Genomic DNA, 110,228 nt, shown 5'->3' with positions numbered 1-110,228 from the left:
ACCAGGGTTATCTAAACAAAGGGTTCTTAGGAAGTAACCTCTTGACTTCTCCACCCCTCACATTTTTAAGGATTGACAGGTCCTAGCAATTGCACACACCAGGATAACAAGCCGTGTCCCAAAACAATCAGTCTCCTGACATGCTTCCCACTGGCACCTACCACCCTTCAGATCAGCAGAAAAAGAGCTTGGCTGCCTGCATAGGCATGTACCCAGTCCTCCCTGACTAAATGGATTACACCGTTGTTGGCTGAATAGGGTGCCAAGAAGTCTTCCAGCCAGCTCGTATTCTTGTGGGTTATGAAAGAGTGCTACTCCTCAGTCAGACCAAAGTCCAGTTAAAATACGACAAAGGTCCACAGACAAGGTGCCAGACTCCACTTCTGCCAGGATTTAGGTTTTGTTTCTGTTTTATTTTGGAAAAATGTAGTGTGAGTATAAGAAAATAAGCAAGAAAGTTCAAAAACCGTCAAGAAGAACAGAATTAAATGTGCTGTCCACAGCAGTTTGGGATGGAGGAGAATGGGGAGAGCTGGTGCTGAAGTAAGAAGAGAAAGGATCTTAGGAAGGGACCAGTTGGAGAGATGTGAAATTTGTGGAAAAGGAGGTTTGGGAGTAGTGATAATTTAGTCCCATTTGTCCCTTTTGAGATACATTCTGGGATCTGGGTACCTCATCTCTGGTTTGGAAGAATGCGAGCCATCAGCTTACATGTGCTAATATCTAAGTAGATCTAAAGGGACGCAAATTTAAACTCAGTAGACCAGGAAGCAAAGGAGTGACTAAATGCGAATATATTAATCTAAATATCAGGTTAGGTATTTCCAGGCAGGGACTAATTGGGTGGGGAGGGGAGACTGTGTGGACTGAGGAAAGGCTGCAGAGCCTGGCTGGCCCAAGGGCTAATCTAACAGAGGGGGTCTGGACTGGCATAGAACTGGGGGCTAGCACATTAGGAACCATGCATTAGATTGCTACTGTCATATATGAAATGGCATCAGATAGCAAAAACAGCACAGAAGATTTTTTTTTTTTGGCGTATTTTATTTTATGCACTAATTGCCATCTCAGACCTCAAGCAGTATCAAGCACATAATTTTGCTTCTTTTCTTCTCTGTTTCTTTACCTGTAAGATGAGAATAGTTTATTTCCGTTCAAAATTATTTGGAGATCTAGGATGAAGTGTTGGGGGATAAATATATCTACTACTAGAGCATCCCAGTTGCACACATTGGTGCTTGCTGGAATTTCTTGAAACAGCCAAAATTCACCCTTTTTTTCTCTTATCAAAGCAAACAAAACCAAAATAACAAAACAAACACAAACAAATTCTTCCCCCACCCCCCAAAAAAAAAACAAAAACAAAAAACACACCCCCCCCCCCCCCGAAAAAAACCAACCCAAACCAAAACAACAACAACAACAACAAATCAACAGATTATCCCCCCAGGCAATTCAGTGAGGAGAAGATTCAGTTTCTTGTTGCTCAGTCTTGTTCCCTTCTGATATGACAGTGAGATAGACACCTCTGAGAACCAGGAACTCCAGAGCTAAGGTAGAGGAGTACAACCTGAACTCTGTGTTGTTTGATCAGTGATTCAGTCTTCCTGTAACATACATATGCATGACACTGTGACTCATGAAGCAGAACATCTCAGAGCTGCAGCACTTTAAGTGCTCTTAAAGGAAAACCTGTGTCCAGGTGAGTGCTACTAAATGAGGAATCCTGCACATATGCTGCAGTCAAACTCTGAGACCCATCTCCTTGAACAGCCTCTGATGCAGTAATTCTTTGTGCTCTTTCACTGTCATCTTCAACACCTGAAGGGTCACATACAGACTTCACTGCTATTGAGATGACAGACCAAAGTCTTGGTCAAAGGAGTTGTGGACATCAACAGTGGTCATGGTCTTAATTGAAAAATGAGGCATCAGGACTTGTCTCCTCATTTGCATGCCTCTCTTCCTTTTGCCCACACACTGCCATCTCCACCAGTGCAAGAGGTTTGCTTGCAAATTAATGCCAAGCGCCACTGCAAGTTCCAGGTGTCTTAATTCCATACTGGGATGTACCTCAGGTGGGTATTTCCTAGTTTTAAGGGGTTTGAGCACCACTTGAACTTGCCCCAGAATTTGCTGCTGACTTGGAATGACACGAAGAACCCACGAGGCAAACTTTATATTAACCAGGCTCTTTGTCAGCAAATTTAGGTGCTAATTTATTCATGATTGGCATATTATGTGTCTAAAATCCTTCTGTAAGGCCTTCTCTGAGAGCAGCGGTAGCTGAACTTTATTGCAAAGGTTTGCCAGTAGTCACCAGCTCAAACTTTTGCCCAGGAAACGCGATGCACAGTTAAAAACTTTTGCAACCACAAGGAATATATATATATATATAAAATAATCAACCCAAAACAAATAGAACCCCATGCCTCTCTAGTATTTTTATTAGTGAGGGGAAAAAAGAACAGGAGTGGGGAAGAAGAGAAGGAAAAGGGAAAGGAGAAGAAAGGAAACATTTTATGATGAACACTCCTTTGTAGCAGAAAGTCTTTATCATATTTTCAAATGCAAATTGACTGCAAATCCCAGACTTCAGCCACTAGGTTTTCTTATGTATCTGTACACATTAAAGGTATGTATGTGCTTATGTGTGTATATGTATCTTAATTTGAATATTTAGTTGTGAGCCAAATTTGATTAAACACTCTGTAAAGAACAAAACAATGGTCCAGAAAGCATTGAGTGACTGGTTGAACCATCAAGGACAACACACGCAGGCAGATGGAATCCTGGGGGTGGCCAAGAAGACGATGAGTCAGGATTACTCAAGAGGATAAGCAGTTGCCTTGGTGCACCAGCAGTCTAACCCTGATCCACTTCTTGATAGGCTTCACAGGAAAAGAGAGTTCAGAGGAATCCGAAGGAGGATAGAGAGATGGCTGCGCAGATATTTATGGCAAGCTCTTCCCACACATGAGGGTAGAAATGCAAAGCAAGTTAATACATGGACAATGAAAGCTGACACTATCTGATCAGACCTGCTTCTTCAAGAAAATGAGCAAAAATAGATAATAATGCCTTAGATAATAAATAAAATAAGATGGGTGAATTCCATGTGCAGCAGTGTTCTAAAGCCTGAGGTCCTTATACCTGGAACAGTTTTAATTGGAAAGATGTCACCAATCAAACTACAGAATAACTTGTTGCAAGTATGTCTAGGTGGATGATGGGTGTCTTGTGTTTAATGTGCAAGTTTGAAAGGATTTATGTAGTACTTTATGTAAATACTACACTTTTACTTGATGGAAATGCCTTGCTGATTGCTACGGACTTTTATGAGACACATCACGTAGATAACAATGCAGGTGTCTTTTATCACGCGCAAAGGATCTTCTCAAGGAGTCCTCCATTTGTATCCTTCCATCCCTAGCTTGAAGCAGTTGGTGAAGTAGTGTTTGTAGTGTGTTTTTTCCTTGAGATGGAGCGTGAGAATGTGAGTTTATCATTCTTCATTTCTTTACTTCCCAGTGCCTGTAAGGGTACTTCAGCTGACTATGAGAACTCCAGCACAAAATCTGCTAGAACGTTTTGGCAGGTGTTATATTACTTGCTCCTTAACACGTCTCGTCTAATAAAACAAGTCTGTCATGAAAATTTTCTTCCATAATTAGGTGTGGTGGTTTGGAATGACCACTCATCTGCAAGAGCATCAGCATCTGTCCTGCACTTACAAGGTTCTCTGTCTGCCTCATCTGTGACCAGTGGCAGGGAATCTTACCATCAGCTTGAACTTTGGATTAGGCCCTGAAGGAGTACCTCTGGATTTACTGCGGCCAACAAGTTTAGAAGTACCTGGTTACTTATTCATTAAATGGGATTTTTCATTGTGTGTTGGCATGAAACCACTTTTTTGTTTTCATTAAATTATTTTCCCCCTACCATGTTCCTACCATGTGTCACTGTATGAGCCAAAGGTTTTGCCAGAGTTCCTACTCATGGAGGAAGAGACCTTTCCTGATGGCTCCTAGTGATGGTGCTGGAACCAACTGTGCCTGAGGAACAAAGTCTGATGTTCTACAGGTAACACCAAGCATAAAGCCTCCTGCAATTCCTGAACAATTATAATTTGTAATACACTGATCTTGTTATCTGTGCTATTTAAATACTGCATGGTCCTGCCTACAGAGGAAGAACAACCACTGAAGATCACAAGCACATGGGAACATCCAAAATTAATTTATATGGTCTTATGTTCAGTATGACTGCTTGCAATTGTCATTGCTTTATTCAATAAATTATACTTCCTCTCTTTAAACAAATACATAGAAAAAAAAATCCTGAACACTCTAGAGGCAGTACTTATTTGATGATAATGAACACTACTAATACACTTCTAAGAGCAGTAATTCTGGTCATTGTAAACCCAGTCATATAGATGTATCTCATTAAGTTCTCCTTATCATGATAACCCTAATAATGCTTAAGGTAGCTTTGATGCTCTCAGGCCACAGTAATCTATGGTTTGTGAGCATTAGTGCCTTTTCCTAAATGTTTGGAAAAAGGAGCCAGACACCTTGATCCATTCAGTAAAATAAAGTGCATCAAATTTTAGTTGTGAGAGATTCTTAGATTCACTTCTACTGAATTCAGTGGGAGCAAAACTGATTGTGGTGAACAATGCAGAGGAGACGCGAGGAAACATCCTGGAAATAACTTGCAGTAATAAAGATAATAAAATGGGATCTTGAAGTGCACCTAACTTTTCTGTTCTAAGTCTATTGCTATCACATCCAGCATCGCCAGAGATTCGCGATGTCAAATATTTCCCCTGAATCTCTTCTTAAATTACATTGGCAGAGGACAGCATGGTTCATATAACTTAGTCATGGTGAATTTACTTGATTTACTCAGATTTTGAGGTTATATATCTGAACAAAAGAAAATGTTAGACAATTAGTATCCAGTAGGCCCCAGCGGCTCATCCAAAGATTGAACAGGTGTGAAACAGGACAGAGCTTCATCTACAGGATTGTAAGAAAAGGGATGTATGGATTTTAAAAGAAGATTACACACTTTCATTCACCAGGGTAAAGAGAATGAACTACTATGGAGATTTAATCCTTGTACAGTTTACAAAATGAAACCAAAATTTTTTAAACAGCAGCTTACAGGACATACTCTCAAACACATGGTTAAAACCAGTGCTAATGAAATTGCATCTTTTTTTGCAAGCCAAAAGCAATTCATTTTGCTTTTCTGTGTACTAGCAACTTCATCAATTATTATGGAGATTTAAAACAAGACTGTGGAAGACTCAGGTAATTTCACCAGGTAGCACTGGTGCCAGTAATGGTCCTTTCCTCTATCCAGTGCCCTGGTTATCAACTGAATAGAGCATTTGTTTCATCCAACACTTTTAATATTCACTTTTAAATTTACAGTGGGGAAAAAATCTATCAAAACAGTTGAAATGAGAACCATCAGCAGTGATCAAAAGGTACAGCCAAAAAAAGCAGAAAACGGTGTGCACCTTTGTGTCTGTGTACAATTAAAGTGCCTGTTTTTAACGCAGAAGTTGGAAGGCACAAAGGTGTAGTGGGGCAATAACCTGTGTGCTTAAACCATGGGATCTCAGCTGCAGAAACCTGGCAATTCACATGAGAAGGATGCTTGGGGGCTACATGGTGGTGGTGGCACGGCTGCTTGTCACATTAGGGTTGGAAGGGACCTCTGGAGATCATCAGGTCCAAACCCTCCTGCCAAAGCAGGGTCACCCTGAGCAGGTGACACAGGAACACATCCAGGTGGGTTTTGAATGTCTTCAGGGAGGGACAGGTTGTGTCTGCCCCCACAACCTCCAGGAGCAGCCTGTTCCAGTGCTCTGCCACCCTCTTCTTCCTCGTGTAGAGGTGAAACTTCCCGTGTTTCAATTTACGGCCATTGCTCCTCATCCTGTCACCGGGAACCATCGAAAAGAGTTTGGAATGCCTCTTGGCACCTGCCTTTGAGATATTTGCCTCCGTTAATGAGATCCCCTCCCAGTCTTGCCTTTAGACTAAACATGCCCAGATCCCGCAGCCTCTCCCATGAGAGATACTCCAAACCCCTAATAATCTTTGTGGCCCTCCACTGGACCCTCTCCGGTAGCTCCTCGTCTTTCTTGTACTCGGGAGCCCAGAACTGGACACAGCACCGCAGATGTGGCCACACCAGTGCGAAGCAGAGGAGGAGGATCACCTCTCTGGACGCGCTGGCCACACTCTGCTCCTCTCCGGTAGCTCACAGACCCTCTCTCCCCAGGTAACCCCACGACGCAAGCGACAAGTATTTCTGCGGCCCCGCTACCGCGTCTGGAAGCGACCCTACGGTGACCACGGCGAGGAGCACCTTCGTGGCCCTTCCTCCAGGTGACCCCACAACACCCAGCCTTCACGGCAGGGGAAGCTCCGCGGCGTCGCCTCAGCCCGCCGGCGGGCGGCAGGAGGAGCCCGAGGCCAAGCCCCGATTCGGCGGAGGAGCGCGGGGGGCAGGTGAGCGGGCCGGGGCGTGTGGCCGAGCCCGGGCGCTCTCCAGCCCCAGGGCCAGCCCGGGCGGCTCCGGCCGTGAGTCAGAGCGCGGAGAGGGGAGGCGCGGCCGCCGGAGCGAGCGAGCAGCGAGCGAGAGAGAGCGGCTCCGCCGGGCGGAGGCGGGGGCAGCGTGTCCGGCCCAGACCCCTCCTCCCGCCTTCCTCCGCCCGCTCCCTCCTCCCTCCCTCCCTGCGCGGCTCTCCCGGGGACGCGGAGAGGCGCCGCCGGGCCCGGGGCCTGGACCGCACGGGTGCCCGCCCTCTCCCACCGCCGCTCCCACCGCCCGGCCGCGGGCTGGATGTAGCCGGGCGCCCCGCGGGGGCTGCAGCAGCAAGATGGCGGGTAGGCATCGCCCCCCTCCCCCTTCCCGCACACGCCGCCTCCCCGGCGAGGCGCCAGCCCTCCCTCCTCGATCCCCCCTCCTTCTCCTCTCCCCCGCCCCGGCTGCGGGAGCGCTGCCCGCCGCTGTCCGGGCTCGGAGCGCAGGGGCCGCGGGGCGGGTCGCGTCGGGGGGGGCGCAGCCCGCGGGCGGGGCAGGGTCACGCGTGGCACCGAGGGTCTGCGGGCGCATTGGCACATGGTGCGTGTGTGTGTGTGTCTCCCCCACCGCAGATCTGTCGCTGCTCCAGGAGGACCTGCAGGAGGAGATCGACGGATGTGAGTGGGGACGGGGGGGGAGCGGCGGGGCGGCTTTCGGGCGAGGAAGTGGCTTCCGCGGGGGAGCGCCCAGGGTGCATTGTGGGAGGCGGCGGGGAGGAGGAGGAGGAGGAAGCCACGGCCATGCTCCGCGCTTCCCGGTGTCCATGACCCGGTCCCGGTCGCGCGTGGGGCTGCGCCGGGCGGTCCCGCGGGGTGCGTTGGGCGGCGGGCGGGGCGAGGGCGCCGTTAGCGGCCGCCCCGGCGGGAGCGAGGGAGGGAGGGAAGGAGGGATGGAAGCAGGGGAGGCTCAGCTCGCGGGGCGGTGTCCCCTCATGGCCTGGGCACGGCGGGGCGCCGCCGGGGAGGAGCAGGAGGAGTTTAGGGCTGCTGTGTCTGCAGCGGCATGTGGGTTGCGCGTTCCTTTTATATCTCTGTATTTTCTGTATCTTGTTTGTGTCCCCCATCCTTCTCCCCTCCACCCCTCCCCCTCAGGCTCTCTCTTCCTTGTGAAGGGTCCGGAGCGCATGTCCTGTGAGGAGCGGCTGTGGGAGCTGGGGATGCTTAGCCTGGCGAAAAGAGGCTCAAGGAGGGACCTTACTGAAAGCTACCTGAGAGGAGGTTGTGGCCGGGTGGGGGCTGGTCTCTTCTCCCAGGCAACCAGCGTCAGGAGAGAGGACACGGCCTCAGGCTGCGCCAGGGGAGGTTCAGGTTGAGCACCAAGAGGGATTTGTTCTCAGAAAGGGTGATTAGATATTGGACTTGACTGCCCAGAAGGTTGTAGAGTCATCGTCCGCGGAGCTGTTGAAGGAAGGCGGACGTGGCACTCCAGGTGGCATGGTCCGGGTGACAAGGTGGTGTTTGGTCACAGGCTGGATGGACGATCTCAGCAGTCTTTTCACACCTAATTGATTCTGTGAGTCCTGACCCCAGAGATCAGGCTGCAGAGATCTGTGGAGAAGAGTTAATGTCAGGATGCAAAGTAGCAGAACTGTGGCTGAGGTGGTGCAAAAAATTACTAACTCAGCGCTGAGAAGCCTTAGCATGGCAGACTGAGATGTTACTCATGTGAGGTGTCTGTTGATGGTGTCGATACTGAGGGAGCTTCTTGGAAGCAGAGGAGGATGAATTTTGGGTGGCAAGTGAAAATGGAGATAGAGGCAGGCGCCTGCCGTGGGTGTGCAGACCCCCTGATTGCTGCCTGAAGGTGTTTTTTCTGCTGTGCAGTCTGCAGGGTATGCCCTCTCCAGGGCTGGAGTGCAGGAGAAAAAGCCTTGTGTTTTGTGGCTTACATTTTTAGAGGAGAGCTATTTAAACTTTTCAGGATTTAACTGATAGGTCTTCTTTTTCACTTTTGTCAGCTGACATTTAGAAGGCTCCTATTGTGCTTTGCGTCGCACAAAGAGGGAGCCTTTCCCTCAGGCTTTTTTTTTTTTTTTTTTTTTTTTTTAATTCAGTGTGATAGGTCACTGTTTGAAAACTCTCTGTGATTACAGAGGACTTTTTCAGAAGGTACACACTTAACAAAAAAAGAAAGTGCATTCTTAAGTTTCTAGTTAGATTATGGATTTAGTTGGCTGTAAGACAGAAATTGAAATTATCTGTAGTCATTGGAGGGGTGACTGAAGCTGTTGGTTCTTGGTGTTGGTCTTAATGTTATGGTCTTCTAAAATGAAAAAAAATATATGTTTGGAGTTATGACTCAGCCCAGATGAGAACATCCTGTAGGCAGAAGCCATAGAAATATAAAGATTTGAAACCTCATTAAAAATTACTGAGGTTTTGATGGAAGTAGTTAAAAGCAAATGTCTCAATACTTATGCCTGGTATTTTAAGAGAAAAAGAAACAGGACTCTTTATGAATCAATATGTGCTGTCTGGGTGTAGTTCAGTCACACAGTGGCTTTTATGGTTCTAAATTGTATATGATTTTGTTCTTGGGTGGTGTCTGTGAGCCAAAGAAAGATAATAGAGGTCAAGGAGACTGTACATATCTAGTAAAAAGTACTGTTTCTTGTGCAGTATTATTTGAAAGAGCTGTGTTTTGTGCCCATATACAACATGTTTTACACAATTACGAAAGTGTTTCTGATTGATTGGTTGCATGTATGAAACAGACAATGAAAAAAATAAGACAAAGTTGCCACTCCTGCCTGAACCCCACCCTACAGTATCCCTCTGTTGTAAATATTTCAAGTGTTTGCAGCTCTTTCAAGCAGCAGAGTTAGACACTGGTTTAGAAGTGTATTACTGAAGTAGTGGAGTGCAGTAGTGATGAAACTGGGAAGTGCTGGCAGCTTTTACGCCTGTGTGATTCTGTCAGCTGCATTCTTGCTATTAAGTGTGCTAAGCTATATTTAAGGACAAATAAGAGAGAAATGCTTGCAGGCATGCCTGTAGTCTTGGTCATATAATTTTGGAGGAAGAATTAGATAAATGATATGATCAATTGACTGGCTGATTTGAAAAGTGAACTATGTTTTCAGTACATTTTTGGGCTTTCAACTGATCTGATCTGAAGGAATAGCAAGACATTTGTGAGGATGTGCTGGAGAAATCAGTAGTGTTTAAGAATGGATGCATGTGTTAAGGTCTGGATTGGACATCTGAAGCTGAGTCTATGATTGTGCATATGGCTCAAGACATTTCACTAGATTAGGCATTCATCTGTAGCTCATCAGTGAGCCTAGGTTTGAGTCTGAATCATGAAAATCTTTTTTGTTGTTGTATTGTTTTGTGGTTTTTTCCCTTTGGTTATGAGAATTTCCAGCATGATTCAGTGTTTCCTCCTAAAGAAGGAATCATTAGGGTGACTTAGAGATACATTTTGTTGGTCATATTCTAAAGCAATGGGAGAAGGTCCTGGAGCTGAGATAACAGCCATGCACAGTTCCCACTGAAAGTAATGAACCAAGCATCAGTGCATCTTTTAGATAGCCACAGTGAAGAACAGCTGTTTTATTATCTTTGTCTTATAAGGGTTCTGGAGTCAAGTGTTTTATTGGAAAGTTGGAGTTTAATCAACAACTTGTACAACTGTCCAATTTGTTCTTCTCATTCGTTATGCCAACTTGTTGGGTGCTAATTAACCTGAAATACAGAACAGTAAAATATTATATCTTGGGAGTACTGTTTCGCTGCTTGTGAAACAAAGCTTACCTTTTCTTTGAAGAAAACTTGATAAATATTTAGATTCATGAAACATTCCTAGATTTCAACAAAGAGTAGTAAATCTGCTGTTGGAGTAGAGGAATATATGCTGTGGAAGACACCTCTTAAAAAAATCCACAACCTTCCTTTTGTTGATTTGTTTAGGAGGTCAGAGATTAAACAAGAGCTTTTATAAGAAAGGCTTTCAGAGAGTGGTAGATAAACCAGCTGGACTGACTTTTAAATAATTAATTTCAGCTTAGGTTTGCATTTCTATTTTGAAAGCTTCATATTATTTTTCTGCTCTTGGTTGCTTGGTAACCACTGGAAAGCTCTGATTTTTTTTTCTTGAGGTGAATGCATACTTTACACCTGGTACATTAAGCAGGTGAGTGCTTTAAGTAGTTACATAGCTTGTAAATGGCATTTCACTATTTTGATTTTAGCTGATATTTCACTTCTGAAGATAGAGCTCCTGATTTCAAAGGCTGTGATAATAATTGAAGAAATTCTGGTTCTTCCGGAATTCTTTAGCCAGTGGCTTTTCCTTGTTTGCTTGTTTAAAACAAAAGGAAAAATAACCCAAACCCAAGACAGTGAGCGTACCCTGGCTGAACGTACAGAAGGCTATAAAAGAAAAATTAATTCCTAGATGTGAGTTCTTATCATGAAAGACAACTTAATTGATTCTAACCTCCCCAAATAAGGAACAAAAAATTGCATTTAATTTATGTAAAGATAAACCTCAGAAGAACCCTTGTGTGATATTATCCATTAAAGGAAAAAAAAAAATAAATAAAGGCGCCTCACTATAAAGACAATAGGGTGAAAATTAAAAAATTCAAAGTGGAAGCTTGTGGAAGAATCTCCATCCCAGTACTTCGATTGTTGGCTTCCTTGCTCTTCTGTCTGAAATCTTGCACAGCATACGAAAAGTCAGGGAAAATCTGGCTTTTATTCAGATCTTTTGTGCAGACAAAATGAAAATAGACTAGTATAACTGTCTAAGATAAGTATAGAACAGAAAAGAAAATAGGCAGAAAAATGGTTGAAAAGCAAACGTGGGCTTGTCAAAAATAAAGTGTTCTTTATAACTCTTGCCAGACAGTTTGTGTTCCCCCCTCCCCTGGCTGTTTCTGAAGGCTGAACTGATCGGTGCAGATAGATGAAATGAAACGTACCATGATGCTGACATCTTTCAGTCTGACCATTGATGTGTGCAGGATGTGTGCTCTGGAAAACAGAGCCATCTGCAATTAGAATTCAGATTTGGAAAGCTTCGTTCAACTCATTATTTTAATTGTGATTTAAATCAGGAGAGAAAAGAGATTTGGATCTGACAACTGGTTTTATTGTTGTTTTATATTTGTTTTTAGAAAAAGTCTTTGTTAGTGATAGCTGACAGCTGTATTTGGACATCAGGACTTCTGGTAGTTGCAAGTATATATGAGCATGCTTTGGTGGTTAGGTAGCTTACTCAGATTTTGAAACTTTACCTTTTGCTCTGCTGACAGTGGTGAATTTCCTTTTTCTGTGCACTTAGTTTCTAGCTGTTTTAACTAAAAATGCAGAAAATGGAGTTTTAATATCTATGCATTATTGAGACAGTTCTAGTTTAGAACTGTTAAATGAGTCTTTACTCATTTATAATACTCATTTATAGTACTCATATATATAAATACAGACACCTATGTGTGTAAACTTGTTTTGTTTAACACAAGTGTGTTTAATGGTATGATAGATTTAAAATTCAACAATAAGGTAGTTTTTTACAATTGGCAAATCTAACGGTACTGTTTGGATTTTACTAGTGGATGAACTAGTTCTAAAAACTAAAAACAGAGTAGTGATGATCCAACGTGGCTCTATTTTTATTATTGAGTCCTTTTCCACTGATTAAAAAGGGAAGACAGGTCTTCCTAGCCTCTCTTCCCAGCAGGCTTCTCAGTGAGTGAAACACTTATTTAGCTGAGCTGAAGAAAATTCTCTTTGCGCATCTGCAGATGTCAAAAGCTGTTTTATCATTGATGCTATGTTCTTTTTCCAGGTGATGAGCAAATCATCTGGCATTAGCAGTGAGCTTGTGTTGGTTGAATGCTTTTAATTAAATTATTCTCTTGGACTTTGGGTAGGGCGCAAGTCTCTTTCCAAATAGTAGCTAATTTAAATTTAATTTTTTAAACATTTTTTAATGATAGTTTGTAAAAAAATGTTGGTTTTTTCTTTGTTGTTGTTTTGGTTTTATAAAATCAGTCTGTATTTCCCTGTGGCGTCAAATCACAGTCACAGCTTGATGCTGTGCTGTAGTTTTTATTCTCTGGCACTGAATTATGCTGGCATAACATGCATTCAGTATGTTAAAATTCACCTTCCCTTTCCCACAGCTGTACATAGTAATATCAGAAGCTTTTGCACTGTGGTTTCTTTGTTCCTTCGCCACAGAATAAGAATTAGAAGATTTTGTTATGCTGGTAGTTTTGTATAGGCTGCACACTGGGTCACTTCTTAGACTTAATTCCAGCTTTGAGTATAGTTGAATTTCCAACATGATGTTCAAATGCCCTGTTGCAGTACTGACCTTTTGGTCCCATCAGAGTCTGAGCTCTGGTCAAAGAGTGCTGCGATAGTTTGAGTTACTGGGTTGGCATTTCAACATTGCAAAAAAGCAACAACAGAAATGAATGGCAGACTTTCTATAGTGATTGGAATCAGTTTTCTAGTGTGATGGAGATTCTGCTCCTTTGGGAGTCCAGTAACCGTTCCTTAATGCTAATGAAGCACACGTGTTAGGTCTGTTGTTTTCCCTGGAGATCAGGGTTTAATTCTCCCAACACTTTAGTTCATTTCTTTGTCTTAATATGGTGATTGACCCTCATAGAAACTGGGAGAATCAGGTGGATGGCTGTGTCCCCATGGAATCCTGGTGCTAGTGGTCTCAGGTGGGTAATGGTTAGTCTCTCTTTCTCCAGCAACCACTCAGGATCCTTGAGGAAAGCAGATGATGTGAGGAAAAGATTGTGCTTGATTTGATGTAGGCTAATGAACCTTCCTTGTGCAGCTGCACATTTTTTCTCCATTACACTTAGTAGAGGATTGAAGAAGACGTAATTTTCTAGGCTTTCAGCTTTCCGAGGCCACTAGCATCACTTCTGATGTGGGAATGTGCTTTTCACCAGCCACCATTTATTATCCCATCTCAGGCAGGGATCCTCAATTAAGGTTGTCAGCTTTTTTTTTACCTTTCCTTATGATTTGTCTTCTAGGGCTTTGGGTATTCTCCACCTTCTCCCTTTCTCTCTCACTTGCAGCTAAAAAACAGAGGGAGTGAAAGAGTCACAAAAGGGCTGGAAATGTTCAAAATCCTAGACTTAAGATAGTGAAACCTTGGTGCTTGCAGTTATTTCTGACTGCTGACCTATTGTGGAGGTGGCAGACTGCAGTGTGTTGAAGATAAAATGCTTTTCTTTCCTGTGTGTGCCTTTTACTGTTAAGACTTTCCCTCTGTGTGGGCAGGAAGTTTTCATTGCAAGAGTTATAACGTGAGCAGAACTAGATGAAAGGATAGCTTCTGTGAGAGCTGGAGGAACAGTTCCCTCTTTGGAAGAGTGAGGCAGGGACGGCTGCCCCTAAAGGTTCCCTGAATACCAGGGCTCCTCTGTCTGCTTTAGAAGGTACAGTATAAGAGAAACTAATGTGTTTCTTGGTTTGAGCGGGAGGCTGCAGTCCTTTCTGGCTGTAGAGTGTTAAAACCCTGCTGGCTAGGTTGAAAAAAGTATCAGAATATGTTTATGAAGGGTGTTTGTTTGCAGCAGTGGAACAACTGTGCTAACAATTGAGACCACTGGTTCGGTGGGTTTTTCTTACTGTTTTTAAGGTAAAGAAAATAGAGAGGCAAATGGGACCATAAATATGTGTTAATCTCTGTACAGTTTCTGGAAAAGCTAAATAGTTTAATGTATAAAATAGACACGGTATATGAGTGATATTGCAGACTGTTGAAACATTTTTCTCTGATAAACAGATCTGCTTAGGGGATTTTTTTGTGTGTTGTTGCCATAGTGCCTGAATGGTTCCCAAATATTTGAATGGAGGAGAGACTACCTTTTCCTTCCTCTCTAGCCTACAGGAGGAACAGCTTGATTAGTTTGTAGGGATGCTTGGTTGTGCAAGTAATGTAAACATTAAATTGCATTGCAATGAACACCCACGACTGTTGCTACTTTTTCTAAGAGCGAATCCACTGCATTCTGTACTGCTCAGCCTTCTCCCACAGACCAGTTTTATACTTTATACTGAGCACAGACGGGAAGAGTGGAGAACTGCAGCAAGAATTTCTCTGTATGCCCAGAAAACACAGAGATTTATCTCACCAAGAGTTTTGAAAGCTGTCAAGCAGCATCTCAAGAACATTGTCTGGGATTTAAGCGGAGAGAGGAAGAGTGCAGTTAGGAAGTTGAAAGAGATTCATGTTGCAAAGCCATGTTTTATAGCTTATGGATGTACTAATTGTAAGAACTTGCCTTTTCTGCGGTGTTTAGCCTAAGTAAGTTTATTTTAGTTACTGTGATAATGCTGCTGAAGTCACTGCACAGTGCGGTAATGCTTGGTAGCTGATGTATCATAACTCCTGGTGTCACATCTAGCATTCAAAGCTGGCACAAGTCTTTGGAATGTTTGAGCTTCAGCTGCTTGCTTCTTGTCTCTCTTCCTTCTAGTTAGTCCAATGTTAAGGCACATTTAGTTTGAACTTGGTGTTTTTGTGAAAAACCAGATACCAGATACCCAGCTGTGTGGCAGAGTTTGAGCATGGCCCCAGGCACAGTGAATGCATGTGTCCTGTTGTGGTAGGACCACAGAGAACATGTTGGTTGAAGATAGAAGTAGGATTTTCCTCCCAGAGCTACGAAATTCTCAGTCAGTCATGAGGTCAGTTAAAAATCCTGTGCACAGCAGTGCTCTGCAGAGAGGAAAGGGATACCTTTCTTTGACAGTAATGACCTTATAGAGGAGAAAAAAGTACCTTAGAGGAACGTCTTCAAGAGCTATTTGGAGTAGCTGGCTTTTGCTTCACTCCAACTTCATTCCACAGTTCTTAAGTGCATGCAGTCGTTTGGAAGGGCCAGAGGACAGGGACTTAAATAGCAGGGAACTTGAGTGCCTTGGTGATGGGCGTGACATGCTCCCTACAGGAAATAGGCAGACAGAATATAAACTGTGGATTGTTTTAACTGGTAGCTGGGATGTCCTTCTCTTTGTTTCAGTTTCCTCTGGAGCAGTGTTTGTTGCAGGTCAAACTGTTACCCGGTAGAAGGTACATTTCAGCTGTTGTGCAAATAAATGACTAGTGAGCAATATGAGATAGAGCTATTCCCTTTTTTTTTTTTTTTTTTCGGGAACAAATCAGGATTTTCCATGCTGCTTGCATATGCCTGAAAGAAACAAACGTGTGTAGCTGCACCTCTTCTCCTTGCTTAAAGAATTTTGTATTGCCCCTTGTTTCCTCTGATGCTTGATGAGAAATGCAACTCCTGTGGCAGCTTGGTAGTTATCTTTTTATGAAGGCCTTTGCTAAATGAAAATATTCTCATAGCCTGCAACATTTGGACTACTGTGTCTTTGAAATTTACTGTGCCGTGCTTGCATCAGTTCTGTGTGTAAACAGTGGCTGATTTTTTTGATTCCTGTCTTTCATCTGCTTACTGCTCCCTGTCCCTAGTCCTCCAAACCTGTACTGAAGCTTTATTTTAAAGAGTTTGCTGTGTCTGTGCTTTGAGCTGTTAGCAAGCTCTGCTGTCAAAGTACTACATAGGGGCTGATGTGGTAATTGTGTCGGAGCTGCTTTGCATTTCCACCTTTCTTATCTTCTTCCTTGCTCCTGCCTCTCTACTCCTTCTGCCCCACCCCAAACCCAGTCCTGCCGAGCTTTGGGAGTTCAGACAACAAAGTCTGTGCATACAGGTGTGGTCACTTGACATTCTTAAGAAGCTCAGGTCCGATATAACTGCATGGTTTGAGGGGCTAATTAGGGGAGGAACGCAGGAGGAGAAGGGTGGTTCTTGCTTCTGCTAGTATGGTAGGTGGGCTGGAATCTAAGATTATCACTTGCAGTGATGGCATCTGCTGAATAGAGTCACACACCTTGTGGCAACTCAGTTGCATTTTTAGTCTTGGACTACAGCAGGAGGAAAACAGGAGAAGTAGATTTTAAGTGTTTAATGGAAAAAACAGCTCCTACTTCCTGATGGTGGGTTCTGTGATGACCACTGAGTGATGCCTGGATTGGGCAAGGCAGTGTGGTAGAATTCAGCATGACAAGCACATTTTGTAAAATTTGTGTAACTGCCGTTGCAATAGCTGTTGGTTAATGTCACTGAAGCAGTGCAATTATACGTGGTAGCAAATGAATCTGAAATAGTGTCACTGATGCTTTGGGCTGTGTTGTCACTGCAGAGCCAGGGCTGGGACATTGTGCAGTAGAAAAGAGTTAGGAGTAGTGAGTTCAGCTGTGAATAAATGCAGATGTTTAAGCTTTAGTGCTCATGATGAGGTGAATTTCTCTTTGCAGCACATCAGATGCAAAGTGATGTTTCTTACAGAAAGTTAAGTAGAAATGAATGTATTTACAATATTGGAGGGCTGAGAATACTACTTGTGTTCTGCAGAAGTCTGAATCTAAGGTGAATTTATTCTTTTGTAGAATGAAGGGCAGTAATTTGGAACAAAACTTGCTGCTGTTATTTTGTGGTCATGATATCAAATGTCTGGCTCATAAGATAACAGTTCTTGCTTTACAATTAAGTAGAAAAATTACTTGCCTGAACAGCAGAACAGAACTCAGTTCTTCCTGCGTGTAAGTGCTGCATTATCCTGAATATCCATATGATAACGATGCGAGTGTAGTAAGTAGCTTTTACTAAAATTGAATAAAATTTAGTCCATTGTAGTAGATGTATCTGCCATACAGGTTTTGCACTGGATCTTGAGAACTATTTGCGGATGCAGAGGATAAAAGGAGAGAACTGTTAGTATTAGCTGGAAATCTTGAATCAAAGCTGTTTGTTGTTCAGCTTTCAGAATTGAAAATTGCTTATTTTTTTAAAATACACTTCTTGTCACTGAGTTTCTATGCCAAAACAAAGAAGAATATGTTTCTGCCGTGGAGCTCATAGCAAATGCAGAAGGAAAAAAAAAAAAAGAGTACATATAGGCCTTGTTACTGAACAGTCTGTGGCAGAGAATTGTTCCTGCATTATTAAATAAGAAAAAATAGTAGTTATTTTTTTCAAATGTGATTTTGTGTATCTCTCTGTAAAATATTCTATATGAGAGACCTTTGTGAAAGAACCTATGAGGATGAGACACGTAGTAGAAATACCAACTCCCTTGAAAATTGGCCTTGAGGCTGTGGTTTTATAGGGGACTGAGCTTTAAATGGACCTCTGTGTTGTTGTATGCTCAGCCGAGCTTGGCAGTGGTTAATTAAGCACCTCCACACTTAGTCTGCCTCAGCAAGATTGCTGTATAGTTCATGTTAGTTAATAACTGTCAAGTTATTGTTGTATTGTTGTATCCTTGCCATAAAACAGAGGAGAGTTTAAAGGAAACAGGAGAGCTTAGGGGAGGGAATGTTAATATATATTTTCACACAGTGCAGTATGGACCAGATGCAAGATAGGTAGACAAGCTTGAACAACTTCTACAAAAAAACCACTCAAACAAATATTTTGACAGGAAAATGAAGGTACACAGAGCAGAAGTTTCTTGGCTTCTGTAATACAAGGGGTTCATGACAGTCAGACATGGAAGCAGAAGGCAGTGCCTGTCTTGTTATGTGATGCTTCCTTGTGTTTGGCAGTCAATGTGTAGAGTTTTGAAGAGAAGCTTGCAAACTTTGGATAAATGGTGAATGATTTTGCTCTACTTTGGTACTTGAATGTACAGAAATTAGAAGCACTGTGATTGCTTTTAACATCACTGTGCAATTGCTGTTTCTCCTCCAGACACCACCAGTGACTTTAAACTCCTGGGACAGCGTGTTCTTATGGAAACTCCTGTTTTGGTCTAAGTGGAGGGAATAGCAAAGTGACTTGGTTTATTGAATAATGCAAAGTATGTTGTTTATGCATTTTAGATGAGGAATGGTTAGATGTTGGTGATATGTGTTTGTGGCAAGTTGAAGACAAACATCCACGTAAGGGGCTTTGTTGGAATGGGAGTTCTTTGTTAGAATGGGCTGTCTCTTTTCACTTGGATAGGTGTTGTGAAAGTGAAAAGGAATGTGTAACATGACTGTAACAGCACTTTACTAGAACTATGAACTGTTCATGATTGATTGATTTTTACCACCCTTTTTTTCCCTGTATTATAGTTGTGTTAATCAAGATGCTGTCATTTGAATGATCTTTCCTGTGACTATGAGCTGAGATGCTGGAATAATAAATTGTTGTTTGGTAGCAGAGGTGCATCAAGCTCAATGTAGTGCTAAGCCCAATTTTACAATTCATAAATTCAGCAAGGCCAAATCCACACAACTCACTGTTTGAACTAGTAGGAGACATCAAACAGATAAATTGTAAGCAGTTGTTCATATTTTTATAATTGGTATTTATATCTGATATCGAGTGGATTTAGCGTCTGGGTTGACTTAACTGGTTTCATGAGGCAAAAAATAATAAATGTAGAGGGTACAAGGAGGAACAGAACAGAGCTGAGGTTGACAAGAGAAATGGAATGAGTAAAACTGGTTGTGCATGTAATGGTCAGCGCTTTTTTTTTTTTGTATTCAGGAGTTTGATAGCTAAATAATGTCAGCAGTATAGTTATTTTTATATCGGTATTTTGACATAGTTTCTTCAATTTATGTTTTTAAATTTACAGTATGATCATCAGACACTGAAACAGAAAAGTAGGACCCTGTCATAGAACTAATTTTACTGTCTGATCTGGAGAGAAGGAGGCTGAGGGGTGACTTCATCACTTTTTGTAGGTTCCTGAGAATGGAAAGTGGCAAGGGAAATGATTTAACTTTTGGTCAGCCCTGAGGTGGTTGGGCAGTTGAAGTGGATGATAGCTGAAGATATTTTCAACTGAAATAGTCTAACTGTAAGATAGCAGAACTAAAACCACAGAAAAATCCCTGGTCTCAGTTGGATTGGTGGGTTGAATTAAAGACTTACAAGCCTGTGAGAGGATGTAGCTGTTCCTTGTTAACCTGGCATAAAGTCCTCGCTTGCATTATGAGTTCATTTTTACTTGCCTCCCACTTCCTGTGAAAATAAAACTGATTCTTGCAAAAAGCCCAAACTAAACAACAAAAATTAAACCCAAACAAACCCACAAACCCAAACCAAACACAAGTTCAAACAGTTATGTAAACCTGGAGTTGCTAAACACTTTCCCTTTGTGTTGCAATAGCTTTTCACAGCTGATCTTTCTTTTCAGCCTTCCCTTCCTCCCCCTGCAGCTTGTTACTCTGTCCTCTACCTTAGACATACGTAACACCACTAATTCCTCTTTTCAGATTGCTCTTCCACTTCCTTTGGCTCCTAGTACACTTTCTTCCTTTCTCCCATCTCTTAGATTGTTCTTACACACTTGCTCTTTCCCCGTCACTTTTTCATTTGATTTCTGTCAAGAGTTTCATGTCCTATCAGCAACTGCAAAATCTGGTCTCTTGTGTAAGGATGGGATCAGTTGATGTCCATGGATTCTCTATGTAGAAAATGGGAGAATTATTTTGTCAGGAAAAGGGTGCCATTAATTTAGTTTATGTCCAAAAATATACCTCTCCCAGAGCTCAATGTTTGTCTTTTGACATTTGAAGTACAGTAAGGAAGATGTTCAGACAGTGGTAGCTGTTGATATATTCTGAATGTTGAAAATAATGACACACTATTTGGTAAGCAATTTATATAGCACAGCATAATTGTATGGAAAGTAAGAGGACAATAATCTTTTTTCTTCCTTGTAGATGTGTCTTTTGATCTTCTCTATTTGCGAGTTTTGAAAAGGCATTTCAGAGAGATTGGGCTAGACTGAAGAATAGGGGTAGTGTCCTGTAATGTTGTGTTTTCAGGACTAATGGAGGTGACCTTTCAAACAGGTGATCTCATTTGCAGCCAGAAGTGTGTGTTTGTTATGGGACTGAGTTTTAGAGCAGTTTTGAGGGCATATGGAAACTAAAAAGGTGATAATTCAAATCCTAATTCTTAAGCAGCTCTGCAGAACAGGATTGGACTTCTTTCCACTTCTTTGGTTCTCTGTTAATAAAGGGGTCTGTATATGAAGTTCCCTAATGATTTGCTGGTTAATAATTATTCAGTAGGTGAATTGTGCCCATTTTATTTGGTAGTCAGACCTAGGAATACACTGGGATTTTTTGGGGTTTTTTTTTGACATGCTTGATTTAGATTTTTCTGTTTTAGAACAAAGTCTTTTTGGTCTCTCAGATCATGTTGTATAAACTCTGGGCAACATGCAGCTATGATTTGAGTACGTGTCTTCAAAAAGATGACTTTATCATGAGATAAAAGTCATTGAGAAAATGACGAGAAAAATATAAGGTATAAAAATACTTTGAGAGTTTAGTGATGAATCTTACTTGGGAACATAGAGAAAATGACTCAAAATCCATTTATACATCGTCAGTCATCCTTGTATAGAAAAGACTTTGTGGGGGCTGGGGAAGCTGGTGGGAGCAATGGGATTCGGTTACTAAATATGTTGTCAGTGGGACCTTGCCTAGACTTCTGTATTTCAGACCAACAACAGACATCATTTTAGTGTCAAATTGCTGTGATTATAAGGAATATTTCTGATGTCTCTGATAGTTGGTGTGGATGACTACAGCTCAGAGTCTGATGTGATTATTATACCTTCAGCCCTGGACTTTGTCTCACAAGATGAGATGTTGACGCCTTTGGGAAGATTGGACAAGTACGCTGCAAGTGAGAACATATTTAACAGGTATGCGTTTTAAATGTCCTGTATGGCTAATGGTATGCAAACTATTCATCTGATTCAAATCTGACTGAAGTTAATTTGCATGGAATACAAATAATTTCAAAAAACCCAACATCTTTATGAAACTCTTCGGTTTCCACCCCTCCTGTTTGCTCATGCGCCTCCTACTTAGAGAGAGCAAAATGTTAATAGTAACAGAAAAACTTTAGTTCACCTTTTAAGTAACTGTAGTAAAGGATTTCTTGAACTTCTTCATTAATTGGAGCACATAGTTCAGGGGTTTTTTTTTGCAGATGCTAACATTCCTGTTGGCACAAGACTATAAGGTGATAGTAAACTCCATAACTCTGTGTGAAAGTGAGTTTAAGAAAATACTTAATGAAAAGTCAGGAGAGCATAATGAACAGTCAAGAGATTGCCAAGAGAAACCCAAGAACTTTTCAGAATCAATCTCCTCTCTAGTTTACAGTTTGAGTATTGCTGCTTCTGATTATTAAAAGTGAATGCCCAGTTAATACTGTGTTCTGCATTTTCCTCTTTTTATTTCTGTAGCGCCACTGTGATGGTTGTTTCATTTAAAAGCCACAGGTATTGTAGCATAATTCAGACAGACATACATCCCACTTCATCCCCTTGCACTCAGATGCTCTGCACTCAAATGGAGAAATTCAGACCCATGGTTTATTTTAATTGGATCTTTAAACAGTAACAGGATCACAGAAATGTACAAAATATGTTAACATTGAGATTTTCTGGAATTTTATTTGAACATGGTTTAGTTTGGGCTTCAAGTAAGCTTTTAAGGAAGTGTGTTTGCTTTAATGTTGAATTCTTAATACAGTGATATGCAGAAGCAAAGTCTGTGATCAGCCACCCAGTAGGATAACCTCTGTTTTGTTGTTCGTGGCCTGCGTTTGCAAAGGACTTAACCCCTGTTCTTAGCTTTAGTCATGTGAACTGCACTTAAAATTCCGCACTACGTGTGTGAGCATACCATTGAATCGAAGCTGAAAATTGCGGAATGGTTTCTCTTGTTATAACCTGCATAGGCCTGTATGCACAGATGAGTTCTGAAATACGCCTCATTTTCAAATTTCCTATTTTCCTGAAATCCAAAGTTTGCTGTATTTTACGATTTAAGATGAAATTGGCACTTATACTACCAGGAGAGAGTTTTTGCATGTTTTGACTTTTCATGGGGCAGGGGGAGGGAAGAGGAGCCTTCAAGGCTCCAGGTGACAATTATGTAATAAAAGCCAGTAGAGAGGAGAACAAACTCAGAAACTTGAGTTGTGTGTCTTGAATTTTAACCAAAATCCTGGTCCTAATATTTTATTTGCTCACCTAAGAAAGAAGTGTGTCTGATTTCTCAGTATGGATTGCATTGGATATGTGGCATGCATAAATTTGAAATCTCTTTAATTGCTCTGTTCAGTTTTATGCATCTCTTGCTTTCATGAAGGGGAAGGTGGCTGGAGTAACTGAAGTTTCCTGATTTTTTGATTCCCGTGTTTGCTTGTTTGGATTTTTGCTGGTACAAACATGTTTTTTTAATCTTGCCTCTCTTTGTAGGCCTATTGTGTCATGTAGCATAAGAAAACATAGGAAATAGCAAATTGTAATTATTAGTGGTGTAACTGTGAGTAGCACTTAGATCACAATAAATGATAGTGACTACTGCAGTCAGTTTATGATGATTCAGCATTAGTCAGCCTAAGAATAATAGGGGAGATTTCTGCTAAGCAGAGGAACTGGACCATTTAATAGGAAAAAGATTAATTAAATTCCATTTGTTTATTCCTATGTCTTAGTATGGTATCGGCACATCCAATTACTAATGAGTAATTTAAAAGCTTTAAAATACCATGATTGAGTTAATGTTTCAGTTGTTTCTATGACCTGGAACCTGCATTTCTGTGGAAGCTTCATATTACACATTCCAAACTCTTGAAACATTGAATCTGGTTAAATTAGGGTAAGATTTTTTTCCCCCTTTAATTGGATGAATTTTCTTTTAGTATGGCAGGTTTTTTATCTTTAAATTTCATTTTAGGTGTTATTTCCTCTTTGCATCTGGTTAATCATCTGCCTGTGCAGCTTATTTGCAGTCTGTGATTGTACTGAACGATTAAAGTGAAGGGATTTTTAACAACTGCTGCAAAAGTCTAGTCTCCGTTAAGTGGATTCTTTGAGCGCACATGATTTCTCAGCCACTTGTTCTGAGATGAAAATGGATCAGTGTCTGTGTCCTAAAAAATTTCAGGAGATGTGGCTTGGAAATAGGAATGTCTTCTTTGTTTAAATATGTAAGATTTTGGACAGGATTAACTGAAAGAGAGAGGAGAGGGATAGGGGGTCTTTTAACAGCTTCCCAAGTGGTGGAAAGAGTTGTTTGGTGACAGCTTTGGGTATGTTATGGTTTACATTTTTACTGGTTTTGGTGTTGCCCATGAGCACCATAGATGTTGCCTTAGTCGATGAGAATGGAGAGCAATCTGACAAATATTACAGTAAATTACCCCTGTTGTGCCTGTAAGATAGGACAAGTGGGAATCTGGCTGTAGTGTGATTATTGAAGAGACAGCCTCCAGACCAGATTTGAGAAGCATCTCGAGCATATGCCTTAATAGTCCAACATCACATTGCAGCAAGAGTAGATGTTGAGCAGAAAGCCAAAGCTATCACCCTAAAATACAGGGTCTTCTCGTGTCTGGTAGCACTGGTGTGTGTACATACATACAAGGATTATGAGTCCCTTTTGCCACTTGCTTTAAAAACCAGTTGCTAGTTCCTGGTGCAGTTTGGAGCATAGTTTTTTGTCTCTTTGTGTGTTAAAATCCCTTGTGGGTTTTTCTAATCTTTACTACCATGAACTTGCTTCCATTCTTCATTAAGAAGGCTCAGAAATGTAGAGCGCTCACCAATAAATCTATTTGAATAGTGAGGCAGTTCCTGAACACAGATCCTTCGTTTTCATAAGCCTATGAGGAATTATTGCTGCTTTTTCTCTTCAGACCGAAGCACATCTTGGCAGGAGACTCTCATTCACGAGTATGGTCCGTCTTGACTATCAAGACTGTATCTGCATATCAATGTAGATAATTTGAAGCTGTACTGTTGCCAGACTTCCTTGTGTTTTGAAGTATGTATTTTCTTTTCCCTTGGGAAAGTACCTGATGTCCTTTGAAAAAAGTTTTTTGACGACAGTTGAATTTAAAATACTCATAGGACAGCAGTAAGTGAGGATGTACTGGATCTGAAGGAGGGATTAGGCATGTGTGTGTACTCACAGCTTAAAAGTAGCACTTTCACAGGAACTTCAATTAACTCTGTTTCAAAACTGGGATATGCATGCATGAAGTACCCCCACTAAAACAGAGGAATGCTGTAATTAGAGGATCCCTGCTGTAATGTATATGAAAAACCTCCCTAAGACAGTTTTGTGGGGTGTTGAGACTACCTTGCCTTATTTTTGTGTAGGTATGGTCAGATTAAAGTTAATAGAGAATTGATTGTCCACAGCTGCAGTTCTTTTTCTCTTCCATTCTGTCTCTGCAGCCTAGCCCAGTGTAGTTTCTCTTTTGGGTTTTTTAGTACTGAGAGTAAGGAAATGCTAAACTCATGCTGAAGACATGCAGGTAAAACAATACTGGCCTTGTTCTGACAGGGACATTTCTCATCATTTTAGTGTAAGTTTGGTTATTTCTTCTGATCTCTAGCTCTACTCTGTTTTTGTCTCAGTGTTTCTGATCATGCTGTATGTCAGAAATTAAAATGTAGTAAAAAAAAGAAACAAACCTCAAACCAGGGTTTTTTGCACATAAATTTGCAGGTCTGTGCATACCAAATAAATTGCTTGAATATAACAATAAAGCTTGAGAAATTTTAGCTTTTAAATATATGTTAAATGATTTAAGCTGAACTAACAAAGGACAGAACTTTCCCAAAGCACTAAGAAGAGTTGTAATTAATTCAACAATGCTTGAATGTACCTCTGCATGTTTGGCCTTTCTTCTAAAGGGTACAGAGATGTTGATTTTGAAATTGAGAGTTTATTCTGAGTATTCTGAGCTTGTTTGGGAACTACTGCCAGTATTAATTTAAACACAAAAGGCTTTCAGGTGCTCTCAGGCATATGCTGTGGCTCCTAAGAATGTCTTGTGCATGGCTGAGAGTTGGACTCAGTGGTCCTTATGGATCGCTTCCAGCTCAGCATATTCTGTAATTCTATAAAATTTTGATTTACAAGTTCTGAAAAAAATGGACAAAGAAAAAAAATATTCTTTTTTCCTTTTATTTTCCTCTGGTTTTGTTTCAGTTTTTTAAACATATGCTTATTAGCTAAATGCACTCCTTGTGCAGATGAAGTAATTTAAAGTGGAAATTTATTAAAGGGCTTGATGTTCAAAGGAGTTTGAATAAGCAAAGCAAATATATTTATAGTTTTTCTCAGAGTATATTCTCACATCCGATATCTTGTCTGTGTGTACAGTCTTCAAAATACCAGTCACCTGCATGTGGGCATAAGGCAGGGTGTTTGTAATCTATTCCCATTTTGTCCTGCTGCTAATTGCAGTTAAGTGTACCTTCAAAATATCCTATCAGTTTTTCCTAATGTTGAACAGGCTCATGAAATTTTGAATTTTGCTAAATATCCTCTACTTCTGCACACAGTAATGGAAGTGCTTGTACTGCGTTCGACATTGCAGCCTTTGACCTCTGGCCTTTCTTTGGTGTGTGGACTATTCAGTGGATAAATAGATGTATTGCTGCTTAGGTGGCAGTCATAGATCAAGCACACCTTAGCAGAACTAGATCACAGCCGATAATGTTTGGAGAACATGAGTGGCCGTCATGTCCCAGAACACTGGATGGATGGATGATGGATGGAGTGACTTTTGTGCTTACTCTGTGATTACTGGCTGCCTACCCAGTTAGGTTTGCTAAAGTGAGTTTAGCTTACTCTGGTGTCCTTTGTGGCTTTTTACCAGAATCTGCTTATTGCAAAAGTAGATCCATTGATTCCTTTACAAGCTAAAGAGGGAAATCCCATCTGGATGCAGGTGAGGGCCATCCTACATTTAATGCATGGAGTAAGTTGAATGGATTTATTAGAGAGGTCCAGTCTACTTCAGGTTAGGATTTCTGGTTTCATCTCCTCCTCTTCATCAGGTTTATGGCCTTCTGCATAGCCACATGTCCAACCCACAGGAACTAGTGAGGACACTGTGAGATTCAGCCGCTGGAGTCCAGCTCTATGAGGAGATGAGTCTTCTTAAAATTCCCAGCATAGCAGGGAGCCATTCCATAGTTGCCAGGAGTCAGATGGGATTTTGAGCTGTTGATTAGATGGGTTGTAGTGCTGTTTACTGTGGTTCCTTACTTGTTGAGACTCAGTGGGTTAGTTGGCTTGTCTCTCACTTTCCAAGACTACATTTAATATGTAGGAGACATGTGTCCACACAGGCTGGTTTATGAAATTGCTTTATTTGTTCCTCTTCTCTTTTCAGAGGTGTCCAGCCCTTTAAAAGACCAAGTCAACTCTGCTTCTAGGTTAGTGTGTCATGCAGTCTCTTTCCCTCCCTTAGGATTTTGATGCCTGAATTTTAACTGTGTATCAAGATTTCTGCTAAGAGTTGAAAAGAGTGAGGGAGAGGAAATTTGTTAAAAGCAAATGGTTTCTTCAGTTTCTTTTTTAAGAAGATTTTATACATATAAGTACATAATGTACATATACATTTTATACATCCAAGTTTTGTTTAAGATAGTTCCACAAGTGGCCAGTGTGAAATATTTAAATTACTGATTTTCAGTGGGAGAAAATGTGTGCTTAGCTTTGGGAATTCATGGAAACTTCCTGCTTTTCTCTGATTGCATGGAATTGTGAAGTTCTTGAGCTTCCCTTGTGTGCTGGAAATGTAACCATCTGTTTTCTTATCAGTTGTTGACCACTGCTCACGTTCACTTGTAGTGAACATAAAGAAGTTCAGGTATGCCTCTGCTCTTGTCTACAGCACTGCTGTTTGTCAGCAGTGCTTCTACCTGGGCTACATCCTGGGAGTGTTTCTGTCTGTTTCAGTTCTGGAAATAGCTGGCGCTCGACACTTGCTACTTCAGCATTTTGTTGAGTTGCTCCAGGGCATTACCAGACCTACCAGTGTCTTGGATGATGTTCCTTGGCCCATTTCCATTCCATTATCTAGGGATAATTCTGCTAGTTCTCTGAACCGACTGTAACCCACGTTATCCCATAGGGTGAGAAAAGATTTATACCATTGCAGGCTGGGTTTGGGGAGAAAGGTTGATTGCTACATGTTCCCAGCTGCATTTAGCGCTATCTAGGTACCTGATGGATATGGCTTTGTAGCACAGGCTGTGACAGAACCTCGGAGGACAAAATCTCAAATCTGATTATGTCTTGTCACTCATAAATTAATCCATAGAAAATTTTCTTGTGCATTCAGAGTCAACTGAGTTGATTGTGGCTTATTTAATATTTTCTTAATGCTTTTACTTTGCCTAATGTATGTCTCAGGTACACAGGGTTTGGGTAGTCCGTATTATTTTCATAGTATGTACCCACTGCTCACAGTATATTCCCATAGCATTCGAATGAAGTTTCACTTTAAATGTCACCATTGGTATGAAAATCTTCAGCTTGAGTGTTCCTCATTTTGTGAAATAAACTCAGAATTCTGTTTAAAAACATTTTAATGATACTAGTGTTACTTTGCTTTGTATGGAACAAATTAGGGACTTCATAGATGAGGATGGAAGGCTGATTCTAACTTCCTAACATTCAGCTCGTGTTTGCCCATTTAGCAGATGATTACTATTTCTGGTCTTGGTGGTTGATTCCTCTTACCCTTGTAAAAGAAAGGGATACTTTTAATGTTACTTTTAAAGCTTACAATTCTTTAAGATTATGCCAGGTATCAGAAGTAAGAATTCCCAGTAACTAAATTTACTGAATTTAAAGTAAATATATATAAAATTCTGTTTGTATTCTATATGTATGGTTGCACAACTTTTTGATTTAGCTGTATTTATGGACACAAATAATGCTCATTTTTAATCTTTCTTGTAAACTAGGCAAATGGTGGCTCGAAGTTTGCTGGACACTTTGAAGGAAGTCAGTGATGATGAGAGAGATTGTATTGCTGTGTTGGAGAGAATCAGCAGATTAGCTGATGATTCAGGTAGGTAGCACTAAACGTTTTACTGGGTTGATGCGGGAAAGTCAGAGGTGCTGAACCTGTGTGTAGCACAGGAGCAGTATGTTCTTTCTCCAATATTCAAACTAGGCTTCTGCAAATGCAATAAAATACTGTAAAATTTAATTTTTCTTAATCATCCCCCAAAGATGACTCTTTTCCTCACTATTTTCATCAACAGATTTACACCCCTTCAAAATGTAGGACTGCAGCTTTCCAGCAGTACATTTTTTAGTAACTTCTATTATGTACTTTTGCTACTCAAGAGATTTCTATGGTTATTTTAGATTTGTAGATCAAGATTAGTTTCTTGCCTTGAAAATAAACTTGGAAGCCATCTGTGCAAAACTCCCATAAGTTTTGATAGAATTTAAATGCTGAAGTTATTCCTTTAGACCTTTTTGGGCAACTAGGTATGAAGGTAAGAGAAGCAGGAAGAATTGGTGAAGGTGCAAGTAGAGAATCAGAGAATAGTTTAGACTGGAAGGAACCTGCCATGTACAGGGACACCTTCCACAAAACCAGGTTGTTCAAAGCCCCATCCAGCCTGATCTTGAACACTTCCAAGGATGAGGCATCCACAACTTCTGGATAACCTGTTCCAGTGCCTCACCATTCTCATAGTGAAGAATTTCTGCTTTGTATCTAATCAAAACTCGCCTTCTTTCAGTTTGAAGCCATTACCCCTTATCAAGTCACTACATGACCTTGCAAAAAGTCCCTGTCCAGCTCTCTTTCAGGCCTCCTTAGAGGTACTGGAACGCTGCAGTAAGGTCTCCCCCCAGCCTTCTCTTCTCCAGGCTGAACAGCCCCAGTGCTGTCAGCATTCTCTCATAGGATAGATTCTCTATCTCTCTGATCAGTTTCATGACCTGCCTCTGGTCTCGCTGCTACAGATACATGTCCTTCTTATCTTGGGGTCCCCAGAGCTGGATGCAGCATTCCACGTGGAGTCTCACCAGAGCAGAAGGGCAGAATCCCCTCCCTCACCCTGCTGGCCACGCTGCTTTTGATGCAGTTCAGGATGTGTTTGGCTTTCTGGGCTGCATGTGCACATTGCTGGGTCATCTTGAGCTTCTCATCATCCAACACCTCTGAATCTTTCTCCTCAGGGCTGCTCTCAATCCATTCTCTACTAACCCTGTTTTGGTACTAAGGTTTATCCCAACCCAGGTGCAGGACCTTGTTCTTGGCCTTGTTGAACTTCATGAGGTTCACGTGGGTCCACTTCTCAGGCACATAAAGGTCCCTGTGGATGCTGTCCCTTCCCTCCAGCACACCAATCCCACCACAGAGCTTGGTGTAGTGGGCAGACTTGCTGAGAGTGCTCTCTGTCCCACACTGTCCATGTCACCGACACCAAGATGCTGGTCCCAGTACTGACCCCTAAGGAGCTCCAGTTGTCACTGATCTCCCCTTGGATATTAATCTGTTGACCACAACTGTTTGAGTGCAACCATTCAGCCAGCTGTTTATCCACTGAATGGCCATCTGTCAAATCCATCTCTCCGATTTAAAAACAAGGATGTAACAAGATCGTGTCAAATGTTTTGCATAAGGGTACATGATGTCAGTTGCTCTTTCCTTATTCACCAGCGTTCTAACTCCATTGTAGAAAGCCAGCAAATTTGCCAGGAATGGGTTGACCTTAGTTAAGTTGTGTTAGCTCTTAACAGATCACCTCCTTATTTTCCATGTGACTTCTCACAGATTCCAGGAGGATCTGCACCATGATCTTGGTAATGCACCAAGGTGAGACTGGCCCTGTTTCTTCTTTACTTCTCTTTTTGAAAATGAGGGGTTTGTTTTCACTTTTCAGTTTGGTGGGAGCTTCACGGGACTGCCACAGTTCTCAAATATGATGGATAGTAGCTTAGCCACTTCTTCTGCCAGTTCCCTCAGGACCTGTGGATACACTGCATCAGGTCCTGTGGACTTGTGCACCTTCGGGTTCCTTAGGTGATCTTGAAACTGATCTTCTTCTGTGGGCAGTTCTTCTTTCTCCCAATCCCTGCTTTCACCTTCTGGGACACAGGTGGAGAACTTGCCCCTGAAGACTAAAGGAAAAACATCACTGAGTATCTCAGCCTTACCCATGTTTGGGGTTACCAGGTCTCCCACTTTCTTTTAGAGAGGGTTCATATTTTCCCTAGTCTACCTTTTATCACTGGTGTACCTCTAGAACCTTTTCTAGTTGCCCTTGACATCCCTGACCATAATTCTTTGAGGGCTTTACCATTCTTAACCCAATCCCAGGCAGCTCGGACAGTTTTTCTATATTCCTCCTAGGCTACCAGTCCTTGCTTGCACCATCTCTAGGCTTCCTTTTTTGGCTTGAGTTTGTCTAGGAGCTCCTTGTACATCCATGCAGGCCTCCCTGTGTTTTTGCCTGACTGCCTCTTTGTTGGGATGCGTTGCTCTTGCACTTGGAGGAGACAGTCCTTAACTAACTTTCTTGGGTACCTGTTCCCTCCAGGGCTTTATCCCGTCGTACTCCACAAAGCAGATCCCTGTAGGTGGCAAAAGTCTGCTCTTGAAGTCCAGTGTAGTGAGCTTGCTGTGCACCCTCTTTGCTATGAGTAGGAGGGCTCTGTAGATCCAATGTGTCTGTTGCTAATCAATATATGGGGACTGCTGAGTATCTGGAATAAAAGGCAAAAGCAAGAGAAAAATTAAAAACAAATATGAAAGGAAAGGAAATGAGTGCTTAAAAAGTGATGGGGGAATGGACGAAGGGAAAAATGGTGTGGACAGAGCTGAAACAAAATTCTGGCTTAAAGATGCTCTAGAAAAAATTAATGGTTTGATTTCAACATACCTGATACATTTGACACACCAGAAGGAGGAAATTCTAGCAGCAAAACATCAGAAAAGATCTGGTCATTCTTTTGTTGTTGTTGGGGTTCTATGGAGATAAATTTGTATTAAATCTTGAATGGGAAGAAAATGTTTCTTCTATTTAATGTCTGTTAGTTTTTCTCCCTTCTTCTGGAACTGCAGAAGATAATTCTTTCCAAGGGTAAAAATATATTCTGCTGATTTCTGTTATTCTGTCATTACTGTCTTAAATTAAAATGCATGGGTTTATTTTTCTGAGGGAATGTCCTTGTTTAGCCAGAAAAAGTAGCCTGTTGTAAGCATTACATAATTGTATTGAGTACCTCTCCAAGGATTCTTCAAAAGGGGAAAAAAAGTGACTATTCACTTATAATAAAATGTCTTTAATTGAGAACAGCGGCATGCTACTGTTTATAGTGTGCTTTCCTAGCAAAGCTCTGCTTCTGAAATCTGCATATACAGTTGCCTGTTTGCGTGACCCTTTGAATAGTTTTGAGCATCAGAAACTTTCTGAAGCTCCACTTCAGTTTAGAAAATAGGACAGATGTGTCCAAGGGAAAATGGCCTCTTGCAGCAACTTGTAGCCTTAGGCTTTTGATTGGTGACCAACTAAGTGTGTCAAATTGAAGTTTATTTAGGCAGAAGTGTAGTGGAAGCCAAGAGTTGAGCTCAAATCAATTTGTTGCCTTTAACAAGGGTGGGGTACATTTTTAGTCAGAGCTGATATTTTCTCAGCATCAGTAAAAGCAGCAGTTCAGGCTTTTCCTGCATTGTAGAAGTTGTCTCAGATCTGCCAAACTAGTAGCGCTGGATTCTGCAGCTGCCCCACAAATTAAATTTCTGCAGACTTAACTGAGTTTTGTGCCTCGAGCAGTTGCAGTATTGGACTTGGCTGGTTTCGGTAAGACAAGTTATTAGAATATTCTTGTGTTTTAAACCATGTGAAAATTCATTAGGGAACTAGATCTGCTTTGTATCTTCTTAGTATATGAGCTTGACTATTACTCATGCTTCAGCACAGTGGGTTTTGTGTGTGTTTTTTTGTGGTTTTTGTTTTGTGTTGTTTGGTTTGGTTTTTTGTTGTTGGGTTTTTTTTGTTTGTTTGGTTTTTGTTTTTTTTTTTGTTTCGGCTTTTTGGTTTTGTTGCGGGGGGTTTTGTGTCTGTATATATTTTTTAAGGTTGTTACTATTAGACTTGTTAATTTTTGTCTTGCTTCTTCCCGTTTACAATATTTTTTTTCCAGTTTGTCCGTAAAACATAAAAGCCCCTGAATTTGGAATAAGAAAACATTGTAAAAGTGCCTGTGTGTTTTAACTTGCTTGGTTAGAGCAAGATACTTGTATGGTTAGAGCCATCCTGGAGTCAGACCTTCATGTTTAAATGTTTAAACAAATAAAAATAAAAACAAACTTGGAAGGCAAGCTAAACTATGACTAAGTACGAGTCTTTTCATTTCTAATTGCTGATGATTGACAGTCTTATGCCAGTTCTTTTAACATTTGGAGCTCTTTGTCTTCTCTTGTCAAATCAAGTCATAGAAAAGCAAGGTAGTGTTGTGTTTTTTTTTTTTTTTTTTTTTTTTTTTTTTTTTTTTTTTTTTTTTTTTTTTTCCCAGTAGTTGGTATAATGAGCTTGGAATTGAAAAATATACCCAGGATAACACAATATTGGTTTTCTTTCTGGCCTATTGATGATGTTTTCTAAAACAGAGGTACAGCAGTGAACTAGAAATACTAGCTATCCTAAAGTTGTCAAGGGAGTCCTCTGTCCTGTTAATACCTTACAATTTCAGAAGTCTTGTAGTTGGGTTGATGTTTTTCAGACATGGTCTTTGCTTGAAAAAGAATCAGTCTCAGGGGTTTTTTTAAATTCTTTGGATTTGTGGTTTGTTGGTTTGGGTTTGGTTTTTTTTTGTTTTGTTTCGTTTTTAGCTTTTTTCAGGTTTGTTTTGGTTGGTTTTAATAGCTCTTAGCTGGGGCTATGCTGAGACAGCTATTTCTTTGTTTAAAAGCAGGAGGATTTCCAATCATTTTCATTCTTCATCTTACGTGATAAAACTTTAAGAACCTAGATGTCATCTTGGTTGCACTAAATACTGTATTGATGTGGAATAAAAATTAATCTTTACTAGAAAAATATCTGGGTCCAAATACATGATATTAGAATGGAAGAAAATTATGAGAGTATAATTTGCTATGATTGATGCATATCCTGAGATACCAACTGGCTGGGCAAGACACATTTTTTTGAGGCATCATGGCAAAAGCAAATATCAGCTCTAAAACTAGTTTTATAAAAGTTCTTTGTCAGAAAAAAGTCTGAAAGAAATAGTTTTTGGTGGAAACTCATTTGGACCCTTAGAGTAGAGTTGTAGTGAATTGTATTTTGTGAAAAAGAGTTTTGATTACCATTGTGTCTGCACATACAAATGGTATAAAATGTGCCATCTCCTGACAGGGTAGTTTGGACTCTTTGTAATGAATTAATTCCAATTTATGTGTGGGTAATGAATTTGTTCCAGTTTACACTTGTAGTCTTAAAATCACTGTTGTGTTTCTACTGGGAAAAAATACCTGCTTCGGGTGCTACTGGACATGAGCTGCTCCCACTGCTGGCAGAGCACAGGATTTGCTCTGCCCTGGTGTCATGTGCTGCTGTTGTACGTACATGGCAGCACAGAATAGCTGTTCCATGGAGGAAACCCATCAGTCGCATTTGGGGAGTAATCTCCTGCCCCCAAAGCCCTTACTTGCTAAAGGAGGTTATTCTCCGAATCTGAGCTGTTTGGAAGACTTCAGTTTTTGTCTTCATTGATGTAGCTGGGTGTTGCTGTTAAATCTGTGATTCTGCTGTGGAATTTGGGTATTTTTCACTCTTAAACTGGACTTCCCTACTGTCTTTGGTAGCGAGTTTCCTAGAGTAGTGGCAGGTAAGAAAGGAATCTTGTACTACTTCTGTATCTGCTGTTCTTTCACTTTGTAATTTCTCTGTTGCTTTAGGGATGTTAGGTATGACTTCCCACTTAGATGCTTTTATGGTGAATATATACAAGCCAAGAAGTAGTTTGGCATATAAGCCCAATGCTTGGCAAATGTTAAGTTACCCCCCATAAACCCTTGTTAGATTAAAAATGCCTGTCTTTGTATTAAGACAGCTGGGTCTTCTTCATTCTAAAATGTAGACTAGCCCACAGGCTTGTGAGAGCTTGAACAAGGGCCTTATGTCTGAGATTTTCGCTTAAGTAAATTAGTATAATTCAAACTTTTTTTTACCAGCTTGTGAGTGGCTTAGATGATACAAGATTGCATCATTTTATGCTGGTGTGATTAACTGGCTTTGAGACTTAGCCCCAGCCAGAATTACTGCATTATTGGCGTTTTGCTTAGTGTGCAAGAGGCTCCAGAAGCTTTAAATCTTATTTTCTGAAGTTTCTTTAAAAGTAAGAATCTGTGTCTTTGTTTCTAAAATACATGTGTAATTTAGCTTACTGTGAAATAGATACACATAGATATCTTTTTAAAGAAATGATAGGGGGAAAATAAAATGACATCCTGAAGGGCTGGTGCTTGTTTGGCTGAATATAGCCAACTGGGATATTTTTCTTCTGAGTGAAAAGTAATCTCTTTACTGCAAATAATCAGTTGTAAATGCAGTTTCCAAAACAATCTGATTTTGAAAACAATTATTAGGCTAATTGGTCATTAGGTTTTGAAACTCTGTAATCAGGCTTAATGTGGATGGCCTCACAACCCTAATTACTTAATGGTGTGCTTAAATGGTTTTATTAATGTAGGTTCAATTACTGCTGTTGGTATTTTGACACATGCCAACATTACCTGTCCAACAGCACATACTGCTGTTGGACAGGTAATGTTTAATTTCGTTTAACAAAAATCTTCATATGTAAGCAATATTAATGGGAATGCTAATATTTGCCTTTCCCAGCTGCCAGTATCTCCAGCTGTATTTTCTTCCCTTCCCCATCTTTATGTTTCAGGATTTTTCCATACCTCATCTCCCACCTCATGCTATGCTAAGAATTTTTTTCATGTGCTTGTAAACCTCTTTTGTCTCTCCATGCATCTGATGAGTGACTAATGGTGACTTTACCCTCCCTCATTAGTCTGTGTTTCACTCCTTGCTCTGCCAGTCAGTAATGAAATCCATTTCTGGTTAGTAGGAGAAAAGAGCCTGACTACTGAAGCAACACATGCATCAGACACATCAGCCTTTCTGTTGGACTCCTAAACTGCAAGGGATGGGCTCTGGTTACAGTGTATTTCCACTTGTCTAGCTTTCCTTTTATCTTTGAAAGAGGTAGGAAAGTCAGAGAGGAAGATGAAATGGGAGATGGTAGAAATCGAAAGGGAAAATAATTACGTTATTAGAAGAAAGAGGGAAATGGAAATTTATCTTTGGGGAAAGAAGAGGATAGATAAAGCTGTGTCAGGGGAGGTTTGGGTTGGGTATTAAGAAAAGGTTTTTCACCCAGAAGGTAGTTGGGCATTGGAACAGGCTCCCTAGGGAAGCAGTCACAGCACCAAGCCTGACAAGGTTCAAGAAGCATTTGGACAGTGCTCTCAGGCACATGATGTGACTCTGGCAGGGTCCTCTGCAGGGCCAGGAGCTGGACTTTGATGATCCCTCTGGGTCCCTCCCAACTCAGGGTATTCTGTGATTCTGTGAATTACTCTTTTATAGAATGGAAGTGTTAAAGCAAAGCCATGCACTTACATCTTTCCCTGTTGCTCACAACCCTTCATAAGAATAAAGGGCAATATTATTAATCTTCAGATGTACTTAAAACGTTAATAAAAATTGTCAGTTAAAGCAGCTTTAACATTATCAGTGGTTGTTCTTCATATACAGTTTTACAACACAAAAACCTTACAACCCCTCACAAATACAGTGGAAATTCACTGCTGCTTGTATTTCAGAATGGTCATAGTGGGGTAATGAAAGCATTGCAGACTTTTTTCTAAATACTGCATGTTGCTGCAGAATAAAGCATTGTGAAATAAATCTAGTTGTGGGGTGGCTCTGGAATAATGACTCAATTTATAAACAACTGCTCTGAGGCAATTAGTTGGTATTATACTGTGCAGTTCTAAAATAATCCCCTTTTAATTTCCAGTATGCAGCTGATGGTGGTGCTTTGCTTCCTCATCGCTGAAGTGGAATAGAGAGTGAACTGAAGTCTCAACAGGGTTGAAATAAATGTTACACGTTTATATATCCAAGCTGAGTGTCTGTGCTAGGAGTGGCTGAGTGAGCATGCTGGCACTTTACATAAGAGATGGTGTCAGATTTTAGGGGAAATGTGGTTTTTTATGAATGAAGAAGAAATAGTTAATTACTTCTATGATTTTGGAGTCAGTTTAGAATGTTGATTTGAATGGTCATTTGTGAAATAGCTAAAGCTGAGGGTTTGTTTATGCAGAAAAAGTCTGCCCAGGTTCTGGAGATGCTGAATTGAACATATTGATAGTTTTGTGTGGTCTGGAAATGAAGAGAGGTAGACCGTGTCATTTTATTCTGGAAGCTTCTTTTCAAAATTATTCCATGAACAGAAGAAAATGCAGTTATTTTCACTGTCTTGTCATTCTCTTAATTTTACTTGATTCCTAAAACTCAATTTATTGTAATTCTGTATCTAGATAATACACAAGATACGATAGAATGAAATAAAATACTAATGAGTAAGGAAATCTAGTCCTTTATATTAATATTTATTTTCAGAGTTTTTGTTTTAACAAACTGCAGGGTTTCTTTTTAGTAGATTGCTACTTTAAGGAATAAATAGACTTGTACTTTCAAGAGATAGTTTGAAAAGATCAGCATTTAAAAATACTTCCTCTGCCAAATGGAAAAATACTGTTCCAGGCAAATGTTACATAGAACCTAGCTGTACACAGAGATTTTTCCAGACTGCCTAAAATAGAAACTTGATGTGAAGCAAAATTCTCCTCCCAGATTTTGTTTATACTGTGTGAAAGCCTGATCCTTGACTATATTGTACAGTGCAAAAAACACAGAGTGCAGACATATTCCCCAGCTGGATGAGCTTATGCTTTATGAAGCAACGTGTAACTGCTCTGCACTGCTCACTGTGCTGATAACTGTGCTGGTTTTGGCAGAGGTAGAGTTAATTTTCTTCATAGTAACTAATATTGGGCCATGCTTTGGATTTGTGCTGGAAACAGTGTTTGAGCTGACTTAAATTTATGAACATGGAACATAACAACCCAGGGTAATGCTCAAGTCTTTCCTGCGAATGTGAGAGGAATTCATACACCACTTCGCATGGGCAGGCAGCTGTTCAGCCATCCCCAGGAGAACAGGGCTCCATCACACCTGACAGTGACTTGGGACAATAAACATCAGCATTCCAAACTTCCCCCATTCCTCCTTCTTCCCTCAGCTCTATATGATCAGCATGACACCATGGTCTGGGGTGTCCCTATCAGCTGTCCTGGCTGTGTCCCCTCTTTGTGCATCTCCTGCCAATTGCTGGTAGGGTGGGGTGAAGTGAAAAGTAGAAGAGGCCCTGGCTCTGTGTAAGTGCTGCTCAGCAATAACTAAAACATCCCTGAGTTATCAGCACTGTTTCCTGCAAAAATCAAAAACATGGCCCTCCACCAGCTACCATGAAGAAAATGAGTGCTGTCTCAGCCAAACCCAACACAATGGCCAAGCTGTAAATTTGGTTTTGAACAACAGGGAAGTTTGAACTGAAAAGGCAGACACTGTTATGCATTGAAGCCTCCTGGAATCCCTTCTTGGAGCTGCCACCTGTTCAAGCTAAGGAATAGATGAAGGGAATGAGAAAGCTCTCTGGCTTCAATGGATTTTTTTGGCATTGTTGCTTGGGTCTTAAGGAAACATAATGCAAAAAAAAAAGCTCACTGTAACTGCATCAGACTGTGAGATTAGGCTCTATTCAGTACACACTGGAACATATGCTTCAGCCTTTGAAAGAATTGAGCTCTTATCTAAATTGGTAAGCTTAGGGTTCAGGTTCTTACATAGCAGCAGTAATTCCCCAGAAGAGCACAAACGCCTTTTGATGGTGAATTACGGTGTTGTGTTACACAGCCAGTTCCCTACACAGCACTCCTTGTTTGTTGCTTTGAATCGACCTTACAAAGGTCCCAGAGCTGTGTACTTAAAAGTTAGGGAACATAAGAACTAAGGTGACTTTACAGTTCTAATTCATTCCTGGGCATGAATGTTTCAAATCTTTAATTGCATCATCTCATCTGCCTGTGTTTTTCACAAAGCCAGAGCTGACTTGGTAGCTCAGGAGGAAAGGGGCTCACTTTACATCTGTAGGTCTTTAGTATTGTCAGGCAGCTGACATAAGTGCTGCATAATAGATGAACCCTGTTCTGAAGGAAAAGGATCTCATGGTTTTGGTACATCCTGCACTCTTACTGGAGTGCTTCGTAAAGAAATGTATGAATCCAGTTTCATCAATTTGGGGAAAGAGTGTTGCCATTGCTTTATCGGTGGGTGGGCAAACTGTAGAGGTGTCACAGAAGTATGGAAACAGTCTCCCTGTTTTGAGGGCCTAGTGTCCAAAGTATGTACATAGCTCTTGACATGCTTAATACAGTTCTTGTTGGCTTTGGTTGCAGAGGTATTTCTTCAGCATCAAGACAGAGTTCAGACTGCAATCAAGTGAATTGAATAGTGGGCAGTTGCTCTCTGAAGAGCTTGGCTTGAACATTTTGCACAGCTTCACACTAGGCAAAGGAATAATTTGCTTTCTCAGCATTTTGCTTCTTTCCTTCAGTTCTAGCACCTTCTTTTACCATTGCTTGCTTCTGTCATCAGACAGTTCTGCTACTTGAGGGAACTGTGTGATTGCACAGGGAGATCAATATTGAGTGCCAGTTCTTGCTGTTTAATGATGCTGCTATGGTGAGGCAAAAGCTGCATCAGCTAGATCAGTTCTTTGATAGGGTTTATTGTCTGGCTGCATGAACAGTAGCATTGGCATAAATGGAAGCTGCAGGTTTTTGTGTCTGGGAGGGTGGGAACTGCCCAAAGCAAATTTAGAAGGCATTTAAGAAGCGCTGCTGCCAAACATGCAGCCTCAGTCAGATTGATTTTGCTTATTCTCCATCCCCTTTTACCTCTGCCCTTGCGCCCTCCCCGCCCCCAGTCATCTTCTGTCTGCCACAAGAAACAAGGCATGAGTCCTAAGATGGGAGAACGAGATCCTCGGGACAAGTGTTGCTACATAAGTCACTTGTACCCCTGGATCATGTCCTGGACATATCTTGAAATAGCAGCCTTATGGGAAAGGTGGGCATGAGTTCCTCCAGCCCTGGCTTTGGGCACTGGTTCCCATTTCTTGTCCATCAAGTTCCCAGCCTCCTTGCCCAGCCTGATGGTTCCCCATCTTGCTCTGTTTGCCATCTACACCCTTTTCAAACAAATTGCTCTGGAGAGAGGGGCTGTGTACAGCCTGTTTGCAGAGATAGTGTCGTTCTCTATCTCAAAATGTACTCGGCAAGGAAGGACTCTTCCATTTGTAGTTGCTCTGCTTTCAGTGGATACTGGGCAGTTGCAAATGGAGGGTGTTTGCAAAGCTGCTTTGACTCAGCCACCTTTGGGTAGGTTGTCACACAGGTGGAAAAAACCACGCTGATGTGTCAGAGTTGGCAATGTGAAAGGACTCCTTTCTCAGGCATACTTTCAAGTCCCTCTTCCAGAACTGAAGAAGCCAGGCCTTGTCACATAAAAGGACCAGAACTGAATTAGATGTGGGAAGAAAATAGGTATTTTTGCCAACTTGACTCTTGAAAGCGCCGGATCTATTTTGTTTGACCCCCCCCCACTCCCACATGACCTCATCCTATTGAACAATTGCACCTTCTCTTGTTTTTTAGGGACTGCTCTGGCAATTTTTTATAAGGAAGCACAAAAGATGAGTTACTACAATGGGAATATTTTCTTTCTTCACATTAGTGGGATATGGAGACTTCAACTTTCAGCATTAATAATCTCATTAACTATTAGTTTGTCCTAGTTACAGGTGCATATTCTGGTCAACTGTTACATTTAGTGCTACAAATGTAGTGTTTGATTACTAGACTAGAGTTCAGCATTTTGTTAAGTTTTGAGTTTTTGTTAGATCTGCTAAAACTTGCACATAGTTTGTGTAGTGTTCTTTGGGATCTGATTTCTTCAATGCGAACCTCAGGATGCCTGTATTGCTTATGGATTTCAACCTGCACGTGTTTCAGAACATCTGAAGTTTAAATAAAAACGTTTTTCTCTTGTATGCTCCTGATAACATTTGGGAGGAGATACAGAGCTGATTGGAAGATGTTTTTTACTTTATTGTCATGAACAGCAGTCCTATACGATACTGATTTATCTGAGACTTCCTATCGTATTTTCCAACTTGGTCAGCAACTCATGAACTTTTCAGAGGATTCCTGGAAGTGTTCAAGGCCAGGTTGGATGGGGCTTTGAGCAACCTAGTCTAGTGGAACCCCTGCTCCAAGGATTGGAACTAGATTGTCTATAAGGACCCCTCCACCTCTGGTTTTGGTGTGTTTTTCTATAGGAAAAGTAATTTAAGTCTGTAGGGAAAGAATTGGAGCCCATAGGCGTTTAACTGCTTTGTGTGCAGTGATCTTTCCTGTTCTCATTGTCCTCAGTGAAGAAAAGACTGCACACAGCAGAGGACTTACTTTGTCATTGTTATGTTTTATTCAGACCTGAGTTTACAGTTGTAGCCAGTGTTCAAGAAAGCCAAGTGCTGCACACATTTGCCATGTTAAACACAAATGCATATTTCATTCTTCCGTTTAACAAAAGGTTGTGTTTTTAATAAATCGTGTTGATTACAAGTATTCCAAGAAAGATGGTTCAGGTTATACCATTAAGTGTTACCTGAATAACTTCTAGGTAAAAATTCAATAAGGCATACATATTTATCCTATAATATATACATCTTACTATTCAAAATACTGTAAATCAAATTAGTATAATTTGAGAGTAATTGATGGGTTTTGTTATGTCTTTTTGTAGGTAATCAGTAGACCAGTGGTATCTGCATGTATCAGCAAATCCTGAAAAGGCAGAAATACTTAATTCTGATTTTTTTTATCACCATGGAGAAGTTAGGCTTGTAATAAGGTCTTGCTTCTTAAATTGAATCTCTTTTTACTAGTAGTTGAAATTTAATCCAGGCCTGTATTTTTTTGCTTGCTTCTTCTCTCATCCCCCAGATATATGTGCATGTTCTGTGGGGATTAGGATTCCCTAATGGCAATGTGTCATTTCTTGAATTTAAAAATTGAATTAATTATTTTTTAAATAATCACCAGCTTTGGTGAGAAACACATCTCAAAGTTTTAACAGAAGCAGCTGGAAAGATGCAGGACCTTTTCCATCTGACAATGACATCAGTGGCCTTAAAAAGCAAAGAATGAAGAATAGCATCTGTGGTTATGGCTGGTTGTCCTGCTCAGTGGGATCTTTCCCATCTGAGAGGCTGTGGCCCAGACTCCCCCTCGGTTCCTTTCTTCTCACAGTGGTTTCAGTTCTGGGCTGACTTTATGTGCAGGAGGTTTCTGTGAAGTAGGTGATGCTCACAGGGAGTTTGGACAATTCTGATACTCATAACGTTTAATGGCTAGCTGTCTTACACCTCTTCTTGTTTTACTAAGAATGTGAGATGTGACTTTTTAGTAGCTTGGCAGGACAGGGTGTGGTTTTACCTGGTTTGTAAAAAGATGGTCAAAATGAAACTTGACAAACACACTGACATGAGCACTTGAGAACATACTTTGTATGTAGAGTAGTGTCAGAAGCTTACTCTGGCAGGATCTGGGAGCATGCTTGTTTATATATTGTGCCTTTTTTGGTTTTGTTTTGACCCTTACAGAGCCAACAGTGCGGGCAGAACTGATGGAACAGGTGCCTCATATTGCTATGTTCTGTCAAGAAAACAGACCTTCAATCCCTTATGCTTTTTCCAAATACCTACTACCTATTGTGGTGCGATACCTCGCAGACCAGAATAACCAGGTAAGTTTCTTGTAGGAGTAGTTTACTGCCTGGTGAAATACTGTTGTGATGCCAAGTTATTTAAATTTAGTGTCGTACAAGTGTGTTGTATTTTGGGATGTAAGGGTTTGGAATGGCAATGAAATACATGGTACTGTGAATTTATTTAAAGAAAATATTAAAGAACTTTTAAAGAGAATGTCATGACAGTTTTTTGCCTCCTATGTGATCTGTCCTGATTTGGGGCCTTTTTTCTGGTATTGTATTCATATGGACAAAATGAGTCATTTAGACAAGCTTACATAATTTAAATACTGGCAAAAAGGAATGGTAGTAATGAAAAAATGAGTCCTTTGTAAGATTCAGGTTTTCAACACCATGATGTACTTTCATTAACAGTTACTTGTGTATCAATCCAATAAAAGTTGTGGATTGAACTCATGTGGTTTGTTTCTCTGCATTTATAAGTTAGCTTGTCCAAAGCTTTCTTGAGGCTTCTCCAGTCATTTCAGACTAGATTAATGCTTGTTGATACATCATTTTCAGTATTTTAGGCCTCTTGAGTTTGTTACTTTTTTCCTTGCCCTTTTCAAAATTTATATAGTTAAAAATAACTTTCCAAACCTATTTTTCTTAGTAGTTGTTTTGCTAACTCATTTATAATACAGCAACCCTGCTTTTGTTTGATGTTTTCCTGCTAGAAGATGCAGTGATTATTTTCATTATTTTAACCTCTGTTGAATAGTTCATTGGGCTGCGGATCTCTGAAACAAAGAGCTCAAAGGTGTTTCCCTAATTGCTGCATTGCAGTATATGTAGTCTCTTGCTGTATGTAATGTTTTCTTTTCTCATGAAATTACTCCTTTTAGAGGCAGGGGTGAACCAGCTATGAAGTCAATAATGGGTATCTTATTTTTATGCATTTTTTTTTTAAATGGGACTAAGTAAAATTGTGTCTCAGAATTTAAAAACGTTGGAAATAAACACAATTTTTCTTTGCCAGCCTATTTCTTGTTAATCTCAGAAGAAGAGGATTTGTTGAATAAAATTCATATTCCTTATAAATTTGTTACTCTCCATTAATTGTGCTGCTTTTTCTTCGCGCATTTGCATGAGATTTGCCATGACTGGTCTTTTTGATATTAAAACAAATTGAGTGTGAGCCCAAGAAACACCCACATGTTGTCAGCTGAGGCGGGTGCCCACCTCCATACTTCCCAAAACACAGGACAGCAAACATGAAGAGCTTGCAGAAGCGCTTGTGGAGGGCTCGTCCTTTCACTGTGTGCAGTTGGTAGTGCGGTGTGCTGGTGTATAGGTACAGCTTGCAAAATACAGGACGCACGTATTTCCTCGAATAAAACTCTCTTTGAATTGCTTGGTTCAATTTTTTGTCATTTTATGGCAGGTAAGAAAAACAAGCCAGGCAGCGTTGTTAGTGCTGTTGGAGCAAGAACTCATCGAGAGATACGATGTGGAGACGAAAGTGTGCCCTGTGCTGATAGATCTGACAGCTCCAGACAGCAACGACGATGTGAAGACGGAAGCTGTGGCTGTAAGTAACAGCAGTACCAAATCACACAGCCAAAAGTGTGCCTGGATGCTTGATAGTGCAGTGGTGGTGGTGTGTTTCCAAAGGAAAGCGTTACATTCCCTCTCAGTAACAAATCTGTAACTTCTGTGCTGTGTCAGTGCTGTACACTCTGGTCAAGTTAAGATGTAAGTTCAGTAGCTTATATATGCTGTAAAAAAACAACCCAGCTGGACAGGACAGTGCAGGGGATTAATTTTATTGACTCCTAAAGCATCTGCTGTGTTGGCTTTTTAGTTTTCTGAAGGTTTGTCTGTTTATTTTATGGAAGTGTAAATTGACGGTGTGGAAAATTTCCATCAGTTCAAAAGCTTTAATGCCTCAGTTCTGTTGCTTCTTGCTGCATGTCTGTTCTCTTTATTGATTTTGTTGTGTTTTATTGGACAAAGTAATAAGCATCTGAGTTGATTAACTCATGGTTGGTTGGTTGGAGGGTTTTTTTTTTTGCATTAGACACAATCTTTGTAATTAAAATGTATGTGTTGAATTAAAATAGCAAACAGATTAGTTCATTTTTAATGGAGAAATAGTAGATGTATGCCCTTTTGTTTCCTTTTTTTTTGCAAGTGATGCTTTCTGCTGGGTGAATTTTTTTCTTTTAACTTGAGACCTCATTTAATATTTTACTTTCCTACAGTAGCTGGACTGATAAACAATAGAAAGGCTCCAGCACTGCTGCATTTGGCACCAATTTCTAGTGCTTCTTGATAAAGCTTACCACTACATAAGGGAATAAAGCATAAGCAGATTCATTTTATCTGTCTTCATGGTTTTGAAGGCATTGAAACTTGACAGAAATTTCTGTACCTCATCAACCCCCTAGAGGTTAGAAAAGCCATCATTTGTTATTATAGGGGAATGAGTGTAAGTAGTTCTACTGACATGATTGGGAAAGGTAGACATAAAGTTCTTTTTGCTTTTTAAAGTTAATTTTTTTTTTTTTTAATGTTTCAGTACAAGTTAGAATGAAAGAGCAGTTAGAGGGAAGAGCTCTTTTTTGGTGTGATACATTTCTTTGGGAATTTTATGTTTGGGAGTTGCACATATGCAGTGTAGTGTTGTCTTTAATTTTAAACCATACAGGACTCAGAAGTCTCTTAAGCATATTATTTATCAATAATTTTCTGATAATTGTACATATATACATTTTGTATTGAAATAGTAAAAGAAGTAAAAGAATCCTCTTTTTTTAAGAGGTCTGTTGAGTAACACAGCAGCATAATTTCAAAGGGTCCAGTTATCTTTGTTAGCTGGGAATTTGATTCTGTTTATTGGAAGATCAGTACCATCTTCTACACCTGTGTCGTGTCATGACAGGAAGGAAATGGGAAACCCTGTTGTTTGCAAAAGTGGCCAAACCTTTTCAATTCAAATGGCGTTTGGTTTTCAATATTTTTCACAGTTTTCAGTAAAAATATGTTAATTAGCATGAAGAATAGATATAAAAAGCCTCTGCTTAGCTGACACAGAATGGTGCATTGTGCAAACATCTCTGACTAGGGTCTGTCTTGTCATTAGATTATGTGCAAGATGGCCTCCATGGTTGGAAAGGACATCACGGAAAGACTTGTGCTTCCCAGGTTCTGCGAGATGTGCTGTGACTGCAGGATGTTTCACGTTCGTAAGGTATGAATTACGAGCATCAGGTCTGGATTATCTGGGAAAAACGTGTCGTGTGCTTGGAACTTGCATGTGACTAAGAAACTTCCCCAGTTGATCTCATTTGTGAAATGCGTACGTGAAAGCTGTGGAGGTTTCTGTAGCTCTCATTTCCACAGATTTTAATATTTGATACTGAGATTTTTTTTTTTCCAGAATCACTACCCTCATTACTAGAAACAAAGAAAGAATCTACTTGTTCTTATACTGTAGGTAGCTGCAGTGCAGGGTATATGTCCTTATGGTTGTGTTGGTAGCCAGGAAAACATGCACCAACTGTGGCTGATACAGCATCAACCACCTGAACTCATATGTGTGTGCACAAATGGAATTAAAGATGCTCATCTTCATTAAAGATGAAGTAAACCAGTATTTCATTGTGATGTTGAGGTGTGGAAGGATGCGTTTTGGTCTCATCCTGCCATTGAATAGCTTATTTCCCTTGATAGCTGCACGTGTTCTTCAATTTGACAGCACTTCAGATACATTTTATCCTCCTTTCATTTAAATTCTGGGGTTCTTCTATAATTAAAAAAGACTGACTAATTTTGACCAAAAAAAAAAAGAAAATTATTTCTTTTTTAAAAACCATGGAAAGTGATGGAATGGGAAAGTAGTTCATAATGAGTTTGCACCAAAACACATTTGTCTGTTTTTTTAAAGTTTGGGGGTTTTTTTTTCCCCCCTTGGATTTTGCTGTGGTCTTAGTCTTTATTTCTTGAATTCTGTCTGCAAGGTATGTGCAGCCAATTTTGGAGATATCTGCAGTGTGGTTGGACAGCAAGCCACCGAAGAAATGCTGGTAAGCCATTTCTTAAAGGGTTTTTCTGAATACAGTTCAGGAGTAGAGCCAGACAAGCTACAGAAGAAGGGCAGTTGATGAGAGATTGCAGGGGGAGTGTGGCAGGGGGAATAAAGTGCTGGGAGTGGTGAGGCCTATGTATTGATTTAATCTCTTCAAGTCAGTTTTCCTGCTGCAAACAGCCTCCTGGAAAGGAGGGAAAGAAAAAGAAAGGTAAATAAGGAAATAAGTGAATCTTGGAAATAACAAATGAAATAAAGGGAAAAGAGACAAATTCAAAATGGAAAAGCAGGGAACTGGATGAAGTGGTGAGAAGAGGATCCTCAACTATGCCCACATTCCCATGGTGGGTCCAGGGAGCTAGTGGATGTTGATAGATTTGGAGACATGACAAAGCTAGGGAGCAGAAATCAGCTTGGCAGTCTCTGAGATCCCTCTTCAAGCTTTCTCCTCCTGGCAGTGTGGACAGTGAGCTTGTTGAGGGCCAGCAGATGCTGATCAATCAATGCCCTGAATTAGTGAGGGACGTATATGGACAGAGTGTAAATGCAGGCATGACTTCAACCAGAGGCTCTGCAGCTTTTTGCAGTTGAGGTGTTGGAACAGGTAGGCCTATTGTGGCTCTCAGGCTATTTTTATGCTCTTAAAGCATTTGCTGCACTTTTCTCTAGCTATTGAGTGATTCAAGTGATTTGGTAGTGAAGTTTAGTTGTGTGGATTTGCATCCCATATGGTTCCTGATTTGGGATGTAAATTGATTTCTCTCACACAACTGCCTTTTTAGTGATTAGCGTAATGAATTTGGATTAAAACTTTGTCAAGGGTGCAGTTAGACTTATGAAATAAAAAAGTGATGATTATTTCATTTGAAAGCAATAATGTGTGGCAAGACAGCTGGGGTTCTCATTCTATGACAGAGAATGCCATTGTTTCGCTCTTCTTGGATTATTGTTAGGAAAAAGGAGGGGTGTAAAAAGCTGAATGATAAAACTTCATTTTCTAACCTAAAAGTTTTTTTTAATTAGAGGCAAAGTCCAGAAAACTTGGCTGCAGAGAGTAGGAACAGCTGAACATCAGTAACTGTGAACAAGGCTGTAGCAACAGCCATACGATTTCTTGTATTTTGTCACTGTGCATGTTGCAAGCCAAGGCAGCTGTGCACGTCTTTGCCTCACCTGCACTCTGTCCAGCCTTACCATTAATGTTTCCAAAAAGCCCAAGCACATGAGCACCTTCAAAATGCTTCAGTTTTATTAGTAAAACCAGTGCTCTCTTCAAACATGTTTTACCTTGAGCAAATGCAGTCTTTCTCTCATTCCCCCGTTCCTCTTTGCATTTCATGTCCTGCATTGTAGGACAGAGGGTGGCAGAGGTTGATAAATCTAACAATGAGAAGTGTAGGCAGAAAAGGAAGTTTTTTCTTTTTGAAGATGCTGTTCCTTTGCATTTCAGTAAGAATCTTACAAAATAACCAAAGTTCTCTCTGATAGGTAAAACGTTAATCATAGAATCAAAAAATGTTAGGGTTTGGAAGGGACCTGAAAGATCATCTAGTTCCAACCTCCCCTGTCATGGGCAGGGATGCCTTCCACTAGATCAGCTTATTCAAGGCCTTATCCGTCTGGCCATGAACACTTCCAAACCTAGGGTATCCACAATCTGCGTGGGCAGTGTGTTCCAGTGCCTCATCACCCTGGTAAAGAATTGCTTCCTAATAATGCAGCAGTATTATTTTTGTGGTCCCTGCTTTAAAAGAATGCTGTGGACATGAGGTCTTGTCTTACGATAGGTTTGTTGGTGTTGGCGGTATTTTGAAGTTGGACTTTTTGGGGGTATTTTTTGGGGTATAAATCAGGTTTAAGAGTTAGTACTTTTTTGCTATTCTTCAGACAGGTGAATTTTCTGTAGCTGTATCCATAAGTAATATGAAAACAGCAGATTAGAAGCATAGTGCTACTGAATGTGTGTTCTTTGTCTTGCAAATGTTAAACTGTGCATCCCAGTACGAAGGTGGACAACCAGGTGAAGAAAAAATGAAAGTGAAAAGAGAACTTGTTTTGAAACAAGTGCTGCATATTAAGACTTGCAAACTCACCCCCTGTATTCCTAACAGCTGCCGAGGTTTTTCCAGCTCTGCTCTGATAATGTGTGGGGAGTTAGGAAAGCCTGTGCTGAGTGCTTCATGGCAGTTTCTTGTGCAACATCACAGGAAGTCCGGAGGACAAAACTGTCAACCCTTTTTATTAATTTGATTAGTGATCCTTCACGATGGGTAAGAATTGCTTTTTATTTTTTGAATAGCTGTCATATTTGAAGGATTTTACTGCAATACTCCATGTAGAAGTTCTCATGGGTGTGGATAATCTAACTTATTTCATGGACCTCAAGCAAAATTCTTCTTAGACTGGTTAGTTCATTGATGGGTGTAAAGAGTCCCTCACATTTTCACTGCAGCATGTAAGAAAAACTCTGTCAGTGGAGTAGCTTTTTTTAGCTACAGAATTGTCTGTGACTTAACATTGCTGAGAATAATTAACAAAACTGGAAAATTAATTATGATATGCTTGTACTTCTTCAGGTTCCTTACCACCATGTCATTTTTTGGGGGGAGGGGCTAGTGGAATTTGTGATTGGTTTGGAGGTTGTGGCTTTGGGTTTTGTGGGTGTTTTGGATGTTGGTGGTGGGGAGATTTTTATTAATAAAATTTTTATTGTGTCTTAGGGGATGGGTTTTTGTTTTCGGGTTTTTTTAGGGAGGGGTTGGGTGGGATTTTTTTTTGTCGTTTGGTGGGGTTGGTTTTTTGTTTGTTTGGAGTTTTTTTATTATTTTGAAGATTTACTCTTGAAGATTGACTCTTAAACCTTAAGTTTGATACTGAGCAAACTACTTCCAAGAGCCAGGGATCATCTGCACAGAAGCATGAGCTCGTGAATCTTGGAAAGTCATGCAAGTTGTATCCCAGCAGAATTAATCAAATAACAAAAATTGAGAGAGAGAGTGGTTGAGGAAAATAAATAGTAGGAGAAAGGAGGAGCAGATGCACAGCATAGCCAAATGGGAAAGGGAAAGAAAGACAATGCTTATCAGTCAAATTTCTGAAAGTGAAATGTCTGTTTACTGTATGTGATTTTTTTTTTCTCCTTTCAAGTTGTCAAAATTCTGACCTAAGCTCTCAGATTTACCTGCTTCTATTATCTAAACAGATTCGTCCTCCTTTGGTTGTGGGGAGTAAGCCTGTCAGTTTGGTTACCTGTGATTTAACTGGTTTCACCCTGCTTTTTCATTTTTCTTAACATTTTTTTTAAAACTTGGCACTCTATATACATCTGGCTCATTCTTTCCAGACAAGAGCCTCTGCTCTTGATTCCTTAGTAGGCTTATAACCCTTTCAATTCTTAGTAACAGGCATTTTGTGTTTTATAGGACAGCAAGATTTATATATATCATTTTGCTTTTTCACCTTGGACCCTTTCCACTAGGTTCGCCAAGCAGCTTTTCAGTCTCTGGGGCCTTTCATATCAACTTTCGCTAATCCATCCAGCAGTGGCCAGTACTTTAAAGAAGAGGATGGTAAAAACCCAGAGGACTGTGGTTCTGCACAGGAAAATAGGTAAATTTGCTAAATCTACAGTTATTTTTGCCTCCTTGTTCTTCTTCTGCATGATCTGCACATTAGGTAAACTAACTTTGCTGGATAAATTGAATAATTGGAAAACGGAAAGATGTGGATCTTCTCATCTTCATAGACCAGAATTAGGATATATGTTCTATGGTGAGATGACTGACTTGATAGACAAGGAAGAGCAGTGTATACTGTGTACCTGGATTTCAGGAAGGCTTTTGCCATGGTCTGCTGTAAGATCCTTGTGGAGAAGCTGCTGCAGTTTGGCTTGGATGAGGAGATAGTGAGGTGGGCTGAGGACTGCAGCCTGGCTGGGCCCACGGGCACTGGTCAGCTGCGCGTAGTTGAAGGTCACTCACTAACTAATGGTGTATGAGAGGGGTCACTACTGGCTCCAGTCCTGTTTAACATCCTCTTTAGTCATCTGAACGGTGGAGCAGGGTGTAGCCTCAGCACAAAACTGGGAGGAGTGGCTGCTTCACCCACAGGGTCATGCTGCCATCCACAGGGAGACCTGGACACGCTGGAGAGGGTGCGGTGAAGGGCCACAAAATGACAGAGTGTAGCATCTCTCCTGTTAGGAGAATCTGAGAGAGCTGGGACTTCAGCCTGGAGAGGAGAGGGCTCCCTTGGGGAATCTTACCAATGTTCATGAATACCTGAGGGGAGAGTGAAAAGAGGATGAAGCTGGACTCTCTTCAGTGATGCCCAGTGACAGGACCAGAGCCAGTGGCCACAGCCCCAAACACAGGAGGTCCCCTCTGAATATCAAAACTCACTTTTTTTTTACTATGAGGATGGCTAAGCACTGGTAAAGGTTGTGTTGTCCATGAAGGCTGTGGAGTATCTATCCTCACCTGTCTGGACACAAGTCCTGGGCAGCTGGTTCTGGTTGTCCCTGCTTGAACAAGGAGGTTGGCCCAGGTGGCTTCTCGAGGTCCCTTCCAACACTGACCCTTCTGTGATTCTATGATTTGTTTTGTTATGGTGTAAGTGAATTTATTTTGACAAATAACAAGTTGATAGCGTTTGTGTGAATTTTCAAGAGCATAACAAGTTTGGTTTTTTAATGTCCATTTTCTTTGGCACTCAACAGTGAACAAGTCAGGACCACAGAAGATGTCACAACAGATGAAGAGCACAACAGGACAGAGGATCTGTCTTCACATAGTGATGATAGTGATGATTTTGCAACAAAACTTGAAAATGTCATAGAAGATCAAAATACAGTGTCAAATAACTCCAAGCGGGAAAGTGATTTCCAGACTGAATCATCCTTCCATTGCACTTTGCCTTCAGAATCTTGCGGAGAAATGGCAGATGAGAATGAGCAAAGTTCTCGTTGCTGTACAACAGATCTGCAGGAAGCTGGGCTGACTTCACAGGAAACCTCTCTTTCAGAGCAGGAATTATACAACTCTTTCCATTTCTGGAGGACTCCAATTCCTGAAATAGATATTGACTTTGAGCTTCAGCAGACTTCTGATATAAAACTCGATAGAGAAATTCAGGAACTCACTCTGCCAGTGTCTCCAAGCATTCCTATGGCAACAAGGAAAGAATTAGAAGAAATGATAGAAAATTTGGAACCCCATATAGACGATCCAGATGTTAAAGGTATGCTAAAGATACTGAAGCATTTTTAGTGTTTGGAGATGGGCATATGTTGCTTCAGCAGTTTGGGCTTTAATCTCTTAGTTGTTTTAAAAGTCAGAAGTACTGTTTTCTCCTGCTCCTCAAAGAGATTGAGGAAGATTGATAGTGAACTAAGAGGGAATTTGCATTTGTGTAAAGATCTTTAAAAGGAGCATAATTCCTTTTACAAACTGAATGCATGTGCAGTTAGCAGAATAAAGTTCTGACTGCTTGTTTTGACATTATAATCAAATAGAGGTTCAAAGCATAAGCTGTTGATAAGCAAGTTTATTTCTAATTAGCATACATGCAAAGTAAGACAGATTAAGAGTGGAGGTTTTTTTAATTATCACTCTGAATAATGGTTTTCTTTTTATGCATTATCCATTTGATTTCGGATGAAGTAGTCTCCGTTTTTTCCTGTTTCGTAATTGCAGTCACGTGTTGACAGCTTTAATGTGACGAGTTTGTCAGATCAGGCTGATAATTGATCCAGGCTGAGTTCTTGAAGTGAACACACATTCTCTATTCTAAAAGCTCTTGAAGAATGGAGGAGGGTTTCATAAGTGTGACAAGGTGGTGAAGCAGCACTTCAGAGACACCTCCTGAGCTCTTCGCTCTTCTAGACATAGTTACTGGAAATAGGTTTTTCTTGGTATTCATATGGTGAAAAAATTCTAAGGCACGTTGGGCTCGAGTGTCACAGTCAAAATGTCTGGAGGTATCACTAAGGAAGAAACGATGTTATTTTGGAGCTGAAGAATCTCTAGAGAGGAAGCATGCCTCTATACCAGAAAAAGTAGGGACAAGAGGAGGAAAAGAAGGGGCAAGTGGGGGAAAAAAATTTTAGAACAAAATGATACTGCTTTCAACTTCTTTTTACTGTTAGTAGGTTGATATGCTGATAACTTTTCTTGAATCTATTTTGTACTTTGATTTAATCACTTGTGAAGTCAGCAGATAAAACTTTGCTTTAGGACTGCTTTGGGCACTAAGGAGAGAGGTAAGAGAAAAGTTTCACCCTTGCTAATGACTTCAGTCTTCATATGACCCATCTCTGAAGCCAGCTGCAGAAGCTTGCACTGCTGTTTAGGTTTACTTTGTAAAACTGCTCTGTTTATAGTTACAGAACATACCTTAACACATAAATTACAGTGGTTTATGTAAGCATGTAGTTGTATATCCGGATGAGTTTATCACATGTGTTCATGCCTTGTTTCAGTGCAGGTTTTGTAATTCTTTTTGTTTGCTTGTTTGTAGTTCTCTTGACTGGGTGTCAGGAGGTTTGCTGTGGAGTTGTTGACCAACATTTGCACATTTCAGTAGAAGAAAACTGTTACTGGGTTGTCAACACTGTGGGTTCCCCCACTCTGACTTGGTCAAGGCTTTGTAGTGAAGCCCCATAAAACGCTCCTCCTAAGTCTTCTACTCTTTTTCCTCTTGCCTGTGCTCTTGTTATTTGGTCTAAATACTTGAGAAGCTGGAATTTAACAACATGCCTGGTTTGATTTAGTAACATTGCAATTTTAATTTTGCACAAAGTGCAAATAGTATTAATTTTGCATGCTTGTCTCAAACCCTGTGGCACACATAGAATTGATAGATATCCAGACTTTAGTCTCTGAGTAGCTGACTTAATGCCTGTGTTTTGAATCTTACACTTCCTAAATTGTGACAAAAAGTAGGCTTGGTCTGGGGGTATTCCAGAAGATCAGAGCCCTGACTCTTTGTTCATGGCAATATAATCTAAAACTGTTGTTGCAAACTGATGGTATAAATATTCAGTCAAAAGCTTATCCTAATTTATTTTCATTGGAATTTTATGAAACTACAGAATTTCACAGTTAATTTTGTCTCCAGTATACACAGCTTACAAATGTATGCCCTTGTCCCAAATGGTCCATAGGGTCTTTCCCTGCCTGCACTTCCCCTCTCTGCAAAGCTGGCCATTATGTTTTTGGGTCTTGTACTGTGAGTAGGCTTTGCTTTGACAGCAATGACTGAGCAAGCTAGGAGGGTTTTTTTCCTCTCTTTATTTCTTTTTAAATCCCTGTGATCTTTTTCTTGCACTTATTTTCTTCATTGGCTTGCTGTCACCTAAGTCCTGGACTCCTGCTTCCATGCTGTGCTCCTGTCTTTATTGCTGCATTCCCAGCCAAGGGATGGGAGTGGAAGATGCTGTGTTCTCTGTGGTGGGTAAGTGGAGGCCTGCCATACTGGAGAGCTTCCATGGGTGCACATCTTCTGGCTTTTACAGCAAGTTGGCCAAGCATCCTGAAGACATGAAAAGTTGAAGTGTGATTTGGGAATGAGACTGTGGTGTATGATGTTTTGCATGTGTCAATAAGATGAAGTTATTCAGATGACTTTGGCTCTACCTTGCCTCTCCATGCTTGACTGTGCAAATTCAGCAGCCATCTCTTGACATGGGTTTTTGTTTTTTTTTTTTTTTTGTTTTTTTTTAATGTTTTATTAATTTATGAGAAGAAAATGAATTCCTGTTGTGTGGAACCATAATGGCACAGGGTTTTTGAAGTTTCTTAAGATCACACTGAATTTTTATTATTTAAATCTGTAGAATACCTAGGGGTGGTAATTAGGTGCTGTTCTTCATTGTTCCATCAGAGGAGATTGATGATTTCTATTTTGCTAGTTGGTTTCAGAGCCAGTCCCTGACAGCTGAGGCAGATATGGAGATTTGGTGCTGAAGTTCAGCCAGCAATGATACTTTCTGAGTCAGAAAAATACGGTTTTATTGGGGTTTTCTTGGTGGGCTTTTTTTTTTTTCTTGTTCCTTCCTCCCACTTCACCCTTTGCTTTGCACTGTATGTTCATCCCTAGCAGCTACTATACCTTTGTACCCCTATCCCCTCCCCTCCACGTGTATTCCCCCTCCTATTTCTTTTTTTATTTTCATTTCTTTTCTGGGTTTGCCATTCCTCTACTTCACACGTCTCACTTCACCATTCTGTGTTGTGTGAGTTGCTTCTCCTCTCACCTGCTTGCATCATTATAGCAGAAGTACAGAGAAAGAAAAACTCAATTTTTATCTGAGGAGTGCCTGAGTGTACCATGCCAATGGGAAGAGTCAAAGGAAAGGCATCACCAGGTCGTGCAGCCCAGAGTTTGGCATGTTCAGTGCATATCCCCATCTTCCAGATGTCTTGGATGCCAAACACTAAGGGATTACTGTTTATATGCACACTGGTCATGGTTATGTGGGTTTGGTTTGCTGTTTTGTGGGGCTTTTTTTTTTGGGGGGGGGGGGGGGGGGGTTGGGAAAATGGGTGGTTTGTGGTTTTTGTTTTTGGTTTTGTGGGGTTTTTTTTTTTTTTTTTTTTTTTTTTTTTGGTTTTTTTTGGTTGTTTTTTTTTTTTGTGGGGTGTGGGGGGGGTTTTGTTTGTTTGTGGGGTGTTTTTTGTTGGTTGGTTGGTTTTTTTGGAGGGTATGGTATTGGTTGGTTTGGGGTTTTCTTCAGTGCCCCTCAGTAGAGCAGTCTCTATTTCTAGCCTTAGATCTTTGCTTCAAGGCATGGAGACTGATGAGATCTCCAGCAAAAACCAATTTTTTTAATGGTAATCAGTACCCATCATAGAACATTTTTTTCCCTAATCTCGTTCTAAATAAGGATGAGCTGCTTCACCTGAACCTCACTCTTTACCCTGGGGCTTTCCTTCCAGAACTAGCTTATTGCTAGTGATAAATCTGAGTAATAGGTGGTTGAACAGTCAGCAGCTGAGATAAAGACAGTCTGTCTTCTCACAGGCAAACTGCTGGATAGCAGAGCTACATGGGCTGTGCTAAGTTAAGCACTGGTGTTGTAATCCCTGTTAAAAGGACCTCTCCAATCTGCTGGCCAGACATCTGGAAGGTCTCAGACTGGGAAATGGGAACGTGCACATTCCTGTGAAGTATGCCAGCTTTTTAAAAATTATCACAGGGTCTTTTTTCAGGTCATGTTTTTCCAGTTCTCTGAGAATGCTGCTGTCCTCACTTCCTTTAGACATTGCTTTTCTTTCCTTAGATGTTTTATTTCTTTATTTTTCTTTCCACAGACACTTTCTTCAGCTGGCTTAATCTTACGCTCTGCATAGAAAGGGCTAAATCATGAAATGTCAACTTTCGTTAATATTATTTGGGGGACCAGAAGAAGCCTGACTTGCAGGCTACTGAGGCGAACTGTGGCTTAAGCCAGTTACGAGCCCAAATGTGGGGTCAATTGATCCCATTCCCTTAAAAGAACTATAAGTTAGGTTACTGGCACTACTTGCAATAAAAGTCTGAAATACATCATAAATGGAACAGGTGAGGAGTAAGTGGAGAAGAATCTCAGTTCTTACGTTTCAGTTACTTCATCTCTGTACCCGTTATTGCAGCCCATAGCTTTTGCCTCTGACTAAGAAGTGAGGGTAAGGAAGGCAGATGCTTCAGAGAAAAGAAAGAAAGGAAAAAGAAAAAAAATAAATGAAACATTAATGTCTTCTAGTGAAACATCAGGAGAAACAGAAAACAACAATAAGGTTTATTGCAAGGACAGAAATTCCTGAAAACCAGGAAATTCCGTAAGACCAGATAAAATGTGGTTTAGAATTTACAGATTGTACCAGTTATTTTAGGATGCAGGTACAGTAGCCAAGACTAAATACTTTTCTTGTTTAAAAATACATCTCACCTGAAGCAAAAGTTGAAAAAGGAGCTAATGGCCTAAGATTCGGTGAACGTTGACTTTATCTGAGCAATACTTGAGATCTGTGCTATGTGCAGAACTGACCTTTACACTCCAGTTTTTACTGATGGTCATTGTGAAAGCTGGTTAGCCAGCAGGTCCCTTCTTGAAACATTTCTCTGTCATTCAGGAAAGGGGAGCCTTATCCTTTACTTGAATTTGAAATGATTTTCTGGAAACCATTGCCTGTCTCATGTCAGTAGGAAATCTCTTCATGACAGATGAGGAGCAGCAGCAATGCTTGGCTCTTCTTTTAGCTGAACCTTAAGATGTTTTTAGACTAAAGGTAATTTACCTTTCAGTGAATGGCAGCAGTGAAGTCAGGAATAAGCACTGAAAGAAGAATGAAGGCACTTGCCAGTCAATGAAATCCTTGGGCGTTTGGCTTCTCCTGTCCTTCATCCCCACAGCTTGGGATTGTATAATTGACAAGAAGTTGAGGAAATGCACATTTTTGTCTTATTTCTTCTAGGGCAAGCAGAAGAAATCAGGATAGGTGTTGTCTCCATCCTGTTGAGCCCCTAAGCAAGGGTGGTCCAGGCGTGCAGGCTGACATTGGGGCATGGGTGGGGAATATGCCTCGGAAAATTCACAACTACTGTTGTGAAAAAGATACTTTTGTTACTAGAAGTAATCTTTGGAGCTCTGTGTCGGTTTTTCAGAAAATCCATAAACAGTGTTGAAGCAGTATGTGTTTACCTAGTCAGGGTAAGCTTTCTTGACTTCTAAGTAAATGTGAGAGGAATGCACATTTCTCACGAAGTCCTTCAAGAAGGAGGTCTTCAAGAAAAATGTCTTTTTAATGTGCAGCAGAATATAATTATTTTCAATTTTCTTGTTTGATTTCTTTAAGTGAAAATAGTTTGGAAATAAGCCAGGCATTTCTTGCCCTTGCATAGCCACCTATTTTGCCTGGCTTTGGAGGTGACATTTAAGTTTTGGGGAAATTTATTAACCTTGATCAGTCTTGTTCTCATGGGTGTTAAAGTACATTAGTTTATTGTCAGTGAAGTAATACTTGCAGAGTAAGGTGGTAGCAGTCTCTTATTAATATTAAAAATTTTAATTTATGCATTTATGTGTAAATGATAATATATGTTTATATATATTTAAACTATATTTTTCACATGTTTTATAGTGGAAGTATAAGTGTAATGTTGGTTATATGTTTAAGTTTTTAACAGTGTGTTTTTCCTGTTTCTTGTTGAGGAATACGGTTTTTTCCAGTTTTTGCTAGATTTTGCTAAGGCTTCTAATCTAAGATTTTGCTGAATTAACAATTTCTGTTTCTTATAACAGTTGTATTTCATATCTGTTTCTTCCATCTACAAATGAGTCCAACTTTTTTTGTTTAGTTCTTGTTAACAACCATATTTGAAGGAGGGAGAAATTCAGAATTCTGTGGTTTAGTATGGCAGCATGGGATTAAAAACAAGCATATGGCTTGTCATGTAATTTCACGGCAAACATTTAAGAAACCTTGGAAAAGTTAAAATCTACGAGGAGCAGATCTTCTGGATGGCTGGGTAAATTTAGTAAGTGAGGCGATGATTCCTCGTTGCCTTCTTGGAAAGAAGTGGAGGATGAGAGTGGCAGAGCAGATTAATCTGCACTGAATTCTGTGTCACTTGCAGCTGAGATTGCCTCCAATACCTGATCTGAGGTCAGGCTACATCCAAGGAGCATTGCTCAACAAAGCTTTTTCTAATTGGCAGTAAACAGAGGGATGGGAAAGCACAGCAGCCTCAGAACTGCTGGATCTTTTCCAAAAGAGTGGATAGCAGAGTATGAAGTGCTAATGCCTTGTTCAGATGAGTAAGAGAACATCAGACAGTACAACCTTCTTATATGTTTGGAGGATCCAAGGAGGCTGAAGTATCGGGTCTGGCATCTTTCTATATAGATCTTGCGTTAGAGTTGCTATTAAAATGTAAGAATTTAATGTAGAGGGAAAAACAACCTCTCAGAACTGAAATACTTTGTGTATTACTAAACCTGTTTATTTGAATTACTTTATCTGTGGACTTCCTAAAAGTTTAATTGCAGTTTAGTCTCTCATGTATTTCTCTTTCATGTACTGCAGCACAAGTGGAGGTGTTGTCTGCTGCACTCAGAGCATCCAGTTTGGATCCTCAAGAAGAGACAATGGCCAGTGTTGGCAAGGGAGCAGACTCAGAGACTGAACTAACCATCAGCAACCAACAAAGTTTTAAACCTATACTGGGTGATATTGTGCCTTTAATTGGTGACACTGTTGAGGTAAGAAGAGAGTTTTTACTTTATTTGTTTCCTCATTAGGATTTCCAGAGCTCCAGTAACAGAGCTATAATTTGCATTCGTGTGAGGATTGCAGCCAAATGCTTTCTACTATGGGCTGGTGTGGCATTCCCTTTTGTTGGATGGTACTGAAGTGCTAGCTACTAAAATAAAATCAGTTGTGTTGGGTGCCTTTGTTTTTGCCAGTTCTATGCTTGTCCATGTAAATTCTTGAAACTGTTTCTGTTAAAATCTCTGTTGTGACTGTTGCATTTGACGATGTTTCAATGCTACCACATTTTATTGATGTGAAATTGCCGTGCTTAAAACAGCCCCTCCTGGTAAGGAGTGAATCTTCTTCTCCAGTGCCCCTCCCTGAACGTTGAGAACGAGATACTTTGTTCCCTTTGCTCCCTCTGAATGGATTTATTCTGGTTTGCTGGTGTGCATCAGAGAAGTTCAGGACCTGCAGTTGAGATGTTGTGCGAACGGCTGAAAGAGAAAGTTATTCTAACAGTCAGTAACATCTTGAAGTTCTTTGCACTTAGTTCTTCAGCCCCGCTCCCCGTTCCCTGCCTGACTGTAGTTCTGGCATTTGATACTCTTTCTGTTCTTTGCTGTGTCAGGCCAAACCCACTACATTCACTGCATATAATGCCACAAGATCAGGTGGTATTAAGTGCTGTCACTGTTGCAGACAGCAGTGGTTCCAAAATAGGCTCCGTAAAACCAGAGCAAGTGATTTGTTGAATCATACTACTGAAATTGTGTTTTCCAGATGAAATTTTGACAAACATCTTTGAAATGTCTAGGAGTTAATATCAGTTCAGTGCAAACATTTTAATCCTTTTTTAATTAGAGCAGTGTTTCCGGATGACATTTAATTAACTTTTTCTCTAAACTGTTGGACTGCCATCTAGACCAAAAACATATGAAGAGTTCAGGAATGTGACATTTACTTGGATACTGCTTATTATACACAATTATATTTTAACTCTACAAAAGTGGTTTGTTTCAAAAACACCAGCTTGCTCCCAATTCCTTTGTGTCAGGCTCCTTTATGCTTTTTTTATTATAGGATCTCTTCTTTCTGATGCTAACCTAAAATGACAGTGTACATTTATCCTCCACTCTTAAGAATTTTGGGGGATGGTTAGGGTTTTGTTCAGACAGACTTGTCCTGTGTTTTATATTTTTGTATACAGAGTATAGAGCTGACAGAAAACTTAAGAACCAGTGACATAGCTGGTCTATATTGATTTTAAATATTTCAGTTTTATGCTTTAGAAGGATGCTCCTAATCTGTCAGTTCCTTGTTTGTTACTGGCACTGAATCAAGTCCTCATTTTACAAGTGAGCAGATATTATAGGGGTGACCTAGAATTCTAGGAATCAAGCTGTGATCTGTTGAGCAAGTAGACTGTTGCCCCTAGCAGTGAAGAGACCTCTGCTTTTCACAGGTGGTTGTTCGGTTTTTTTAGTTTAGCGGGGATTTTGTTGCTGTGGTGTTTTTTTTTCTTCTTGTGTTTTCTTGGGTTTTTTAAGTCTCAGCATAGCGTTGTGTCAGTAGGGTACTGAACTTGAGCGAAATCAAGCCCTCCAGCATTTTATATTTGAATGCAATCTGCACAGTTCTGCATATATACCACTAAGCAAAACCATAGTTTGCTTGGCCTTTGGCAGCTGTATTGGCTCATGAAGGAGTTAATGATGCCTGTTAAAGATAGATTCTCTATTCAGATGAAAATAAATGGTGTAATAGAGGGGACCAGTGAGATTTTTGGGACATGATGAAGCTTGTTTGTTGAGGGTAGCTGTTTATTTTTTCTCAAGAGGCACTGTTTTTATTTTCTTCAGGTTGTATGTTCTCTCTAAAGTTTGATAAGGGGTATTGGAGCCCATTTTTATTTGGAGGTAGAGGGAGAAAGGAAACTGGGCTAAAACCTTCCCACTCCTGTCTGGCACAAGTGCCTCTCTCTTAGAACAGGATGCCAGGAGGAGATGGACCCCTGACACTGGGCTGTTCTTTCTTTAGACCAGCTGCCCTGTCAGGAAACACCAGCACCAGCTGTCCTGGTGTGCAGCCCTTGACACGGAGCAGAGATCTTTGGAGCACAACCCTGGAGCTCTTGTTACACAGCCAGGGGAAGCTTAACCTTAGAGATCTTTAAGGCCATGACAAAGATTTTGCATTTGGTGCACAAGAAGCTTTCAGGCTAAACCCCGCTGAATTTTCATGTCCTGGCTCTCTGCAATGCTCAGTTTGGTGTGTGCTTGGAAGAAGTACAGATGGAACTTTATTTTCAGGGGTAGAGATACTGCATAACCTAAATACTGACTGATGGCTGTTGATCTTCTCTGCTGAAGCTCTTTCTCTCTGGAATGCATATTTGACTTTAAAAGTGGCTGGGTAAAAATGTTCCCATCTGTGACACCCTCCATTATATTCAGTTGTTTGGCTTGGTTCAATCAGTGAAGTATGATTTTTTTAAACTTAAGCTTTTGGAACTGAGGTAGCGGGGAATGTGAGATTAATTCTTTCATATTTATTATAACAGAATGGATGACTAACCTCTGGTCCCATGCAAACGGGCAACTCATGGAAAGCACTGTGGCTAGGGTATACTGGCTGCCAAATAATTCCTTGATTTGCAAGACATCAAAGCTGGTGACTGGCAGTGCTGAAAATAATCTCATTTTCAACAAAAGGCTAAAAAAGAGTGAAGGAGGAATTGCCTGTCAAACTAAAAATCCTGCAGAGATAGTTTTCAGAGCCTCCGGAGGTTTTGTAGTTGGAGCTGTGTGCTGCTGGACACATTTAGTTATGGAGTTGCTTGCAAATCTGTTCTTTCCTTGGCTCTTTAACACCTTAGTGCTGCTGCTTCCTAAGGCTGACAGGTGACATGGGCTGCTGTGCCTGAGATATGCAATTGCCTCACAGCTCTGCCTGTTCTTTATCACCTGTAATTATACCTCAGCAGCTAAAATTACAGCCCAGTGCTTAGATGAAAGCAGCTCGTGGAGAAGGAAAAAGCAACTATCTGAAGTCCAACCAAGGAAGACAGATTGTATCCTGGAGGCTTTTGTTTGAAGCAGTTTGTAGTTTGCTGGAAAATTCTCATTGTCAAAACGATCTGAACAGCTGGTGGAAGTAGGCATGTTCTTGTTGCTTGTGTTGACCGTAGGAGCTCACCCTGCAGCATTTGTGACTAGATAGATACCTTGGCTCAAATCTAGCAAAAATGCCTTTGTCCTGTTGCACCATACAGCAGCCTGATCTGCTTTACAGATATTCATTGCATACTGCTTGAAATTCACGGTTTGTTACACGACGCCCATTTGTATTTGGGGAGCTGCACTTGTAACGAGAGCATCAGTGCTGCATCCCCCCAGCAGCACAGTTTATTGCAGCCCATCACACCTCTGCCACTGTTCTCAAACAGAGCCTCAGCCCTTGTCCTCAAGGCCCAGATGTGTAGCCAGGGTGCTGAAACGATTGCTGAAAATTATTTTAATAGGACTGCTGAGAGAGGTGATGACTCTTGTCAGCAGCTATGGCCAAGTAGGACTCAGTTTTATAAGGTGAAGCTTATCCAAAGAAGATTATAGCATAATCACCTCCAGGAAGGGTGCAACGGCATGAGTCTCATCAGGTTCTACTCTTTAGTGTGAGGGTGGCTTTGTTCTGACCTTTTTCTAGCACAAATCCAAAGCAACAAATCCAGCAAAATCTGCTACAGGTGTTTTCTCATTTTCCATTCAGCGGAGAAGCAATGGGACCCATATGTTAGTTATATTTTCCTTAATGCAGTCTCAAAGGTACTCCTCTCCTGTGATTTCCATTCCATAAGAACCAAAATGGAGCAGAGTAAGAGGAGCTTCTGTTTGAAATTGAAAACAGATTTATCTTGCAGACCTTTTGATTTTGGGTTGCAGCAAAATTGGTTTTGATATTAAAACATGTATTCCTTTAATCTAAGAAATAGACTTTGAGATGAGGACAGCACTTCTTGATGTTGGTATTTTTTGTGTTTAATCTTAGAGTGTGTTTAATGTGACCTTTTATTTTTGTTTTTTCAGAGTATGGATTCTGCACTTCACTATATTCATAATGATTCAGATTTGAGTACCAACAGTAGTTTCAGCCCTGAAGAAGAAAGAAAATCCAAAGTACAGGTAGATGACTGACTTCTGGTTTTCATATATGTAGCAGAAAAGTGAATTTTCTTTTATGGATACGGTGATTTCCACTATCCCCTTTTTCATTTAGTCATTTCTGACATGATACAGTTTCTACTAAATACCTCTTAAGTAGTATTAAAATAGTCCTTGTTTCCAGAGTTAATGGCTTAATTTAGAAGGGCTTCTGTTAAAATTATGAATGAGACATGACAATATTTTTTTGACATGACACAACAGTTGTCAAAGATCTTCAGGTTCTGTTTCATTTGGTTTAATTTTCTAGGAAAAGCATGCTGTAATGGGAATTAGGTTATTTAGGAAACAGAATGGGGTTTTTGTTGCATGTTTTGAGAGGAAAACCCCCACCCCTTGATAGCTTTTTGCAGAACAGATTTGAAAGTGTTTCATTAAGCTGGAACTGCCTCTGGTATTTTTTCCAAAAAGAATTGAATGTTTATTGTTCCATAGCCTGGTATTACGTTGCATCAGTGTGATTCCTTGAGTGGGAATCTCAGTCCCTTGCTTGTTTTTGTCAGTGGAACTGTTCAGCAGCTGTGTTAGGAAAATGCCCTTGTGCACCCCTTAATGGAGTCAGCCCCTGACAGAGCTGAAGCAAAGGCATTAGTGAAGTCAGCACAAAGAGGTTTTCACAGAATTTTGGTTCAGATGCTTTAATTCCTCAGAACAGAAGGATTGGTCTTCACCAGAGATCTCTTTGTCTCTGGAGAGGCCTTTTCCTCCCTGTTGACTGTTTAGGGAATTTGGAAGCAACATTGAAGACACTGTACTCTTCTCTCTTCCCTTCCCTGCCTTCCCAAGGAATTTTAATTTAGTTTACTTCTCTCCACCTTCTCAAGATTTTGAGAGAATTAGGAAAGGGTTTTTTTGAGGAAGTCTCATCATCTGCTGTTCTACCTGTTTTTCTGGATGACATAAAATGGCCAGTTTGCACAGCACAACATGAACCTGAATGTTTGCAGAAAGGCAGAACGTAGTCTTTCCAGTTCCTGGGCTCCCTAAGAAGACTGGTCCACTTGTTCCTCTCTTTATGTTGGTATACATACTTTCAAATAGCTCCCAGTCGTGTTATTGTTTCTATGGAACCTTTTGGTGGAACTTAATAGATCCAAAACCATTCTGCTCTTATTAAGACACTGTAATTAAATAATATTCTATAGTTGTGGGGGAGAAAAAGAGTGCCCTGGACTTAATAGTGAGCCTTATGAGGAGTAAGTGAAAAAAAGCGTGGATGCTCTGCTTTTCCCTTGCTGCAGGATGTCGTACCTCAAGCCTTGCTGGATCAGTATTTATCCATGACCGATCCCTCCCGCGCACAAACGGTCGACACCGAGATTGCCAAGCACTGCGCCTACAGCCTGCCCGGGGTGGCACTGACCCTGGGCAGGCAGAACTGGCACTGTTTGAAAGACACCTACGAGACTCTGGCATCTGACATGCAGGTGAGCAGTGAACAGTCAGAAATTCTGTGCTGTGACAAAGACTCATTGGAACCTCTGTAGTGGCTTCTCTTGTTTACTGGATGTTGGGCTGCTGTGCTTTTTACACAGAGCTTTCCATCGCTGCTGTTATCCCATAAGGAATGAAGGGGCAGTGGTTGTTTTAGAGGAAGCAGGGGGTGTGTGCTGCTCAGGTAGTAAGGAAATGGGCTGGTTAGAGAGTGGGAGATGGATCTCCAGTAGGAAACTGAGCAGAGGTTTCCAATTTCCTGCGTGCTTGAGGTCTTATGGCAGTGTCTGGGAGTCTCCTAGGTTTGAGAATCTGGGCTGTGCTGCTGTGGGAGCAGACATGTCCCTGCAGGCATGTCTGGAGCTCAGTGAGTCAGCCTCACACCAGGCCTTGGTGCCACATCCAGTTAGTCATACAGGAATAACATCGTTATCACCATGCAGCAGCACTGCTGCTTTGAAAACAAATCCTGGAAATAGCAGCATTTTCCTTGTTGTCAGGTGGTGAGGAGGTGGCTTTCTGCATTTTGCTGTCGGTTTACAGTTGTTTCCCAGACCACCTTTGTTTCCTTTTTTTGGAGATGCTCTTTTTTTTATTTTTTTAAATCTTCTCAGACTGCTTCACCTCTCTTGAACTTGCTGCTTGCTCTGTCAGAGCAGCAGTTCTCAGTGATACACAGTGAGTAATTTTATGCATGGTTATTGCTCATGTTTTCCGGGCTCCTTTACAGCCATTAAAAACAACCAGCTAATAAATTTCAAACACAAGTAAAAACAAATTACCCTGTGTTCAGAAGTATCCAGAATTTATCGCCAGTCTAATCTGAATTAAGATTGGATCACCAAACCAGGGCAAAAGAACAGTGCCCGTGCTAATTGGAAAGTGCTGGCTGAAGAATAGATGCCATTTTATTTTTAAAAGACTTACTTGAAATTTTTACTCGAATTAAACAATGTGCCCTCAATTTAAGGAGTCTGAAAGCTCCACTGGTCCGTGGGCTGCTGGGCACTAAGTGAGGAAGAAACTTTACCTATTAAGGAAGCTAAAATATCCCGGCTAAAATATTGTGAGATACATATCTTACTCATTTAATTTTAAAAACTGAACAAGAGTAGCGTGAAACTAATTTATGCTAAAGCATTTATAGCAAAAAGTAATGTGTACAAGATCACTGATGTCAGGAAAATTGTTTTGCTTCCTGGCACCTGGAAAACTAAAATATTTTGATGACTTTTATTTGAATAGTTCCTTGATATTCAGGTGGAAGAAATGATGCATTGTCATTTGTCTTTTCTTCCATTTTCCCTTTTTATTTTTCATTTTAAATTTCCAGTGTAAATTTCTGTTGTTATGAGACAGTGTAAAGACATTTGTAAGTAGTGGGATTTGCTGGGAGTCCAGCTTGCATACCAACCCTTGTATCCATAAATGGTTTGATTGGAGCACTTGGGATCAATAACATTGATTTATTTGTGTTGCAGTGGAAGGTTCGGCGGACACTGGCATTTTCTATACATGAACTTGCTGTCATCCTTGGAGACCAGCTTACAGCTGGAGATTTAGTTCCTGTCTTCAATGGCTTTTTGAAGGACCTGGATGAAGTGAGGATAGGTGTGCTTAAGCACTTGCATGACTTCCTGAAGGTATGTCTGCGTTCAGCTCTGGTCAAGATTTTTGCTTCATTTCATTGTATGCACCTGCTTTTTAGCATAACACCCATGTAACTCTGTGGGAATCTCTGCAGATAGCTCTTGAATACTGGAATATATGTTGCAGGAGATCTGTGTTGCTGCCTTTTTTTTCTCTGAAGAGCTTTGTTCTTGTTCATTCAGGGTATGAATGGTCATTTTAGTTTGATTTGGTTTTTTGTTTTTGTTTTTTTGAAGGCTCTAATCTGCCTGCACAGCTTACTTGTCAAATTTCTGTAGAAGTGTCTCTGCAACTGTAATTTCTGGAGCTGAGAGACACAAATCCTAAAACTGCCTTTACTGCTTATGCCTAATTTCTTAGAGTAAGAGGAGAGACTCGTCACATTTTCCTTTCAGTGGTGTCCCATGTGATTCTACAGCCTTAAGCATTACAGGGTTTAGCTCAGGAAAGCAACACTGTTGCTAGGGATTTAAGGTTTTTAAATAAAAAAGAATGCTTCATTAGTTGCATTTTAAAGCTCTTGTTCTGTCTGCTGATTGTAGCCTGTAGTTCTTTGTGTAACTTTGTATTTACTGTTACAGCTTCTTCATGTTGACAAAAGACGAGAGTATCTTTATCAGCTGCAGGAATTCCTGGTGACTGATAACAGCAGGAACTGGCGTTTCCGTGCTGAGCTGGCTGAGTATGTGATTTTCTGAATGATTATTTTTATTGCTGTGGATATTTAAAAATGTGAAAAACATATAATAGCTATTCTGCAGTGATATTCTTAGTTTCATTTTTGATTAGTAGATGGTCCTTCTCCTCCTCCACGTCTACCTTGCTTAAAAAATCCCAGTAGTTGTATTGTCATTATTGTGAGCAAGTGGCAGTTTAATATTTGCAAGTGACCCACAGTCAAGCTGATGGCACTGAAAAGTAGATTTTGCTTCCCAGTGACTTCATTATGGCCACATTGCATATTTGATAAGTATTGTCATATAAATGATGATACTCAGTTAAGCTGCCTTTTTTCTTACTGTGATGTACTCTCCTTGGTTCTTCTTCCATCCTTTAGGCAGCTGATTCTACTTCTAGACCTGTACAGTGCCAGGGACATCTATGACTTCCTGCGGCCCATTGCTTTCAGCCTCTGTGCAGACAAAGTGTCCTCTGTCCGCTGGATTTCCTATAAGCTGGTAAAAAGCAATCTAAATACATTTAGGGTGTCAGACTTTCAGACTTCTGACTGTTGGTGGTCAGGAGTAATTTTTGTATTTACTTTTTTTTTTTTTTTCTCTTCTCACTTCTTCAAGGTTAGTGAAATGGTAAAAAAGCTGTACATGGCTTCAACACCAACCTTCGTGGTAGACCTCATGAATGAACTTGTTGAAAAGTTCTGTAGATGCCACAAATGGTCTGGTCGGCAGACTTTTGTCTTTATTTGCCAGGTGAAATGTCTTTTCATTTGTATTCTGGGGATTTCGGGGAGGTTGGTTGATTTGTTTGTTTTTCTTTGGGGGGTGGTGGTCATCAGAATTAAGGGGACTGGAACTCTCCAGCTGTCTATGGACACTATATTGGGCAATATTTGAGAGCTTTCTTTCCAAGGGAATAGTTTCATGGCTGTTTTTTTTCCTCTGTTTCTTCATAGATGAGCTTGACTGCATCTTTAGCTCAGCATATTAGCAATAGGTCATCAAATCTGATCCTGAATATAGAGCACAAGTGTAGCAAAATAATCTCTGAGTTGGGAATCTGCTTTGTTGCTCAGCACAAAGTGAGATAATAAATCTTTAGAAATCAGTCAGTAGGTGCTGCCTGTACCTCTTCAGCCATGTTGTTCAGCTTGGTCAAAACCAATGCATTTTCAACAAAACAAACAGGAGTTGAAACTAGCTGGGATCCCAAGGAAATGGTCAAATCTGGAGGCTGTAGCAGGGGTGCAGACTGGGAGCCACCATTGCTGCTGCCCAGGTGGACAGTTCTTTGAAGTGTTTGGAGAAATGTGAGCTTTGAGCTTATTTAGAGAAACATGTTTTGGTATAAGAGGAGTTTATTGAGATGAACCATTTTTGTCTTAATATAGTATCTAGTTTAAACAAAGGCTAATTTAACTGTGAGAAGGGTTGCAAAGGTCTTCTACATTTCTCTCCTGTTTTCAAGTGGTACAGTGATTAAAAAAAAAGAAAAAAGGGAGTTCCAGATTTCTTACAAAATAAAGTGGGCTTTTAACTGATCCTCAATTTCCTCTACTCTAGTTTGCTTGATTGTGTCTGGGTTTGTGTTGGAAAGTACTGTACAGTAGTTTAAAACTTTGTGGATACTACCTACTGTGTAGATGCTAGGAGGGTAATAAGATCTGTTAGCTCTGATTATATGTTGAGATTTCATCCTCCCTGTGCTGAAATTTAATGAAATTGCCTCTGTGTTCCTGCCAGACTATCATTGAAGATGACTGCCTGCCCATGGACCAGTTTGCTGTGCATCTGTTGCCACACTTACTACACTTGGCATCTGACAAGGTTCCAAATGTTCGAGTTCTGCTCGCAAAAACATTGAAGCAAACCCTTTTAGAGAAAGGTTAGTGGCAGAAGTAGTTGCAATGGGCAGTGATTGCACGGGGTTTCTTTGTCTCTCAGTTTTCCTAAATTCATCTTTGAAAGAAGAAGCAACATCAGATGTGGGCTGCTGTTGCTTTTACTGTCTCTTTGGTGTCAGATATTACCTTGGCTGACACAAAGCCATGACCCCGTTGTGGTATCTGACCTGCTCTTGTGTAATGCTGAGGAAATGGGCTCTTCCTCATATGCCAGCCTGTTCTTTTGGTGTCACATTCCATGTGTGAGCTACTTCATAGAGGTGTTATTGGAAAGCAAAAGTGAGCAGCTAGCAACTGTGAAGCTGTTGAACAGTGCCCTTTATTTAGTTAAAAATAAAAAATGTTAATGTTCTGTGTAATAAGAGTAAGACAGAAAAAATAATACAAATGCAAACCACCATTTGTTTTCTCACTGGGGGAGGATAGCTGATACTTGGGCTTTATATTTTATGGTAGCAGTGGGAAGAAAGCTTTTCTGGATTCTCTTCAGGGAAATAAGATGTGCAAATCTCAAATTGCAGACTGTGCTTAGGAAAGCGTCCCTGCTGCATCACAGGTGCCAGAAGAGTCAGCAGTGCTCAGAATCCAAAGCACTGTAAAGGAAAGCAGCATTAGAAGTATTAGGCTATTTTGTAAAACAGCAGAGTGTCCACACTTGGAATACTTCATCCATTTCTGGTCACTTCCACTCTCAACACAGTACACTGGCTTGAGGCCTGCTGAGCACTGGGCTCTTGGGAGCTGCCTTGTGCATGCTCTCTCTGAGGAAGCATATGGAGACAGTTGAGATGGATCAGCTGATGGGCAGTGATTTATCTTGTGTTAACTGTGCCAAGGATGTCATTGTTTTCCTGCTGTCATGTGGCATTGGTATTTTTGTGCCCCCCACATGGACGGTGCACCTCCATTCTGCATTGCCGCTATGTAAGCTTATGGCACAGATAGTCCCTGCCTCAAAAGTGTTCTGTGTATGATTAGGGAGGATGGATAGATTGGGAAAGGCAGATTTAAAAAATCACTCCAGGAGTTCTTTAAATCTCAGATCTCAGCTTCTTGTCAGCCATTTGTAGTTACACTGCTTTATGCACCTTGTGTTCTGTAGTTCATTGAAACTGTTGAATGTTGGAACCTTTTCCACTCCTGTTTCATGTTATCTTAGCTCTATCATTTGATAATTATTTGGCAAGGCTGGCAGGGAAATGGAGTGGCATGGCCATGGGTTGACGGTATCTTCCCTCTGTCACAAATACAAGCACTCTTGTCTGGAGTTGCTTCCAGGCTTCTTCTTCCTCTTTGGCCATGGAGTTTGTCACCCTTTTATACTGAAGGGCTGTAGATATCCTTGCTTGAACAGCATCATTAGAGCAACTGTGCTCTGAAACATGGAATGATTTTTTTTTTTTTAAAGGTGAATTCATAGGTACATTTGGAAGTGTCTTGTGTGCTTGCTCAGATATTCCAGTTGGACCGTAAGTGTGCACTGTCCTCTGAAATTTTGCATCTCACCGGGTACACTGAGGTTGGCATTGAAGTATCTGCTGTCCTTTCATCCCATAAGTTTTGTGCAATTTCTCTTACAGAGTATTTCCTGAATTCTGCCAACTGTCACCAAGAAGCTGTGGAACAAACAATTATGGCTCTTCAAATGGATGGTGACAGTGACGTCAAGTATTTTGCGAGCATCCACCCTGCCAGTACCAAAATTGCGGATGATGCCATGAGCACTGCTTCATCAACTTACTAAGTTCTGAATGTTGCTAGAATTAAAAAAAAAAAACAAACAACATTAAACAAACTATCCTCAGTTGCTTCTAAAATGGTTGATTTAGAGCAACCTCTTTGGAAGGAGGGATTTCTTGCCAGATTTAACAGGTGGATGTTATCTAAACCTGATAACCAGGGATTTTAAGTCAAGGCAAAGTAAACATACCTGTGTCAGCTTGACTTTAGAAAAACACTGCTCAGAGGATTATTTTTGCCACCGAAGCCTTAAATCTTCTGTCTTCCTGAACAAATGAAACTTGAATTGGCAGATCATTTTCATTGTAGAAAGGATGTGATGATTTCCAGAGACCTGCATTGTTTCTCCTGAGGAGTTAACTTAGCAAGTATTTTCTGTAGCAGCTGGTAGGCGGGATGGCCAGAGAGGTGAGTTTGTACAGGGACTGAGACCTCCAGTATTAGCTCTAAAGTTTTTATCAGTCAAGGACTTGATTTGTGTGCAGCTGGGCACACCCTTAAGTGGGAATAGCTTTGATGTTTGTAAATGGGAAAAAGTAGACATTTGGATTTCTCTTAAGGGCTCAGTGCTAACACTAAACTAGAATCTGATTTTAATCCTTAAATGCAGCATATTGCTGTACCCATTAGCAGAAAACTTTGCTGAGTACCTGTGTTCTAATTATTTTCATGCTGGTCATGACCTAAAGGAAATTTATTAGCACATGTACTTTAAGTCAGGTATTTTTAACTTGATCATGATCAGCTCTGAAGGTGCAACTTTTTTCTTCATATACTGTACATATCTGTGAGCCTCCTTGGAGTGCTGCAGTCTTTAATCATGTTGTTTAAAAGCTGTTGTGATACAAGTTGTTCTCTACTTGTCCAAATAAAATTTATTAATAAGATTGAAAGAAATCTTGTGACCTTTTTAAGACATTAAAAAAAGAAGTTTGAAATTTAAGTGGACTTTTTCTTTCAGTGTTCTACACTTTGGTGGCTATTCCAGGGGCGAGGGGTTTGCTTAATGATTGTGAAGAGTTCTGCATTTTGAGATTGAATATGCTGCAGCACTGATGTTCTTTGACAATGTTGTTGAGGTTTTGCGGGATTCTTCCAAGCGTTCCTTTTCCTGTTGCCTCCAGCGTGAAATGCCATCTTGGCTGGAAAGAAGTCTGAACATCCACCTCAGTCAGATTTACAGAAAACTGTGAGTTCAAACTGCCCTTAACCTGCCTGCAGTCCATTAACTGCTTTCCTTTCTCATTTAAAATTACTGATCCAGTATCTCCTTCTGTGTCTTCCAGGGACAACTTCCTTAAATCACTTTTCTTCCAGCCTGAGGAATCCAAAGCATGTGGAGACTTTTTTCCCCCTGAGGAAGTAGAAATGGCTGTGGCAGCTTATTTTGATGTCTTTTAGCAGAACATTTTCACTTATCAGTCAGGTACCTGATGCCCTGGCACTTGAGCCTTAGGGGGATATCTTCTTTCACCTCCTGTTTTTTTTGGGAAAACAGATTTTGCTGCACTTTCTTCTCTTGAAAACATTAAGTTGCTATTTACTCCCCAGAGGCTGCTTTTGTACTCTTTAGAACAGCCATGGAGGTGGTTAAGAGGCACTCTGTCTGCCTTGAATTGTGGTGGGTTTGGAGATTTTGGTGGTAGGTTTGAGTTTTTAAACTGCAGAGTTTTTTTCGTTTAGGCTTGAGGATTTTTATAAGATTTATTTATTTTTGTAGGTGTGTTTTTAATCAGCTTTTTTTGCTGTGGATTTTTATATCTATATTTATTTATTTATCTATTTCTTTATCTCCCCCGCCCCCCACCATTCATGTCTCTTTTTCTTTTCAAAATTGGCAAAATCCCTGGAGGGATTAGGCAGCACTGTGGATGGCAGCAGGCTGTGTGGAAGCAGGGAGCAGTGCAGCTCTCCCTGCTGCCCCTAAGGAGAGCACCTGGTGAAAGTGACTCATCTCCCAGACCAGATTGCCATTTTAGCAATATGCACTGAAGTCCCGATGATTTCTGCATTTTTTTCAGAGAACATAAATCCTTTCATCAGAGGGATTTTTTTGCCTGAGTGTAATGAAGATCAGATTGTAGTTGAATAATGTGTGCAGTTCCTGAGGTGAACAGGACCTGTTGAGACAGAGGATGGTTCAGGTCATCCTCTTGACTGTGAATGGAGCACAGTATTTGCTGGAGGAGTACTGGGGCTTAACTCCCAGTGTTTGCAGTCTGGAATTAACATGGCCCAAACTAATTCCATCACGTAACTCATGTACTCTTCCACTAGTCCAGTAAAATGAAGGATTATATCTGATACCTTTAGGTATTTTCTAGTTACTTAGAGGTAAAACACTTCTGTGTTGAAAAATGAGACAGAACTTCTGGATACTTTATTTATGTAAGTAGTGGTGCGGGCCTAGGAATTTGGGGGAGAGTTTCAAGCTTTTTCTAAGGAAGACTTGAGTGTTTTCAGTTTCAGAGTGCCTGAATTCCCCTTTCTTCTAACTACTGAAGATCATCTTCAGTGAGAAGGAGATATGACTTTGTCCTTTCTCCTCCACGCAGCGTGTCATGGATCCGTCCCCTTCTTTTCTGCTATGTTTGATGATTCCCAAGAAGCAGGGGGGAAGGAAAGACTTGCTTTAGTCTCAGCGTTTCCCAAGAGCATTTGATCCACAGCCTGAGGGATGTGGACTCTGTTGCTGAACTCTGCTAGGGGATTTTCTCATGCCAGCAGTGTCAGCAGCGTGAATAATTCAATCTTCATAGTGTCCCTAAGGAATATGGGGTTTGGGGAAATGTGCATCCTTGTTCTGAGCGCTGCTGAAGGGCACTGTTTCTTCTGTGGGGCTGTGTCTTGGGATGCTGCCAGAGATCCTGCTGAATTAACCTCCTGGGTGCCTTCCCTGAGGAAAGATTTGAGCTCCGTACCTTGGTTCAGTTCTCTTTCAGTTGGGTTTTCCTGAGCAGAAAGGGAGGTGGCTCCCGAGTTGTAATCTGTTGGTTCATGGTTTTCAAAAGCTGTTATCACTCAACTTCCACCTGCTTGGTAGAATACCAGATTGACTCTTCACAGGCAATTTTCATTGTTTGTCATTTAATCTTTTGGCTCACTCATTTTGCATCATCTTCATGAGAATTCTTCACAGGAAATCTCTTTTATTCCCATGTCCTGGTTTCAGCACTGCCTTACTTGTTTCCTACTTGTTTTCCACAGCAGGTTCTCTGCCTTCTGTTGTTTCTCCCCAGGGACCCATTTCCTCGCCACATTTTCCTGCAGATTTCATGCTGATAAAACTGGTAAATGTCTGGAACTCTGGAGAGGGGGGATTTGTTTATAACCAAGACATGACAAAGGCTTGGAAACTGTGTTTTTAGTGCTCTGAATGTCCCAGATGGCTGCTGCACAAGTTCCTGGCCCGTGGGTTCATTAGGACAGCAGAACAGCAGGGTACTTGTTACAGCCTTGTTCGTGCTCGGCCCCTTGTCCCTGCACTGCCGAGGTCAGGCCGGTTGGAATTGGTAGTGGAGGGGCAGCGGGGCAGTGTCTGTGCCATGGCTCAGGCACCCTCTGTGTGAGTTCCCTCCTGCTAGTCCCTTCTGTTGGGAAAGCTGGTGTGCAGCTCACGTTTTCTGACTTGGTTTCAGCCTGGGGACCCCTCTGTTGTGAAGGATGGGAAGGAGTCTGAGGCAGGCAGGTAGGCAAAAGCTGGTTCTGTATTCCACTTGCTCTGACCTCCCTGATACTGATGAGAAAGGCTTGTCTCCCTGTCTGTGCCAGCAGGGAAAGGATATTTATTCTTTATGTACAGAGTTATGACTTACTGATAATAAAATATGAAAGTATGACAGAAAACCTCATTTAAAGTGTGCATGATCTTCTCCCCTCACCCGAGTGCCTTCAGATTCTGCCTGGTAGTTTTAATTAACACTCTATTTAGATCAGAAAAATAAATAAAGAGCCCAAGTTAATGGGATTATTTTAGGGTTCAGTTGCTGTTGAGGTTGGACTACATCTAGCTGATTAAAATACCCTGTCACTTAGCAGAGATAAATAACCAAATGTTTAAACATCTTACAGCTCTCTGAACACTGAAATTCTGTGACCCATTTCTGCAGACGTGTAGTAATGTCTCTGTGTGGGAAATGCTTTAAAGGGATTACCTGCCGGTGCTTTGGAATCATGACCGTGACAAGTGAAGGTATTGAGCACACTTCTCTGCATGTGTTTTAGCAAGGCTGAGGAGGAGAGATGCGCTGTTTGAACATCAAAAGGAGTTTCAATTCTTTTGCAGTCAGTCTGGGTTTGCGGTGTAAGAAAAACCCAAATAAAACTCAATTTGAGTAAGGTGCCAGCAAAGGCACAAATGGGGGCCAGGCCATTTCTCTTGTTCTGGTCATTGACCTCTTGGTTTCTTCTGGTCTCTTGACTGAGGTTTTTTTTGTTGTGTTGTTTTGGGTTTTTTTAAGTTTTTTTCAGTCACCTTCTGGATCTTTGTATCTTTGTTCCTGACACCGTTTCCTGCGAAAATGTCCTACCCCCATCTTCCTAAGGCCCTGCACTGGGATAACCAGGCAGTGGCTGTGAATAGTGGGAATTTGCAGCAGCAGGAGCTCATTAGGATTCCCAGGCACATCTCCTGTGTGTCAGCAAGTGGTGTTCATTGGTGCAAAAATCTGGGATGCAGTATTCCCATCTCTCAAATCCAAATGCTGGGATTGCAGACTTCCGTGGTGACCTGCTGAGCTGTAGATGAACAAGGCTACAGCTGTGCTCAAGGCTCCCTTCCCCCTCCAAAGGGGGAGCCTTAGGACCAGTTGTGATTCCTCTCCTGGACTAGGGAGTTCAGAGAGAAGAGGGATTTGGGAAGGGGAAGGTCCGTGCTGAGTAGCCCAGGTTGCAGGGTTGGTCTGCCTCCAGTGGTCTCGGTGCATTCCTCATGACCGTACTGAGAACTCTCGCAGTTCGGATGGGGAATTCTTCCAGCGTGTGGGAGTGGGGTTGTCTGGTTTAAAATCATGTTTGTGCAATCAGTGTAATCCTTTGGCAGACGTTATAGCTCACGCTGTTAAGGCAGCAACACAAGGAACTCCAGAGGAAACGTGGCAGCAATTCCTTTGTGTCAGCACTGACAGTGCCAACGCTGAGGCAGAGGGCCTGTGAAAACCTTGACAGATGAAGCTTGGTCAGACCTTCTTGGCAGAGGTTCAGGTTGAGGCTTTAATTGTTATCTATTTTTTTTTTAATTGAAAGAAATCGGCTTTACTTGTTCAGGTATCAAATTCTTGGCTTCAGTGCATAGATTTTAAAAATTACCACTTAACTCATCAATCTGAGGGGACAGAGAGATAAAAATGAATCCCCCCAGTGCTAGTGTAGGAAAGGTGAATAGAGGTGGAAACTTTCTGTACAGGAGGCCTTCATGTCCATGGTCAAGGACAGTGAATTTCTGAAGCCCTGTTTATGGTTCCCTGTGTTACACATCAGGACTTTCCAAGTACCTCACTGCACTGGGCAGGGAAATCTCTACAACCACACCAGCACAGGCGGCTTCTGCTTCAGTCAGAGTGAAGCTGAGCTGGCGTTGGAAACCTGTGGGGATACCACAGAGCCCAGGAGACCTGTAAGGCCTTGCACACAAGCTTGTTTTTAGACTTGTGGTGGGGTTGTGATCTGAGAGCAGCGCTGCTCATTGTTAATATTTTCTTATCTTTCAGAAAATAAAACAACCCCAGTTCTTTTCAGCTGTTCAGACAATACCAGTTCACTTCAGGCTGCTGTTTTTTAGAGTAAAAGAAGTTACTGGGAGGGAAAAATCCTGCTTGGTGTGCCGGATGTCTGAGTCAGTTCCAAGGACAGCTGCAGTATTTCAGTGGGTATAAAAGCTGTCATTATTTCAGTAACCTGCTGTGGGCAAACCCCCTTTTTGTGTCCTGGCTCACATTGGCACAGGAATCCAAATGATTTGTTCATATGGTGCTTCCTGATCCCTTGGGTTTTGGACTGTTATTGTCACCTGTCCCATCACCTGTGCCACCTCTAGTGGGAGTGCTCAGATTTTCAAGAAGGAAGCCAATGGGCCAGTTGCTCTCACAAACGTTAAGTCCAGAACAGGGGAATTAATGTTTTGAGCCTGTTCTTCCTCTTTTCAGTAAATGTAAATCAGTGTGGTATTTTGTCCAAAGGGTTTGACAGAGATTCTGCTGCTGCACTTGACACATACAGGCTCTAAGGTGTTGGAAAGATGCTTATTTTAAGTCAGCTTAAATGATACTTCAGTTTAGTGGTCCTTCAGGACATGTATGTGCCTCATGCAGGTGGCCAGGCTGCTCAGATCTTGTTCTATGGCCCTTGGGATTGAGAAATTTATAATGCAATTGTTGTGCTGTAATTACTTTCCACTTTATTTGAAATTAGCTTTGACTTTTTTTGGCTAATGATTCACAACTGCCCCATGCAGGCTCTCAAACGGCTGCTGCTCTGTGGCTTTTTCACTGCAGGCATGGGGTGACGAAGCTGCTTTTGTGCTTGGGGTAGTCAAGCTCCTCTGCAGAGGAAGAGCAGGTGCCCAGCCCCAGCCGTGCTGAGGCACAGAACAATTCAAAGAAACTTCTCTCAGGTGCTTTGACACCAAGTTTCTGCTTACAGGAGCTGTGCTGCTGCAGGGGCAGCAACTCCACCTCTGTGTCAGATCTTACTTTGAGTAATTGTTCATAGAAACTTCTCAGCTGCAGGCATCAACCCAAGAAGAGTAACTGATCTGCATTATGAAGTAGATGAAGGAGAAACTACTTTCAAATGGCTGTTGAATTTATTTGCTTGATAAATACAATCCTAACAAAATAAAAGTTAACCAATATTAAGAGATTCGTCTGAAGAACATTAGAAAAATTCATGACAATTCAATAGGAATTAGTGTGAATTAAACAAACAAACAAAAAGTTTAAATATTGCCAGCAAATATAAAATGTATGTAACGAAGGCAAGGGAGAATGCTTTAGTTTACATTTGTAATCTGATCACATTTTCTGTGTTTATAAACTTTTTCCCAAATTTTAAAAAAATACTATGCTGTTTTTTTCTATAACATATCAAAGCATTATTTGTACAAAAATCAAATCATGGCCAATGATTCACAACAGTGCAATAGATAAAGAATACAACCACATCCAACAGGTGCTGAAAATAAATATCCAGATTAAAAAATAAGATAGCCTATATGCACTCTGTGGAGTTTCTGTCTATATATGGATTGAGGGCTGAGTCCATTGAGCATATCCAAAACATTAAAGGGCCCTTAAATGCCAGCGTGGGTGGAGGATTTTGAAGGGTAGAAGCATTAAAAACAGCCAAACCAAAACCAAGTCCCAGGTAGCGGTGGTTGGTTTGTTAAACACCAACAAAAGGAGGCTATTGCTGAACCCCCGGTGCCTCCCGTTGGTGTCACTCTTCGGGCTCGTTTGGACTCACGAGTGACTGGCATTTGTGCAGGGGAAATGCTGTATTGCTTGGTCAGGCAGATCTGGCCTACAGACATAACCACTCCCATCCCTGCCTACAAGCAGTGGCTTTTTCCAAGAGATGGAAACATTTAAAATGGATGAAGACAAAGCTCTTGGCTACGCGGCAGCAGTGTGAACAGGCCTGTGTCAAACAGGTGTGATGAGGGTGGTTAATGATGAGTCAGTGGGTTACCTACTGCTAAAGGACGTGGACATCTCCATCATACGGGGACATAAATAACATCTCTCAAGTTTTTACACTTATTCAGTACATCTCAGAACAGAAATGAAGCTTAAGGGCATGTCAGGTAAACACGATACCCCACAGTCTCCCACCGTTTCAGCCAACCCAGAATAAATTTAAAGCTCCCTTGTATATAATCTGCATCAGAAAGGTATCAAAGGCACAAGCAAGAAGTGACTAGGTTAATAAGCAGAAATAACGGTGAATGAGGATGAACAGATCCACAAGGCAAATCATTAGTAAGTGTGGGTGGGTTTTGTTTGTTTACTGAAAATGAGATCTTCCAATTCTGCTCCAGTGAATGTAAATAATGATTTTGGTTTGAAATAAAACCGTTACTGAATTATTTTAAATCACCTGAAGGAAACCAGTCTTGAAATAATCTGATACTAACTGGAAAACTCTTCTGGCCTCTCCAAACTCACCTGAGTCTGATGAGTAGAAGCCACAAGTTATTAGAGACAAAAGTCTCCAGGGCTTAAAAGAAAAGTTTCTTTACAGAATGTACACAGCCACCAATAATTTGTGCAGTTTGACTCAAATTACAGTAATTTGCACAGTTCGGTTGATTTTATGCATAGCCAAGGAGCCGGATCAAATCGGGGTTTCTTTCCTGTCTTTACTTGGCGATGGCTTGACTTGCTGCTCCTTGCTTGCTTTTGGCTGCTCTTTGGCTGCTTTTGTCTCCAGGACAGTGTCTCTCTGCTGCTGAGAAACGCCCCCGCGCTTTTCCGGCTCCTCTTCCTCCTGCCCCTGCTGCTCAGATTTTGCGCGCTGCAGCAGGCGGAGCTGCACGCGCAGCTCGATGATGGCCTCGCGCTCCTCGTGAATCGCTTGGTTCAGGTGATTGTTCTTGATCTTTTAAGGGAGGGAAACGAACGTCAGGGCTCCCTCTGACACAGCAGCGCTGTAGCTCAGGGGCGCTTAGCACTGCTGGCCCAGACAGCAACAGGGACTCCCGCACAGCAGTGATTTAAAAGCTGTGTGTGGGTCACAAGCCTGGGCAAAACTGATGCACACAAGCAGCCTGCACCTGTGCAATCACGTAACCACCACGGGAGAGAATCAGTGAATGCTAAGAACCAAACCTTACCTCCAGTTCCTCGTTCTGTCTCTGCAAATCCTCCAGGATGACCTGCAGCTCCTCCTCATCTTCACTCTCACTTTCACTCTCGGAAGAGTATTCCTCGGTTTCACTGCGGCCGTGCTGCTGGCGACTGAAAGACCAAGGGCAAATTCCGCTTTAAACACTTCCTCAAGTCTGCCAGAACTGTGGCAGCATAAGAGACTTAACTTGCTTCCTCTTAATCATCTGCCAGTGGTTTAAAGAGCAAAATCAGACTGTCCTTTTAAAGCTTAATTTAATAAAGCAGTGATTTCCTAAGGGGATTTTTTTAGTGCACAGAGTCAAGTTTCCTTGAGATTGTAATACTATTGTTAAAACAATAGAAAATATCCTGCAAGATTCAAATTTGTCAAGACTTAATAAAAACTAGTGGCTTTCAACTGTGATGTTCACTGGGTGAGCTTTTAAGTGTGGTTTAGAGTATTCTTTCAGCAAAGCATTTATGCAGTGTGCTGTCCCCTTTACCTTTGTATTTCAGCTATTTCTGCTCGGAGTCGATCTATTTCTTCCTTCTCGGAGGCGATCTGTCTCCGCAGAAACTGCTCCATGGCCAGCAGCTCTTCTTGTTCTGTTAAAATCTCGTTCTCCTGCAATGATCAGTTAGTTCACTTAAAGCCTTGACTTTTTTTCCTACAGGAACATAAAGTAAGTATGAGATGATGCTATTCTCTGAAATACTTTCACTGGCAGTGGTTAGCATGTCTGCTTTGAACTTTGATCCATCAAGACCTCAAAGCAAATAAAAAGTTCAAATCCAACAATGTCTGTTCTAAATCCTCAAGATAATCACCATGCTGAATAGTTGTGGAGATGACACACCAAATCCTGGCGTGTTTGGCTGCCTTTCCTTAAATCACAGGGGAAAGTTCTGGCCAACCAGTAAAATAACTAGAAAAACTGAATTACATATCTTTGATCTTCTCCCCTCTGTACTTTCCTCCTTATATTCATTTTCAAAGCTACTGGGGGAAGCAGCAGAAGGCAAAAAAGCCAAAATAGCTGCCTTATTTGCTTTGATCAGCAGGAGAGCAGTTAACAGTACTGAACCTGGCTACACTGGGAAGTGGTGTTTTCTATGTATATCAACAACAAAGGCCACTTTTTTTCTTTCACGGTGTCTCCTTTCTGCTGTTAACAACTTTCCTCAGTTCTGGGCTCAGTCCTGCAGTCAGCATTCCTTCCCTGCTTCATTGACCATTAAAACAAAGCCTTGTGGTTTTAATGGACACAGAGACCCCTCTGAGCCTGCAACGTCCCCTCTGCATCAGAAGGGACAAAGGAGTGTTTAATAAATCTGAAATATAAAATATCATCAGGCAAACAGGTAAGTGCCTGCCAGCTACCTGTGCAAGCAGAATATTTATAACTTCCTCGTTCTCATTCATTTCTTCTTTGGAGACATCCTCCTTTGAAAGGCTAGCAATTTCTTGTGCAATCTTTGTTTCACACTCCTGTCAGAGAAAGAAAACATTTTAAAGAACAGCTTCTCTGGTCAATGTATTTACTCTAAAAAAGATTTTTTTTTTTTGAATGCATTATTTTCCAAATTTAGAACCACCATCACAGTTGTCTTCTGAATTTTGATCATGGTCTGTCCCATCTGTGGGACATAAAACAGTTTAAAATACACTTCTCATATTTGTTAACCTCGAGTCTTCCAGTAATTCCTCTTGGTACCCTAGGACTCAATGTTTTAAGCATGTAGTGAGCATGTGCCCTACCAAACACTATGGTTTTCATCACACACATTTTTTTGTGAACAGTTGTGAACATCTTCCTGTCCCTGAGGAGAGCCAGCTAAGCAGAAAACACAATTGCTCACCAGGCATGTAAAGTTAAAATGAGAAAATCTGCAGCAAGGATTGAAAGGTGTTTTGATCTAACTGGGTGCCTCTGCATTGTTATGAATTAGGATCCATGATTTAGCTGTCTGGCCAATAAAGAGGAAAAGTTACCCACCTGTCTCTTAGCTTCTCTTAGTTTCCTCTTAAGAGCTGTTAAGATTCTCTGCACCTCCCAGAGTCTCTCCTCTTTGGATAAGTCTTTTATCCCTGCCTGCAAGTCTCTGTGTAAACAGTTCAGAAGGAACTCCTAGAAACATTGTCAAAGAAATTGTCTTTAAATACATTGAACCACGGCAGATTGAAAAGGAAGATCTTTCTGGCTTTGTAGCAATGGGCTGGGAGTTCTGGTTTTCCAGAACCTGACATGTCCACGATAAGTGTGAACACACACACAGCACGGATCCAGGGCCAGCTGAAGAGCAGTACTGAAGAAACCACCCTCCCCAATGGGCTCTCCTGACCTTCCTTCCACAACAGAAGTATTGACCAATGTAGCAAAGCACTCCACAGATGACACAGCCATGAGCATCACAAGACCATAACAACTTTCCGCACATGAGAAAGGAAAGGAAATCATCAAGCTCTTCCCAGTGGTCTCCACCGATAGGATAATTGTGATGGAATTAAAGCGTATGTTACAAGCTTAGGAGAATTTTCTACTGAATGTGTAAAAGCCAGGGCAAAGATAAACAGAAAAACCCTCAAGTAATTGCTAACCTGTCGCCTGATTTCTTCTTTGATGCTTTCCTGTGTTTCTGGAAGTGCTGGCATTGTTGCCATATTTGACCAGCGAAGAGGTTTTGTCACCTGCTTGAGGGTCACATTTCCAAAAAACTCTTGAACATGTGTAAAAAACACATACAGGACACGGTTGCTGATCTGCAATGGAAGGACAGATAGGATATTGGTTATGATGATTTATTCACATTTTCATCTGCAAAGCACAGTGTCCTCCAGAAACAGCAGCCTTTGGTAGACCTTTCTGTGAGCCACAGTCATGTCACTTTGTCTTTAGAGATTAAAATCTGGACTGAAAATTATCTTTAGTTTCAACAATGCAATGCTGGCCTCAAGGAATCACTTCACTGTTTCTCCTACCTGTGCATCTCAGGCATTTTCATACTAAACTCAGCATCTTCCCATCTCTTAACCTACCAGAATTATTTCCATCACTGGTAGATGTAGAAATGCATTAAATCTCTTTGTACTCAGGTAAAGGCAGCTAGTAAGAGGGAACATCAACCCTACAGTGTTATACCTGGTGGCTGGCTACACCTCCTCTCTCTTCCACTAGCCTTTAAATATTCTCTACAGCTTCTCTCTCAGATGACTTAATATAGTAGAAGAAAGTGGTATGAAAGCATCTGGCACTATATTCCTTGCTTTAACCTGAGACAGAAGCTTTTGATGCTTTATCTTCCATTAAAATTTTAAAAAGTAACCTGAAACAAATATTAGAGTTCTGTCACTACCTGCACTTCAATTGCTAAGACCAAGTTACCATCCAAACATGATTGGGCCTGCATTATTTTACCCTAATTGTTACTTCTTTTCCCAGCTAGAGAGGAGTCTGGTACAGCAAAAGAGCCAGGAATAACACCCGGCCCTTTTGCTACTGGGCCTCCACCTGGACTCTTAATTACAAAATCAGGCTTTTCTAACTTGTGGGGTTTGCTCTAGAGGACCCACACCCAATAATGCAACATTTTCATCATGCACAGGATTAATTCTGAGCTGTTCTTAATTAAATATTTCCAAGGTGTCTATTAAGGAATCAAGCAACCCAGAAACCACAAAATATTACTGAGCAACCAAGTCAGTTGTTATTCCCCAGCCATGTGGCTGCAGACAACAAAGCCATTTTACCTAAGTCACTACTGCACCAGGAAGATCTATGTGCAGGACAAGCTTCATTAGCTTGATATTAAAATTAAGCAACAATATCTTCACTAAACTATCACTGAATCAAAACCCCAGAGAAATTGTGTATCTGCACAAATTACTGAAGAAATTCAACATTAAATGACTTCTCATGACAGAATTGAAAGACAGCAGTCTTTGTAAAACTCTGATAATAACCCAAATATCAGACCCACAGTATTGCAAGCCCACGTGCAGAAAGATTTTTATTCCCCCTTTCCCAGCATTTCGGGTTCCTGAGACATAAAGAGGAGCTGTAATTTAGCTAAACTGTATCAGAAAATAGCCAGTTCCCACCTGCAAAAGAATTCCCACAAAGAAGTTTTTCTTGGGCTGCAGCTCTGCTCTAAGCCTTGCTGTGTGGTGCACATACCTGGACAGTAGGGCTGAGCACTATAGAAATATTCTGGATGTTCATTTTTGTTTCCAGTTCCTTTGCAATAACATGGTCCATATGTACAATCAGCCATGAAATCAGGAGATGGTTACACTCTGGCAGCTCCTTCAGCAGCCTCTGGCACTCCTGAACTTTCTCAGCTTCTGTGCTCTTTCCACAAGCATCTTCAAAGCGGGGCATGAGCTCTTTGGTAAGCAGATTTTCAGGCAGTTCCCGTAGGTACTGTTTGAGCAAGCTGGCGACTGTATTGGGCTCATATTCTTCCAGGTTTGGAGATTCTTCGCGATCATAGGCTGCCTTCAGCTCGTCAACTTTTGATTTTATTCCTTAAAATAGTTAGATCAAGAATTAAGAGACATTTTGACTGTAAATATCTAATAGTTATATTTAAACTTTTTTTTTTTTGCGATGCATTTATTTCACCTCTCCTTACAATTTAAGATAATTGAGAAACACCTTTTAAAAGTAATCCACATGTAAAAAAGTGAAAATCGGGACTCAAAATTACATGATCACTGGTTCTAAAAGCACTGACTATTCCTATGAAGCAAAACCAAAGCACTTACAGAGCTCTGAATCAGAACTGCCAGCATTCCTTTTCATCAAGGAACATAAAACAGGGTGAAGAAAGGTTGGGGAACTCAAGACCAATTGTGCATTTGCATTAAGCTTCTTTCTGGCTGTTCAATTACCCATCCCTAAGCCAGGCAGCAAATATGTTTTTAGTTCAGATGCTGTCTAACAAGCTCTACCTATAACAGCTTTCCTTTGTCAAAACAAACCCCGCACTTTTTAGTTTCCAGATTCCCAGCTGGCCCTCCTCAGTGAAGGAATCTCACACAGGATCACTGATTTGAGGCACCACATGAATAAAAGTGTCTTCACATAATTATTCAACCCAGCCAAGATTTTCTCCAAGGTGTTTGTATAAACTCAGTAGCATTCCAATCTTCCTAGGCTTGAGGAAATTTCCTTCTTGCAGCTCAAACACCCACTCGGGTTACACCAACTTGGTGCACAGCCCTGGCTTGGCTCATACTCAATGAGCACAACTGGGCACACTCAGCCCCTGGAAAATGCCAGGAAAACATGCTCAGTTTCATGGCCAAAATGAACCATCTCAACAGCTGCAGGCTGCTAAGGCACGGCAATGCTCTCTCAGAGCTCTCAATTTAAACAATCCTACACGCACAAGAGGGAGCTGTTGCACTGGAGAACACCTGCAAAAGGACACAGCAGAAATTAAGGAAAACACACCAGTGAAAACTCCCAACACATCGTGTGTAAAAAAAACACAAGCGACCAAAATGTTTCATTAGGCAGAACTAAGCAACTGCTTAAGGTGCTGCAGTATGTCTATGTGCCTACACAACACCATGCAGATGGACAGCATGAAGAGAGCTAATGAAGCCTTTAGAAACATTTTACTGGTTTTTAGAACCATTCATTACCAGTTTACAGTGCTGGGTAACTTGATTCAAAATGCTTTTCCTGAAATTCCTTTCCTTGCTTGTGCTTGTCCCCTCCAATGTACCCACAGAAGTACTTACAGGAGCTGCATTTCTGGTGCAGCCCACAAATAAAGGGACTGTTTTGTCTAACATGACTAAAACTGAGGTTTCACTTATGTAAGCTGGTATTACACAACTACCACAGTTAATTAGCAACCACTGCTAAGGTTAAACAGTGAAACTTGCACTTTCTGCTTATTAGCAAATTTGCTGAAAGAAATTAAGTTTTCAAGAAAAAAAATACAATGAGAGTAACTGAAAAAACAACTTAGTCGGAAGCATAAGCAATAAAGTGGTTATGGCTCATCTTTGCTTTTGCGATCAGCTACCATAGTATTCCTAAAGCAGAAGAAAAAGAATGCAAGTTGGCCATACTAACACATTTTATTCACTGCTACCATTCTGTGACAAAAGGCCAAAACAGGTGTGTTTTTACTGCCATTAAGCAGTACCACCACATTACCAATTTTTTCTCATACTTCAGACCTACAAGTTTGCTTAACTTCGGTTACCTGATTATTTTTTTGATAATTAATGGAGCTAAAACCAGTGTAACTAGATGTTGGAAGTGATAAATAATAAGAAAATTGCAAGAAAAGACCTTAGGAAAACTGCATGTCAGTGTGCCCAGAGTACCTGAAACTCTGTAGATGCCTTCACATTTCATGCCATACTTCTCTACGTAATCTATACATTCACGGAAAACTGCTGGCAGGCGGATGCCATCATACATCATGGTCCTGTCTACTGCATCAGACAAAGGAATGCCAAACACGGGTCTGTGACTTGGAACATCCACTTGAGGTATCTCTGTCTCTTGAATTGGCTTTTTCTTTTTCTTCTTCTCTTTCCACTGTTTTACAACATCTGCTGCAGTTAAGTCTTTTGACTTTTTCTCTTTGTGTTTGTCTTCCTTATGCTTTTCTTCCTTGTGTTTTTCATCTTTGGGCTTCTCTTTTATTTTAAAATCCTTCTCCTTCTTTTTGGAAAAGCTGGGTTTCTTGAAGACATGTATTCCCTTGGACCGCTTCAACTTGGAAGGACTTTCAGCTTCATCGCCGGAACTGTCCTCTTGAAACGCAGCGTAACCTTCCGCTGTTGGGCAAAGCGGGAGAAGGGAAGGGGACAGCTGTGAGTCTGTTTGCTTTCCAGACAGCAACAACACCAACTTGCACGTAAGGAGGAGAGGGAAGAAGCAACATGAAATAAAAAATAGTGCCCGTCTGACTCCTCAGAAGGTTTTCTTTAGTCGCTACATACTCAAGTGGACGAGGATTAAATCAAGTTGTATAATTACAGCAAAGATAAGCCACAGAGCTCCTGAACAATCTAAACAATGAATACTTTATATACTTACTCATAATGGCAATGTCCATCTTATGGGCTAGATTCCCATCTAATAGTCAAGGAAATGCAAAATAAAAACAACTGTCTGGCAACTTCTCTATGTTCCTGTAATCAACAGTATAAGAGTTGCTGTTAAGGACCATCTACTGCACACGCAGAAGTCTAACAAATTTCAATTAACAACAAACAAAACTCCAGACACTTAAATCCCCAATCCTTTTTCCAGTATATTATGAAATTAAAGACAAGTATGAAGTTTATAATAAAGTTTCAGCCTCGAATAAAATACAAAAAACCCACCCCAAACCAAAACCAAAAAAGCACTAGCACTTACTTTTCACTAGATGAATAACACAATTCCAGTAACACTGGAACAATACCTGCCCAAAAAGTGCAGATGTGCCTTAAAAAGCACATGGGAGAGAGTCAAACAAGTCCCTGGGCTGAGCACACCATTCCAGCAGCTAAAGTCCAAGTGCCTCTAAAACATGCACCAGGTGCTTTTAAGTCACTACGCCTCTGCAGCTGGCCCTGCCTCACCTTCAGGCAAGAACACAGAAGTCTTTAAAGGTGGATTACAAAAAAAACCCCAGCAAACATACCAACAAAAACAACAACCCACAAACAAACCCAGCAACAAGCAATGCCACACAACTTCCAAGTCCTCTAATTTTACACACGCAGTACCCCATATTAGAAAAGTAAGCGTGAAACCTGTTCCACAAAGGTGACATGTGACAGGCCATCTGCACCAGCCTGGTCCCCCCAAGGCACTGGGCAGCAAGCCCCCCTTATAGAGACCCTCTGAGGCTCTTCCACTACCTACAGGCAGAGCCTCTGCTCTTGTGAGGCAGCGCTGACAGCCAAATGCTCTTGCTGCCTGAATAGTTTTGGATAGAGGAAAATTACCCCCTTAGATGCTATGTGAGCACATCATGCACGAGACTACAGGCTATAATCTTTTCCAAGCGGAATATCTGCCGAAGAACCAGGGGGCATTCAGTCTTTCACCCTTCCAATTCTGAACTATACCAGACTTGCTGAGTTTCTCAGCATTATTTCAGCATATAAAAGAACTGTCTCTGTTTTGAAGCCTCCTTGACTGCTCTGTAGAAGATAGCTTGCAATAGTCAAACAAATATAAAAAATGTATTAAAGCATGGAACTACCATAAAATAATCACAATTGTTGGATCAGCTCAGTCTTTGCAGCTGATATTCCTCCCTAGGACCACCAAACACACACTTTCCTAAGAAGAATGAAAAAGACTGCTTGCTCTCGTCCAAGTGGAGTTTAACATAAAAATGCAAACATTAACTGAAGGACAAGCAGCAGCCAGGTCTTCTCCTCCCTGCTTACTGGCTATGTAATTTACTGGTTTTTGTAAACTAAACCCAGAAATGGATAAGGATCCAAATCTCACTCTGCTACAGAAGCAACTGCAGATCCACCAGCAAGAGGACACACACCCTCACTGTGTTTTATGAGAATGAGACGGGCTGGCACTAAGGTTCAAAGATGAACTTCAGAGATGTAATTTCCAAACAGCAAGCCAGATGTTCCCCAGACAGAGCCCAGAACAATCTGCCCTCAGTCTTTCCTCCTGGGTAGCTGTGATAGCTCCCAGTCACACCGCATGGAGTTCCCACATGCACATCAGGAAGTGTCAGCACTGGGACCCAAGCTGGGAGGTCGGTGCCACCAACAGAGCACTGCTCACACATCCTAACACTCCCCACTGTAACACAAGCCTTGGTGCCTTCCTAGATCTGTGGTAATGTCACCAGCAAGAGAACGTTACTGAAACTGGTATTTCTTGAATTCACGGGAAGACATGAAGGAGCAAGTTAAATACAAACCCAGCCTTTTAAAATTGGTCTCAGCAACATAAGTCAACAAAGTTTAGAAACATATACTAATACAGATTCACACAGAATATCCCACCCATACCAAGAGAGGGTCTGCATGTCTCTCAAGAATAGCCCTATTTTCTTTGCTAAAATTTTGGTTATAAAATTGCTGTATCCCTTTCACCTGTGATACAATATATTGAAATATAAACAAATTTATACAGAACAAAAATTACCAGAAGTGCTTGACAAAGCAGGTCATTTTAAATATGGAGAGAGTATTACCTAGGGTATAGTTAACCGATATTTGTTTACTGTTTTCTCAAGACGTCGGGTACTAACAGTCCCCATTTTCCCATCACTCTACTCTATGTCACTGACATTTTCCTCCACCTATATGAGAACAGTACTAATGTAATAAATGCTCCAATTTCACCAGCATAATGACACAGCATAATCTGCCAGTTCCTTTTGTTAGACACTCCTTCCATAAGGATGCCTTCATTGCAGTTATTTTAAATGTAATGCTTCAAGTACAGCCCTTATCTTACTGAGAATTATGAAAAACCCTTAAAAAAATAAATTCCAGTGTTACTCTGGAAAAATCTAGTTTACAGCCTTATAATCTTTGTTATGGAGCAAGTCCACTGTCTCAGTCCTCAGTCTGCATAAGTGGGAATACCTCTCCTGTGTTCTCACAACAAAGCACGAAAATCATGCTGTAGTATTCATTGTTAACTCCAAGGGTGGCATTATTAAGAACTGCCACTTATCAAAACTACTGCAAGAGACATTTTGTCCATCGGGTCTTTGATGGGTTTTTAAGTAATTTATAACTCTACAGCTGATTTAGCTCCCCAGGGAAATCTGCAGCATCTGTAATTAATTTACTGAAAGAAAACATGGATGGCTTTTACATATGAAAGAATTAGTAGGTCAAATATGACTGAAGTGCAATGGTAGCACTAGTTACCTAATGTCAGTTTGTCAGAGGGATTGTCATCAGATTTTACAGCATTTCTAAGTAAAAATAAGACAAACAAATGCTCAATGAGCTTGGTAGATGGCTTTTACTTCTTCTCCTTGCTCAAGATGCATTTTTTTTATCAACAGAAACTTCCACCTTACAGACACTACCAACACTCACTATCCAGCTTTGAGTTCATCAGTTTGTCTTTAATATTCACTTGACTCACTGATGTCAGCACAGCACTCCCAAACAAATTCTGCATACAGATTACTCCACAGCACCATGCCAGCAGAGCAACTGAAGCTGAAGTAAGAAATTTGTCTTACTTTATTTTGATTTAAAATAATCACTGGCATTGAAAGGCAGACTTTTAAACTACCTGCAAATAGTGCTTTGCTAGATAAATACACAGCAATATACAGTACACAGTGATTTGTCAGCAGAACAGGATGTAGCAATGCAACCTATTTATCCCAGAGATAAACCCTGATATAAGAGCCTCTAATCTTTACTAGATGTAGAAAATTCTAATAACTTCTTAGTCTGTAGATCTGAAAACTGTATTCAGAGCTTCTCCACACACCAGACAGTAAAAATAATGTTTTGTTTGCAATAGGACTGGTTTGGTTTCAGTCCTCATCTACATTCCAAAGGAACATACACATGTCCAACACATGAAGGATCTGGTCTTCAAAAATATTTCCTGAAATTTTCAGAAGAGTTCATACCAATGATCCTACTAACCTTTCATGTGATAGGTTAGTACAAGTCTCCATTTTCCCGAGATTTGTACAAAGAAAATCAAGATTCTCGTAAACAAAAAACTCCTAGCTGCATATTGAACTCATCCTGCCCACCAGCATCAGTCTCAGAAGTAAAATGAATAAGCTGAGTAAGATCTACTACATACAGACTCCTTATCCACAGAAATTCTAATGGGTAGAAGAGCTTCTTCAGAAGTATTTTATCATAACATTTTTCTTCTGCAAGGAATTGCATATTTTATGGCTTTATCAACATGTGATTAGTGACAGGTGGTTAAACATTTTCAAAAATCAATTACAGTAGTTGCCGTCTTAGATAATCCATTACTGCTTAGAACAGATCCATTTTTGCTCTCCTGCTGTCACAGGACAAGTTCTGTTTGAGTCAGGGAACAGATCTGATTTAAAACTATGCCAGTAAAAAGAAAATTCCTTTTAATCCCTAGGAAATCCCCTAATCTAACTCACTGTACAGCCAACCAACACCCAGTCTATCACAGAAGAGGGGAGAATAAAAATTAGTGGCTGAAACATTTTTCTAGTACCTGATATTCCACATAAAAAACAATATTCTATTGAATTTTCTATTAGCTGCAAAACATTTTTAGTACTTTTCCCCCAGAATAGTTGTTGTGTATTATTAGGTTACTGACACTAAAATGAAAATATCAAATCATTAAATAACTATATCTATTAAAAAAAATGTGGAAAAGGATATTTTGCTAGAACACAAAAATGCTTTTTTGATATAGCTGATAATAATGAAACTAAGAGTACATTACTCTTGCAGAAATTATTTATCTGAAAAACCAAACTGAGTAACTTTGGGATATGTATCCTTCCTTGCTGCTCTTCAAGCACTTCTGAAGTTTACATTTAGAGTATTATCAAAATAGCGCCAGAATTTCGTGGGATTAAACTTTCGTGGGATACATTTTCAGGTGTTAGAATGACCCTGTCATTAACTCACTAATATTGCAAGTTCACTCTGTCATAATGTAATGTTAACTTGTCTTTTTTTCACTGACATGTTCAATTATATTTGTTTATACCCCAATCTGCATGATCATAGTAGGTTGTTCAAAACCAAAGCAGGTAGCCAGAAAAAATGAAAACAGATAATTTGAAGACATACAACAGCATTGAAAAGGTGAGATAAAATGAAGATTCAAAAGGATGAGAGGAATAATAAAGGTCAAATCTGGATTGAAAACTCAGAAAATCAACCATGCTAAGCAACTGTACAGAACACTTGTAATTTAGACAGGTTGTCTAAATTGTGTGTTGAGGTACGATATTGATTATTTTTGGAGTGTATGAGATGAACTGAAAGCTTGGTATTTAATTCACTCATTTATCTGTCTGGCAATTATATGACAGACGTGTATTAGGGCCAAGAAATGCTGAATGCCTTCTTCATTAGTGTTGCAAGAGATGATTTTGTTCTTTCCATGTTTTACATTTTTGTGTTCTTTGAGGATTTTTTATACCTTTAAAGATTCTTTTAAGTGACAGACATTGCTTTATATCAGCTATAAAATGCGTTGCCATCTCTTGTGGAAAGAAACAGTTGCAGTGCCAATGTGCACAGACCTGTGTGGGTTTGCTGAAGTAGCATTTTTCCTCCTAAACAACAGCCTTCAGCTACACTATCACCATGAGACATCCTGAATTCCATACAAAGAAACCCACACGACACAAAATGTTGGCATCTACCAGTTCCAGATTTAGAGGTGCTATGCAGAGCTCTAACAGAAAGCTGGACAGTGAAAAACAACTACTGATAGCCAGAATTTAGACCTATCTAATCAATACCAATTTTTCATGGCCAGTTCAGTAATCGGTATTAGGTCACTATTGTATACATGACACAAAATCACTACGGAATCACTTTTCTTAAAACCTGTAGGAATTTCAGCTGTTGGTTTTAACTTGAGGATGTGTTTCTGAGTTACAGTATTCTTTAGGCACACAGTTTTTAGTTAAAATAGCAATAGTCTTTCTTAACTGTGGTAGAAACAATTCCTGCATTCCAGGAAACTGGTTTGATTAAAAGCAGTGCAGTGGCAGCAGATTCTTAAGGAGTGATTATTTAAATATGTGCATGCATATTACAAATAGTCACCATATTAATTCTAACAGAATACTGTGTGCTGTTTCACTGTTTCTGATCTTCCAAATTCCACATGTAAGAAGTAGCAGGAAACACCAGCATCAGAGATACAGACATTTTGAAACTGTGCTAAAAAAAAAATCACATACAATGTACCTGCCCTTGGGCTGTGATATTTAGGTTTCAGAGAGCTGGACAGGAAGGGTCTTTCTGAGAGTGCTCAGTATCAGATTAGTATTTACAAGTGCTTTGTTCTTTCAGAATATGTAGAAAAACTTTCTTGAATAAAAACTATTGCACGTTTCAAAAATTTTCTGCACACATCTAAAGATCAGAACTAATAGTTCTGTTGTTTTGGAAGGGGGGTAACTTTTTAAATGAAATTTCCACTCCAGACCCTGATACAATGACAAAGGATTCTATAGTCAAAGCTTTACTTTCTTCTAACCTTTGCTCTGTGAGTTCTGGAAAATTCAGATCTCAGTGCTGGTTTGCACATTTTTGACCTCTGCAATAATACTTTGGCACTGCTGGAGGAAACTACATGATCAGACTAAACTGAGAAGCAAGAGAGAAAAAAGGACAGAGATTTTATGACTGCTTGAATAATGGTGCAGTGTGCACGAGAAAACTTGGGATGGTACACAAAAGCAAACACTGAATAAGGGAGACACATGGGAAAAGGGCTACAGCTGTTGAAACTGCTTCTTCCAAATCCACAAGTTTACAATTCAGATCAGAGATACAGTTTTACTCTAGCTAGCAGCTCAGCTATGATTAAAAATGGATGTATTTGGAAACACATTTGAAAACCTCCACTTAGAATGTGAAGAAGAACCCCATGCCAGGATTTACCATCATGCATCACGAAAGACTTTGGATAAATGCGTTTATTAGTAGTTCTGGGCACATGCTTGGCACCTGTATCCGCACAAAAAAACGTTAAGGTGTGGAGTTTATTGCAAGAGGAACAGGTGCTGCACAAAATCTGTTTGTAGCCAGTTACCTTCCTCCAGATTGAAACGAATTTAAAAGAACCCATTGGGAATACTTAGCAATTTTGAGAGAGAAAAAAGGAAAGAGAACTTGAAAGCATTGAATTAAAAAGAGAAGTTGTCTACTCACTTCTTTTTTCTTTTTTCTTAAATTTTCCTTTCTTCTTCCCATGCTCCTTTTCATCATCAGATACTATATCTGGAGGCTCATGCAAGCTGTCGTGAGGAGGTGAGGGCTCACCGGTGCGGTACAATCCAGGGAATTTTGTCGGACTGATTTCTTCAGAGCTGGGAGTACGAGCAAGGCCCCCGCTGTGCTCTACCCGACGGTGTTCACTGGGGCTGCTCGTGGGAGGCAGGAAGCACTCGGTCATTCTGATACCCGGATATCAAAGTGAAATCTTCTGCTACCTGTCCATCACACCTGCATCAGAAGAAAACAAAAAGAAAACCCATACCATTTAAAAAAATTTAAGGGCTTCAGAACATCCTCGTTTAGAGCTCGACCCTGAAATCATAAACAGCAATACCTTCTACAATAAGAGTTCCAGCTTTTGTCAAGACACAGCAACGTAACATCAAGTCTTAAGCTCAGTGTTTGCAGGATTTGTTCATTAACTCCTGACCCATACTAACATGAGATCTGCCTTTTAGCCATTTCTGCTTCATGATCTATTAAAACATATATAATAAGTATCTGAATATTTTAACTCTTGAAATAATCCTTACAAAATTCATAGGCAGCTTGCATACTGATTGGTAGTATTTAATACAAATTAGTTCGCTAACTTTAAATTTTTTTGACATCAGATAGATTTGCCTGGAGGCTCAGGGTGTTTGTGAGCAATGCCCTTAAGGCAAAGATCATTTTCTTCTTTCCCAAGCATATTTTATAGATGCAAATAAGAACTTGCCTAGCCTGTTGCAATAAGAGGGGAAAATAAAATAAATACAGCTAAAGAAAATCCACCTTTTAATTATGCTACTGCAAATTTGAAAAGGTAAAAAAAATAATGATTACGCTTTTCTAGTACACAACAATTTCCCCTCTGAAGAGGCTGTATTAGGTCATCTGCACCCAGATGCTGGCACATTGTTTGCTTGAGAGTTGTGGCCAAATAAAAGCTTATAAAAAATTACTAAAGGAAGACAATGCATAAATTCTCAGCAGTGAAACTCACAAGCAAAAAAACTCTTCCTAGCCCAGATAAATTTCAGAAATTCCACAGAATGGATCTGCTGTATGGGACACCACACCTCTGGAGTCCACTTGGCTGGATTTGGTCTCTTGTGTCTAAATAGTCACAAAGGATACATTCCACAACACTCTTCACCAGTACCACTCAACTCCTGGCCCTTTATTTACAGATTGGTAGCATACGGAAATAACATGACATGGTGTTGTATTCTGCCCAGTTAATAATTACAGATGGGTCCAGATAAATGGGTTTTGGGGTGGGTGGATTGTTACTTTATTGGGGGTTGGAATTTATAGGGTTTTTTAAATTCTCACCCTTCAGCTCTCTGTATGCAGATCAGAGTGAAATTTTAGAGTATGTATGCAACAGTATCTCCCCACAGGAGATCACTCACAGTGCTTATGGAAATTACCAGTTACTCAGATCAGAATTTGAATAAGGCACAGTAAGACACAGAATTATAATGAGCAAATATTAATGCTCATTCCTTATTCTGGCTAAAGCAGAGGCACTGGCTAAAAATTAAGACAATGAGGGTATTTACAAATGCAACAAATTAAGACTGTACTTACGTTTCTTATTTTTTTATTTTACATCTTCAAGAAAGCACTACTTTCCTATATGTACCATTTTCTAGGCCTTTAAATAAGGGATAAATTCTATGATGCTCAAATTATACCAAGACCTATCAGCAGAAGAGAGCTTTTAAGCCTACTGAAAAAACCTCTTCCACTTTTACTAATGGATGTTAATGTTCTACTGCCATATAAATCTTTACATTTCCTCTGGCTTTTACCATTTTATTCTGACAGCAATAAAAGGCAAGACTGAAAAAATCATGAGCCTTCTAGGGATTTTGAGAAGGAACATTTCTAACAGGATTGCTCTTCTCCCAGCTTCTCCCTCTCAGACTTTTTCTTCTCAACCTGTTCCTGCTTTGGTCCTGCCTCTCCTCTGCAGCAGGTCCCTTCCCTCAAACTGCTTCTCTTCACCTGTGCAGTTCTCATTTGTCAGGAGGGTGAATAACCCACTGCTGCCACATGAGGAAGATCACACTACTCCCCCCAGTAACTCTCCTCTGCCTCCAATTGCAGCAGCCTGCTCTTTCTGAGATGATTCAAGTTGCCAGCTGCTCCAGCAGGCTTCTGCTGCTGAGCTGGCTTGTGGAAGAGCTCAACAAGCACTACAACCTGATCTTCATCTGCTTTGGTCTCTGTGACTCAAGCTCAGTTTCCCACTTTCCCTTCATCTTTTTATTTGGGCAGTTCCTACTTCCCTGCTGCACACCACTTCTTTGCAGATAAAGTTCTCTCTCTTCTTCCTCTGTTTCTTCTATCTGATCTGGTTCCCACTTTTTCCTGAATGTTCTCTGCTGTTTTTTGTTACCTCATGATTATCGACCTCATCTTTTCACCTTGCCCTATTTCTCCCACTGGCTCTCAGTCTCTCCCCACTATCACAAGAAGTCCCTTCTTACCTCCCTGCCAACAGCAGGCTCTGACTCCCACCACTTCTCCTTCACTTGACATTTGACTCTTTTTCCACAGAAGCCACAAATGCTTGACACGACAGCATCAGAGAGCTTCTTGCACCTTCTTAGACCTAGCCACCTTTTTAAGTGCTCCCAAATTGCAGTTTCTTGAACCATCTTCCTGCTCAACACTGAGTCAAACCTTCAGAATAACTGAATGTCAAATAGAAGCCTTCACTGGACATGGGCAGAAACATTACCTTTCCTCTATCCCCCAAGGAAAGACTAAATTATTAAGAGATTTTATACATGGAAAGAAGATACATCATTAACATAAAATCTCCTAGCCATCAATGCCATCACCACCTTTCTAGATCACAGACCAAGAACAGGAAAGTGGGTTGGGGAAAGGAAGGAAGATGCCTGCACAGGCAAAAGAATGTGGTTTTTTCAAGCCTCATTTTTGAAAATAACTGAACATTTTCCTAAAAAGTTCAGTCTGAGCTGCATATTTGCTAAGTAAAGATGAGGTCTGGAAAAACCATAGAAAAGGGAAGACAGAGAGATGTGACAGCCAGCTTTAATCGACCTCACTTTCAACAGTCTAAGTCAGCCTGAAGATATTAAAGAGAGGCACAGTCTGACAGACCAAATCCACGGCTCCTTCATTCAGTACAGAAGGCTCCATTATTTCTGTTTTGCACCGAGTCTGTACTGTGACTGTGCCTTGTAACCAATTGCAACAGCAGAAGCAAATTAGAGCAGGTGATTGCATGCACAGATGGTATTTTGTAAAGCTTCTGGGTGGAATGAAGGATGTGGAATTTTTCTGCAACAAGTATTATGCAAGACCACATCTGAAGCACAGTGGGTGTCCTCTGGTCATTCCATTTTGCCACAAACAGACACCCTCTGAATACTCGGGTGTTACACTGAAAATAGTCCCAAGAAGTCACTAACCAAAGATGGAGGCAGAGTTAGCTCACTCAGCTACCAGTACCTGCTCTATCACAATTATCCAAAAGAAAGACAGAGAGCACAGCAGTACCTCACCCATCATCACAGTCCTTCAGTCCAAAAGATCTGGACATGCATGAGGGACCTGATTCTTGCAGAAATGAGGCACACCATTTTTGGACAAAAAATATCCTAGTAACAAACACAGCTCCATTTTGGAAAGTAATGAACCATAAGAATAAAGAATAAAAACTATCACTTGTGGGCTAAGTGTGTCAAAACACTTCAGAAAACATAAGTGGTACTCATATAACTGTTGAGACTTTTGAATAAGATGAGAAGATCAAGTTAGAATTTATTTACCAAGACTATACAAGGTATGTGTCGCATCTAAGTTCTGTATCTATTTCATTTTTTACAACATACTGAAAAGCTTAATACAAATCACTGTTTTCATTTGAAAACTTCTTAGATGGCCTCTGATGTAATTTTAACATTTGACTGCATGGCAGCATTTCAGTCTGTTTCACTTAATAAGCAGTGGCCAGGTATAAAATCAGAGCCCTTTCCTTCCCTTAGTAAGGCAACACAGCCATGAAAGGAGAAGGAATAGGGAAGTACTTCATGTAGACAGGCAAAGCAAGTTTAAAATTTCACAAGTCACGAGTAATCACACAAACACAGCATGAAGTAACTCCCCTGTGAGTCACATACCCTTCATAATTGGCAAAAATTAAAGCCTCAAGAAGGGACTTCACAGAATTTTTTGGATAAAGAGAATAAAATATAAACTGTTTAGCAGAATTCAGCTCCTAAACCTCAGATTACTTTACAGGATATGTGATGCCATGAGAATGTTGGAAAATTTACTTCAAAGGAGGGTATATAATCATACAGTTGAATTCACATAGGAGCAAGCTGTATATTTTTCAAATCATGCTAGCAACAGATCACCTCTAAAAGTAACAAAACCAGCTTTTGTGTGGTCTCTCATTTACCTGTAGATGGATAAAGTCTGCCAGTTACAGCACCATCCAAAGCATTTCAAGTTCTGCTCTGAGAGTCCATTCCAGCTTGGGAGTGATATACAAACAGACAAAACTACTTAGCTCTCGACAATCAGTGAGCTACAGACCACATCCATATCTGAGTGGGCTCTTGGAGGAGCCAGCTCACATTTAGAATATGCAGCTGTATCCAGAATACTCCCTGTTATTGTGGGTATTCCAGCTCTTCAATAATCTAATCAGTAGGGAGCTGGCCTTAAAAGAAATAATTAAATAATACCCTAGACATTTTAGAAATATCAGAAACAAAGTTTCCAAGCCCATTATGATAAAGTCTCAAAATCGCATGAAGATAAAATCTCCAGATATGTGGCAGCACATGCTTTCCAGTCTGGTTCAGTTCAGGGAAAACAGTATTATAGCCCCTAGCCTACAAAATTCTGTAGAGCTCCATCAGGATGCAATTCACAGGCTGTTTCCAAGAGACACATTTTGAAAAAAATAAAAACTGGATCCCTAGAAGGGAATGGATGGTTGAATGCTCTGCTCCAGGGGAGAGCATATTGAAAAAAGATGGACCAGAATTGCCTAGGAAAAGCCCCTGTCCCATGGTGCTGCCTCCTGCACGGGCTGTACTGTCACACTCCTATTTTGCTGTAATATCCTACTTCCCTGGAGAGGCAGGCTGGGGCAATTTATATCCCACTGCCTCTCCAAAGCAACTAGTCCATAAGGAAAGCCTGGGCACAGATTTTTGTTACTAGGTAACAACCAAAGCCCTCCCTATACAGAGGGTACACAAACTATGCCTCACATGTGGCTCCCCCTCACGTGGCTCATTCCATCCTTCAGGGATATCTCAGCGAGTCCTCCTACATGTCTTTCCCCAGCTCAATCAACTGCCACGGAAGCAGCTTCAAAGCAGTGCATGACATCATGATCACAACCAAATATATGAGGCATTCTTGCAAATAACTGTCCAGCTAACAAGCTGTTTAATGGCTTTGCACAGCAGCTTTCTCAAGTAAACCATGCAGAAGGCCTGAGCTCCGCACCACGAGGCAGATGGGCACTGCACCCAGGCTTCTGCAGGAGTATTTTGCCTAATCAGCCATCAGCATTGTAACTGCTACTGCCCACCCTGACAGTAATTTCTCATTCTCCAAACTTCTTGGCAATGCGCTACTCCACTGTTCAGGATTTTCTGGTTTTACCTCCAGTAAACCTTGCTCTAGGATCCCATGGTCTTGTCAGCACAAAGTAATCCAATACCTCCAGTAATAGTACTTAAACCCAGTACATTAGTTTCCCACTCCATGGTTTCACACAGAATCACTTGGTTGGAAGACACCTTCAAGATTCATTGAGCCCAACCCAGCCCTAACACCTTAACTAGACCATGGCACCGAGTGCCACATCCAGTCTCTTTTAAACACATCCAGGGATGGACTCTGCCACGTCCCCAGGCAGGTAATTCCAGTACTTTATCAGTCTTTCTGTAAAAAAACTTCTTCCTAATATCCAACCTCTATTTCCCTTGGTGCAGCTTAAGACTGTGTCCTCTCTTTCTGTCAGTTGCTGCCTGGAGAAAGAGACCAACCCCCAGCTGTCTACAACCACCTTTTAAGAGTTTGTAGAGAGTGATAATGTCACCCCTGAGTCTCCTTTTCTCCAGGCTAAACAACCCCAGCTCCTCAGCCCTTCCTCAGAGGGCTTGTGTTCCAAGCCCCCCACCAGTCCCACCAGTGTTTAGTCACACTCTTTCCCAGGCTCTCTCCATCTGCTTCCTCATCTCCTTTCCTGCAGCCCAGTTCCTTCACAATCAGGACTGCACCTCCTCTATCTCACAATCTTTTCCTAGCAGGTGTTCACAACCTAGACCTGTGCAACCCCAGTTTCATCATTCCTGTTCTCCACACCCAGTGTCTCATCTAACCTCACCTCTTGGCTGCTCACTGTTTCCCAGGTTTTCCTCACCACCATCTCTTTCTCCCACACTCAGTTCTCATGAAAACTTCTGCAAATTATGGGCCACACATAAGCAAGGCAATCTGGGAGGTCTTCTCCAGCCAAATTTAGGTTTCCCCTCTAAATTACAAGTAACACTAAAAAGGTTTGCCTGATTACCAAAATATTCATTCTTTCAGAAAAGAGGTATTTTCTTGCTAGCTGAATTCTCAGAAACAGTTTGAAGAATTTGGTTAGTGCTTTAAAAAAAAAAAAAAAAAAAAATTAAGCACCAGCGTCTGAAACAAAACTTTTCAGTCCAAATTAAAATGTGATAGCTTTTGATAAGAGCTGAATTACTGAGAGTTGAACTGAATACAACTGTCTTGCTAATATATTGAACCCTCCTCTACTTCTGAAAATACCACATTGTGCAATATATATAATACCCACTATTGCTTAGACTGGCATTATAATTATTCCTGGTGTAAAAACCCTGCCCCTTCTGTCTTGTCCACCTCTCCAAATTCCCACTTGTACCAGCACTAATTCTTGTAAAACAGAACAGAAAGTTTTACTTTTACTACTTAACAGAGGAAGGCAGGAAAATACAACAAAAGGTGTGCAGTTTACTTTCTTAACAATCACTATAAACATAATATCACCACTGGTTTTGTTTGCCCTAGGGATTGCATACAAGTTTTTTTATAATTCACATTTTCTGACAAGTCTCTCAAAGAGTTGTCTTGTCCCCAAAGGTCTGCAGCAAGTTGTACAGCAATTATGATTTAGAAAATTAATACTAATTGTTATACTTTAATCAGTTCCTGGGCTGGATCTATTTAATGACAAATTCCTCTGATCAGAGATTTAAACTACAGCATCACTCAGTCACACTCCAGTACCTGAATGCAGCCAGCTTGAGAACAGCTGTCAATTTAGCAGAGTCAGGGAAAAAAAACCCAAAAAACCAACAAACATCCTAAACCCTGTTTGAGCCGAATGTACTACAATCACTGTTAAAAAAGCAAGTGCTAATCAGAGTAAAAAAATGCAAAATGAAGCAGAAGAAAAACCAATGGATTTGGCATAAAATATTTTACAGGAGTTTTAAGCATTTCTGCTGTTTTTTTCAAGAGCATCTGCAGACTACCCGTGACAGATCAAACAACAGACAATAGAATCTAGTTTTCCAGGGAGGCCAGAGCTCTGCACACTCTGTTCCAACACCCAGTAAAAAACAACTAAGCCTATAAAAACCTCTAATTTTGGGTTTTGTGGGGTTTTTTTTAAGAGTGTCTTAGCTAACACATGCTAAAATACTAGAAATGGCAAGGGTAAATAGCAATTACCAAAGACTCTGCTTTGGATTTAACAGTGGCAACAAATCTGGAAATGCCCACACAACAGAAATGCATACTATAATGCACTGGCCTTTCTGCAACAGCAGTAATTCACCTGGCAAGTTCAACAGCAGCGCTGGAGATGCAATAAGGCACTGTGAGGCTCCTGCCAGCAGCAGAGTTCAAGCTCTGTGGAACTCTTGGGAACACACTCAGCTGACATGTGCAGGCAGGCGCCACTGGTGCCGCATCACCATCATCTTTCGTACCCGTGCCAGTTACAACAAAACCAGGGCTGGTGTGTGCCCCTGCAAACATCACGTCACTGGTGTCTGCTGGTCTGTCCTTCGAGAGCCACCTGCTGCCACCCTCAAACACGGAGTGCCAAAGGGACGGAGCCTTGCCGCACTCTGGCAACTGCACAGAGCTGGTTAATGTGTAGAGGGAATGGCAGAGCACAGGCGCTGCTCGGAGCACTGCACGCCGAGTCCAGACAGTCCGGCTTTTTAATCCAATACTGAGATATCATCTTTCAGACGGGATACAGAAAAAAATCAATTAGAATGAAGGATCACCATGCTTCTTCACTGAATTGGGTGAATTGTGATCATTATTTTATTCATAGAATTTTCAAACAGCATTAACTTTGCAGAAGTCATGTCATAATCCTTTAACTGGAAGGTCAGTACAACCAATCCAGTTTACCTTACCAAAGGCAAAGAATATTCAATTCTATGGCCTTATCATTCCCAGAAAGAAGGAATTTCTGAAAGTATATTAATGACAGACAAACCTTTAGGGCTTGAACTGTGAAAATTAACTTTCTCATGCTTTACATTGAATTTTTGATGCCATGTATTGAACACAGATGAAAAAAATCTATCAATTATAGGATGTCACTTGAACTGACAACTCTGTAGCATAAGAGGAAGCAAAGAACAGCTTTGCTTGATCTCTTCATAGCATGATACACGACAGAGATAATCAATTACCATGTATGGTTCTTTTCAGGTTCAAAACCCTGAATCTTCCAGTGAAAAAATGGCAAAACATGTTCAGCTTCTACTGAATATTAAATGGAACTATGATGGTTGAGATAAAACCCATCCTACCACAACAGCAGAAAGGAAAAGTCAAAACATACTTTGATCCAGAAAGACTTTTTATATAACAGCTTCTCTGATTATTTTTAGTCATTATTTAATAACTATGTCTATCAGCTGATTATTCTTAGTGATTATTTGATAACTATGTCTATCTGCATCACCTTTGCTTTTGGCTTAAGAGTCCTGTTTATTATCAAGCTAACATCAATGGCTATTGACCTGGAAATCAGCCTTCACTGGTTGCTTTATTAAGCCCAAATTGAGTAAAATCAAGCACAGGCTGGGCTGCACGCAATTGTTTTCCCAACTTAACAATAATGGATTGATGCGTAACATTTCTGTGCTCCCAGCACAGCAGCTTTTAGCACAGCCTTATTGTAGATGTAGTTCTATGCACCAAAAGTTTTTTTCTGATGTAGCTTGTTTTATTTTGAGATCTGTTTTGAGACATGCCAGCAAAATAATTGTTTTGCTGATCCACGTTATGTCTGCAGCAGGAACCTGTGGGAATAGATGTCAATGTCTTTCGAACTCATGTTATAAGGAAAAGAAATTTTTTACTTCTAGAATGATATGTTAAGTTTCTATACAAGAGTAGGGCTGTATCATCTCTTCTTCCCAGACATACTCCCACTAATGCCAGTGACAACTCTTCATCAACACCACACGAAGGATTTAGCCTTTCTGCAAATTTCTGAATTTTTAGTTACTTATTTCAGTAGGTGTAGAGATGGGATTAACAAGTTCTGTTTTCCACATCCACCCCAGATTCACTCAATACCCAAGGGGAAAGCCAATTTAAATATTTACAAGCTCAGCAGATTATTAATTATGATTAACATCACCACCTCCAGGGCTGAGACGTTGCAAAATGTCATGCATGTGAACACAGAAAACATTCACAAATACATGCAAGGCAAGGTGCGGCACCACCCACCATGGGGCAGGAATCTGTCATCCATTAAAATGACAATTACTGGAACAGCAGCGGGACCCACAAGTACACAGTATTTGCTCTGTCTTCTATGCCAATTTACCTACTCAAACAGCCTCAGTAGAAAGCTTAAACACAAGCCTTCTAGAAAAATGTATAAACATCCTCAGAATTTAAAATTAAATTCACATATATTTTCTAAAACAGGCTTCATTTAGCTCAGTCTGTAGCATCTATTGCAGCAATTTTCAGCAATCCTACATCTTGAGAATATCACAAAAAACCTTAAGAAATACACTGATTGATGTTTTCAACTTACTTGCCAAATACAATAAAAATTAACTGAACAGAAACACAAACACAACATTAAAAATACTGTATGCTTCACAGACGGAGGAAAAGTTTGGTATTTGATAGCACAGGACCAAACAAGTTCTGACTGCCATTCCCAAATCTGTTGTGTTGCCTTGTCTAAGCATAAGTCATGCTGCTTTAATTAAAATTAGAGCAGATAGTTTAATAGAAGCCCCTATACACGAGACCAAAGATGGTCTTTGTCCTATCCCTCCCGCAAAAGAAGACAAACTGCCTCCATCAGTGTAAGGCCATTTTAAGTGGTGAAATCCTTGCACATAAGTACTAAAACCCACCAATGTAATTATCCTGTCAAAATATCCACCAACAACTGACTGTTCTAATGATACACACTAACTGCAAACTTCTTTGACATGTTTGTGTATCTTTCAGATGTCTTTGAAGTTTGACTGAAATAACATTAAAAACTTACTTCCTAAAGGATTTATAAAGAACGACCAACCAAAATAAGCCCACAGAAAACTGCATACAAATTTGATCATAGACCAAATAAAATATCATAAAATTGCAGCACACACAGGTAAAACTGATGTGCCTTCTCCACTGCTTTTTGGTGGTGTATACAGCTTCTGGCTTATTCAAAGGTACATTTGTGAAAGCCATTGCCAGAAAATTAGTTCTTAATTATCTTTGTGAAGGAATATGCATTTAAATATACATCCTAGTATATCAGTCACACTAATTCACTGAACCAGTAAAGAACTCCACAAGTTCATCACTTCCTCTTTCAGATGGAAAATTGAAATTTGTTTCCTTCAACAATGTGTCAAAACCTGACAGCTGAAAACACAGCTGCTCACCAGTGGTTCACATTACATGAATTTTGGAGAACTACAACCCCAAATTTCAGAATGAAAACCTCAGATGCATGACCTGTGAAAGATCTCTGCATCTAAAATTAACAAGTAGCCAGCACAAAAAAAACCTTGCAAAATTTGTAAAGATTAAAAGACCTAAAGAACAAGAAAAGCTAAAACCACTGGACTGAAATAAACCAAGGAGCTTCTGGGTAAATCTGTTCAATCACTTGCTATTTTTCCCCCCGAAGGTCTTCCACTTTTAGTCCATTCAATCAATTAAAAATATTCCATAAAATATGAAAAGCTCTTTAGGCTATCTTAAAAGAATGGCATCTCCTTTGAAGCCACCATAATTGAAACTTAGAAGACGAAATTACACTTTTCTTTGAATCCAGTTTAAAAAAAAAAAAGATATTTTGGGTTTTAGTGCAGATCAGCATTACACTTTTATATACAGCATTTGGTTCACAATATTAAAATCTGCTGGAGTAGTAGAAATACAGTAAAATATCTGTCAATTTAATTACCTTTTATCAGTAATTATACACTATATTAATACACTCAGTATTAAGTACGTGAGAGCAGTGTATTGGATATAGGAAAACAATAACTGAGAATTATGAACTTCCATAGTATCCATGGTAGAAAATCACTACCACTACTGTGAAATGAGAGAGTTTAATTGCTGACATGCTTAGCACTAGAATTTACATTCAGTGCTCAATTTAATTCATTCTAATAAAACTCACTGAAAATTTATTTTCATGGCAACATCCAGAAAAATAATGCACCTGACTGCAGATCCTCGTATTTACAAAACACAACTGGGCAGGCTAGAAATGTTAAAGTAGCAACAAGCCTCACCACCAGGGTAAGCTAAATGTTAAATTTCATAAGAGCTATCAGAGGATAAACATTAAATTATAGCTTCAAACTCATAGGTGTAACTCCTATTTTACAAAGTTTGGTATGATTTTCAAGAGAAGTAATACCCTTGAAGAATTCTTACTTATTTTTTTATGAGAAAGACAAGCTGCAATTTTTGTCACTGTTATATCCTTTTTTCCACTAGTGTCAAGTTAACAGAATTATCATCGTATATTGTTTTCAAAAATCATTCTTCGAGCTCTGGTAGTAGAGTTCTATGATCAGTTCCAAGAGCTCCTTTCTGCCGGATGTCTTGTCCTCTAGTAATAGAAAAGGCCCAGAGATCCTACTGAACTGTGAAACAGGAAGCAAACTTCATGAGCTGCCTTCACCTAGATAACAGAAACCTGCGAAATTTTCATACTAGAGAGGACAAAAATGTACGAAAACACATTTTATCTATACATAACTACAGGAGTTGACTCAAGAGTTAGTCACTGCTAACTCTACAAAACAACGATCACAAAACTAAATTTATTTTCCTCAAAATAATTTTCAGTTTGCTCCAAACTTGCGTTCTGATTTGGAATGTCAAACTTTACCACTTAGCACTCGCTCCTCTTTCTTCCTCTCCAGCAACCATCTGGCCGTTCCCACCTCATGCAAACAGCCTTCACTCATCCCTTGCTTTCCTTGTGTGCCTCCAGAGACCAGAATAGCCAGTCTAAAAAAGCTCTGTTCCTTGTGGGTGAGAAAGAGAATAAAGACAGCAGACTGGATATGAGGAGTCTGCTCCTGTTTGGGAAGCTGACCCTTCCACTGCACTGTCTTAGGAATAGGTGGACCTATTCCTAAGACAAAGTATAGCCCCAGCTGCCAAAATAGGGCATTTCTGCACCTTCACACAGGGTCTACCCCAGCACTGTGCTCCTGTCGGGCTCTAGCTGGCAAGAATCATTAACCATTCCATGCTTCCTCCAGGGAAGACAGAGCCTAGATGGAAGCAAGGCAGGGATCACCTACAAAGTCATATAATGAATTAATGTGTAACACCAAGGAACGTAATCCTTCTTTTAAAGAAATTTTCTCTTTGCAATGATTGCGTACGGTCTATATTTCTGCCTATCTTCCTAGCACTTACAACAAATGGATAGATGGCAAGCTATGAACAGTTAAGGGCACACCAGCATAGATGAAGAGACTTACATCACATTCTGCAATTATTAGTATTATATCAGAATAATTGCATTATTTTATTTTGCACTATTTCCTATTTCTGTAGAAAATAATACTACATTTACTTATTTAAAATATAACATTTTCTCTACTAGTATTTTTTAAACTGGGCTAAATATCACATTACTATTAATACACATTAACAATTCACTATATGCACTGATTCACATTATTACTGTTTTAGCATCTGGCAAGCACTTTTTCTTTCTTATTATAAAATTATGTGTTTAGTAAATAATTAGTTGCTATTTTTTAGTCAGGATCCTACACCAAGCTGCTTTTGGAAGAAACTGGGACATATTCATTATCTGTACTTTTATTTACTTAGTATCACAGGAACTAGATGAGGAAAAAATACCAAATCGTATTCTCTATTTAAGCACACCTTAATTGATTATCAAAGGAAATACCGCTTGTAGGCAGTGAACTGATTGCTCTAAAAGCTATGATCTCATGGCTTTGAATTTGCAGATCTCAGTCTCTGATGTATACGTGGAATTCATCATTAGATAAGAAAAAAAGAGTTGCTTTCTGTGCTTTTTTAATGCACAACTAATAATGAACAACATTAAGGACCCAATTAAATGTTCCAAATATTTCTGGTCAGACGTACTTCATTCAGGTATTAAGCGTTGTTTTTACCCTCTTATTATCCACTGAAGTCATTGTACCTCATATATATCTTTTCACAAATTCTTTCCTACTAGTTCAAAATTGTCACAGCTCTTTACTGATAAAACCTAAATAATTTTTTTTCCCTAGTACATTATCTGCTAGTAACAGGACAGAATAAACTAGAAACTCCCTGGATATATTTGAGCCAACTTACTGGATCACCACTCCTTACTTGGGTAATCCCATATAAATCCTCCACTCCCTAGCAGCTGCCCCAGGTAAGCAGTTATTCCCCAGTTTTTACTGCAGCCTAAAGAAAAACTGGAAGCAGGGAGCACTGGATCCCTGCTGCTCTTCAGCTTTAGAGACTTGCTGTTGCTGCCACTATCAAAGTCTGTTTCACTCTATTATACCTCCACACCTTCAACCAAGTTTGTATTCCCTGGTGTCAAGCCCAAAAGGTGAGGGATGGTGGGGATGAGAAGTATGGACAGGAAAGGAGTCATAGCCTTCCTTTTTCTAAACTCAACCTGCATCCCTACCCTTCTAGTTTTGGCCATGGCAAGCAGATACAAACCTTATTTGGACAGCAGTCACCCCTCAACATCACCAGCTCTGGGGATGCAGCCTAAGTAAAACCTCCTATTCCATAAGGTACTTCCAGCCCAGCTGTGGAATTTTAGTGGGTTTTTTTGAGCAACAGTTTGAAAACTATGATCCATGAGGATCTGGGGAACAGCAGAAGGAGTTGATGAAGGATAGCAAACCATGCATATAGCAAACCATGACTAAATGTAAGTGTAGTGAATCATTCACTGATTCAACATAATCAGATACATTAGTTCAGAGACAAGCTTGGTAGATTATGCTACACTATACTACTATAAACTGAAGGTAAATATATACTATATTTTGGCATTTTGAGGTTAGCTAAATGTCACTAAGCTTTACAGAAGGAAAGCAAATTAGCATTTGGTGGTATTTATTGCTGAACAGCAGCATCTTCCATATTAGTCTAAAAACTGCCCATAAGAAACAGCAGTGTTTACTCAGAAAATATGCAAACCCTTTCTGTAAGAAAATACAGCTAAAGCTTACTGGGAAGAGTGCCTGAAGGGTACAGTGGAGATGAGAACCCCTAAGAGTTAGTGCTTTTGACTGTCAGCTTTGCTTTAAGAACATCTGCGGAACTGAGCCGCGCAGCTCTGAAGCAGTAACGCAGTTACTGCAAATTCCAGGACAATATATTCCAGTGTAGATGAGCACATATGGGAATGGAGATAATCTGTCTTACAGAAAAAGAACTTTCTTCCCCATGCAACTACAATCACAGCAGGGATTTCACTGTGAAATCCTTACTTTGGGAAAAAAACCCCACCAATCCAAACTACAAAATATGCCCTCCTACCCCTGAATACACCTTAACTAAGACAGAAAAATACCAAAGTTGCACGTGGAGTATTAAGATTTGAAGGCAGCTACTCCTATGTTCCATTTCAGGTGTGGTAAGACTAAAGAAAACTTATTTCCTCCAAGCTAGAAACAAGATCCCTAGGACAGGGAATGTAAAGTTCCCTACTTCAACATAACAGACATCCTATTCTTGATGTAGTTAGCTAGAACATTACAGCGAGGGGGTTAATAAATTTCACACACTTAGAAGTACTAAGTGTTCAAAACTACAACAGTTTGAAAGCGGTTTTTAAAATTCGTGTTTATTTCTCTGTAGAAAAGAGCCCCCCAAGAGCCTGTCACACTGACTGTATGGATTACAGACAGACTGCGCTGAAATGAACGGAAGCACAGCACCAATCACCACAAGCTGTATGCAACACCTCAACTAACATCAAAACCCAAACCTAAGGGATCTAAGGGATCCCTCTGCCATTCTCCTGCAAGCTCATTAATAGATTTACATCCATTACTATCCTGCGTCATATCCAAGGGAGCCATAACATCACCCTGAAAGGGTGGGTTATGGCAATGCAGAGCACTCATGGCAGGCACTTCAAACTATTTCCAGATCAGAAACCCGTTTAAGGACACAATTAGGGCTGTTTTCCTGTGCTGGAACAAAGGACTTGCACAAATCACCCTGGTTTATGCAACTGGCAAAAAGGCCTTAGCCTGTTTTTTTTTTTAATTATTTTTTTCCCATCAACAATTATCATTAACATCAGGGACACCAGGGTGGGGGAAATCCAAACCATGCCACTCTCATGAACAGATACTTTCGGTGTGGATTGCTGGAATTTTCTTAGTCACTTGTTTTAACATCTGTTAGCACTTAAAAATAAGATGTATTTGCTCATACATCACCCACTAACACTTCCCTGGAAGTGTTCAAGGCCGTCCTGGATGGGGCTCTGAATAACCTGGTCTAGTGAAAGGTGACCCTGCTCATGGCAGGAGGGTTGGAACTAGATGGTCTCTGAGCTCCTTTCCAAACCATTCTGTGATTCTATGATGAACAGTAATACACATTGTAAACAGCATTATCAGGAAACACGACATCCTTAGAACCTGCTAATTACACTAGATGTAGAAAAAATTACATTAACAGTCAATTTTCCGGGTTTTAAGATAAGACGTCTAGGTGAAGATAAATGAAAAAAAATCCCTGACCTCTCCCTCCCCACAAAAAAAAAAAAAAAAAAAAAAAAAAAACCAAAACGACCTTGCAGAGAGCCAACGCACAGCCCAGCCTGAGCTGCAGCGAACCCCGCACGATCCAAAGGGAGCAAACGCCTAAGGAAACAGGGCGCACAGGGTGCCTGGTGCCTGTCCCCGTAAGGGCGAGCAGGAGGGACAACACGGCCCGTAAGTACCGCACACGGGCCGGACACCCGCCCGGGAGGGGAACGGAGGGGAGGGAAGAAGGGAGGAAAGAAAGGAGAGAGGGAAGTGAAGAGGCAGGGAAGGGAAGGGACAAGGAAGGCGGCGGAGGGGAGCGAGGGCGAGGAGCGACCCGAAGGGAAATGGGCGGAGCCTCCCCAGGCCCCGCCCCTCCCGCTCCGGCGGCCCGCGCCGGCCCCTCCCCCACCCGGCAGCCGAGCGCGCCGCGAGGCGGTGGCGGCTCGCGCCGCCAGTTGTGTGCCGCCCCCCCCCCTTCCTCCGCCCCCGCCCGGACCCGGAGCGGCCCCGCGCCCCTCACCGCGGCGTCGGGCCGGGCCGCCCGCCCCCCGCGCCCCCGCACTGACCGTCGGGGGGTCCCGCTCGCCGGCGCAGCGGCTCCGCCTCGGCCTCACGCGCGGCGGGCACGCCCCGCCTCGCGCCCCATGCCGCCGCCGCCGCCGCCCGGCGCTCGCAGGGACGGGCGGGGAGCGGCGCGAGCTCACGCCACCGCGCACGCGCCGCTGCCTAGCTCCGCGCGGCCGTGTGGGCGGGGCAGGTGGGTTGGGGCGGGCCCGCTTACCCCGCGCGCGGAGCACGACGGGAGCTGTAGTTTCTCCCGGCGAAGGGAGGGCAAGGGCACCACAGGTCGCTG

The 110,228-nt window shown here is 40.8% G+C and overlaps 2 protein-coding genes and 1 long non-coding RNA gene across 12 annotated transcripts; 2 read left to right on the top strand and 1 right to left on the bottom strand.

The window, feature by feature from the left end:
- The first annotated feature begins 6,797 nt into the window (after window positions 1–6,797).
- Window positions 6,798–71,192, top strand: PPP4R1 (protein phosphatase 4 regulatory subunit 1). 8 transcript variants are annotated; one of them, XM_040060684.2, is made up of 20 exons: window positions 6,798–6,911; window positions 7,182–7,226; window positions 21,236–21,320; window positions 28,410–28,516; window positions 42,277–42,419; window positions 43,807–43,953; window positions 45,508–45,615; window positions 46,385–46,450; window positions 48,564–48,722; window positions 49,931–50,061; window positions 51,170–51,690; window positions 58,518–58,693; window positions 62,771–62,866; window positions 64,147–64,332; window positions 65,821–65,982; window positions 66,571–66,671; window positions 67,047–67,167; window positions 67,285–67,419; window positions 68,410–68,551; window positions 70,151–71,192. In XM_040060684.2, exons 1-20 carry the CDS (start codon window positions 6,905–6,907, stop codon window positions 70,312–70,314), a joined length of 2,802 nt encoding a protein of 933 aa, XP_039916618.1. In that variant the 5' UTR covers window positions 6,798–6,904; the 3' UTR covers window positions 70,315–71,192. The 8 variants fall into 8 exon arrangements, with proteins under 8 accessions (XP_039916618.1, XP_039916603.1, XP_039916648.1 ...); XM_040060669.2 differs by having other exon boundaries at window positions 21,185–21,320; XM_040060714.2 differs by lacking the exon at window positions 6,798–6,911 and adding an exon at window positions 26,828–26,870 and having other exon boundaries at window positions 7,181–7,226.
- Window positions 71,193–71,365: 173 nt separating this feature from the next.
- LOC120757474 (uncharacterized) lies at window positions 71,366–71,736 on the top strand. The gene is made up of 2 exons (XR_005702522.1): window positions 71,366–71,499; window positions 71,597–71,736. It is a non-coding gene; the product is annotated as an uncharacterized LOC120757474 (long non-coding RNA).
- Window positions 71,737–77,092: 5,356 nt separating this feature from the next.
- Window positions 77,093–110,027, bottom strand: RALBP1 (ralA binding protein 1). 3 transcript variants are annotated; one of them, XM_040070364.1, is made up of 10 exons: window positions 109,942–110,027; window positions 93,015–93,308; window positions 85,482–85,940; window positions 83,311–83,660; window positions 81,735–81,896; window positions 81,133–81,264; window positions 80,517–80,624; window positions 79,639–79,760; window positions 79,141–79,264; window positions 77,093–78,905 (listed from the first exon to the last, which is right to left on the bottom strand). In XM_040070364.1, exons 2-10 carry the CDS (start codon window positions 93,256–93,258, stop codon window positions 78,642–78,644), a joined length of 1,965 nt encoding a protein of 654 aa, XP_039926298.1. In that variant the 5' UTR covers window positions 93,259–93,308; window positions 109,942–110,027; the 3' UTR covers window positions 77,093–78,641. The 3 variants fall into 3 exon arrangements, with proteins under 3 accessions (XP_039926298.1, XP_058277836.1, XP_039926302.1); XM_058421853.1 differs by lacking the exon at window positions 109,942–110,027 and adding an exon at window positions 109,896–109,911; XM_040070368.2 differs by lacking the exon at window positions 109,942–110,027 and adding an exon at window positions 109,419–109,533.
- Between the last annotated feature and the right edge of the window lie 201 nt (window positions 110,028–110,228).

The sequence above is a fragment of the Hirundo rustica genome, chromosome 1, assembly GCF_015227805.2.
Source record: "Hirundo rustica isolate bHirRus1 chromosome 1, bHirRus1.pri.v3, whole genome shotgun sequence".
Taxonomy (NCBI): Eukaryota; Metazoa; Chordata; class Aves; order Passeriformes; family Hirundinidae; genus Hirundo; species Hirundo rustica.
The sequence above is the reverse complement of the archived record's forward strand: the minus strand, read 5'-3'. Positions and strand labels throughout refer to the sequence as shown.

What these genes read in the sequence shown, in the direction of transcription:
- PPP4R1 (XM_040060669.2), top strand. An exon ending in TTAGTGATCCTTCACGATGG is followed by an intron (nt 48,723 to 49,930) that starts GTAAGAATTGCT and finishes CCTTTCCACTAG; the next exon opens with GTTCGCCAAGCAGCTTTTCA. An exon ending in TAATTGGTGACACTGTTGAG is followed by an intron (nt 58,694 to 62,770) that starts GTAAGAAGAGAG and finishes TTGTTTTTTCAG; the next exon opens with AGTATGGATTCTGCACTTCA.
- RALBP1 (XM_040070364.1), bottom strand. Translation starts at nt 93,258, where the DNA reads ATGACCGAGTGCTTCCTGCCTCCCACGAGCAGCCCCAGTGAACACCGT. An exon ending in AAGAAGAAATCAGGCGACAG is followed by an intron (nt 81,265 to 81,734) that starts GTTAGCAATTAC and finishes CAATGTTTCTAG; the next exon opens with GAGTTCCTTCTGAACTGTTT. An exon ending in GAAATAGCTGAAATACAAAG is followed by an intron (nt 79,265 to 79,638) that starts GTAAAGGGGACA and finishes TTGGTCTTTCAG; the next exon opens with TCGCCAGCAGCACGGCCGCA.